Consider the following 143,055-nt stretch of genomic DNA (forward strand, 5'->3'; position numbering starts at 1 on the left):
GACACCGAGCCGGGCTCGGCGCTGCGAGGCAACGGGCTCCCGGCACGCAGCAGCCACCCCGCGCGGCTCCGCGCCCCGCTCCGGCTCCCGGCCGCGCCGCTCCGCGGGCCCCGCCCCGGCCCCGCCCCGCCGGCCGGGAGCGCGTCTCAGCGCGACCCCATTGGCAGCGGCACTGCGCGCCGGCCCCGCCCCCGAGCGCCTATTGGGCGCTACTCACGGTCGCCCGCCCCCGCACCGTCCGCCGCCGCGCCGCCCGCCGGCGCTCCGGACTGCGGGCAGTGGCGTGCGGCCGCCGCAGCGAGCGCCGGCGGGAGCGGGCTCGGCTCGGCACAGCTCGGCTCGGCACAGCTCGGCTCGGCACAGCACGGCACCTCTTGGCTCAGCATCCCGCTTCAGCTCCTGGTCCCGCACGCCATGCCCGGCCCATGCGCGGCGCCGGCGGCTCGGAGCACCTGAGCGGGCGGCGTGGGCGCGGGGGACCGCGGCTCTGGTGCCCGCACTCGCCCGCCGTCGCCGGGGCAGCCTGGCGGGCGCTGCCCGCATGAGGGCGGCGGGCCGCTGAGACGGGCGGCCGGCGGCCGTCGGGGCGCGGCCGGTGGCCGGTGGGGGCAGTGGCGGCGATGGGGGCTCTCCCGGCGCTGCTGGGGGCCGCCTTGCTGTGGGCCGGCGCCGGGGCCCTCGTCAACCTCAAGTACTCGGTGGAGGAGGAGCAGCGGGCCGGCACGGTGATCGCCAACGTCGCCAAGGACGCCCGGGACGCCGGTTTTGTGCTGGACCCCCGGCAGCCCACCGCCTTCCGGGTGGTCTCCAACTCGGCCCCCCACCTGGTGGACATCAGCCCCGGGTCTGGGCTGCTGGTGACCAAACAGAAGATCGACCGGGACTTGCTGTGCCGGCAGAGCCCCAAGTGTGTCATCTCGCTGGAGGTGATGTCCAGCTCCATGGAGATCTGCGTGATCAAGTTGGAGATCAAGGACCTCAACGACAATGCACCCAGCTTCCCCACTGACCAGATCGAGCTGGAAATCTCAGAGACGGCCAGCCCTGGCACCCGGGTGCCGCTGGAGAGTGCCTATGACCCGGACTCGGGTAGCTTTGGTGTACAGAGCTATGAGATCACCCCCAACGACCTCTTCGGACTGGAGACCAAGACTCGAGGCGATGGGTCCCGCTTTGCCGAGCTAGTGGTGGAGAAGAGCCTGGACCGTGAGACCCAGTCTCACTACAGCTACGTGATCACGGCGCTGGATGGTGGTGACCCGCCCAACTTTGGCACGGTGGAGCTCAGCATCCGCGTCATCGACTCCAATGACAACAACCCGCTCTTTGAGGAGCCGGCCTACACTGTCAGCGTGCCTGAAAACGCTCCACCGGGAACGCCAGTGATCCGCCTCAATGCCTCTGACCCGGACGAGGGCACCAATGGCCAGGTCCTCTACTCCTTCCACAGCTACGTCTCCGAGCGGGCCCGGGAGCTCTTCCAGATCGACCCCCAGAGTGGCCTCATCACAGTGAGCGGTGCCATTGACTATGAGGAGGGTCACGTCTACGAGCTGGACGTGCAGGCCAAGGACTTGGGGCCTAACTCCATCCCTGCCCATTGCAAAGTGACCATCAGTGTCCAGGATGCCAACGACAACCCTCCCCTCATCAACCTGCTCTCTGTCAACAGTGAGCTGGTGGAGGTGAGCGAGAACGCCCCGCCGGGCTACGTCATCGCCCTGGTGAGGGTCTCAGACCGTGACTCTGGGGCCAACGGGCGGGTGCAGTGCAAGCTCCTGGGCAACGTGCCTTTCCGGCTCCAGGAGTACGAGAGCTTCTCTACCATCCTGGTGGATGGGAGGCTGGACCGGGAGCAGAGGGACCAGTACAACCTCACCATCCAGGCCAGGGACAATGGTGTCCCCTCCCTGCAGGCCACTAAGTCTTTCACTGTCAAGATCACTGATGAGAATGACAACCATCCTCACTTCTCTAAGCCTTATTACCAGGTCATCGTGCAGGAGAACAACACCCCAGGGGCCTATCTCCTCTCAGTCTCAGCCAGGGACCCTGACCTGGGCCTCAATGGCAGCGTCTCCTACCAGATTGTGCCCTCTCAAGTCAGGGACATGCCTGTCTTCACCTACGTCTCCATCAACCCCAACTCTGGAGATATCTATGCTTTGAGGTCCTTCAATCATGAACAGACGAAGGCCTTTGAGTTTAAGGTCTTGGCAAAAGACGGGGGTAATCCCTCACTGCAGAGCAATGCCACTGTCAGGGTGATCATCCTGGATGTCAATGACAACACCCCTGTGATCACAGCCCCACCACTGGTCAATGGGACTGCAGAGGTGTACATCCCCAGGAACGCGGGGGTCGGCTACTTGGTGACGGTGGTCAAGGCAGATGACTATGATGAGGGTGAAAATGGCAGACTTTCCTATGAAATGGTGGAAGGAGACAGAGGATTTTTTGAGATAGACCAGGTCAATGGAGAGATAAGGACCACCAGAGCCTTTGGGGAGAACGCAAAGACAGCCTACGAGCTGATTGTGGTGGCTCATGACCATGGAAAAACATCTCTCTCAGCTTCTGCCTTGATTTTGATATACCTGTCTCCAGCCCTGGATGCCCAGGAGTCCATAGGATCTGTTAACCTCTCCCTGATTTTCATTATTGCCCTGGGGTCTATCGCAGCCATTCTTTTTGTCACCATGATCTTCGTGGCAGTCAAGTGCAAAAGGGATAACAAGGAAATCAGGACCTACAACTGCAGGTAAAGACATCTTTGTTTCTGTGCACCTGCTGGGTCTGCTTTGATTTTTGCAGTCACAGTAACTTTTCAATTTGCTGCTGTATACTTGTCGGGGGAAGGGTGGTGGGGTGGTGTTAAATTTGCTTTTGGAACAGAAGTGAGGTTTGCATCCCTCTGAGGAAATTTCCTGCAAAGCTTTAAAAAAATTATTCTCTGGGAGAAGCACAGAAATCTGTGCTGAGTAGCGAATTGACTTAATTGTGTAGCTTGACAATCTGTTGCAGCAGCATCCCCAATTTTACGCGCTCAGTTGCAGGAAGGGGGGGAGAACAGTTTTGCAGCGGCGTGGCTGGTTCCCCTGGGCAGCACCCCCATCCCCAGCACGGCTCCCCGGCCTTGCGAGGGGGGAAAAGCCCCCCCAGCCCACCGCAGCAGACGGGGCGAGCGGCCGCGGTGGCATCCGTAAGCCCTCGCTCGCCGTTCAAAAGAGCCATTGTGCACCCGATGCGGCTCCTCGCCATGGCTGGTGATGGGGCCAAGCGGATAAAATAGTGGTTGAAAATCACCCGGTTTCCCCCCGATGCGCCGCTCCAGCAGCCGCTTGGGCTGGGAGCGATGGGGCGAGGGAGGATTTTTGCAGCGCTGCGTTATTTTTTGCCCTGGCGTGGATGCGTGTTCCCGGGTCCGAAATGCCGGAGGGGAGGTCAGCCCCGCGCCCGGGGCCGCTGAAAGGCTGATAGGGGAAATCCAGTCCCCTGAATATGTAACAGCCCAGCGATTATTGTCTCTCTTTTACTATTCTCTGTGTTACACAAGTTAGGAGACAAATGCTAACCACACATGAATATCAATCAGATGCCATAAAAGAGCAGCTGCAATGCCTCATAAATGGTTTAATCCTGTTACTAGTGAAATAGCCATGACTTCTCCATTCCTTCAGCACCGAGTCGTTTCAGAGGGGAAGGATGGAAATTAATTTCGCTCTACCTTGGAAACGCACGCTGGCCCCCGGCGATTCTGCGGCGCAGGGGGATGTGCGGTCTTTAAAGTTTTATTTACGCAGAAATAATGCCGGATGGTTTGGTTTTTACAGTGCGTTTTCACAGCGTAAACTCCATTTATAAGCCTTTTTGCTCGATGGGGGGAAAAATCTGCAAATAAAGGTTGGTCTGTGTTGTATTATGGGATGTCTAGCTTCAAGTGAAAGCTAATATAGCAGATTTCTTGCCAGCTCGGCCCATTAAATGAGAATAAGACATGAATGGATAAAAATCACATTGTGGTGGTGCCCCTAACAGCTTCTCACATATGTATAAGCCCTGGGTTTACTGTGATGGCTTAGGGATTAATGAAGTGCAGTTTAATTAAATAATTGGTCAATAGAGAAAGGACAGCAAAATGAATGCCTGCAGGAAATAATTGGGCTCTTGCATTGCCAAACTTAAACATTTAGGTAAACAAAACAATTAAAGCTTCATCAAGCATTGTTAGACGAGTCAGCAGCATATAGATTGTTGGCACAACAGAAATCCCTGCCTTCCCCTGATTTATTTGCATGCTCAGGGGGATGCTTGGGCCGTTATCAGGGTGCCTCTGAGCAGGAGAAATCAGCTGCAGAGGTGGAGGAGCACCAGGTAGGCTCAGCTGTGGCCGTGGCTGTGGGGCACCCTCTCCCCGTGCTGGGTATGTGCCCTTAGCCTTTGCCAGTGCCTTATTTTAGAGGTTCTTCACAACAGCTGCTGGAGAGGCTTCATAAAATGTGTTAATTTATGAGGCACATAAGGTTATATGAGAGCTGTTCGGCTTGGTGGCATTTTCATGCTCAGGCAATTAGCTTTCTGGAACAAGAATATTTGTCCAATATTTGCCTTTCTAGATAAACTGTATTATTTATTCATCCCATTATTTCTGTTGCAGCTATTGGATTTTCTTTCTTTCTTTCTTTTAATGCTGTTATCATAACAAGAAGAGCAGCAAAGTCCTGACTTTCAATTGTGTATTTCTGACTGTGGGCAGCATTTGATGTGCTTTCCTGGGAGCTGCCCAGCACTGAGCACGCACAGATTTGTCTGTGGGGCATTGGCTGGGGCTGTGTTGCTCCCCATGGAAAGAGGAGTCACAGTCACTCTGAGCAGAGCTCACCCAGTGAATGCAAGGTGCAGTCATATTTGTTATTATTTGCTTGGGTGGTGTTTTACCGTAACTTTTTTCCTCCGGTGTTTTTGCAGAAGACAAACAAGGCACTTCGTCAGTTGATTCTTTTGACAGGTGGGAAGCAAAGAGGAAAAGAAAAGCAGAGAAAAACAAGCTTGCAGTAAAAAAAAAGAAAAAAAAAGGTCAAAAAGGATCATTTCTCTTTGCAAAACACAGTTGTTGTTCTCCAGTTTCTAGAAGGCAAATACATTTCCCAGTAGAAGGGGATGTGCATGTCAAGGGGTGAGGGAGGAATAGGATGCGGTTGGAGAAAAGATTTTGTGTTATCAGGTATTATCAGGAGATAGTCAAAACACCAGCAACTTGGATAAAGCATTAATAAACAAACAGCCTTTGGAATGTGAGAGAATAGAGCTTGCCAGCTCGGACTGCTTCTGGGTCTGCTTTATTTACTGCTGTGGAAAATGAACTAGGAAAAAAATCTGCTCTTCATTCTGAATTTTCATTAGGGGACCAAATTAAACCACATTTAAAATCCTTATTATGCATGGAAATGAATGCAGGTACCCTTTTCAGTTAATGTATTTTAACATCCTCATTTTTCTCTTCTGCAGGCTGGACTTTACTCCTAGTAACTAATATCAGCAATTACAAACACTAGAAAATAACAGAGACATTCTCCCTTCCGATTATTTTTCATATTCGACTTGAAAACTTAATACATATGAAAATAAGCTAAAGACCGTGTTGTGCCACCAGACCCAAATCATGACGTAATGTGCATGACTAAGAAGCCCACATGGAGATGGGGGCCAAGCCCTCTGGGTTTCTGCATGTGTATTTAGCGGGGCAGGGTTCGAAATGCTCTCAGCTATTCATTTTCCTTCTATCCCCCAGAATTGCAGAATACTCCTACGGGCATCAAAAGAAATCAAGCAAGAAAAAGAAAATCAGCAAGAATGATATCCGCCTGGTACCGCGGGACGTGGAAGAGACGGATAAAATGAACGTTGTGAGCTGCTCCTCTCTGACTTCATCCCTCAACTACTTCGACTACCACCAGCAGACCCTGCCGCTGGGCTGCCGCCGCTCCGAAAGCACCTTCCTCAACGTGGAGAGCCAGAACAACAGGAACGCCGGCTCCAACCACATCTACCATCACACCTTCACGGGGCAGAGCCCCCAGCAGCCCGACCTCATCATCAACGGGATGCCGCTGCCGGAGGTGAGTGCGGGCGGGCAGCCCGCGCCCCCGGGGCATTCCTAACGGGCTGGCTCGTGGACCACGGCGTGTGGGTCTGTTGGTGTTATTGGTGCCGACACGGGACGCCGAGCGAACACGCAGCGGTGGTTTCCGTGTGTGTGACACCCCGGGGCGAGGGAGCGATGGAGGACAGGCTTGTGGGTCCTGGGGCAGCCCCGATGTGGTCATGGGTGGATGTTTCACCCCCAGACACCGCAGAGACCCCCAGAAGTGCCCAGGCAGGGATGCCGCCGCTACCGGGCCAGGCCAGGCTCTCTCTGTGCTGCTGGGAGGCTGGATGTGGCTGTTTTGCAAAGTGGATTTTGAGCGTGGTGGTGCTCGAGGGAAGAGACACTTGTTGCCTTCATCAGAGTTTTGCTAAGAGGTTGTTGAAAGTGGTGTTGGTGGCTGTTGCTCTGGAGGCAGTGGGTTGTGCGGGGGACACAGGCAGCACAGGGTGCCATGGTGTGACCGCCTGTCCCGGTGCTGTCCCCTCGCCATGCAGGGCTGGGACACCCGCCCGTGTGGGAGGGATGTGCGGAACCTGCCAAAGGCAGGGAAAGGGGCCGCTCCGATCCACGCCATCCTCATCAGGTTCTTCTAATTCATCGGCTTTCCTGTACATCACAGGCATCATTTAATGTTGCTTGTTTGTCTCGCTTTGAATTATTGTTTGGTATTAAGCAAAACAATCAAAGGTTTGTCATGTTTCCTGCTTTGAAGAGAATAACAAAGCTGAAAAAGCAGCTGAAATATTTATGGCTTGCTCTGTTTTGTGTTCAGTGTGGTGGTGTAAATGCAAAATGATGCTGCTGAAGACACTGGAGCTGCTTCAGATTTATACTTGCGCTGTGAAGAGCAGAGCCCGGCTCTGCGAGAGTCTGTAGGGCTGCTGGAGAGGGCTGGTGCCGGCGGGCCCGATCCTGCTGCATTTGTATTGGCAAAACACTCACTGAACCCTGGTGTTTAACCTCCGCTAAGGCTATAGACCCAGCTCCCGAGAGATCACGTACTGGCGTTAGCCCAGTTTTGGGGTGCTCCCAGCCCAAATGCTGGTCACTCAAAGCAGAGGCGCAGCTTTTAGTGACCTAACGGTTGGGAAGGGATAGTTGGGATCTCTGTGGCAGGTTGCGGGCGCTTGGCTCTTCTCCCCAACCTGTGTTCCAAGCCCCTCCTGCCCTGGGGTGTGCTGATTCCTCGCCGTACAGCGTTGCCTTTTCCAGCAGGGGCGACCCAGTGCTGGTCCAGAGAATTGAAGCTAAATTTAACTTCTGGTGTTGGTATAAAAGCTGTAATAGAGTTTCTTAGCAATAACTGAATGGGAATGGCATGAGTATAAGAACTCATATATTCTACTCACATGTATCCAGCCATAGAGCTGAGTGGGCTCTGCTACTCCCAAATGTCATGATGGGGAGAGGCTGGGACTTTGCATCCGAGCAGTTTGGGTTAAGCCTGTTTCTGGTCAAATAAAGCAGAAGAGCTGCTGCATAAGCCACCTGCTCCTTGTGCTGTGGCCGAGCAGGCTGAGGGTGGGAAACACCACCCATCCCATACTGACAGATCCCCATCGATGCTCAGGTTTGCCTGAGCTCTTTGCTGAGTACCAGCTGGGGCTCAGGCTGCCCAGTTGCCTAGGGGGTGCATCCCAAGGCCGTGGGTGACCAAAGCTGTTGGGATGCAGGGGACAGTGGTCCTTGAAGAATTCTCAGCCTTCCTGGAGCTTTGTCCTTTGGAGAAGGGTCTTGAGTGCATCTCTGGCTGGTGCCTTGCTGAGGGCACTGAGCAGTGGAGCACCCTGTCAGCCTGTGATTCACTGACACAGGCAAAGTTCAGTCGTAAAATCCATCACACATCGGCGTTAGCCAGAAGTGCGTGCTGGCAGCGGGAGGTCTGTGGTGCCGGAGGGGAGGGAAGGACCGTGGGGAGCATCATATCTCAGCTGATTGAAGTTAACAGGCAGCTGCAGGCGGAAGGCAGCGCTGCCCGCTTTCCTCCCTGACACAGCAGTTAGCCTGGGCTCCAGCGGAATGGGCTCCCCAAAGACCCCACTGCCTTGTGCATCCTACTGTGAGGGAGCTGGGACGCTTGTTGCTTCTCCCCATACCTCCAGCTTGCCCCGTTTCCCCATTGCTTGTGCAGGTGGGATGCACTACGAAGAGCTGGTGCCTCGCCTGAAGAAATATCTCTTGGAACGAGTGCCATGGACTGTCAGCTTAAAATGTGTCCTCCAGCAGCCCTGAGAGCACGCAGGAGGGCAGCCGAGGGCTCTCCAGTCCTGCTCAGGGACCAGCATCTCTCGGGTGGGTGCTCAGGGAGATAGCAGCATGTCCTGGCAGGGGTCTGCTCGCTCCCTGAGGATGCTTTAGGACAAAATGGCAGGGCCAGGGCACAGGGAGGAGAAATCCCAAAGGGAAGTGTCTTGGAAGTTTGATTTAGGGTGGGAACTTTTTTTTTTTGGCAGAGAGCATCTCTGTAATGCTTCCAGCTGTTGCAAGGGAAGTTGTCCCACTGGTGGTGTGGGCTCAACTGGCTCCTAAAAATCTTGAGGGTTAGGAGGCTCAGCAGTGACCGGAGTGACAGCCCTGGGTGACACAGAGACTCCACAGAGGAGCGTCACAGCCTTGTAGCCACCGTAGCTGTCGCTACCTTAGCAGGTGCTGTTGGTGTGATGATAAGCTTGTAAAGCGTGCTATTGGTACAGCTCCAGGTGATGAGGATTTAATAAATTACATTCCTACCCAAGTCTGGAGTTTCCAGAGCCAAACCGTTCCCTGCAGTGCATCCAGCAGGACTTTGTCTGGGCTGGTTTGAATCGCCTCCAGTGACAAGGCTGGTGTTTCCCCTGGGAGCCTTTACGAGGTGTCAGCATTGGGGACATATCGCTGCTGCTCCACCTAGGAGTGACTTTTCCTGATGGGAAGGCAAAGCATCAGTTGATAAAAGATAAAATCTGGAGGTAAACATGTCGCTGGCGGTGTCACTTAGCGTATGATGGTTGTGGCTGGGAGTAAGCGATTGCCTCTGCAGACACGTGCTGTCCTAGCAGCGGTGGGTTTGCATTGGCTTGATGTGTAGCTGGTCTTTAATGTGAGGCTCATTTACTTTAACAGTCAGGAACGCTGAAATAAAAGTCCCTGAGGACGGGTTGTTTGCGGAGCTTCAGGAGCCGTTTCCTCGGCGGCAGGTCAGCAGTGCCGTGCTGGCGGTAATTGGGTTCGTCAGTAATTGGGTTCGTTGGTGCTCCCCACCTTTCCCTGCTGATCCAGAAAGGATTAAACGGTGGCATCTGCCGGGGCTGCAACCCCACTGTGAGGATGCAAAAAAAAGTTTGAGACAATCCTTGGAAAGCTTTTCCCTTCCAGCGGGGGCTGGGCTCAGCTGCCGGCTCTGCCTGTGCCAGGGCATGGCTGCCAAGAGAGCATCAGGAGGTGGCAGGGGACATCCTGGGGGGTTCCTGGCCCCGCTGGGGTTCAGTGGTCCATTGGGTGCTGGGGTACCTCTCCAGGATCCCTGCCTGTGGCCTTTTAGCATCCTCATGTCTGTAGGCAGTGATGGCAAAAAGCGTTTGCGAGTGGCTCTGGTGAACGTGGCTGACAGCGGGAGGCTTGGCCCCCGTTAGCGTTTCGACTTGTTTTGCAGGAGGGAGAGTGGGACATGTTGGAGCTGCGAGGGCATTGCCGGTCAGAGGCTTTGCTTCTGCCCAGGGCTTTTTATTTCTTCCTGCTGAGCTGGAGGAGAAGTCAGCTTTGAAACCGAAAGGGCTTGCTGTCAGTTTTTGCATGTGTATTACTGGAAGTTGCACCAGGAGATTAAAAATCAAAATTAATAGGAGCCATTAGGCAGCTTCCTTGATAAAAATGCACATTGCATTGGGGTGGTGTGGAAACCGGTCTGAATGCTGAGCCTTTTAGGATCCCTGGGACACGACTTGCATGTAGAGCAGCCACCCTTGGGTAACACATGCCTGAATTTTTACTTTGTGGTTTTAAAAGACAGCAATTTGCATGTAATGGCTGCATCCGTGTTTTCAGAGGTGGTTTTACATCCAAAATCTGCAGTGCTTTTGGAAACGGTGCTGAAGCATCACGTGCTGCCCCAGGACAGGGAGCATCCCCTGGGGCATGGCGGCTTCTTCTGCCCCATGGTCTCACCCGGGGCTGTGGTGGTGGCCGGTCCCTGGCAGGACCCAGCGTGGAAGGGGTGAGGAGGTGTGAAATGGGAGCGGGCAAGCCTTGTTTGAGAGGCTGGACGTCCAAAGCTGGAATTAATGTGGCGATTCAGGAGAGCCCGACGGCTCCCAGACCTGGGTCCGGCCCTGGGGGGGATCGTGGCTGTGATGATCGGCTGCCTCCTGAGCTGGTGGCCACCATCAGTAAGATGGGGAATTACTGGTTTTAGTGATAATCCTGGTCTAATCCCCCAACCTTGATACACTCCTGCGTAATCCTCACTCACACTGATTTCGTTTGGGCTCCTTGTGGCAGCGGGGATTATTTGAGTGAGCAACAGTTGCAGGATAGGGCCCTGGTGGTTTCAGATATGCTTTTTACTACCTGGAAAGCCTTCTCCTTGCTGTAGGAAATGGTTTTCTAAGCACAATAGAGCAATTTTCGTTTCAGGCAGCTCCAGCAGTTTCTGCTCTGGCTATCTGGCGGTGTTAACTAAAGCACATTTCTACAACACACAAAGATTTTTGTTTTGTAAGAAATGAAATCAGCATGGCTGTTCCTCTTTCTCTGTCATTTCTCTACTTGTCAATTCTTTCTTCCCCTCCAGCTTATCCTCCTCTTCTCCACTAGCCTTAAAAAGCCCCCAAAGTGTCTGTTATAATCACATTTTGTGTGTTACAACCAGAATGAATGTACTCACTTTAATATGCTGGGTTTGAGGAAATCAGTTTCTGTCTGGTATAACAGACAATTCGTTATAAACCATGCCATTTAGAAGTGAAGGGCCTTGCTTTAGTGTAACGCTAGGGAAACGTCAGGATACATAATTGGAAGGGATTTGGCTTGCTTCTGAGTAATACTGTGTATAGAGCAGGGAAAAAAAAAGGAGAAAAGGAGATAATTTCCAACCCAGAGAAAGTTTGTGGTGCTGAGGCATGCCAGGCTGTTGAAATAAGGCTTATTTTCAGCAGAGATAATAATTAAAGCATTATCAGCGATGATGTTCGACTAGTCGGAAGGCTGATTTTGCAGTGAGCGTTGCCAGTCTTGTTTTCTCCTTGGGAGGTCACTGTAACTCAGCACTTTTTGTGCCTGCGATGCACAGCGATGGGTAAGCACAGGTCAGGGCTCCCATCAGTGCCCTGCATCTCCCTGCCCCTGCATCCCTGTCCGGGAGCTACCCGCAGCTTTTATTCTCTGTGAGGCAGCCAAAGAGGAGCGATGCTTCCAGCTTTAGGTAGCGACTGGAACCCCAAACCTCCCTAGGTGTTCTCCCTACTCACTCCAAAATCTGTCCTGAAATCACAAGTCCCATCCAGCAAATCCCTCGGCTTAACTCCTCCCAAAGCATTTTGTGTATCGCTGCACATTCCCTGACCTCTCTGAGTGTCAGAGGCTGACACGATGGAAATCAGCAGCTTTTTATTTCATTCCAAGGTCAGCTGGACCACATTACACATCTCCTGACGTAACTGCTCCAAGCTCTCTGTTTGGAAAAATTCTTTTGAATACCTTGCAACAGAGCTAAATGCGTCACCTCCTGTTCACGTTTAACCACGTCTCTCACCGATGGCCACGCTCGCTGGGCTGGTTCTTAGATGAGCCTGTAGTTCAACACTGTTTGGCTTTTGGATGGGTGATACCGGGTTGTGACACCATCCCAGCACCTCTTTGGGTTTTCCAAGGGTTTTCCAGCCCCTAGTGGGGTCCTGGCAGGGTGGGACCAAGGGGGTTTGCTGCAAGGGTCCATGGAGGAATTAGGGCTGTTGTTGGATGTGGTGGCAGTAGCCACGCTGTATTTACAGTAAAACCCCTCTCCTTTGATGGCAAGACCTATATATAATGACACAATGATTATATAGTTATATATTACATACTGTATATTACATGTTATATACTATATGTGATAATATACACAATATTTTTATAAGCATATAAAAAGTGTATATAGAATGTTACATGTTGTACCCAGTTATGTAAATAAATATACAATATGGCATATAACTATATAACTAGATATATATAATTTGTTTTTATGCGATTAGTTTGGGTTTTATGGCTCACTTTTACTGAAAGTAGAGAGGCTTGTCTTGTTTTCCTTTTAGTAAATTTGAATTTCTGGTGCATATTTTATTTCTGATGCCCGTCTTACTTGTCAAGTCTATAGAAACAGCAAACAGCTCCTGCAACTATATTTACATGGCAGACAAGAATTTTTCCTTAAATTAGGAAGGATTTTTAGGACTTTTTTTTTTTTAATTACATCAAAAGGGTTGTCTCACACACTATTTATGGCCTTCCTTGTAGTAGTTTCCAAATTAGCTCCTGTTGTATTGAGCGATTTGAACTCTGTGGTTTCTCCCTGTCTTTTACTTTGCATAAAGCACACACTGGATGCAAAGGCATCGTTAAGGCCAAGTGCAGGTCGCCTTTGAACAACCTTATGCACATCTGCTCAGAAGAGCCGTATCTTCCAGCTGCCACCTCCCAAAAGTCCCTCCTGTGGGCTCCTCCCAGGTCCCTGGGCTCCTGCCCTCACCGAGGGTGTCCTGCTTGGATCTTTCCTAAATTCCCATTACGGCAATGGCAGAGCCCTGCCTGCCCTTCCTCCCCTGCCCACCTCCATCTGCAGGGGCTTTTCCCTAGCACAGGTTGTGGGTTCTCCAGCGATGAACCCTCCATCTCTCCTGGGGACCTCTCACCCCTCTGACGGTGGCTTTTGCCCCCATGTGAGGGCTCAGATTTGGGGACACCCTGCCCGCTCGCCCATCCCTGCCAGGCTGCCTGCAGGGCTGGGCATGGCCTCGCTTCAATAAGTGATTAGGTATTGCTCCCCGTAGAGGCTAGAAGTTGAGTTCCAATCATTCTCTGTTAATTAAAATACAGGATGGTCTTATTTGTAGCATAAATAGTTGTAATCTGTGTACTTATAAGTGTAATTATAATGTAAATTAGAGCGTGCTCTGAATTAGCAATGGATGGGGTGCTCTGCAGGCAGTGCTACCCTTGCAGGATTGTCTACTGGGGTGCCCCATGGTCCTGGTCCCCACTATCCCCAGGAGATTATCACCCAGGGCTCAGCAAAGGGACATAGGGGCTGTAGGTGGCTCCCGATTTCCCTGTCCCTGCTGAGGCAGAGCTTGCCCCTGGCACCCCTTGGAGGTTTTGCCAGAGAAGAGACCACAGCTTCGTTGCTTCAGTGTCTCCCTCTAGTTTCTAGACTAAATTTGGAGTGAAGTAATGGCTTCTGTCAGCTGGACAAGTGATTAGTACTTAGCCTCGACGTGACTCCCTGTTTAACACGGAATTACGGAGAGCTTTCATTAGGTTGGCGAAGGTGTGTGTAGTGGCTGCGGATGCCGCAGCAGACAGATGTGCATGGCAGGTATCGGACTTCGTGCATCCTCTGATAGAAACCTCAGCACCCTGCAGGTACCCCCTGCCACTCCGCCTCCTGACACCCAGTAAATCAGGTAGGTTTGGCATAAGTAGTGTAGGTTTCTGTGCATGGGAGCCGTGTAGATGGGGTCCTCGTCTTGACACCCTGTTGGCCACTGGAGATCTGGATGTGAATCCTTCCTGGTTCTCACGGGGATCTGAAGCTTGTTGGATTATCCTGTTATTTGTAACGGCAGGTGTATGCCACAGGGCAGGTTTTAAAATTCCCGTGTTGGTGGATTGCATTAACCCATCCTAAGTCAGGTATGTAAAATTCCATTAAGCGAAAACCCTCTGGCATTTTCTCACCCGTGCTTGAGCTCTGCAGGCTACGCTAATGCAGTGCGTTTGCTCATCTATTAGGAGGATGATGGCTTTAAAATAATAACATTTATCTTTGGCAGCGGACTTACAATAGTGCATGCCGAGTACAATTTTGTGAAAGGCTCTGCAGATGTTGCTTCATTCAATCTGGGTCAAAAAGAGTGCTTAGAATCATAAAGGTTAGAAAGAGATCAAATAATTTGGTGGTTTTATTGCTGAATAATGTACTTGGAAAATATCATTCACCATTATTAGACTAAGTGAGTACAGAAAACACAGGACTCAATAGTCATTTCTCAGTATTGGCTGATTTTACTGTTTTTATAATGTAGCTAAATTCCCTGTTATTGATTCTAGCATTGATTATAGATCTGGAAATCTAAATGTATGTGCTGGTGGGAGCACATGGGAGTCGGACAATTAGGGAATTAGGCTTCCACACCTCCCCGCAGCCCCTGGCAGTGGGCAGCACGCCCGCAGCACAGATTGATACTGCTTTTGGGGAGCTGTTGGGGTTTTGGGGAGCTGTTTTTACAAGCAAAGACTGTAGAAACAAAAACAAAATGCAGGAAAACCACCCATTTTATGTGTGTTCTTTTCCATGCCTGCGAGCTTATGTAAACTCGGTCACGCGAACCCAGATGGGCTGGGATGCCAGCACCGGGATGGGGCTCAGTGCCCGGGCCTGCGACTCCTGTCACCTGCTCCCTCCCGGACTTTTCATATTCAGATTCACATCTGGATGCTCTGGCAGGGACCCAGCTTCGGTGACATTTAGTAATCAAATCCACACGGCTGTTGGCTTAGAAACAGCATCCAAACCTGTGTGCCCGGTGAAATCTTTTTCCAGGCGTTTGCAAGCAGTTCCTCTGCTTTCTTGTTCAGCTTCCCCGCGAATGTGTCCCCTCTCTGGGGTGAAATACCGTGCTTGGGCTGAGATCCTATCCCGGATGTCGATTTGTTGCAGGGGCTGGGTTAGTGAGAGACCAGAGCCATGGTCCCATATGGGCTCAGCATCCTGTGGTGAGCTTGTGGACCAGAGCTGGCAGCATCGCGGTGGGAGCCACGGGCTCCTGCCGGGCTGGGGCTCACTCAGCTGCACGATGGATTCCTTTGTTCGGGGGGGGGGGGGGAAAAGAGAGAAATTTTGGAATATATTAATCTCTTGTTCTGTGCACTTAGTTGTTGTCAGCATTAGTATGCCATTAACACATGCTCATTAGGAGTAGAATGATTATACCCTGCAGAATATGGGGGAAACCTTCATTAGGCACTAACATATTGAACCGAGCTGCAAACTTCACTTGGGAAAACTAGAGAAGGTTCTGCTCAGCATCAGGTTTCCCTAATTTCTCCTTGTTGGTCTGATAAAAGCACCTTGTCTTCTAGCACGTGCTTTGGGCCAGGGTTGCGGGTGATGTGCTGGTGAGCCTGGGCTCTGGCTTCAGCACTGAAATCCTTCTCGGGACCTCAAATCCATCTTCTCCCAGGTCGAAGATGTCCTCACAGGAGCTTATTTTGGCAAATGAAGAAGATGCGAGCCCTTGTCCACCCTCTGTGGGCTGTACTGCCTCCTTAGCCTTAACAAGATGAAATCTCTGCAGAGCTGGGAGATGCTCCGGAGGCAGATTTGTTGAGAAAGGAGGTGTCATTTCTACATCCTCGCTTTTCACACTGTAACGACATTTTAAGCGTTCATCTGGCCTTGCTGCCTCCAGTCTGAAGCCATAACCTGCCATGTGTGACAGGGCAATTGCTCGCCCCGGTGATGATTACAGCGGAACCCGGCGTTGCTCCCTTGTTTGCTCGGCTTGAGGCATGTGCGTGGTGCTCTCTTAAAGTCAATCAATAAGAATAATTGCAAGTTCAGGTGGGGGTGAGGGAGCAGAGTGCTGTAGCAGACAAATATTTGCAGATTAAGATCCTGCTTACATGCAGATGCCTCTTGTGATAGGTAACAAGGGATGGACAATAAGGACCATATGTGGTATTTAATCAGAATTTATTCTAAATGGGGTGATTTCATAGATTTCCATGGAGCTGACAGCTGTCCCCTGTATTAAACGTGAGTGTGCTGCCTTTGTCCTTGCCCCACTGCCCTTTCTGCCTGGGGTTTTGCAGGATTTTACAGTGTTGACGGTGGGGCGTTGTGGTCCTGTCCCCCCTCACCTCTGCCTAGGTGCAGCCAGAGGGAATCCTACAGATCAGCAAAGGAAAAATGGTATTTGATGGGCCTGTTTTTCCCATTGTGAAGGTGAATTGGAAGCGTACCCAGTTCCGGAGCGCGGGAAGCCTCTGGGTGATGTAGCCCTTTCTTTTTTGTGCCTGAGCAGGCTCGGGAGCTGGGTAAAGCTGGGCTGGGCGATGCTGGGCTGGGCGATGCTGGGCTGGGCGATGCCACTGCATGCAGGACGACCAGCACCCATGGGATGTGCTGAACCTGCAGCTGGTTGTGTGGAGGCCCAAATGGCGGGTTGGAGGGTTTCTGCCTGCAGAGATGGAGACAGAGAGGGCTGGAGCTGCCCACCCTGGCTCACGTTGCCTTCAACCCTTTTGACGTTGATTTTGAAACCTGATAATGGGGAATTACGCCACAACCAGAGAGGTGAACTGTGGTTATCTGACATTGATGGAGATGGAAATGAGGTGGCGAGGTGAGGCAGCAACACATGACAAGTCAGACTTGGAAGCTTTTGGTGTCTACCAGTGCCTTCTTTAGAAGTACAGTACCATCTCCAGGCTTGTGGTGACTGGACAGACAGACGGATGGACACCCTAACTGTCAAGGAAGAGGGTCAGTGACCATCCCAGCTTCACCCGACTTCTTCGTGGTTATTTCTTCTCCGATGTTAATGAGTTCTCCCTCTCAGCCCGCTGTACTGTCCGCAGGCAGAGCAGCCACAGGCTCCATCTAATCACATCTCACCACATTGGAAATGTGGCTGCGTCCATTTGCTGGATGCTGCGTGACTCATGTAATCACCATGCGAAATGCATCATTCATAAACTGTTTAGCGCGACCTTTTGTCCAGTAGCACTAATTATTATTATCACAGAAGCCCAGTAAACTAGACTAGTAATTATCAGGGATTTATTTGAATGGACAGCTAAGCTATTCTTGGCAAGTTAGTCAAAGCAGTTGTCATGACAGCCACACAAATGTGTCTTATGAATTGGGTTAATTAGGGTAATTAATAACTGTTGTTTTGCCCTTTTTAACAAGGTATTGCCTAGACACTATCAAAAAATAGCAATTGTACCTAACAGAAATAGTCATCTTCTAGCAGCAACCTTCAAATCACAAAACCAAAGTAGTAAATACCCGTTGGGTTGTTGTTTCACAAAGCAACGTGTCATCCTTCTCCTTGCACAAAAGCAAGGAGCAAAAGGCTCCGTTGTAATATTTCTGCTGAGCTTCCCCTGCTGCGCAGTGTTATCTAGAGACTGGTCGTCATCATTATTGATATTATTGTTATTTATTTTAATGCCGTGCTGCTCCGAGCTGTAGTCGCAGAGGGGTCACAGCCGTGCCCGGCTCCGTGCGGGTGGCGAGGGCAGCCCGAAGGTGCTCCCATCGCTCAAACTCTGCAAGTGGCAAGACTTAAAGCCAATTTTAAAGTCATGACCATAAATTATTGTTGTTTTCTTGGTCACCATCCTCATCAGTCTGGCTGGTGCCAAGGTGCCGAGTCCTCGCTTGGCAGAGCATCTACTTCTTTCAAAGGAAGTAGTGGTTTTGCTGAATAAATGGTTTTGGTTTTGTCATGGTTGTTGCTGATATTGAGTAATTGTGGTGACTAAAGCTCTTATTAACCAAGTAGCACCAAAAAGCCTCAAAAAGAAAAAAAAAAACCAAAACCATGTTTCCCATCCCAGGGAGCTGCCTTGTGGGGGGTTTGCAGCTCGTGGTGGTGACGGTCACCGTCCCACACCAGTGGGCTGGATGGATGCTTGTTGGCGCAGAGCACTGTCTCCCCAAGGGCTGCAAGGTTTGGCGCTGATTATTATAAATGGCCCAAGATTACAGATATGACTGAGGAATATTACGTAAGTTTTGTAGAAAAATGACCTGAATAGTTGAGTGAAGGCTCTGGCTGGTTCTCCAGCTGCACCGAGCCCTGTCTATTTATATCACCTCTGGGCTTTCGAAGCCTTCTTTTAACTAAAGCTTATTTGATAACACACATCTTTTAAAAAAGAAAAGACTAAAAAAGAAATGAAGGAGAAAAAGGGGGGAAAAAACCCTAAAGAAAAACACCTCTATGGAGAAGGTAGGGTTTTAATGAAGAAATATTTTACACCATTCTCCTACAACCTTAGGGCTAATAGCCTGGAACTGGTACTTTGGCTCCTTAAAAAGCCCAACAAGACAAGCCAATTACGGCCTCTGAAACATTTTTATTTTTAGTTCCTTGTAATAGCAATTCATCCTCGGCTATGGTACATTAACTGGAAGGAACAAGAAGTAGTAAGGTTTTGGCATCTTTGTAATAACCAAGGGGCTGTGTTTACCAGGCTGTTCATAACGCGGGTGGCTGGCGGGCAGGGCGAGTGGGTAGCATGGGGATGGAGAGGAGACGCAGTTAGCGCTGGAGCAGAGACCCACTGTCCTGGTGAGTGCTTTATCGTCATCTATTTTCCTACAGTTTATTCTGGGAGAAAACAGGCTCTTGTTCGGCTAAATTCCTCAGTTTCCCGGCACCTTGGAGTTCGTGGAGAGGCTCAGAGGGGAGGAAGGGCTCTTCAGAGGGTGCTGGTGTGTCCTCAAGGGTGCTGGAGCCAGAGTGGCTTTTTTTGAGGACAGCAGGTTTTGCAGAGGAGCCAAACCGATCTGGGCTTTGCATCCCATTCCCCACCCGGGCTCTGCACACGATGCTGCGGCCGTCGCGGGTGGCAATGGCAGCAAGGCCAGTCCTGCTCAGTTTTTCTGTCAGTCTCATGGCTGCAGGGGAATTTTGTGGGCTGGGGAGCTGCATTTTCCTGCCCAAGTATGGAAAAATATTAAAATAGGGGAAAGCTGGTTTTGATAAATAATTTAGTTGTGGAGCAAAATCCCCTTGAGGCTTGGAGTGGGAGCTGGCTGAGTCTATCCTGTTTGCAAGCCTTCCCATGCAATTACAGCCAAACAATGTAAATGATAACAGGGTGCGCACACGGGGCAGTGTTTGCCTCAGTTTTATTATCTGCCGTTGCCGGGAGTTTTAGCTGAAGCCAGGCGGGAGCTGCTGGTGCGGAGGTTCCACTGCGGAGCTGGGCAAGGGTGCGTGCGGCCACGTGCTGGGGTGAAACACTTGTGTGAACAAGTCTGTAGGTGATATGGAAAGCACTCGCTGCTTGCTCAAAATTGAGAAAAAAATGGGGCTTGCACTAAGACACAGGGCAGGGATGAGGTCCCCCTGCACTCATCCTGCACCCCCTTGCCAAATTTCTCCCCACTAAGCCATGAAGCATGGAAATCCTCTCACCACCCTTGTGAGCCCCCTTGCCCACCGCCCTGGGGTGCCTTGGGGTGTCCCTGTCTCCTCTGGGATGCCAAGCGGAGTGAGGCGCCCCTGTGGTAGCCGGCACCACCTGAGCCCGGCTGCCCCATTCGGTGCCCAGCTCCATTTCAGCGACACCGCGTCCCCCCCGCCCGCCCCGGGGCCTGTGCACCCTCAGGGATGCAGCAGCGGGGTGGCCGCCTGGGCATCCCGTCACTCTGATGTGCCGAGCTGGCGGCAGCATCTCACGCCTTCTCTATTTATAGCTCATCTGCAATGATTTTTGGGGTTTTCTTTTATTTTTTTCTTTTTTTTTTTTTTCCCAGTGACAAATCTGTGATTTCTCCTGTTCCCTACAAAACGCATCAGTCTGACCTGCTGCTCCAGAAGGTGAATGACAAGGAGTTTTATTTAGCCCTAGCGATGGGAACACTTAAAAAAAGGTTCCTCTGTTATATTTGTTTTCATCCCTAATGGCAGGAGGCAGGGAAAGGACAGTTCTGAAAGGTTTTTTAACAAATCTGTAAGTCATGCCCCATTACCCTGGGGCTGCTGATTAGATCCAGATTGTTTCTCGCACTACTTAGGGAGGGGTGTAGGCCACGCTGGGAGCTGCATGCACAGATCCATTATATATCTCAAAGTCCCAGGCATAGGTGATGGGGAAAAAAACCAACCCTTTTATTAGGTTTATTGCCTATTGTATCCCCACATGGATTTTTCCTCAACATATCAAGGCAGCCTCCCCGTGCAGAAGGCTGTGCCCCAGGGGGCTGGCAAGCTCAGCCCTGTGCCCATCATTTGGCACCCAAGAGGGAGGTATCACCCCCAGTGCCCCAAAATCCCTCCTGTCCCATCCCCGGGGGGCTACTGGGCAGCTGCTGGGGCATTGCCAGCCTCCTGGCTGCTCACGGTCCAGGGAAGGTGTCTGTACACTCTTGCCTAGGAAGCACGCCCCCCTTTTGGGTCAGTATTTTGCTTTTTGATCGATTTTGGGGTGGTGGTGCCAAGTGGGTGCCCAGATGGAGGTGCCTGCCCTGGTGGTGCTGCTGGAGGGACCCCTGTGCCACGGCCACCAAAAAGCTTTGGGTTATAGGTGCTGTCTGAATGTAAGTAAGGCAGGTTTTTTATTATTGCATTTTTGCTCTTCATAACCATACTGTAGATTTTCTGATATGTTGACAAATTCAACCGGGTGACACTATTTGTGGCTTTGAGGAGCGTAATTATGGCTTCATTGTGTGTTGCCGTTCTCAGGATTCAATCTGGGTTTCTAATCCTATACCCTTTTTCAAAATCACATCACAGCAGCTCCTTTCCTCCTGCCTCTGATCCATTTTCAGGCAAAAAAATGAGAAAGCCTGTATTTATTTGAGGAGGGGACAGGAGTTCAGTGTGGATTAGTGGGCATGCCTGTGCCATAATACAATCTAGTTTCATACTGCTCATTCTGATGAGTGAGGTGATGCTAAAGGATGAACTCTCACAGCGATTTCTCTGCGATGCTTTTTATTTCATCAAGAGAAAATGGAGGCTGGACTCAGTTCCTTTCGGTGTTTAATAATGTCCATCAGAACCAAATGCCTTTTATTTAAGCCGCAGTAATAATTAGAGGGTCGGTGGTGTTAAGCAGCCATGGAGTCTGGCTCTGAGGAATGTTCATTGTGCCTCATTAAATTTGGAATTAGTGCTTAAAAGGTCAGAAATAAATATTCTGTTTATATTTCGGGGATAGTAAATCTAAATGGATGCTGTGTTTGCACATCCTCGTCTCTGCTTGTTCCTGCTGAACTGCGCGAGGCACCGCTCTATTTGGTTTAGGCAGCAATCAGAGCATCTGCAAAAAAGCTGAACCCCAAAACCAACCCTGGTTTCATTGATCAAGGGCAGGAAAATGATCTGCTGTATTACATCTAATTATAAAACATCAATATCAGATGCTAAATGCACTTACTTTTTCAGAGGCACTATGCTGCTGGTTTACAGTTTGCAATCTCCTGTATTATGGGCTTTAGCAGTGAGCTGGGGTGTAGGGAAATAGCTGCAAAGGGAGATGCCAGAGGTCAGATCCTTTTAGCCTTTATTGAACCCGTCCAGGTGACTGCCTTCATAAGAGGCAATTTGCTTCACGTTTTCTTTCCGTCTTGCCTGGGGCTGTTGAAGCAGCAGAGGTGCATCCCGCTGCCCCACGGCTTGTGCTCCAGTGCCCATGGAACACTGGAGCTGCTGATGGGAACTGGTGGCCAACTGGGTCCTTTCCAAAGACCCTGACCCCACAGGGTTCTCTGAGCCACAGCTCAGCCGATGGAGGGTGCTGGGCTCCGTGGGCAGCCCCATTATGTCCATCAGCATTTGCTGACTTTCTCCCAGGGTTGGAGCACCTGTGGTTATTTGGGTAGAGTTTGCACAAACGTTTAACCCAAAGCTTTGGGCTGGTGCTGAAATCTCTGCCCTCCACTGTGCTGATGCTGGAAAATGGGAAATATGGGTCTGTCTCCTGCTACCTCTTACCAGGCTGTGGCCAGGAGGCTCAGGACCCTCACCTATGGGTGCGGGCATTGCAGATGCCATGGGCAGCCAAATGGAGCTGGTGGCATCGCGGGGACGGAGGAGCAGAGGTCCCCAAGTGGGTCAGGCACCGGGCAGGTCTCCAGCCACTGGTCCTTGCCCCTGCCTGATGCTCCGAGGCAGCCGTGTCCTCATCAGCAGCCGGTAGCGCAGGGGCTAATTACACGGCATCACATGCAATGGAGGAAAATCTCTCCTGACATCCTTTGTGATGCTCTCCAGCCCGGAGCTGGATCCAATGAGTCTCCTGCTGGTGTGCAGGAGAGAGACCAGCCTTGCTGGGCGTGAGAGCACCAGGACGAGCCTGGATGTTCCTCTCGAGGCCACAGGTCTGCATTTTGGGGCTGTTTGGTGGGGTTTTGTACCGCACCTGCTCCCAGTGGAAAGCAGTCTCAGACTGCTTATTTGTTTCCCCCAGGGTGAAAGCAGCTTGCTAAAAGATAATGACTTTCCCTCATTGCTGATCTAGACTTCATTTGACCTGGTCCCTATTTTGAAATTTTCTCTGTTTCCCAAGTGCAGCTGGAGTGTTTTTATTTAATTTGCATGAGTTCTATATCACCTGCAATATAGTTCAAACCATAAGAACTAAGTGCTGGTGAGGTCTCCTAACAGGCAGCAACAGTTCTATTGCAGATACTGGAGCCTCTGATTGAGTGGCCCATGGAGAACAAGACCCAGGACACAGGAGGACCAGGAGAAGTGGTTTTACAAGCCCTGCCCTTCCCACCAGGGAGGCCCAGTGGATTTTTGGGGAATGATTTGCCATTTCTGTGGTCCCTGCTGATGCCTGCAGCATGGAGGGAAGGTCAGGAGACTGGTGCTCCTGGTGAACATGTGCAGCTCAATGCAGAGGATGAGAAGTCATTGAGTGTTTTGGGAAGATTTTCTGAAACCCAAAAGGAGACATGCACATTGCAGCCTTGGAGAAAGGTCCACTTTATTTTTTAATAATAAAGGGTGACATGCAAGCTTTATTAACAAGGCATGTAGGGGAAAAAGAAAAGGCTCAAGGGATAACCCTGAAAAAGTGGCGCTAAACGTGTCATTTTTATGAAGCTGATTTTGTGAAGGGTCCCTACATGCTTTGGCAGGAGGTTGCAGCAGGTTTACAATAATTTGTAGAAAGATAGAAATGTTTTCACCCTGAAGTGAGAAGAAGGGCAAAAATCCTGCGCTAAGATGCTTTAGAGTAGTCTGCCGAGGTGGAGGCTGGCAGTGGGACCGATACCTGTCACTTTGGATCGGGAGAGATGGGACCAGCTTTGAACAACCAAGGACCTTGCCAGGGGGCTGATGTGTGGACCAGGGAGCCAAACACTCCATCAAGAGCCTGGGTCCAGACACAGCGGGCAAAGCTGGATTTTCACCTCCACAGAGTTTGGTTTGAAAAACGACACATTTGAAATTGCTGAAAAGTGGGAAGAGTGAGAAAGAGCCAGATCTGAGCATCCTCCCTGATGGGCAGGGACACGGCTCAGGACACGTCCCCAAACCCCGGGGACCGACCCCAGCCTGCATCCTCTGTTTCTCCATCAGTCCACAGCCGTGGTTGTGCCCAGAGTGACTGCAGCTCACTGACCTTTCCACTGGCACTTGCGTTAATTCCCCTTAAATCACCTTTGGATCCTTTGGGGTTTATTTCTGTTTTTAAGGCAGAGAGCGAGCAGCCGTTAGAGCAGCGCCCTGTTGCTAACAGGCCGTTTGGTAACGGGGAAGTCACCCCCCTGGATATCCAGGTCAAGCAGAGTTGTACTGACGTTTGTACATCTTTATTTATTTTTTTTTAATTTAATGGAATTGGCAATCCTCAACCAAAAGTAACCATTGGGGGAAAAAATGTTTAAAATTTCCCCGCTGATTGCTCGATTCTGAGTGTGTCTGTTGTTATATTTATGTTTATGTTGCTAAGGCAGCAGTTAAAAGCGTTTTTCAAATTAGGCACTGGTAAGCTGGATGCCGAGCCAGGGCTCTCTCTCTGATGGCATCGACACCAACATGCCTGCAGCTGGAAAGCAAATCCTGAGCCCAGAGGACAACAGGGACTTCTTTCCTCAAAGAGAAATTCAGGGTGAGACCACAGACTTTATGCCGGGTGTTATTTGGCGCTTCCTGATGTCTTGGATGTGTTGCTTCTTTGTAGCACAGAAGGTCTGGTCCTGACAATTGTGAGCATGTTTTATTTGTGTTACGATGGACAGGAGATAAGAATTGGCAGCGCTGTTCGGGAGGTTCTTGCCGTGCCGGGCTCTGGACATGGAAAGGGGAGGCTGGGCTCAAGGCTGGGCTCCCTTTGATTTTTACAGGAGTGATACTGATCAATGAGAAAGGAACAGTTTGTTTGCTTTTGCCAAAATAACGAAGAAGATGAGGGCTGGCCTCTCGATGATGCCCTTTCATCCGTGCTAGCCAGCCTTACCTTTTCCCTCTTTTTTGTGCTTTGACTTTGTTCTTTGGGTCTCATTAAGAGAGGGAGCGGATCCTTTCCCAATTAAAATGTTGACATGTTGGAGACGTTCTCCTTCCCTGTCGTTTTGCCTCTGTTTGTAAGTGATCACGCTTCGCAGGATGAACTAGAATTAAATCAAGTGAACTTCACTTGAATAATGCAAGCTATAAAGCAGCCCTTCTCCATGAAAAATCTCATTTCTTTTTTATTTTTCTGTTCTGATCCCCTAGCCCGCATGGAGATAACCTTGATGGATAATCCCATAGCTGAGGAGAGGTCTCGTAAACTGCTGGGATGACTTGTGCACCAGCAGGAACGTGCTGGTGCAGCAGGACAGGCAGCCCTTGCCAAGGATGCAAACCCCCAGCCCAGGGAAACACATTTCCCATCCTCGTGGCCACATCACTCCTTGTCGTGTCCAAAATCTGGAAGTAATTAGCATCAGTCATGCTGCCTTTGGTGGCAAAGGGGATTCACAGCCTGGGAACGGATGCTGTGACCGACCCCACGGGAGCCCAGGGCCTTGCAGATGGACTTGGGGGTGGTGTCTGCATTAGTGACGTGGTACAGAGCATCCCAGGCTGGAGGACATGTGGACCAGGGAGTCAAAATATGGGTAATTTGCTCGTCGGTGAATGATTTCAGCTGGGCCGGGATCTGGACTTTTCTTTTGGTCAGGAATCAATAGCAAAGCTCCCAGTGGTGTTTGTCAGAGGGGAATTCAGCATTAGGTCTGTGTCTGGGCTGTGGCAGGAGATGTGATGGCAGCACGTGTGGTGTTTCCTCAGCCTGCGGTGGGGTTTTGGTGACACCAGTTGAGCGTTCTCTGCAGGTGGCCCCGGGTGTCCCTCGGCTCCTGAAGCCTGGGCCATGCGGTGTCAGTTCTCTGAGTGATTGAAGCTCTGTGGTGTACCTGTATATAACGAAATTTGCTCTCTGCATCTTCCCACCCACTTGTTCTGCTCCTGGATTTTCCAGGGCTGAGAAGCGCGTGCATGGGGTTGAAGCTGATGGGGGTGGTGGTGGGTGCAAAGGGGTCTCATGGTGCTGCTGGGCATGGTGATGGGGCTGGGGACATGTGGACAGTGCCAGCTGAGGCTCAGGGCTTGCTGGAGCTGTTCCCATATCCATCAGTGCAGGGCGATGGAGGGGGCTCCCCACCGAGCAGGGGTTGCTCTGAAACTGGCTCCGATCCCTCCTGCCCTCCAACACTTGGCTGCCCTCAGAGCCCGTTTGTGGGGCTGGGCTTGTGGGGGGGATGCTATGGGTGGCATCCCTCCACATGTGATGACAGCACCAGGATTGATGGATAAACACAGGATCAGGCATTTTCTGTGGTGTTTAAGCTCTTGGGCGTCACGTATTTTAAAAATACATGTGTCCGTTTGCTCCTGAGCTCTAACCATCAAAGTCGTCCTGCAGGACCGAGGATGCAGAAACTGCAGGGACCAGTAGTTTGTGCAGTAAATCTCCTGCGTGACTCTCCAGCAGTAATTACTATGTGAAAGTAATAACTGAGCTGTGCTGAGTGCTCGGCCAACTCCCCCAGCTCACAGCTCCTTGCATGTTTCTCTCTGGGAGGCTCCTGTTTGCTAAATTAGATATTGTGCTGTATTTCAGAAAAGGTCACACTTAACCAACGCTGCCTTTGCTTTATTATCTTGGCAGAGCAGTGTAACCTCTGCCGGGGTACGATTGGATTTCACATTCGGCTCTACTGCAGCGGCCCTGCTCCCTGCATCCTGCCGTTGTGATTACGTTAGCAGCAGACTCTGCTTTCCTTTATTTATTGAGGCATTAAAGTTGCATGCATTTATTTTTACCATGTTCATAATTGCCATAAAAACAGGCCATAGTATCCCAGCGCGGCTCTTTGGGAAGGAGAGCGGCTGCGGGGCCAGGGCGAGGAGGAGCCGTGGCGGAGGAGGCAGGACAGGGCTGCTGGGCAGGTGACTGTCCCCACTCCTGGCCTGGGGGGACACTGCTGTCAGCCCAGAGGAAGCGGGGCAGGGCAGAGTCTGCCCCTTCTGCTGCCCAGGGTGTCTGATAGGGACAAGGAGCAACCACCAGGCCAGGTGGATGGTGAGCCCGGGTGGGATCTCTGCAGATCTGGGGGGGCTTTAGGTGGATGGATAGGTGGATGGACGGATGGACGGATGGACGGATGGACGGATGGACGGATGGACGGATGGATGGATGGATGGATGGATGGATGGATGGATGGACTGGGGTGCTTGACTCATGCAGAGAGACCTGCATCCTCCTGTGTCCCTTAAGCTCAGGAAAGATTCTGGCCAGGTCATGCAGATCCCACCATGTCTCAGCACATGGCTTCTACTGTGGCTCACCATGCATCGCCCACCACATCTCACCATGAAACGGCCACTGCATCCCACTGTGCAGCTCCCACCATGTCCCACTGCTCAGCTCCCACACCTCCCACCATGCAACAGCCACTGCATCCCACCATATGGGTCCCACCTTATGGGTCCTACCGCATACCACCGTCGATCTCCCACCATGTCCCACCAAGCAGCTCCGTCCTGGGTGGTAACACCCTGCTCTCTTCTGCTAGAGAACAGAACTTATCTAACACTTCCCTGCCTTCTGGTTGCCTTTTTTGGTCCCTTTCATGCTGTGAGCACCAGAAATCCAGGGCTATGTAATCTGAGGTTAAAAGACAGTGTTTCAAGTGCAGAGTGAGTTAGTGGGTTTTACTTGCAAATGACAGATCCATTGACTTTTCTCCCCCGCTTTCACTCCCCTATAACTTTTAAGCATGTCACCCATTGTTTGCTTTTTTATTAATAACAGAGCCCACTGTCTCTGCAAATGAAATGATGTAAAACAAAGAAAAGTGCCCGCATTAAATTCTCTGGCAGGGGATTACCTTGCTGACATTTACATATCTATGCAATAAATATTTTAACATGTTAATTATACACTAATAAGAAAAATACCTTTTGAACTTTCAGTCAAATTGACACACACGGAACTGAGTCCATCAGGGAATTAAAAGCAATTAGTTTTGTAACAGAGCATGGTCACATTGTTTCTTCTCTGCAAATTGTTCTGTGGTCACCAGACAGCCTTTTTTTTTTAGTGAAAGCTGGTGGAAAGACTGACAGGGACTGGAGTTTTGTGTGGCAGGCTCTGTCCTGCTCGCTGGGGTCTGTCCCATGCCAGGATGCTCCTTCCCTCCCATGGGCTTTTGTCCTGGCCCTGCAAACCCACCTGTTCCCAGTCATGGGGAATTCAGACTTGTAACCATCTCCCTTTTCTTTCCCTCATTCCAGACTGAAAACTACTCCTTCGATTCCAACTACGTGAACAGCAGAGCTCATTTAATAAAAAGGTACGTAGGCTCACTTGAAATAACTTGGGTTTGCCCAGCCAAATACTGATTATTTAATGTTCTTCCTTACTGCGTTGTATACTACTTGCTTTTTTTAAATATGCAAAATGTTTCAAGAGTAATCATTTGATTTTAAAAACAGTATTTACTTCCTATTAAGCCCCATTGCTCTTGGTTTGCAATAAAAGCAAGTCTTTTTTCCTTCTCTTTGGCTCCTTCGCACTGGGAAGTTGCAGTGAGTTAGGTGGAGTGCTGTTACCCTGACGACTTTCAGATTCATAGAGTTTATTCTATTTGAATGCACAAGAATAAAATGATAGATTTGGATGGTGAAATCTCCCTGCTGTGTGAGGCGGGGGAAAAGAAAAAAAATCTCATTTGGGAGCAGGTAATTGGGTTGGATACACACTCACTGTTTTAGTTTGAATACCGAGGTAAAACAGCACTTTGCTCAGTTTTTCTCTTCCAGGGCTAAAAAGGAAATCATCAGTTCAGTTGCAACCTGGCAATTACCCTTGAGGGAATTTAACCCTTTAGATAAAGTACTGGTACCTTCAGAGCAAATGGCGAAGAAATGTCTCGGAGAGGTTAATGCTGGGGTTACACGGTTGAACCCCCCTGGGTTGTGTTAACTAGAGGTGAGCATCCCCCCGTGGGGCTGGCGGCCAGGGTTGTCCCTGTCTCCCCGGTTGCCCCACCGACACAGCACGATCAATGCTCATCAGGAGGCAGGAGGGCTGCAGGGCAGGATGGGGTTGCAGGAGATGACCATCAGCTCGTCACCCACCTCTGTCCCCGCTTCTCCCCCAGGACCGGCCAAGGTGTGCAGGGCCAAGCCATGCCCGGCTCTGTGCTGACGGCTCTGCAGAAGCCATCGTGGTAGCAGGGGTGTAACGGAGAGCAGGAACTGGCCCTGAACTATAGAGATCTGATCTGAGCAGTAAAAAAATCCAATTATCTGCCTGGCTGAGATCCCAGTTGTTTACATCTTAAAAATATAAGGAGGAAGGGAGCTGTGAGCGCATTGTTTAAGCAGCTCGGGTTGAGCTAGCGAAGGGCAGGTGTATTTGCCTGCATGGCTCACGATGTTTAACGATGCTCAGGCGATGGCTTGCCTGTGCCATGCCGCTCCTCGCCAGAGAGTCTGCAGGCATACTGAAAAAAACCCCAAATCTATTAATCTTTCCTCATTCACACCTAAGATAAAGGCAAGCGGCGCTCCCGCCTGCCGCAGCGGGGCTTACTCCGAGGCTGTATTGTTTGGGAAATGCTGCTGCTGCCGATTCCCCGAGACCTGCCCATCCTTTAGAGAAGTGTCAGCCGCGGAAACGTGTCTTGTGGCTGCTGCATTACGGTCTGGTTCACTGCAGGGGAGATAAATGCGTTTTAACAGGGGTTGCCTGCGTATTGTGAACGGCAGCTCTGTGTAGGACAGCATTTCCCCTCTCTTTCTGCCTTTGTCTTATACCTTAAGTACAACGGGTGCCGGGAACGCTGTGCAGACATGTAAGAACAAAAAATATTTTCTGTAACATACTGTGGCATCATTTTCATCCTTTGCCTTTATGAACATGTTGTAGCTCTTCTATCTTTGGTGAGTGAATCTCCTCAAATCCAGCACTTTAATTAATCTATTTGTACTTTTCCTGTGTTGTCTGCCTGCCTCTCCCGCTCGTCTACGTGCACACAAATGAATTGTAGATTTGTAGTGCTTTCTTAACTTAAAATTCTTTGATGTTGCCTGGAATCAAAGTCAGTGGCTTCAACAGGGACATCTTTATTTAAAAGGTAATGTTTGAAGGTTTACCAATTTATATGTATTTCGAGCTCCCCCCTTGTGTGCTTTTGCAAAGCATCAGATGGTAGGTGGTCTGCTTGGTTTCCGTGGAGACGCAAAAGGGCTTTTCAAAGTAATGAAAATCTCCAGCTCTTTGGGGCTTTGAAGCACAGGCTGCTTCTTCCACCAGCGTTTCACACCAAATCAGCCAGCGAGAAAGTTTGGGGTTGTGGGTGCAGGTGGATCCCCATTGATGGGCACAGATTTCCCATGCCAAGGCTGGTGTGGAAGGAGGTGCAGGGTGGGTGACCCCAGGACATCCTGATGACTGTGTGACCTGGGGCAGGCGCATCTGGAGATGTCCCTGTGGTTCACAGCTGGGTGTCCTGGGACATCACCCCTCACAAGACAGTGGGAGAAGCAAAAGAACCTGAATGCAGCCATAAATGAAACTCTTCCATCCCTCCAGCCTGGGACCTGGGTGCCATGGGGTGATGGAGCTGCTCAGCCCTTGGAGGAAATTTGGGAGCAGTTCAGCTCTCAGGTCTCCCCAGCAGTGGCTGTGCTTGCTGGGCATGTCAAAGCGTTCAACTGTGTATCAGCTCTCCTTAAAGCTGTGTGAACTCGGACCTGGAATCACTGGATTATTTTTAAAAATAAGAACAGCATCATCATCATAAAAAGCAATTCCCATTTCTATTAAGGTGTTTGTTTTCAAACTTTAAGCAATTACGATTTGGCCTATAACCTAAAAAAATTGGGTTTACTGTGTAACTTCAGTATGAGGTAATATGACTTGAGGGAGCCTAGTTATACAAACAGCTTGTTTAATGTATGTTTAATTTTTTTTTTTTAAATCCTGCTTCACTTCCAGCTTCCATCATCCCCACAGCAGCCTGGTCCCCAGGCTCACACTGTACCCATGGGCAGAAGCAGCATGTGAGGTGGTGCAGGCTGGATGCTGTGTTTTGGGGTGCAGAGGTGCTGAGCAAGCAGTGCCCCTTCGTGTCCCCTGCCCCAGTTCTCCATGCTGGGGGAGCAGTCCCAGCCCTGCAGCTGTGTGCTGGGGATGGCAGGGGACCTCTCTATCTCTGCAGGACATGGGGCTGAGCGGTGACAGTCGTGCCACCACCGCAAGTCTCGCTGCAGTGCTGTGGGGTGGTGAGGACCGCCTTGTCATACCCAGTAAGTCATGTCTGTGTCTCTCCCAGCAGCTCCACGTTCAAGGACTTGGAGGGGAACAGCCTGAAGGACAGCGGCCACGAGGAAAGCGACCAGACGGACAGTGAGCACGACGTGCAGAGGGGCCTCTACTGCGACACGGCCGTCAATGACGTGCTGAACAGCAGCGTCCCCTCTGTGGGGTCCCAGGGCCCTGAGCAAGGTGAGCCACCGCTGTGTGTCCTGGGGGGCTGCCCACCACCCACCTGACCTCTGTGTGCCCCAGCTGGTGGCTCCGGTGCTGCCTCAGTGGATGCACAATAAGGATGCTTAGTGCTTGCTGGGGATAACGATGTACATCGTCAGAGCTCTGGGTAGATATAAATTAATCTTCACGCCACGCCTTTCAGGTAAGCAAGCAGTTAGGATTATCCCCTGTTTGACAGGCAGAAAACCCAAGGCCCTGAGCATCTCCCAGACAGCGAGTGAGCGGTGGAGCTGGGATTAGGGCTGGAATTACGGGTGTTGTGCCCAGGACTGGTCCCTGCCGGGCTCCTCCCTGGAGCACAGACCATGTGCCCATCCCAGTGTGCTCCGCTTCCCGTCTCCAGAGCTTGTGTGCTGTCCGGGCAACTTGTCCAAAAGGTCAGAGAAGTGTGCAGGCAATTAGTCAGGCATCCCATGAGGGATTAACTCAGGCCAGCGGGCAAGGGTTTTGTATCTTTTCCCCTGAAAAGGCGGTGGGGTTTCAGCTCTTACGCATCCTCACATGCAGCGATGAAGTCTGCTCTGAAACCAGACCGGTATTAGCTAGAGGAAAGAAGTCAGAGGAGTTCAGCTGAGCCCAACCCATCATTTGTACTTGGGCATGAATGTCGCTTTTAATGTCTGACGGATGCAAACATCCTATGCAAACATCCTGTCTTTTTCAATTAAGAAGCCTGAATGCGGTTTGGTGCTCTGGCTCAGGGGAGCCTCGGGGCTCTTGGCTATATCTTGAGATAAGCTGTAGCTGAGGCTCAACTGGAAGCCCCACTGCTAAAAGACTTAAGGATATGAAAACAAAATGCTGTGATTATGAACTGGTCTTCAGCTGTTTAATTCAATTCATGGTAAACATCATTAAAAGCCTTTGTTTTGCTGTCATAAAAGAGTCAAACCGGGGAGAGAGAGTTCTTGCCATCTGCGCTGCTGAATGTGAGTTTTTTTCTGGGGAGAAGCTGATCGCTGTATTAATTCTCGATAGAGTCTGTTAAATGGCCGTAGTTAACCCTGTAAGACTCCGCAAGGAGGGAAACACAGAGGTCACCTACCCATTCCGCGCTGCCAGCCACGCTAATTGGAGAGGGATGGCATCCGCAGCGATAATGTATTTCCAGACAACCCTACTGTGGCCAAAGATGAAAAAAATTAAACATTTATATAACTGTACGGTGGCAGTTTAATTCTCCGCGGACCGGCGCCGTGTCAGAGAATGCAGGCTGATAGCTATCATTTATTATTCTTCTATTACAAAGAAATGCTTTTTCATTTTGATCAGGAGAGGGTTTCCTAAGGATGTGTTTGCAGTAAGGGATGACTGTGGGAGCAAAAATATTCATAATTGATTCCTGTCCTGTTGAATGGTCTGAGCAACATCTGTTAATTTTTTGTCACATTTCTTCGGCAAAAAAGGCCAATCTCAGTGGACGGCAGATAGGGTTTTACAGAGATTACATTTCTGATAAGTCTGCGTGCTGGCTCTGTTGTGCACCAGATAACAATGCAAATAAGTTTAAGAGGATGAGTTGGAGACAGAGCTCATTGGAGGAGTCAGATGGAAATAAATATGGCCCAAACCACTGGAACACGAACTCATTGAGTGTAAAATACCCCCCAGGCAGATGTGCTGGGAGGGCAGCTCTCCTGTCCTGGGACCCACGCTGTCTCATGCGGAGGAACAGGGAGGGCTCGCCTGAGAGGTTGTTGGGGTGTTCATGGAGCAAAGAACGGAGCAGCGCAGGCGGGGAGGTTAGCAGTTACTGTCACAGAAGCTGAGAAAAAGGTTAAAGAGAATATTTTCTGAGCTGATTTGTTGAGCAGGGACTGCAGAAAATAATCAGGAAAATCAAGACACTGAGATGATGGTGATAACAACAGTTCCTGCATGATTAAAGCAATGGTTTTGGCATGGTAATTTTTACTCAGTTTTGGGTCAGAGTGGCGAGGCAGGGAGGAAACACAAGTTCAATGCCAAGGATGTGCAGGACCAGGGGGCTGACCACTGCCCCGAGGACACAGTCCACGACCGAAGGGCAGCTCATGGCCAATTTTCAGATAATTTGGGAGTCTTTATCTGCTTGGTGGGTAATCCTGGATCTCCCAAGGCAATACGCTGGTTGGCAGAAATCTTTTCAGCTCAGTGGTAGAGGACAATCCCTTTGTGGTGGCACCAGGGGTTTAGCATAGACCTATCTGACCAGCCTTTGCCTACTGAGATGCTGGATTCCTGCAGTAGGGGGTAGGCATGGGGTAGGCATGGATGGGTCCAATCTCCTTTAGTGTTCTTAAACCAGTACCTGAGCCCAGCATTGGTGGTGAGTACGTGGCCATGGGAGCCTCACGGACCTGCTGCAGATGCTTAGTGGCCTCAGAGCCATCTACCCCTTCGCTGCCCTGGTGCCGCTCTTGGGTGGGAGTGACACCAGCTGCCAGTCCCACTGGCAGGAGCCCTTTGGAAATGACCTAGATTTCCAGAAAAATTGCAAACTAATGTGGAGGGTGTTGAACTTTAGTGGGCAGCAGCAGGTCATCAGAAATACCACCTGGAGCTCAGCCACATTGCTTATTTTGGGAGCAGGACTTCTGCCCAGTCCCTCTTTACCTCAGGATCTTAATTATTGATTATAAATTCTTCAGCTGAAAATATTGCTCTAATTGCTCTAATATATACCCAATTTGGAGTTCATTATCGCCCAGAATTGTTTTCCTTCCCCTGCTAATTGATACCAAAAAGGATGCTGAGAAAGGCGGGTGCCGGTGCTGCTCCACCTTTTGCGATTGCCTCACTGCTGTTTAATTGTTTGTTTATTTGTGGAGGTGTTAAGCACTGCTAGAAGTTTATATGCGCTCCTTTCCCAATGGCGTCCTCAGCTGAACTTCCAAACAGATTTGTTTGAGAACCAGGGGGTTTGAAGTGTCTGTTGGATCTCGGCGACGTTTTGGGTTGGCTGGAGAAGTCTGTTGGAAGATGGGGTTAAGTCCTGGCGTCTCCCTTTGTATCTTGGCCTATCTCATCCCAGGTCAAGAGAGTCGAGAGAGGTTCTCCTGCCCCTCTACTCTGCCCTGGTGAGACCGCATCTGGAATATTGTGTCCAGTTCTGGGCCCCTCAGTTCCAGAAGGACAGGGAACTGCTGGAGAGAGTCCAGTGGAGGGCAACAAAGATGATTAAGGGAGTGGAGCATCTCCCGTGTGAGGAAAGGCTGAGGGAGCTGGGTCTCTTTAGTTTGGAGGAGACCTCATTCTTGGTTATAAATACATAAACGTATAAATACATAAATGTATAAATACATACTCTTCTCGGTGACAACCAATGGTAATACAAGTGGTAATGGTTGCAAACTGGAACACAGAGTTCCACTTAAATATGAGAAGAAACTTCTCAGTGAGGGTGCCAGACACTGGAACAGGCTGCTCAGGGGGGTTGTGAAGTCTCCTTCTCTGCAGACATTCCAACCCGCCTGGACACCTTCCTGTGTAACCTCATCTGGGTGTTCCTGCTCCGGCGGGAGGATTGCACTGGATGAGCTTTTGAGGTCCCTTCCAACCCCTGACATTCTGTGATTCTGTGATGGGGCAGATTTTCTCCAGGTCCTGGTGTAACCTTGACTCAAAGTCCAGCACTGGAGGCAAACGTGATTTCCAGCAGGGGGGTGCTGGGCAGGAGACACACCAGCAGCATCGCCTCGGTGGGACAGCAGTGGGTGATACAGGCGGCCGCGGGGGCTTTGCTGTCGGCTTGGAAGCTCCTCATGCCGGTTCCTCCCGACAACACGGGGAGATCTCGGCGTGAAATGTTTTACAACACTGTAGAGCGTGGCGGTGCTTTTCCCGGGAAATGGCAGTGCAGACCAGATGTTTCGCAGGGTAATTGAAAATTCCATTTTATCAGAAAGCATTTGCTGTCAAAAAGTTTCATCTTTACTTCAACAAAGAGGTTGATTAGATCCCTCAGGACCTGAATTAGCATCTTTGAGGCTGGATACTCTGTTTTGTGATTCAGGTAGTTATTCCTCCCTTGGTTTTGCTCATTCTGGGACTTTTTTTAAAATCCCTTTGCCCTATTCCAAACAGCATTTGTGCAGGTTTGGCTTGTTTTCTTTGTGTGGATGGATACAGACACCTGGATCTGCTTAAATCCTTTCTATTATAATACCTTTTTCACCTTGCCTTGAGCCAGAGCCATTCTTGTACTCTCTAAGTCATAGAAGCTCTTGCCAGCATAGAAATCAGAAAAGAACTATTTCAAATATGTGATTTTAATGTTAGAAGCAACAAATTTCAAACTTATCTTAATTCCCAGTGCTGACCAGTATTTTTACCATCAGTTGTAGAAAGAAAATCATTGTCCCAAGGAAGCAGTGACTTGCTGTTCAAGATAAAAATAGAATCCAAAAGAAAATATAAAAATAATAAACACACACTAATAATAAAAAAGCCAGTGTTAGAAATAGTCACCACAGCCATAAAATAGTGAAAAAGCTTTAAAATCAAAGTGAGAGGGTTTTTAAGCAATGTCAGTAATGTGTCTCTTCAGAGAATTGCTTCTAATAGCATCACTTCCATTTTTCTGGTGCCAGATCAGCAGTAAAGGTTGGCGTGAAATGTCATCTGGAAAGACCTGATCCTGCATACATTTCCACATTTGAGTAACTTTGCTCACATAGGTGGTTTAATTGTGTCTGACTCTCATAAACTCTAGCAAGACGAAGGGTTCTTTGAATAAAAATGGGCTATATTTAAATGCTTATGTTAAATCTTCTTTATACCATCACACAGTATAGAAATAGGCTTGGGTGTAAAGGAGAGCCGGGCACATGATATTCACTGAAACTTTTCTTGCTGGTTGCATCCTGAATTATGCAGATACATTGTCATTTAGGGGATCAGGTTTTATCTAGAATATTCCAATTGGTTCTTATGCTCATCTCCATAGTATCTGGGTGCATTTCAGGCATGAACTGAGAACATGACTAATGGTATTAACTGGAGGCAAACACAGGTATTAGAACTGTTGATTTTTTAAGCTGATTTCCAGCAGTTGTTCCACCTGCAACTCCCTTTTACTCTGCAGAAAGGCTGTACACAGAGCTGTATGAAAATGAAGACCTAAGTGACATATTCAAGGGCTTTGGAAGCTGGAAATACAGCTACATTTCTCTCTAAGTTTATACAAATTAATAAAAATACCTACTTCCTTGTATTCATATATGCAGCACAAGACATACAGTATAACATTCATCTATGAGTGACAGCACATCCCTTAAGATGGATAAAGGCTGTAAGCTTTCTTTACAGGGCAATGTCAATTATTACAGCTCTTTTGATTTGTGTATTATTGCACGGATCGCTCAGTAAAGCAGCCTCGGAGCTCAGTGGTGCTCCTGCAGTGACCAGCCTGGAGGGAGCAGTCAGCTTCTCACAGTGCTTTGAAACCCCAGAGAAGGATTTTTATAATGAGTGGGTAAGCTGGGCTTTGGGAAGAGGAGTTGGTTGTCTTATGATTCCTACACTTTGAAATTATTACCTACTGAGCATCTCTGTCAGCTCACGGATGGCTGTGTGGTGGTTACTGATGCTGTTGTACACACAGGCTTTTTAGCACGGTCTGTAGCAATAGGACAAGGGGTGATGGTTTTAAACCAAGAGAGGAGAGATTCAGGCTGGACATGCGAAAGAAATTTGTGATGATGAGGGTGGTGAGAGGCTGTCCCAGGTTGGCCAGAGCGTTGGTGGATGCCCCGTCCCTGGAGACATCCCAGGCCAGGTTGGATGGGGCTCTGAGCAACCTGAACTGGTGAAGATGTCCCTACTTATGGCAGGGGTGGCACTGGGGGAGCTGGGAAGGTCCCCGCCAAACCAAACTATTCTATGATTCTTCCTTAGGTTGGTAGCTCTGTAGCACTGAACTTGCCTAAGCACAACTTGTCGAAGTCCTCACTGGAAACTGGTGGTGGGGCAGGGTTGTCACTGATGTGACATTGAAGTCACATCCAGAGCAATAAATGGACACCAGTCCCTTTCTGCAACAGCAGAACTAAGTAACAGATGTGTAACCTCCTTTGTTTGCATAAGGAGAATTATCATATATCCCACATTCCTGGCACTTTCTTCAGTTTTTAGGTTCCTTCCATCAAAGATAGTTCTTGCTGTGTATCCACCACTCAGTTTCTCAGTCCAGGGTCACAGGAGTTATAACCTTTAGATCCTCATTCCTTCCCATCTAAGCACAGAAAACTCTCACCAGATGTGAACATTTTGGCGACTTTGAGAGGAAAATGAAAACTTGGATCTGTGCCCCGTTGTATAGGTTATGAATGATCAACCCAGAAAGTTGGAGGATTTCTAGTATTTTATTGTACTTTTAAATGAGATTTTGCCAATTTGGTTGTTGCTTACCCATATTTTTTCTGTGTGACTGGAGAGCAATTTATAGGGGATATGAAGAAGTTATATTTCTGATTAGATAGTTTCAGCTTCTATTTGTGGTTAGTTTTGTTAACTGCTCCTAAACCCCAGTTGAAGCGGAAGGTTCACAGAGAAGCTCTTTGTCAGGGTTCAGCTGAAGGACGGGGCAGTGCTAACCCTGGCTCTCCCCAAGCATCCTTTTCCAAAACCACCACACAATACTTGGGTTTTCAAATATTTCTAAGATAAATAAACAATTCAGTCAAGCTTGCAGCTTCCTCTTCCCTTATAAACAAGCCAAAAAAAGGCTCGTGTGGACTTTTTTTTTTCCTGTCCTTTGCCAGTATCCTCTAAGGAAGCCATTAACACTTTCTGTCTCACAGCAGTTAAGACTAGCAAAATGGTCAAGGTAATGGCCAGCATATTTAACAGTAGGGAAGGTATATGAATAAAACCTAACCTTCTGCTAACGCAGCAAGCCAGCACTTCCCCATCTCCTCCTGTAATCAATCTACATTGTTAATGACTCTGAAAACAGACTGAACTGCTGGGGCTGGCACCGGGAAACTTGCATTACAAACTAACCATCTCTTATTAACCTTTCGGTGTTTCCTTCACAACACTAATTAGAGCCAAATAAAACTGCTGTTTGTGAAACTCTTAAGTTAAAATACAATTTTCAGAGGAAATATGGTAAACTCCAAAGCTCCTGTTTGCTTGGCCTTTCTTTTTAATTATGATGGAGGATGGCTGTTACTTGTTTAACAGAGGCTTACATGATTAATGCTGCAATGTTACTGTAATTAAAACGGCAAAAAAAAGATGTGATTGGAGCCTGTATAATTTACAGACATCTCCGCATTCTGGTGTCAGAGCAGCTCTAAGTGTTGCAAAGAGGAATCATAAAAATTTATTCTAATTAAAATTGCCAGATTGACTAAACAACAGGTGACTTATGTAACTTGAGCGACTTGCTCTTGGGGTGAGAAATCATCTGAAATCAGTGAATTATACAAAGCTGTCTATTATTCTGCTAAATGGGAAAAGTGTGTGCTTACCATAGCAACCTGCATCAATTTTGCAGCCGCTGGAAAATACAGGGCCCTTTATTAGAGGAATAATCACCACAAACAGAGTGCTGACCCTCGGCTCCGTGGACACAGGATATACGGCGAGTTTTGGAGCAGCTTTTTGGGCACAGGCGTTGCCATTGGGTTAAATCGCGTCCTGCTGTATTGAAACACGCACCTGGCAGCTCGGGGTGATTGGGGTACGGCGCTGGACCGGCACCTCTGGAGGCGCTGGTGCAAGTTGGGTGTCTGTTTTCTTCTCCCCAAAAAAAGTGGTGCAAATAACTTTGTCTGTGCGATGAAGATAAATAATTTGGGTCTCTCTTACTTACGTTTGCATGCTGCAGAGAGCTGTAGGGCAGGGGGCTGCATCTGCCCTGGGTACAGAGGAGGAAGCCCACCCTTTCTAAAATAAGGTGTATATGGGTGAGTGTCTAAACTGCTCTGCTTCCAGCAAGTAACTGCTGAAGTGATGACATACCACTGGGTTTGTATGTAGGTTGTTTTACTAAATGATCTATGTAATAATATATAAGTCAAAACTCTAATAATTGGCACCAAACAGCAGAGAGAACTTGCAGCTTTTATCTGTCTTAAGGGAAGTGCTGCCATTCAAAACTCGCGAGCGCTATATTTTATTTCTCATACGGCATATATGAATGTAAGAGAGTAGATATTTTTAAATGGGTCACAGAATTATTAAGAAGTTTGGCAGCCTTTGCTGACGGTAGACACGCAGGTGTGCGGTGGAGCGGGCTGCGCTGGGAAGCAGGAGCGCGGGGCTGTGCCAGGCTCCGGCTGCGGTTGTGTTGCCCTTGCTCGGTGATTTCCCTTTCCATCCAGTGTTGAACCCCCGTGTCTCTTTGGAAAATAAGTTGTTTAGAGGAAGTGTATTACAGATATATGCTAGCCACAATGTGTATAATCACATAAGAATAATGTGGCCTCATTTTTGCTGAGTATCTGTAATAGTAATGATCAGCTTCCCCACTCTCAGCATTAGCTCTCTCGGTGTTTTTATTTTTCAGCAGAAACCCTTATTTTTTTTCTTCCATTTTCCTTATCATATTTTCACCCTTTTTCAAGTGTGGAGAATGACTTGCTTTGTAACCAGCTTCATTAGCTACTCGCACGTTGTGTTTCATTACAGATATCCAGAGCTGGCTGCGGGTGACAGCACGTGGCAGCGGGTGACCGACGGTCACCGCTGTGTCACTTCACCTTCGGGCAGTGACAGTCACACTTGGGGCAGGGCAGGCAAGTCAGGTTGACATGGGTTGGGCTTGAGGTCTGGGTGTAGTGAATTGGAGGACATCTGGGTATGTGGAATGACTAGCTTTAGTGAAAGCAGAGCTCTACCCTGAAGAAATCCTGGGTTAACGTCAGTCCCTGTAGGAAAAGGAGAAAATTGAACCACAAAAAAAAACCCCAACAAAAATCCTTCTCTGAATTGAAGCAATAGGAAATGAAAATTGCTGAGATATACTGTCATGTGGGTAGTGGTGCTACCAACCTTGTGCTGCAGTAATTACCTCTATGCATGCAATTTGTGCTCGGCTACGACTGATTTCCCACATCATCCGGTGCCCAGGCAATATTCAATCAGTCCCAGCTGGAGAAAACGATCTTGGATGGATTGGTGAGATTTCACCACAGATTCTACCATGTGTCTTAGGGAAGCACTCGGGAGCTGTACCCCCAAAACCTCCCTGGCAGAGGGAAGAGGGGTTGGATGGTCACAGGAGGGTCCCTGCAGTGAGGGGGGGGCCTGGCTGCGAGGCAGGGGGTGCTACGTCCTGTGGCTGATGAAGATGAGGAGCTTCTGGCCTTTTCTAGGGAGAAGACTTTGCTCTGCTGGGTGTGTGCTGAAGAGAGCAGGGTTTGTGGTGGTTCTTGCGCTGTTTTATGTGAAAAAGGAAAGACTGAAGAGCATTGGTTGGAACTTTATGAGAAGCCTGAGGAAGGCAGGTGTCTGCATCCCTTGCAAACCAAAATAGGTTGGGTACTTGATTTCCTCTGACTGCCTTGGCTTCATTAACGATACGAGGCTGGTGCGAGTACAGCAGACGGTGCTGCCTTGTCTGCTCGTTAGCTGGTTTAATAGCCGAACTGCTCCCGATCCAAGTGAGGAGCAGGATTTGCTCTGTGAGAGGAGTGACTTTTGCAATTTAACTATCCGCGCTTGTGGATTTGATACAGCTCAGTGGGAAGTTACAAAGGGGCAGCTCCAGTTTGCGAAGAGGAATTTGGCTAGAAACCTGGAGCCAAAACCATACACAATAGTAATTCAGGAAGAGTCAGCCAGAAGGATTTTGGAGAGTAGTAGGTGCATTGGTGTAGGACGTCAATACCTTTGGGGAGGGTCTGGCACACCCAGGTGGTTCTCTGTGTGGGCACTAGGTATGTACCGGACTTTATTCCTTGTTTTCCCTCTCTGTGTTTACCAGCTGAGTTGTCTGGGCCGGTGACATTGCTGCTCAGCAGCACGTTTCAATGGGAGCCGTGTCTTCCCAATGCCCCGCTCTGCCTGTCCTGGCTGTGTGTCCCGAGGAGCCGTCCCCAGGAGTGCGGGGCTGCCGGCTGCTCGCCGCTTGACTTCCATGTCCTGCATCTGTTCTGACAGGCGATGCTTTTGCAGCCACTCTCTGATTAGTTTTGGTCCCTCAGATGCATTGATTTACAGACCTTTCCTCTGCAATATAGCTTTTCTCGATGACAGTCCATGAAGCACATGATAACTCAGCAGCCTAAATTATTCAGGCAAATTGAACGTGTTTGGCTTGTTCCGAACTTTTGTTTCCTTTCGGTGCTGTCAGGAGAACAGGTAGCCGTGATGCTTGTATCCAACTCATTCAAGTGCCAGGGAGACACAAATGACTCAAGTATAACCCATGTTTTACCTTGTTTGTCACTTATTTCCACCTTCAGCCGAGATTTTTCTGGGCACTTTTGTGCCTCACAGAAATGTTTATCTTGCAGATAGGGTTGCTCCCCTCTGGTATGTTGCTGGGCTCTGGGAAATCACTTCATCTTGTACTAGAAACGCCCTTGTAAAATCCAAAGAAAATTCTGTATCTGTTCCACCCTTTAGCCACGTGTCCTTTTGTAGAAGTATATTCTCTCATGCAAATATTTTGCCCCATTAGTCATCACTGTAGGATCCAGGAACCTCACATTAATGAAGAGAAGTAATTAAAATGAACAATTCCACCTGCAGTTCCCTCATTGCCTCACCTCTGCTTTGTCAGTCTTCCTTCATTGTTATTGGGTAGATAAATTCAATTAATTAACTATAAAATCCATGCAAGCCTTTCACTGGGCAGATGTGCCTTGCAGGGACCACCGAGCTCTGTCCTGTCAGGTGGAGAAGAGATACTTTGTCAGGGCAAAATTGTCCCCTTGCTTTCTGGAGACTGTTCTGCATCAGGAGCTTCTGGGTATAGCTGAAGGCATTTGCTTTCATTCTCCAAACAAGTGTCTGGAGATTTAGGACCTGACACCAAGCCCGTTGAATCCAGCAGGACTCTATCAGCTGAGACCACTGGGCTTGAAATAGGACCCTAGAGAGACGGCGTCCTCGGGGGACGTGCTCTGGACTTTGCTTGAGACATCGGTCATCTCAGCCTGTGTTCAGAAGTGAACAAGGCACAGCTGCTGCTGGAGGATGGAGCCTTGCCTCGGAAAATTCTAGCTGCAAATGAGACGCATGATTTTAGGAATTAGAATAATTACCCCCTGGAACAGGTTCCCAAGGGATGTGATATATTCTGTATCACTTAGAGTCTTTAAATCACATTTGCATGTTTTTCCTAAAAGCGTGCCTAGTCACTCAAAGTGAAGGGCTGTGCTCGAGAAGCGCGGTGTGACAGAGCTGAGCGTCCCCTGGCTTGCAAGGGAGCGGAGCAGGGAGTTGCCGCAGTCCCGCATGGATTAAGCTCTGCAGATCCCTCCAGGAGTGGGTTTTGGCACATCCTCGAGGAGAAATGCTCACGATCATCCCCTCGGCCGGCACTGACTGCCGTACAGGAATGTGCAGAATTGAGCGATTGGGATGATTCAGGAGTGAACTCCCCCAGTCAAAATCTGCCTTCCCTTTCCCAACACACACACAGTCCCTTCCTCGCTGAATCAGACATCCCTAGGGCTGAGCAATCCTGGCTCTATCAGTGTTTCCAAGATCTTCCCTCCCACCGCTCCCTAAATGATGAGAATGTTTTTGAAGACCTCATTTCCTGGACTTTCCCTTTTATCTCTCCAAACAGCAAGTAAACGAGCAGCCCTTTAGTTTTTAGTTACTGCTCTGCACCGGGTGAGCTATCAGAGGCTGTTGACGACGACTTTTTTCTGTGCTCCTGCCTGCAGGATTTGGGGAGATAATTCATTTGGTCCTGGTGCTTTGTCAACTTTCAGCAGTTGTAATTGCCTAATGATCAGTGCCGATGCTGTTGTTAAGCCTGTTAAAACTTTTGTCCTGCTGAACAGCCAGACTGCGGCTGTCTCATCATGCTGTGCCTGCTGTGTCGACTGGGGCCGCCTTTGATGCTCCCTCCCCATCTCCGGCTTGGTTGCTGCTTCCCACCGACCCTCAGCTGCTGCTGGTGCCTGCTGAGGGGGATATGGATGCAGCACGGTGCTCCCCATGCTACGGTGTACAAATAATGGAAGAATAACCCCACAGAAAGGCAGTTGCTTTGCAGGATGAATCTCCTCTCGCCTGCCCCGGTGCCTGTGCAGGTCCTGAGGAGCCCGGTGCTGGGTGCTCCATCACCCTGAGCCCATGCAGGGCATCAAGAGATGCTCTTTGGAGGAGGCTGTCACTGGTAGGGCATTGCTATTTAGCAACCTTACTACCATTTTTGTTCTTCCATCTCTTTTCCACCTTCATTGTATTTTTTTAGAGCCCTAATTGGCCACGTTTCGTGCTATCACCTTCTTAGCTATGCATCCGAGGTGCCCAACTGGCTGGTGCCATCTCTCAGAGCTCCCATCGCTCATCCTTGCCTCTTCCAAGGCTGTTTCTTACTTAATGGCACACACTGAACATGAATGCATTACCATCCCTTTTCCAAGAACAGTCTCCATCCACTCTTCTCTCGTCCCCCAGTGTCTCATCCAATTTAATTAATTATACTTAGTATATTACGCATCCTGTCAAAGTTTTTCCTTTCTGAGGTTTAATGGTTTTTTAATTCTAATGCATGCTGCATGTGTAAGTGTTTTAGAAAGGAGGCGAGCGTGCAGTGGCAAGGAGGCGGCATTACAGCTGTGTGCCGCAGACAGCCAGGGTGGAAGGATCCCTGTAGAGAGGCTCCAGCAGAGTTACTGCAGGACTGCATTGCCTGCCTTCCCCTTGAATCCCCCTTCTTGTGCTCGGGCTGGAAAACCAGGCTGATTCCCACTGCAGAGGGACACGTTTGGGTTAAACCTACCCGCTTATGGTCCATCCCGTGCTCCTGCCGCAGAAGCAGGCGCCTGGTTGGCGGCTCAGCCCCGGCACCGGCTGCGTCTTCACGGCTGCCGCAGCCCTGTGGTGAACTCCAGTGTAATGAACTTGACTCTTCTCCGTGCTCTAACTGTGCCTGAAAGCACCAAATTACATCAGTCATTTTGGCGTTGCTTTATCCCTTTGAAGAAAGGCTGTGTTAAGGATGTGGTGGGGACTAGACTCATCAGGTAATGCCGGCTGGGGCTGGTACCTATCACTCTTTATTTCCCAGTGACAGTTAAAAGGTTTGGTCAGAAAAGTGGTTCAGGAGGAGTTACTTTGTGGAGTCTTATGCTTACTAGCATTGGATGTTTCCAGATAAAACCTGCTCAGACTAAGAGGGCTGTGGGTTGGTGTGTTTTAGGTTGTTTGGTTTTTTTTCGCCTGTCAGCATTGCAAAGTGCTTAGGTTTTGAAAATCCAGCTGGGCTCTGTCTGTCTGTCACACCATCACTGGCAGTAACGATGCCGTGGTGCAATTTAACTGACAGCCCTGTGAACCAGGGCCAGGAGCCAACACAACCCAGCCTGACCTCGGGGCAGCACTGCAGAAACGCGCTGTGGAGAAATGGGAAATCACGGGAGGCTGCACGGGCAGAGGTTGAGGCAGAGGTTGGGGCAGAGGTCCAACGTGCTCCAGCTGCACTGGAGCAGCCCAAATCAGGGAACAGGAGCCTCCTGCCCCCTGTGTTGGAGACATGGGATGGGAACACGTGGCAGGACCCCAGGGCAGCGTGAGACCCCCCCCATGTCGGACTCAGCACCAGTGCCCAGGTGTCCATGGTTGGCACCAGGTTCGCCGGGAGGGCTGGAGCCATGGAGCTGCCTGCTTTCCTTGCAGCACTTACACAGGGCATGAAAATCGGGCTATTTTCCATTCCCGTTGCTCAGCTCTCTCCCTGTGGCTCTTCAGTTTGCAGCCCCAGACAAACACAAGGACTTGTTCTCCATCTCTCCCCCATGGCTCCGGGGTGAACAGGACGGGATGGGATGGGTTGGGGTAGGGTGGGATGGGACCCCACCTGCCTTGCTGGAAGTAAAGCTTACCCATGACTTGCCGGTAGTGTAGTCTCCCTACGCTTATAATGAGGTTTTAGATTTGACTCTTGACCTTATAGTAATTTTATGTGTATATTTACACACTATGTACACTCCCTTAATTAAAGAAGGTAAACTTAATTGCCAGAACAAAGCTTCTGCTGAGTTAAACAGGCCAGATTCCCAGGCTTTGCCAATGCTATGATCTCTGCTAGGGCTGGTCTAATCTATGGCTGGTGGTTCCCTGGCATCGCTCTTACCCTCCTCGGCGTGGAGATGTAGCCCCATTTGAGCCCTACATGTAGATCTGTGGCCAGGGCAGAGCCACAGGAGTGTCCTTGTCCGGCAGTGGTCACAGTGCCGGCTCAGGCTCTGGGTGCTGTTGGGTGCTGGACAATGTAGAGCAGTTTTTGCAGACCTGTCCCCATGGCTGTCCTGGTTCTCTGTGGGATTTTCTGATGCACTTGCCACCCAATGCCAGCATCTTTATCATGGGACATCCCTGTGCTTCAGAGAAGAGGATCCAACAGTGTGGAAAAGCCCCCTGTTCATCCAAAAAAGAGTTAAAGTACAACACCAGGGAGGGGATAATGCTGGGCTCCAGAGTGGAGGAGTGAGAGGTCAATGTCCTGATGAGAGATGGCCAGCAACAAATGTTTTTGGTTTAAAAAAAAAGGGGGGGGGAAAAATTCCCTAGTTATTTCCCCAGGGTGGGGAACGCCCCATCGTGCTGGGAAGCCTTCCAGCTCCCTCCGCGCTTCAGAGCTGCGCACTTTTCAAAAGTACAAAGAGCTTCTCATAATGTTTTGCCTTGTGGGTACGTCTGTGATTAATTCCGTGCAAGCATTACTGGTGCAATAACAATACTGGAGGTCCTAAAACTGAAAAAAGGAAACAGATTTGGCTCATACTTCATACACAATCACTTGCACTTAAGCTATTGATAGTTGATTGGGATCTGTAGACTGCTGGGCTGGTGCCACTGGGTTTCTGAGCGCGTTCAATGGCTGGAACAGACAGCAAGGCTGTAGGTTTTGGCAAGCTGGAGGTCTCATTAGTCAGGCTGACTGTATCTGACACGAGAGATTCCCATCCACCAAGATGAAGCTCACTTCCCTAGGCTTTGGCTGACGTCCCAACAATATTTACATGAAGGACAACAGAGGATCAGTGTTAGATTAAGGCTGTGAGTTTCCAGTAGGCAGACAGTTAAATATTCTATTGAAATACTCTTTTGATTATTTAGATAATAATGAAGTTTATGCATGTCCTTGAGAAATCTGGGAAAGGCAGTTGTTTTATGCTAAGCATGCAAAGATGTGTTTAATCTTGATAATAGGAGTAAATTATGTATCAGCGTTTATAACCTCCGCTCCTTTATTTCTCACTTGTTGTGTGGAAGCACCAGAAACCCTGCAGCAAAGGGAGAGGAGGAGGAGGAGGGGGCAGGTAGGGGTCTCACCTGCATCCCCACTCCTGCCGGCACCCTAGTCCTCCACATCCCGCGGCCAGAGGATGAGGATGGGTTGTTCTGCTTCCTCCTGGCCAAGGGAAGTGCTGCAGAAGGCTGTGGTAAAATGTGTGCCGTGAGGCCCCCAAGGGCTGTACGGTGGTGCCGAGGGCAGGGATGCTGCTCTGACAAGCGCTGAGCCAGGAGTTGGCCCAGTACAGGCAGCTGGGAATTGCTTCTTATCTTCCCCAACTGTAATTTCTGTTTTGTTGGATTTTTATCAGAATTGTCGTTATTTTCTAAGCAACGCCTAGTTTTGAATGGGAAAGGGTAATAATTCGATTTATTGCTGCCATTGGAATGTGGGTGCCTGGCTGGTACTGCGTTACCCTGACAGAACGCGTGAATTTGTCTGTTTTGGATTTGACAACAGTGGAGAAAAGTAACCTTTGGATTAATTTGCTTTAGCAACTAAAGTCCCATTAAATGGAAGGCAGCTGGTGTCAAAGGCATAAACAGAGACAAAGTTTTGCTCCCAATTGTGGGAAATGTGTTTAAACAGACTAGAAATGTTTCCATCTCTGCAGGGTATAATATACTCAAATGGTTACATTAACATGAAAAAAATATAAGAAAGAGTGTATTTAGGACAATCCCTCTGTATCCAGCGTTAATGAAATTGAATTCCAGTAATGAAGTCAAAGGGTTGTATTCTGCGCTCGTGCAGGCAACACAGTAACTGCCATTAGCGTTAATGGGAGCCGTGCCTATGAATTACAGAGCTGTAATGGCTGGAGATGGAAAAGGTCTATTGAATCCCGGAGTGCAGGACCAAATCCTGTGTCCTCACATCAGCTGGGATGCTGGTGAGCCCTATATCGAGGCGTGAGTAGAGGAGTTTCAGAGGTGAAATCCCCACCACTGAGGGGCCAGCAAGAGTTCTGCGGACCACTTAAGGAAAGGATTAATTGGAGTTTAAATGGTGTGTTCCGCTGGCCCTCTGAAAGGGCATTGATTTTGCCATGTGAATGAGGTGGGGATTGGCCCGTGGTCCCAGATAAAGGGGTGCAGCCAGCATTAAATTGCATTCCAGTCCAAGAAACCTCCTGGGTCTTGCTCCGCTGTAGTGCTCAGTGTGCCCATGCACCAGCTCCTCTTTGCTTCGGGTGATCGCCTTCCTTCCCACAGCTGCCTTCTCATCCCAGAGGCTTTGGTGTGGGAAGCACTGGGGAACGTGTTTTTCCAGAGAAAATCTTTTGCATCAAATAATTCCATAGCCCTCCAGTGCGTAGTTCACCAGTCACCCCGATGTGTCGGTGTGTCGGTCTTTATTCGCGATCCAGGGACCATTCTGCAGAAGGAAGGATGTTATTAATGGCAACAGAGAGCAGGAGAAGAGGTGAATGGGCCAAACCCCAGTCTGGTGTAAATCAGCATGGGTCCTCAGTGCTTTTTGGGAGCTGTGTTGTAGCTACAGTGGCTGGAGCAAGCCCATTGCATCCCTGCATTGACCATGAGCTGCGTTCTGCCATGGGTCCTTAGCAGCAGTTGCCTGATAAATTAATCTAATTCACATCCCTTATTTTGTTAAAATAATTCCTTGCAGGCATTTGCTTTGTCCAAGCACTGTTGACCTTCTGTGTCGGGATAGACAATCCAGGATTAAAAATACAGCATTTCTTAGTTTGCATAAATCCTGAACAATGGCGAAAGAGAGGAAAAGAAAGGCTCCTCGTTGCGGTAAAGAGCATTTGTCACTGTCCCTGCTTATTAGTATCCTCTGAGCATTGTGCAAGGGAAGCCATGCCAGGATTACATTTCTGCATAGACTGGAGATTTCTTATTAGGAAAGGCGAAGAAGACTCTGTAAAAGCCGATAGGTCAAAAATATAATACACTATTCCCCACCTCTTGTTTCCTGATATTATGCTATTACGGGAGATAAAGGAGAGGTGCAGAGTCTTAATTTACAAGCAGATGATGAACCATGGCTGGGGACTGTTTGTATTTTGCTTGAGCTTATTATTTTATCTGGAGCGCGATGCGGTGGATCACTGCTCCGGAGCCGGGAACAGCCGCTGCGGGGGGATGGAGGGGAGATGGGGTCCTTGGTGTGCCCGGGGTGCTGGGTGCTGCACGGTGGCTCAGGGACATGCCTCGCGCCTCGTGGTGTACGTTCCCGAGAAAATGAAGGTGCCGGAGTTTGAAAAGCAACCCGAAGTAGCTGGAAGAGGAGCGTTAAATAATGCAGTTGCGCATTGTCCATGAAAGATGGCTAACCATGAGTAAACATCAACAACAGTGTTTGATCCCTTCATGTTTGCTATTTATTCATATTTATTATTCATAAATTCCGTCACAAATGTTAGGCCCGCACCCCAGTGAGACATTTGCATTTTATTTTAAGTTTGATTTTTTTCCCCCCCGCCCTTAGTTTCGTGAACTGAGATTTAATGATTTGCTTTTCCACATCATTCCCATGCTGGTTCTCCCTGGCTCTCCTCTTGTTTCAGGAAGAGATTTCTAACATGGAAAAGTGATATTTGAATAGATTCCCCTAAGGCAATCAATTTACTTTTAATTTGTCTGGAACTAAGCTTTTCTTTGTTGCAATGAGAAAGGATTGAAACTGCTGTAAAATTTATTAGCTTCCAGGAAGATTTTGAAATGAATTTTTTAATGATCGTGCTGTTTGCTGTACCCAGGAGCAGTGTCATCGTGATTACAGTATAATCATACAGTTGCTGAAGAAACACCGAAATGTGGAGATAAAGCCTGGCTCCCACACCAGGGTCCCCGTGGTACCAGCCCAGGCAGGGGCTGGGGGCTCTGGGCTGGGGATGCTCGATGTGATGCTCCCCCCTGCACCCCTTGTCCCGGGCACATCTCAGCTGTGCTGCTATTCTTCCAGTCGCTCTTCTCCTACTTATTTTTCATTTTCAAGCGACTCCTCCGCTCCTTTTCCTTGCTCCCCATGTAATAGCACAAATGAGCTCTACTTACTCACCTCGGCAAAGCTGCTTTGACATGGATTGGATTGAACTGAGCGGCTGTTTGAAAATGGAAACTCCAGGGACTATTGTCATCGCCCAAATTGCACCTTAGATTGTATAACAGCACATGTCATCTGGCCATTTATCAGGAATATTACATTCCCAGGCACTTGCACCTTGCTACGATTTAACTTTGTCTCTTTGGCCAGCGCTGCGATTCCACTGGAGATAATTCAATTGCTCTGAGAGCTGAATGGGCACCTTGTGCACCGGCTTCGTGTTACTCTGCCGCAGGTACGCGGGCTTTGAATAGGAAGCTAAAAGCACTTGTACACCCTGGATGTTCGTTAATCCTTCCTTTTAATGAGAGAAGGCCCCGTGCAGGGAGGAGCTGGAGGCTCTGTTGCTCCAGCATTCACCCCATGTCCTCTGCCAGCTCCTTCTGGGCTCCTCTTGGCTCCTGGCTCTTGGGCATCCATCCCACCTCCCTGCTCTTCTGGCCACAAGCTTTCATGGTAAGACTGGGAGGTGTTGAGGTTGCTCAGACCCCTTGGATGGGTGCTGTGCTGGGCTCAGCCCCAGGAATTGGGGCACCCCCAGGGTTTTACGTCACCTCCCTGCTTCTTGTGTCACTGTGCTGTTGCCACCAGCTCCCGTTCCCCACCAGTGACGTGGGCTGTTGGATGTGCTGCGGAGGTCGTCGTCTCTCCCACCAGGTCTTTCTGCAGATGCTGGTTCTTGGCAGGGTGCTGCCTGGCTCAGACCCCCCAGGCAGCACAGGCAGTGCAGGCAGCGTGTGGGGCTGGATGGCACCTCTTATTAGTTGCCTTTGTGCTGGTCCCTCAAGGTGCAAGTAGAGAGCAGGTTAGAAATCTGGAGCTCAACATGGGTTTTGATGTACTTGTTGAGGACTGTGTTTATTCCAGAGGTGGCTGTTGGTTTTGTTTTATTTCACATTTGCTGTGTGAGAGCCTACATTTAGCAATGTCATTTAGCAGTGACATATTTTTTCTGCCAAGCCTGACTTCAGGATAACCGCTCACCTCTTGATGGCGAGGCTTCTGCTGGGACGTTTTGTACCCAGGGAACATTGTAAAAACCACCCTGCCCTAAGGTGCTCTGAAATGGGATTCTGGATTTATGATGGGTGAAGAAAGAGTGGCTGAAAAATGGGCATTGCTGCTGTGGGACCCACGCAGCTCACGTGCCAGACTGCAGGGAAGTCACTCGTGTGTGGCATCTGCACTTGGATGAGCTGTTCAGCATCTCTCTGCACAGCTTGCGTGCAACACGGGTATCCCCGCACCCTGATTTGTGATGGGACCCTCCCCTCAGCATGCACATGATGTGCTCAGCTTGTTAGAAAGCCCAGGGTGGCCATGGTGTTCCCCTTCCCCCGGGTCCTTGACAGCCTAGTGCCTTGGGCTCCTTGGGGACTTCTCCCAAGTAGCAAGTGATAGGATGAGAGGAAACGGCCTGAAGTTGCACCAGGGCAGGATTAGATTGGATATTAGGAAAAAAATCTTCATAGAAAGGGTTGTCAGGCACTGGAACAGGCTGCCGGGGGAAGCAGTGGAGTCACCATCCCTGGAAGGGTTTAAAAGACATGTGGATGAGGCTCTTAGGGACATGGTTTAGTGCTGAAGTTAGGCTGATGTTTGGACTCTATGATCTTGAGGGTCTCTTCCAACCAAAATGATTCTGTACAGGATGAGGAGTTTTCTCGGTGGCCCGTGCAGAGCAGCACCAAAGCTGCAGGGTTCCTCACCCTGCGCTGCCCCTCCGTTGTTTCTTCACCCCTTGCCTCCCACCAGGCCCCAGCAGGCAGTAGTTTCACGGCATTTTGCTCAAGCCCATGCCAGTGTGGAGGTGGGAAGCCGCCTGTTTTGGCTGCCTGCCACTCATCATGTCGTGCGTGGTGCGGTGGTTATTACCTGGGCTTTGCTCTTTGCATTAAGAGCCGTTTTTTAGTGCAGACAGTGACATTCGTATTGACTAGGGCAGGTCTAGGGCTGTAAAAGAATTTCCTGTTGTCCTATTTCCGATTGTTAAAGCAGTAAAAAACAAAGACAGAGCAGTGCAATAAAGAGCCTGTGGATGTGAATGACCATCCTGGGTGCCGTTAGGGCTGGTGAGTCAGACCCAGCTGCAAAGGGCAGCGCCAGGATCGTGCCCGGCAGCTCCCTGCCCGCCTCTGTGGAGGAGGATGCGAAGTGACATCCCTGGGCTCAGCATGCCAGAGGGGCCCACACTCCTCTGAGCTTCCCTTCTTGGGACCTGGGATAGCTGGGCTGCTTGTGTGTATCAACAGGGCATGCTTGCAGCATAAAAATAGTATGTTATATCAACTACAGGGACAAGACAGTGATGGGTGGGTAGCTGAAGATGCTCATTCTGCTGTGGGGAAGCGGTTGCTGCTCAGGGCTGCGTGCTGGTCCCTGGGTGTCCTGCTGGGCAGCCCGGACACATGTTGTCCCCGAGAGCAGGATGGTTTCTGGCTGCGGGACGTGGTCTTTGCAGACCAAAGCTGAGATGTGTGGTGAGGACAGGAGCAGAAATGCACAATGTGAGGTGGAGTTGCCTGATGTCTTCAGCTCTGTGGATGGCTGCTGACTCCTGCCCCTCTGCCTGTCAGCCTGGCGTCTTTTGTACTTGTTACAGTCCCTTCATAAAATAAAAGATTGAAACGGTATAATTTAATGTGATGCTTTTCATATCTTCTCCTGCCTGCATTTCAGCTGGCGCGACTTGCAGACAAGCGTCTTGGTGTCCAAAGCAGATCATCTCCCCAGCAGATAGGCACCACGCCGGCAGTCTTTAATAAAACTGCTCTTAAAACACAGGTCCCTTTCTAGGGTTTGAGGAATATCCACTTACAGTGCAGTAATCAGTGAAGTCCTTGATTGGTTTTTAACTGTAAAATGTGCTTGGAATGAGTCAAGGCAAAACAAACATACCTGTGCTCCATCCAGACTGAGGTTTGCCTCGGCTGCGGTGGTCCCATGGATTTGGGGCTGAGCTGATGCTGGGAGGGAAGGTGAGGAGCAGCGGCTCCCCCCATGCTGGACCAGCCAGCCCAGCTCACACCCAGATCTGGCCTTTCATGTTTGCGGAGAGACTGAAGTGATGTGTGCTCCAGCAACGTGCCCAAGGTCACACAGCACAATAAATCAGTGTCTCATCGGGATGAGAACCCAAGATATTTCTGTAGCCCCTCCAGCCATCACCAAGTCTTCTGCTATCACAGCCAGACTACACAACCTTGTATGCCTGTAGCAGCCTTTTGAAGTTAAGCTGTGGATAAATAGACAGACAGCAACACTTTCTGGGCAATTTTTTCTTTTTTTTTTTCTGCTCAAGTACTTGAAAGTAACAGAATCAAAGTATAAGAGCATGGGCTTTTAGATCGCGGTGCAGGTTGTTCTGCATGTAAGGCTCAGAGCATCCTTCTCTCCAACTGCTGTAAAGGCGGCTGCCGAAACCCAGACCTCCTACACAGCCACCCAGCGCCGTGTTCCGCACCACCGGGGAGCTGCTCTGATGTGGAGAAAAAGCTAATGTTTTACCCATGGATTTTTTAATTAATTGGCTTCTTCTCCTTTAAAAAAAAAATCCTCTTTTTTTTTTTTTTTTGAGGTCTGCCTTTTACTCGTTTATTCTCTGTAAGTGTTAAGCTGCTCATATTTTGGTGCATTGTGTTATGTGCTGAGAATTTTTATCAGCCGCCCTAGTGCTCGAATGTGGTGGAAATACCAATGTGGCTGAGGAGCGGAGGTTATGCACACAGATGTACAAAGCATCAAAATGAACGGTTTGCAGACGGATGGGAAGCAAACCCAGGCTGAGTCTGCACCTTCACAGGCTTCGATCCATCAAACCGGCACTGACTGAGCGCGGTCTTGTATGGATAATGGCATTAATGCTTAATGCTGCTTTGTGTGTATATAGGTGACAATAGGACGGAGCTGTGTCTTTGTGTAGGGAAAGGTTGTGCTTTATGATGGCTAGCTGCAATGTCACATTCTCATCAAATGAAGGAAAAGTCGTAAGCTGAGACTGAGAAGCAGCCAGGAGCCTGCAGTGTTCGGCGGGAGCTGCGGTCGGATGCTCAGCAAAGGCTGGGGAAGCTGAGACTCCTGGATTTTCTTTCCAGTTTGCACTTGGCTGAGCCTGGCTGCTTCCCTGGGCCCTGGCTGGTGTTTGCAATGCAGTCCTGAGCACAGGGCATGAGGGTTTGCACCCAGCTGGGAACGCTCAGACCTGGGCACGGAAGGGCCTTGGGAAGGATCAAACCACCACTCCGTGGTGTGGTGTCAGGACAGCCCTAAGTCAGGAGAAGGGATCTTTATTGCTCTTGTATGAATAAGCCCCAGTGCTGGGGAATGGCACATTTAATCTTCAGTGAAGTGGGCAGTCTTGGAGATTTATAAAGCCTCTGTTGTATGGGAGGCTGGTAGGGATTAAGCAAAAAGTTAAAACATACATATACCCCAAGAAAATAAAAAAAAGAGAAGAAAACCCCTCCTCCCTCTGCTTTCTCCCGCCCTGCAAAAAGTCAAGCTTAAATGTCACATCAAACCAAGCTTAAAACATGGTGGCTTTTAGTGCTGGGTGCTAAACCCAGCAAGTGCTGACTTGCAGCGGCTCAGCACGTGGGAGAGACCCACTGGGGTGGGTTTGCAGCCATAACCCCTTTCACCAGGTCTAGTGGTGGCAGGTGACACACACCCTGTTGAACACTGCTTTAGAGCAGCAGAGAAATGGCTGTAATAAAATCCTTCTTCTGAGCCTTGCCTTAAAAGTGATTGCTGTTTTGGGTAGGATAACGCTGCTGGGGTGGGAGTGATGCGCAGCATGATGGATGGGGGCTCCCCCACCCGGGCAGGCTGGGAGGCAGTGGGTACCCCCATCGGGTCTCCCCGCTTCACCGTCCCTTGTGTTTTCTCCATGCAGATCAGAGCGAAGGATTCCATTGCAGGGAGGAGTGCCGCATCCTGGGCCACTCGGACAGGTGCTGGATGCCCCGTGGCGCCGTCCCCAGCCGCGCCAAGTCCCCCGAGCACGGGAGGAATGTCATCTCCCTCTCCATTGAGGCAACGGCGGTGGACGCGGAGCCTTACGCAGACTGCAGCACAAAAAGGACCTTCGCCACCTTTGGCAAGGAGGGCGGCGAGCCCCTTGCCGATGAGCGGCTCGCCAACCCCAAAGGCAAAAGAACGGTGGACCCGGCCGCCGGCAGCCCCAAGGTGAGCGGTGCCGTCCGTGAGGCGGGCAACGGCTGTGAGGCTGTCAGCCCCGTCACCTCTCCCCTCCACCTGAAGAGCCCTTTGTCCGGCAAACCGGCGGCGCCCTATGGTGCCGGGCACTGCGCCGGTAACCGGGAACGGGAGCCCTTTGGGAACAGTGGCCCTTCCCGGCCGATGGAGGCAGAGCCCCGGGGGGCGGACAGCGAGGGCGGTGGGCAGGAGGGCAACCCGCTCCTGCAGGAACGCCGGGACAAGGACTCACCCGGCGCCCGGAGACTCAAAGACATCGTCCTCTGAGCATCACCCGGCGAGAGGATGAGGAGGAAGAGGAGGATGAGGGACCGCACGACTCCCAGCGCAGATTGTTTTTATTGCTTACCAATGGTTCACAGATTGCTGTATTTAAAAAGCTTTCCCTAAATGTATTGTTTATAAATGAAGCTATCGTTAATGTGACAATCCCACATGTCTCGACAGGCGGCAGGGGTGTGCAGCCGGAGCAAAGTAGCTGGGGTTTTGCTTTTGCCGGGAGGCGGTGGGTGGCGGGGGTAGAGGCGAGAACCCCTGGTCCTCAGGAGCGCTGGGTATCCCCTCCTTGGAGTTTACATATTTTTATATCTCAAAACGAAGATAAATTTCCACTCCTGGAAAGAATGGAATGGCAAATTCCTGATTCGGACGTCTTCAGTGATCACCCTGGCCGTTTTGTAGTCTAGACAAAATCGCGGCCATTTCTTGTGTGCGACTGTTCCAAATGACAGTCTGGTGAGTTTTAATATTCGCCCAACACGAAGCTGTTTGTATTTCAAGATGTTGCTATTTTGCTATGGACACCCCTGCATTTATGAATCCTTTTGCTGTCACATGCTTATCTGTACTATTATTGTATTTGATATTGCAAATTACTGTATGTCTAGTGATGGCAAAAGGCTTTCAAGCTTAAAAAAAGAAAAATCACAATCATCTTAAAACTTGGGGAACCTGCAGTTTTCAGACCTGGTGGAGCAAGCGCTTCTTCCAGCCGCCCCCATCGCCTGCAGCCTCCCCGGCTCTTGCAGGGCAGCAACAGGGCATTACAGGAAGATGTTTTGGGGAAAATTCTGCCTGGATTGCAATTGTCAGATGCACTGTGCTGGATTTTTTCCCTTGCCTGTTTCATTTGCATAATTTCAAGGCAATGCATGGAAAGTTTTTCCGGAAGTTGGTGTTTGGTTGTTTTTGTTTTGGTTTGGTTTTTTTCCAGTTCCCGAATTTAGATATCCCCCATCTCCAATCATATCCAAGTCAAAGCGATGGAATTATTTAAGAGATCTAAATTATCTTCTCAATTAGACACACACTTCCACATCAGCATTTCCCAGTTGTGATTATGCCAAGTATGTGTGTGTTTGTATTCTAATTTCTTTCTATCCCTGCATCATACATAAGTATGGAATGAGCAATAGTGATGTTAATTTAGGGGCAGACAGGTGATATGTAACAACGCTACTAATTCAATTAATGTGCCTTCTTAATGGAGAAAAAATTAAAGCAATTCATTATTTTTTCTCATAATTAAGGACTTTTTTGTGTGGGTACAAATTTACTCATATAAAATTGATTTTAAAATTGAGCTACTTTAATAGCCATCTTGTAGAAAGGAGAGAGGGAAGGGGTTTCACAGCTTTCTGCTCTCTTGCAGTGATAATTCCTCAGTGAGGTATGAGTAAGGTAGGTGGATTTCAGTTAGTGTATTATTACTATTAACCCTTCACCAGACAGATTTTCCTACCCTAAATAATGTTTCTTAGAATTTAAAAGTGATTATGGAAGGGAAAATATATAGCTCTTGCCAATGTTTGCTGTACCAGCAAGTTGAAATTAGTGGTTTCTAGAGAAATAGTCTTTCTAGGTCTACATATCATGATAAAATATTTGTTACTTGGATTTATTTAAATTAAAAAAGTCAACAAGAAAACAAGCTCCAGTCATTATTATCCTCAAAATAAAATTAAGCTCCAGCCATTTGTTTCTTTGGGGCAAATGGATCCTGCCTGAAGTTGTAGCCGTTCCGAGACAGGTCCACAGTCAGTCTGTTCCCCCTGCCACTTGCTAGGGCCAGAAATTGGGAAAGAACCAACAAAAACCAGTTGTCTAATGAAATTTGTGACACTTCCCTTGCTGGTGTTGATGACTACCTCATTCAGCTCCCATCCCACACGCTAACGTGATGTCCTGCATCCCTCCGGAAAGCAAACCGGGGATTTTCCCCTCCCTTCTGGAGTTTGAGCCCATTTTTCAGGGATATGTTATTTCTGTTCTTGCCATGTTTCCTGCCTGTGTACTGTTACTGCTGTCATTTATTTCTGGTGTTGTTTTTGTGGGTTTTTTCTTTTTTCCCCCCCCCCCCAAAATGTGTGTACTATTATAACATAAGCAAAGAAGAAAGGGGTTGGCTTGGAGCTGTTGGAGTAACTGGATTTTCTGTAACTGTTAGGCTGGGTTTATTCTGATGTTACCTGGTTTTGCCAGCTCTGGGTTTTGGCTTTTTTTGTTCTGGGGGGGAAGCTTCTCGTGTGTGTTTGCTGAGTGACAGAGCCTGCGATGCCCCGTCTGTCAGATCACCTTGACTTCGCAGGGCAACAGCCCCACGTCACCCCATCATCTGCCCCCACTTGTGGCAGGATGGGACCCAGCTGCCCCCCATCCCCATCACAAGGGTGGGGGGTGCGGGTCCTCCCCAGCCCTGGGCACCCCATCATCATCCTCAGCCACCCAAAAGCACCAGCCATTAATTTCTGCTGAGCGTTGCCCTCTGCCCGCAGAGCTGCCACCACCAGCCCGGCGTTTTGGATGAAAAATAGATGCTAACTGAAAAGGAAAAAAGAAACCAAAAAAACAACAAAAAAAGAGAAACATTTCTCTAATTTACCCAGAGGAAACATTCCTTGCCACTCTGAATAAAAGCGCAGCCGAGAAGGAATGTGAAATAATTCTGTATTAAAAGGGGGCATTAAAGAGGTCAGCAAACCCTTATGCCTGCAAGAAAATCGTTTAAACACCAGTTTTCTGGGCTGACCCGGACTGCAGCCGGGGATGCTGAGCGAGGGGCCCGTCCTCGCTGTGCGAGCCGAGGGGAGAGCTGGAGAGCGGCCCCTGCTCCGCCACCTCCTCCCGCTCCGGAATATTCTGCTCCTCCTGTCACTGTCCCTCTGTGTCACTTGACATGAGTTCAGGGCTTTTGGGCAAATCGCAGTCTCTCTTGGTTTTTTTCCTAGTTGCATCAGAGCAGGCCATGCAAAAACGTTCAAGGCTGCAGGGTGGGTTGCCAGGGAGTTGGAACTAGGGGGTGTTCCAGATGTCATTATTGTGTTTTTTAGTAGCTTAAACCTGTCCTCAGATTTGGTTTAGGAAAAATCGCTGGGAACTGTTGGTTTCCTCCAGGCAATCTTGCTCTGCTCCCCTGTTTATCTGTTTTATCCAGGGCACAGCAATCGCCTACGATTCTCCCCGGAGCATGACAGGGACCCCTCTGGAGTGGCCCCGGGGCTGGGGACCGGGGTGATGAACCCGTCCGCGCTCCCTGGGGAGCCCCTGGCTTTTCCCACTTTGGGGGCTGCTGGGTTGGGATGATGGAGGGCTGATGGAGGGCTGGGGACAGTGACTGACAGCTGGAAAAATACCCCCCAAGCACCATCCTGCTGAGGCTGTTGCTGTTCCTTGTTTGTTGTGAAGCTGGAGGTGGCCTGTGGATGACACGTTGTGCAGAAGTGAATTCCTTTTTTATTTTTTACAAGTAGGAAACAATTTGCTTTTGTAAAGAACACTGTCTGATGAATATGTTGAAATTATTCTTGGGGCGGGGGGAATCTAATTATGAATGGAAACACATTTGTCTGTCATTGGGGAAAATTGATGATCTTGTTACTACAGCTGCTTTTGCAGCTCTGGGTAATCTCTGGTCCAACCTGTGAGTTGCGGTTCCCATCGAGGAGAAGCCCAGCCGACCCTGCTGCTGAGACGGATCCTCTATCGGCATCGGCTGATGTTCAGCTGATCTAAACTGGGATATAACCTTCAAACGCGCCTAACGCAAACTGGTTTCCAGCAGCACGCACCTCCTTGCAGGGCGGCAGGTACAGTCTCGCACCGAACACCGGCAGCTTCCCACCGCGGGGAGAGCCGGTGCTGGTGGCACCGTCACGGCTGCCGCGGGCGGGACTGAGCGCGGTACGTCTCGTCATGGTGTCTCCGTTGCAGAGTATATGAAGAATAAATTGTTGTATATGCTGATATGTATGTTATGTACATTTTTCACAGTGATTGAATCATTGTAAACAATGAAATGGAAAAAGGAAAAAAAAAATCACCATTCTGTCTATTTTATGAAGATGATAAAGCAGCTCTATTAAATTATTACAATTCTGTTTCAAAATGGTGTACCTGGGACATGGGGTTTTTTTCATCTGATGAAAACTTTGTTTTCCACCTAAATGTGATCTTTTTTTTCTTTTCTCTGCTTTGAGCATCTAATGCATTTTAGTATTAAAGCAATTATTGAATAAAATGGAAAGTAAGTGTTTGGTTAAATATGCCTAAGTGGGTTTGCTTTGAGGTGCTCCAGGTGCTGGTCCTGCAGAAGTCCTGTGTGGTCTTCTGGGTGCCAGCCCAATCCTTTCCCCATCTGCTTCTCCCACAGCTGATCCGCTTTGGCACCCGAGAGGCTGCAAACCTCAGGCAGAGCCTTCCTGGCCCTGAGGAAGGGCTGTTGCTGTCCCTATGGGTGACCCACTGAGGGGGCAGGCTCTGAGCCCCATCACAGCTCTGGCCATGGCAAAGTCCTTCTCCTCGTCCCTGTGAAACTGGGCATGGTGCTGGTTCTTTGTGAAAACAGAGTTCTGAGAAAGACAGGTGTGGGTAGGAAACACTTCCAGCACACATTACTTCTCTACCGAAGCACGCACTGTCCCAAGTTTTTCAGAGGGCATGCTGGAGGCTGTGGGGAGATGGTGAGGAGCATCTCCTGCCTCTGAATTTGTGGTCTGCTCATGGATCATTCATATGGATGGAGGATCTGAGTGCTTTGCAGCTAGCAGGGATACATGTCCTTCCCTAATGGCCTCTGCTCATTCAGTGGCTCAGCTGAGGTCACGCCAAGGTAGAACTGCAACAAGAGCAATGTCATGGGAAGCCCCTTTCCTGGGGTGGGAAGATGCATCACCCCACATGGCAGGGGCACACAGGGAGCAGCCTGGGTTAAGCACACCTGGGTGGGTCCTCCACCACAGTAACCACCCCACCCCCAATAAAGGGTCCAGTAGTACAGCAGGGTCTGGATGACTCTATGGGGTCAGCTTCAGCACAGGTGTATGTTGTAACAGGGACCCCTGGCAATGGTTTGCAGCCAGCCCAGCAGCAGGACCCAGGCCTGGTTGCACCCTCGTTAGCAGGTCATTTGGCAGTTGGGTGAAAGGAGATAAAGCCCAGCTGTGGAAAGGAGACTGGTGGTTTGATTGGGTGTTTCTGGTCTTTGTTCTGTCTGGGTTGGTTTGTAGTCTGTTTGGGGTCCAGTAGTGTTGCTGCAGATGGATGCCTGTGCCTGAGGAGGTGGTTGGCTGTGCTGCAGCATCCTTAAGCTGTGCCACCTGCTTGCACCCAGAGCTGTGCCAGCACCATGGGCTCATCTCTCAGGTAGGAACTGAGCCTGTTTTGGGGGAATGGCCTTGGTGAGCTGGCCCTTGAGCAGCAGTGGTGGGAGGCAGAGGAAGGCAGGCAGTGGTTGTGGGGCTGCACAGGCTGCAGTGGGGCTCACAGGGGGGTGATGCAGAGCCGCAGCCCAGGGTCAGGCTGAGAGCTGAAACTGGGCTGCTACCTTCCTAGAGGGAGGACTCCCCTTGTGGCATCTCAGACCAGCTCTCATCCAGAACCTGCTGGGTCCCTCTGGGCACTGGGCTTGCTCCTGATTCAATAAATGCCCTCCAAGGCGAGTCAGCTGGCTGTGGGCTCTTGCTTGCAGGGAGCTGGCGGCTTGGAGATGTCAGGTCGGTGACATGTCCCTGCCATGCTCCCCAGCCAGCTGTCGCTGTCCTCTGTCCCTGCCGGCACACCCCAAAGAGCTGCAGAGTCTCCTCTGCTGAGACAGCAGCGAGTGGCGGCGTTGAAGTTTGCATAAATAACTGTGCCAGGAAGGGCTGAGGTGGGCGGTGGGAGGGAGGGTGATGGAGAGTCTGCTGCAGATATAAAAGGGATTCTTCTTTCACGCGTGCCTGTCTGGAGTGGCTGCTGGCCCGTGGGGGTGTGCTAAATCTTGCTGCTTAGCAGGTGGCCGTGCTCAGGGGCCACATCCTGAGCTGATGCAAGCCCTGGTAAGGTCCCTGGAGCCAAGCTGGCTTTGGTTGGGCAAGTCTCTACCCGGCACTGCTGGGCTGGAGGCTTTGGTCTGTGCCATGTGCGGCTGATAAATATAAGTGGTGCTGGGTGCAGTGGGTGGACTGGGCTTCCCAGGGAGTTGTTGCCCCCCCAGGACTGACCCCAGAGCCAGGAGCATGCAACCTGTGGTCTCCTGAGCTCTCCAACATCCCTAGGAGAGGCCCTGTTGTCTGGCTGTCTCTGCTTTCTCATGGGAGAGAGCTCATGGGGGTGCTGTGCTGCACCCCCATGTGCAGAGCCCCCCCGCCCTGCTGTGCCCCCAGCTGCGGTGAGGGGCTTGGACACAAGGACTGGCTCAGTGAAGCCAGAGAGAGCATGAATTAGCTAAGAAAGCAGCCAGCCCTCACTGGGCAAGACTCAGAGCTGGTTCACGGACACAGATCTCATTTCTGTTTCTTCTGGACATTCTTTTATATTATATTTGATGTTAAACTGGAATATCTAAATAGAGCCAAATTGGATTAACAAGCAATGAATTATCATACGCTTTGACTGTTAAGCCCACAAAGACAAGAACAAATAAATTGGAAGGATCAAAGGCCTGAAAGCACAGTGCAAAAATATGTATAATATATTTCTGTATAAAGCATGGCTCTGCAAACAGAGTATTGTGGGTGGGGAAGGGGAAAGGCAAGGGACCAGCTGCTTGCAGCCACTTGCCTTGGGCAGAACCTTGAGTTCAACCTCATTGGCAGCCCCAGCAGACCTTCCACTTGTTTAACTTGCATCTGTTTTTTTGTTTTGTGTTGTTGTCCTTTTCTTTTGATCGTGATGTAACTGAGTGTCCCCAAAGAGCCATCTGAGAACAAACACGGGCAGGTGCGCAATTATAGAGCTCACCTCTGCTGCTGTGCTCAACCCTGCACAGCTCCGTGATAGGAACGGGCTGTGGCAGGAAGGATGGCTCTTTGGGGACAAATTCTGGGCTTTAGGGTAGACATCATGCCATTGGCAGGGGCGTCTGGGCATTTTCTGTGGGGGCATGGTTGGTAGCTGTTCTGCTGCGGTGTGATCAGTCATTGCAACCCAATGTTGATTTTTTGTTGTTGTTGTTTGGGGTTTTTTTTGTGTGCAAAACACTACTGTAGTCCTGCTGTAGCAAACCTTGCTGTGGCACTTTCCATTAATACTGATAAAAAATGGAGACACGTGGCAAACAATATTAACCCCATCACTGATCAAGCTTAAAAGCTTTTCCCAAGAAAAATTGTCTCTGGATTGCAGTTAAATAATGGACACAGGTCCCATGCCTCTTCCTTGCAGGTGCTTCTGCCCAGGGTGAGAGAAGATGGCTGAGATGGCAGCAGAGGGTCAAAGACAAACATGAGGCTGATCCCTTGCAAAGCTTTAGGACAGAAGAAACTCAAATTTGGCTTGGTGCTTTATGGGGGGGGTCAGTTCAGGAATGTACTGGCAGTCTTGGCGGGGACCAGTCTGTGGTGCCTGAGAGTGATGAATTGTCTTCCAAGGCCAAAATAAAAAGGAATTACGATAATAAAACCTCCAAGAGAGGGGAAAGTCAGTGTGAGGGTTTACAGCTTCTCGGACAGGAGGAGTGGGGGTTGCTTGGTGGGAGCCGATGTCTCCAAACACAGAGGTTGCAGTGGGACAGGAGGGCAGGAGGCTCCAGCATGGCCCCACTCCCCTTCTGTGGCAGATCTGCCCCAAAATCCAGCCCCAAATCTCTGCCCTCCCCACCTTGCCCTCCCTCCCTGGCCCCTTTCATAGGCACATCTGCTGCCCATGCAGGTGGATGCTGTGTCACCAGCATATTTTGTCATCTCCCATCACTTGTGGCATGCTTTGCAGTCCTGACCCCCCCACACTGGGGCAGGGCCCCGAGAAGGGCCGGGTGTGGGGTGGGGGAGCCGGGCAGGGGACTGCAGGAGTGGGGACAGCAGCAGCTCCATCCCAGCCCTGCTATGAGAAACCTTCTGCTGCTCTGCTGGTGCCCATTCAGAAAGCAGACAGAGGTGGGGTTGTTTTGACTGGAAAAGGAAAAATGAGCAAACAACATTCTACAGGCTCCTTTCTTTTTTTTTTTTTTTTTTTTTTTTTAACTTACCTGATAAGGAAAGAACATTTTTTTTAACTCCCCTCTCTGGCTTTGCTGCACACCAGCTCAAAGGCTGTTCTTTATCTATTTGATTCTCTGTAAAATTGATCTTATTCTCTTTGGAGGAGTTAGATTTAAATCACAGGATGAAATCCTGGCCCCACTGAATCAATATCAAATCTCCCATCAACCTCAGCCTGGGGTGGAGATTTTGGCCATGGGGCTTTGGTTCCTCTGTTCCCAGTGGGAAATGTCATCTGTTGGTGGAGGATGTTTTCATCCTCAGCCAGCAAGCTGTTCCCAAGGGTCTCTATTAAACCATGTTGCTTCTGCTGTCATCCTGCTCCAGTCTCACCTGCCCATGACCGAGATGAGGCTGAAGTCCCCTGCTCTGAATTTCGGTGGAAAACCTCCAAGCCACCTGCCAGTCACCTCCCCAGCCCTCCTCTCGCTTGCCGCCTTGGTTGGGAAGGTGCTCACAGGTGGGTGGGTATAGCATGGTGATGGGCAGCCTGGCTGGCTGAAGCAGATGTGCCTGGGGAGGAGCGAGCTCTGGCTGGCTGCACCATCCTTCCTCCATCGTTTGTCCTGACCTTCCAGCCCTGGCATGGCTCTGCAGCCCCCGGTGTCCCTTTCCTAGTCCAAGGCTCAGGGAAGGTGCCCAGTGCTGGAACCCATGGCCGTACTGGGTGCTCCAGTGCTGTGTCCACTTGGGAGGAAAACCTAATTTAAAAATATTTTTTTATATATATATTTTTTTCCCGTTGCCATAGCAACCACATCCCACCTCCTCAGTGGGCAGCCTGAGAGCTTGAGCACCCACCAGGGCCATGGGCAGGATGCAGCCCCTGGCTGGGGAAGGGTCCTGCTGGCTCCACCGCACCTGCAACGGGTCCAGGGGCCACAGTGCTGGGGCAGGGTGGTGGCAGGGTCCCTATGGTGGCAGGTTGCCTGAGGCAGCCACGTCTCCTCTTCCCGCTGCCGGTGGTGCCAGGTTCTCCTGAGGCAGACAGTAAAGCAAAGCTGTGTCTTTATCGGAGTACACTGGTAGCATTCAGCTGCTTTTGAAGTCTCCAAAGAGAGCTGGGATATTTCTTGATCTGCTCTTAAATAAGTCATCGCCACTGCTGTTAGCTCGCATTAAGCATGGGAAGATGTTGGGTGCGTGGGGAAAGTCGTGCACAGCAGGGTGTGCAGCTGTGGGGTGTAGCCTAGGGAAGAGACTTCGGGGTATTTAAATATTTGATATGCAAAGTTTATTTTAGCCTGAGCCAGACCAGAATTGCTGCGCCCCCAGAATGCTGTTGGTCAGAGGAACAACCTTGGCTGGTTTCGTGGTGGTTTTGCACCTTGATTTCTCTTGGTGCTTCTGCAATTTCATTTCCACGTCACTCCCAGCCCTAGCGTGTCCCCGGCTGCAGGGGCTGCCTGACCCATTCCTGTACCCACATCTGCACGTACATGTTGGGGCATCTCATCTCTTTCAAAGGCACAGAAAATGGCATGACTTGCTGGTTTCGTTTGAATGTGCAATGGTTTACACCCAGATATGCTCTTTTTATGGTTCTTTGCTTACGCTTAACTGCAGGAGGATGGGGGTTTTGCAGGAGGCTGGAGCGGTGCCTGGTGTCTGGAAGGTATTTGGTGTTAACAGAAATGTTGACAGGTCAGACTGTGTTTTCCAAATGCTACTTTTTTGCTTTTGCCCATTCCCCTTGGACTCTCTTCCCATCAGCAGCACCTTTCGCATTTATCTCGTTCAAGCCATCTAAGCAAATCTTACCTCTACATTTATTGTATCTTTGGGAATAGTAATTTTCAAGTTAGCTTTCACATTACTCCATATTTGTTACTACTCCTCTGTCAAGGGAAAACCTGGCTCCTTATTAGTTCTCTGCCTGATACAAAACATTTAATTTGAATAGAAACCACCAAGAGAGAGATACATACTGCTTTTCATAACCAAAGTGTCAACATCTTGACCAGACTGTAGCTGAAGCAATCTTTACCATATGGTGGATTTTTATACTTTAACATCACATCTGCATCCCTGCTGCCTCTCCTTTCATTCCAGAGATGCCGTGCTGGTGATAAAAGGCGCTTTCTGCATGTCCTTCCTCAACACAATCACAAAAGGACCCCTCAGCAGATAAGGAACTAAACCAGAGATACAATAGCTGTGGCTTCCCACCGGCTTGCTGCTCAATAGCGTTCTGCTATGGAGTAAAAAAAAAAAACCCAAAAATAGGAATGGGGGAGCATGTGTGGGGAAAATCAGCCCCTGTAAATCCCAGGGAGGGCACGGCTGCAGAACATGCTGGGAATGGCGACTAGAATGGGGCTGAAACAAGATGAAGCTGTGGGGTTTTTTTCCAGATTCCTGGTAAATGGAATGCTAGAGAGCTTCACTGAAGATCAGGGGCTTTCAAAGAACCCAGACTACTTCTTCAGGAAGAAAATGGGGCTGTGTTTGTGTTGGCAAACATGTATTAGACATTGTAGTAGGGGTGGGTTAATTGTTAGTTTAAATGTTTGTTTGAAGCCAAGGTGCAGCCAGAAAGCACCCGTACCTGCCAGCAAGCAGCAGGTGAAGGTTTTGAACCGTGAGCTGGGGTTAGGCCGTGCTGATGGTGGTTGAGAGAGCTCAGAGCATCACCTCTGCTCTCTGCTTGCTCAGGTACCTGTTCCAGCTCCTGGAAAAGACACTGGTCGGTGCTGGTCCCAAACCCCTCTACCCTCTTCCCATCCCTCCTGATGGGTATCAGGAGCTTTGTTCCATGAAGTTTTCTGCGAGCATCAGTTCTCCTGTCAGCTGAATTTTTTGGTGTGCCCTCATTTGGCCACAAATGCCCACTTTGTCTGTATCCAAGTTGCAGAGTCTTTGCCACCAGCTCTTTCTTCTTCTCTACTGGGCTGTCTCAGAGCCCTGGCCTGTGAACAGGAGAAAAAGGCCTCCCATCCCACCCCCACACTGTGCTTCCATGATGGACATTTTAAGTCTTTTTCCTTGACTCTTGCCTGTCTTGTGGTAAAATACTGTCCTGGGTTGCCCAGAGAGGTGGTGGATGCCCCATCCCCTGGAGACATTCAGGGCCAGGCTGGATGGGGCTCTGAGCAACCTGAGCTGGTGAAGATGTCCCTGCTTATGGCAGGGGTTTGGACTATTTGAGATTTGAAGGTCCCTTGAACCTCAGCTATTCTTGATTCTACCCCTGGGGCCTCAAGTCTTGCCCACCTGCCTTTCCCCTCTATTCTAACATCCCTGGCAGCTTTGCCAAGCCTGTGGATTTTGCTTGGGTACAAGGAAGAATGGGGTTGGGCTCCATCCTTGGTACATGCCCTAAACTCCTGCCTCAGCATTTTGCATGCCGCATAGGATTTTATTGTATTGCTTTAATGGGAAGTCATGCAGCTCTGAACCCCAAATACACAGATTTGTAAGAGTAGTGGTTGGAAGAATCCACAGATAATTCAGTCCTGCCTCTCTTAAGTGAAATAGGATGTTAATACAATACAGCGGAGAATCACTAATACAATCCTATTTTTATACTAGCACTTTCATGTCATATTAGAAGAAGATTCGACTTTTAGATCTTTTTTAGCAATTTAGCACAGTGAGGATTTCATTATACTGACAGAACTATTGACAAAAAGAAACACATTAGAATTGGGAGGATAATGGTCCTTGGGAAGAGGAAATTTTGCAAGGCTTTTCATTTAAAACTGGACTGGACAACGTAACAGGCACTGTGCTGTGGGGAATAATCCTGCATTAGCAAAGGGGTGGACTAGATGACCTTTCAAGTCTTGTCACAGACTAATAGAAGTCGGAGATGGAAGAGACTTTTAGGTCACATCAAATGCTTCTTCCAACCCAGTGCAAGATTATTTCTTGATCTATTTGATGGTGTTTTTTTCCACTTCTAAAAGTTCCAAGTCACGAAGCTTTCTCTCCTAAGGAGCCTTTTTCACACTATTTCACCCAGTAAGTGTGCGCTTAACTTTGCGCACTATCATTAATTCCCCTGAATTTAAGTCTCTGCGGGATTTAACAACTTTAATTGGATTACTCACAGCCTGCAAAGTTAAGCACCTGCATAAGGCTTTGCAAGGGGGAGGTTTAACAGATCTTAGCGTTAAGTTCTTCTCACTTTTCCACCTTAATCTTTATTTTGCTTCACAGTCCTCTCACCTTTCCCTTCCCTGGTTCAGCTCAACCTTTCCTCCTGACGTGCAGACAGTTCTCACCTCCTTGACGTGGGTGATGAAGACCACGCCAACCTCTCCTTGCTGCGACTCCGCAGAGACGGAGAACCGCATCATTCCCAGCGGCATGGCTTCTGGCACCAGATCTAAATCGGGTTTGCTCTTGCTGCTCAGAACAATTAAAGCGCTTCTTCCCCCCATCTCCCCGCCTGCTTTGGAGCAAGAAGAGAAGCAAGTGTGGAGATGCAGCCCGGGACGGCAGCACCCCCCAGCAGACAATCTGGTGAGGTGGTGAACCTCACTCCTCGTAGCTCTGCGATGAGAGGGGGAGAAACTTTTCCATTCCATCTGCTCCCAGCCTTCTCGACTAGGTACCCGCTTTCCATGCCGAGAGCAGATGTTCCTGCTGGAAATAGGCTTCTCTTCTGAAGTTGGAGCCATCACTTTGCATTAGAGCCTGCAAGCCTGCTTTCTGCCGTATAGTGCTTTCCCTGCTGACAGGGTGTGAGGCACAAAACATTTTAAATGAAGATCTTTACAATTGTGAACATGCTGCAATAAATATTAATGTTAACTTGTTAAATGGCGAATCAGCAATTTATATAATGGCTGGGGATGCCTCTCCTTAAGTGACACGGGGTGGCTGGGTGTTGCTCCGTGTTTCCCAGGCTTGGCTCACCACTGCCTGGGTGTCACCTGCTCCCCTCCTGCCTCGAGGACGTGGTCCCTGATGATGCGCACCACATTTGCCACCCTAGGGACTGCAGCACAAGTGGTTTGCGGTGAGGCTTTGAAGCCCAAACTACTCCAGCTGCTCCAGCAGGATGCCAGGCATGCTGGGCATTTCTCTGTACGAACTATCTGTGCATGTTTGACACCCCTGCAAAGCCCATTTCAGTCCAGCGCTCCAGGTGTGTTTGCAGCCTAGATTCCTTCTTCCTTTTTTCAATTGTCTAGAAGGGAGAGACAAGACCCTTGTATACCTCACTGCTGGGAGTGGTGGATGAGCATTGGTAGAGTTGTCTTGATTGTTGAATAAAAGGCACCTCACAAGTGCAACCTGTTGCTATCAATTGACATATTGCATTAATATGATGGAGATCTGAATAGACCGATCAAAGCAAATGCTCACGTTCCATTGTTTCCCTGGTGATCTGGGGGGTTGGAAACAGAGCTTGACCAGGCTCTAGTCCAGCTCTCTGGGTGCCTCTTGTCTCACAAATCGTTGTGGATTTTCAGAGACAAAGGCAAGACAAGTTCCACTTTCAGATTTTAAGCTTGAGTTCATCCGGAGGAGGCAATTTACTTCTCTTTGTTGTTTCCAGCATCATTCATCCCTCCTTTTTGTGCTCTGTAGAGGCTGATCCTGGGATAATATCTGAAAGAAGTTTCTCTTTCAGGATCTTTGATGTTAGGTTTGTTATATGTATATTTGAAAAGTACTTCTGCGATGACAAAGCTTGGTACTACTCCTGCTGGGTTGATGTGTGTGTGTGAACCATGCCAGTGAGTGGCAGTGATTAATCCAACAGCACCATGTGCTTTTGCTGCTGAATGGCTTGCAGTGTGGACAAAGCAGCAGCACATTGGATTTAAGTTGGTGACAAAAGGGATGGAGTTTTCCTTGTCCTCAGGTGTGGAGGAGGTTGTGGGGGACGCTGGTGAGAACACCATGCCCCAACCAGGCTGTCAGGGATGTGGTCCTGCTCTGTCTTGCTTGAGATCTTCTAGCCTCCAGTGCCCAGCAGTGCCAGTCTGGCCAAGGCATGTGAAATTCATTCTCAGGGTCTGCTGCAACACCTCAGATGAGGCTACAATCTGAGCCATGAGGATGGGCTGAGTTGCTGCATATTACACTGGTTTCAAAAAAAAAAAAAAAAAAGAAACAAGAGGAAAAAGCTCAACATCATCTGCAGGGAGCTACCCCCAACCAGGAGGGCTTGGTTGATGCTGGATCTAAAGCATGCCTCAAATGCCTGCCTTGCAGCGCACAGCTGGATCACTTGCAGCCTCCTGCCAGGCTGCCATTGACTCCACGTTTGCTCTTTAGCACCTTCCTACCCACAAGCAGAGCAGGAGGGTGGCTGTGCCAGCCCAGCTCAGGGCTCAGATCTATGCTCAGCTTCCAATATCGGCCAGCAGCAGATGCTGGGGAGAAGGTCTCAAAACAAGGGCTGAGCTTTCCCATGGCAGAACCCATCAGCTTCCAGCCGCGAGGGGCACGGGGCCGCCCTGAGCCAGGGCTGGCAGCCAGGCTCAGTAGCCAGCTGATCTGCTCCCCTGTTTATATGTCTGGTCTCTTTTGAAGCAGCTTGTGCTCTTGGCTACTGCAACATCTGGTGATAATAAGCTGTACCATGTAATTGTATTCTGTGTGGAAAAGGGTTTCCTTTTTTTTTTTTTTTTCCCAGCTCAAATTTACTACCTAATAATTTCCTGTGCCCAAGGATGGGCTGGAAATGTCATTGTGGCACTAGTGGTAATTTGCAGGGTGTTCTTTTTGCCACAGCCTGCAGTGCTGTAAAAGACCTGACACCCGTGGGCACACACTGAATGCACCAAGCTGGCTGAGGTGACCTAGTGCATGGTCCTGCCAGCCTCTGTATCCCTGTTAGATGGGGCTGAAATCTGTTTTTGTTTGAGAGATGCTGCATAAATAAAAATCCAGATCTGTCACATTTGCTGCTAATTGGCTTGTGAGGGCTGCTTGTTTGAATTGTGGAGCTCTCACAGAAATGAGTGACCTTTGGCAGGGGTAATGTTTCCTGTGAAATTCCCAAAGCTCCATATGTTCCCTCGCTCCTGCTGAGAAAACCTGCTGCAAGGAGCTGCTCCCCTAGTCTTCCATACCTTCCCCCTGCTCCCCTGGCTTCCCATGCCTTCCCCCAAGCCCTGTACTCAGCTCACTACATGTGACAGGAAATCTGCTTTGTCACAGCAGGTTAATTAATGAGGAGCAAAAGTCTGGTGCTCAGCATTGTTAAGAAAGGGCAAGTGAAGCAAAGCATCAGCTCTTTTGGTGGCTCCGGGGCTGTTTCTGAGGCAGCACTCATGGCACTGGCACATTTGCAGATGCTTCCTGGGCTGAGCTGCATCCTGGGGAGGAGCAAACTCTTCTCTGCAGGAGAAAATCCTGGCATGGCTTGGATGGTGATGTGCAAAGGATCCTGGTGTGACTGGCAGCTGGGACAGTGTTCCGCTCCATCACTTCTCAGCTTTGTAGCTGATCCAGTCATGAGTTCTCCTACTGTGCTCCAGCACCCACACGGGGCTGTGTTTTGCAACTTTAGTTTTTCTGCAGGTTCTTCTGTTCGACCTGGCTCTGCACCCTGCCAGCCGAGCAGCAGTGTTGGGTGAGGTGGGAAGCAAGACAGCACCCTAGACCTGCCCTGCAGGGAACAGCCTGGAACTCTGCGGGATTTATGCCATTTCCCTAGCAGGATGCTTAGCTATTCCTTTCCCATCCATCCTCGCAGCATCTCTTCTTATTATTCCTTTATTTGTATTGATTTTAGTTCACTGGAACCTGAACCGCTTGATGTGTAAATTGCTGGAGTCTGACTTTCCCTTCTGTGTGGCTCTGTCTGATTTGGGGTGTAATCTCCAAAACCAAATTCCCCCCTGGGGGGGTCAAGCCCCCCATGCCAGTCGTGCCCTGGTGAGGCTGCTCCCCTTCAGCCCTGCTCATCCTCGCTAAATGCCTCTGGGCTCTGCCGCTGGCAGGAGTTTTGGGTGACGCACACTCAGCCCCTGCTATTTGTGCTCTCAGTTACCCGCTTAACCATGGTGATTTACATGGCAACCTGATGAGGCCTGGCATTTCAGTGCCTTTGTGCATTAAGCAGCATCAGCTCCCATGTAATTTAATTGTCTGTATTTTAAACATAAATCAGCAAACTGTGGGCTGGAGCAGAGCAAACTCCTCGCTGGGCACAGCAGGCTGCTCCTGCTGACGGCCGCTCCGGCAAGATGCGGCCTGTCCTGGTGTCTCTGCTCCCTGGGGATGCACCGTGGAGGAAATTTAGGGTGTTTCACTGAGATAAGCCTCCTCTTTGGGGTTCCTGATTTAGATCATGTTGGTCAGGCCGAAGCCAGGATTCCTGTGAGTGACGGGATCAGTGAGGTCCTGTTCCTGTGTCCCCCTTTGGAGCAGACTCTGCAGCTGGGGCTGCCACCTCCAAAAACTCCAAGGAACTTGATACCTTGAGGACTCCCCTTTCAGTCAGTTTTCTCTGAACTTGGCCAAAGGGCTCAGAATTCATTAGGCACTGTGACTAATAGTTGTGACTCAACCAGCCTCATTTCCTGAGGAAATTGGGCTAACCCCCCCGCTGCATGTTTTCTGTCCCATTTCTTCCCGGATAAGCTCTCATGGAGCTGCTCCTCGGCAAGGCTTTGATCACCCAGAGCCAAGCGTCTGAGCAGTTGGTGAAAGGGTGTTTGGGTTTTATTCCCTTTTCTTTGTGCGGCAGCTCCCTGGTTTGAACAGGGTGAGAGCGCTCGCGCCTGCCGGCTGCTTCCCGAGGCCCCAGGATGTCATGTAGGGGACGACGTGTGTGGGAATGGGAATCAGGACTTGCTAATGGGAGGGCGTTTGGGCTGGAGGAGAGGGTCCCCCTGCCCTCCCCTTCATGCAGCCTTGCTGACACCAGGGGATTTCTGCAGATATGTTCCCAGCACCACAGCTGCGTCCCCAGTAGCTGTGGTAGGAAGTGTGTGCCAAAATCCTTGAGGGCGTTTGGTCCTGTTGTCCTTCCTGTCACCAGCAGGCAGCCTCTGTGCTGGTCAGGGCCAGGGATGAGCTGCATGTCCCCACCAGGTCCCTGGGCTGTGGGGGGCAAACAAGGCACTGTCCCAGTGATGGGCAGGTCACAGCTGCAGGCTGAGCAAGCCAAGGCTATGCTTTTCCCAGGCTTCTTGCTGCCCATCCCATGGTCTCCTGCCTGCAGTCCCCATTCTAGGCACTGCAAAGGTGGGAGTGGGGACTGGGCTGGGGGCTGCTCATGTGGCCCCCCAGCAGCCTCCTTCACTCCTCACGCTCCCTGCAGCCCTTCCTGCATCCCTGGTCAGCTGCCTCAAATCCTCTAGGATGCGGGAGCAGCAAGTGTCAGTGCAGTGAATGCACATGTGCTTTGTCTTTGCTAAATGTTTTGCCCTTCTTTTGCAAGCCTCTGCAAAGCATTTTGCAGGCTCTTTGGAGTGTATGAATCCTCCCATGCAGGGTAAATCAAGGACCAGAGGGAGGTAAAAAATAACTTAGGTAAAAAATAAACCTTACGCTGCCAGGTCTTACCAGATGTGTGCTATGCTACAAGTAATATTTCTACTAGGCTGAAGCTACAATAATAAGTAGCTTCCTTATAGCAGCTTTTTGTAAGCCTTTTTGTATGCAAGTGCTCCTTGTAGTGTAAAGCAGCTTCCCAGCAGCAGCAATCTCCTGCAGCAGTACAGCAATCTCCTGCAGCAGTACAGCATCTCCACAGACTTTCTGGGGTGGGAAGTGGCTGGAAGGGTGGCACCGCAAAGCAGCTGCAGCCCGGGCAGGAACAGCCTTTGGACAGGGCTATCTCAGTGCGGAGCCTGGCTCTGCAGGTGACAGGAGCTGAGCTGCCCAGGTTTGGTAGGAGAAATGCATGGAGCTGATTACCATAGTTAATTCAGCTCTGTGATTTTTTTGCCTGAGGGGGTTGGAATTTCAGGGATGCATCAGGTAAGACGTGGTGAATGGAGCTGTGACCTGCAGGCATTCACACAAAGAAGTCAATGGGCTGGGGTCAGGACAGCTCAGGGTAGCTGGGAGCAATTTATTTCCTTAACTACATTCACAGTCTGCAGGCTTGAACCGATAGTTTATTATTTTAGTCTGCTGGTTTTATACCCATGGAGAGACTAATTTTCTGTCCTGAACATAGATCAGCTTGTGCTGAGCACAGTCACTCTGTCTCCCAGGATGGGCTGGAGGTGGCTCCTGTGCCTGAGACTGGACCTGTGCTGCAAAACCTCTTCTTGCTGTGGCCTTGGTGCCAGCTGAGTCCCTCCCTAGTGGTGTCCATATGGCTGCTCCCCTCTCTTGGTGGGGGGGCTGTGGGGCTTCGCTGTGTGGGCTCTAGACCTGGGCAGGCAATGCAAACTGGGGCTGCCTTGCACCCTGAGGCAGAAGGGGCTGTGATGCGGAGCAGGGGGCAGCCTGTGCAGCTTGTGGGAGTATGGGGAGGAGGGAACATAGTCCCACATGTGGTCCAGCCACTGCCTGGGCACAGGGACTGAGGCTGGTGGGGGAAGGCACCGGCCATGCTCACTGCCTCTCTCATCAAAAAGCTCCTGTATAATTTACAAGGAGCCTCTGCTGTATGAATATTTTCCATCATGAGCAGTGGGCTTGCTTTTGTACTTTTTCTCTGCTGTGTTTATTTTCTTTTCTTTTATCATGGGCGATCCAGTTTTTGCCTACTGCCTAGTCTCGTTCTTCTGCATGTCTTGTGCTGTGGTGTTCCCCGTCCCAGGCAGGCTGTGTCCCTGCCTCTTTGTTGGCTCCTTTTGGAGGTTGGAGCCCTCCTCGCCGCAGTGCAAGCAGCTTGGGGCAGGGAGAACAACAAAGGGAAGCAAAGAATCCCTCTTCAAAAAGCTGTGGAGGAAAGCAGGTGGCCAGTAAGCGTTGGGTGGGAAGACAAAGAGCCGGGAACAATGGGAGCTTGGTGGAGCACAAACACTCACCCCTCTCATTATCCATCCATAGCCCAGATGAGTCACATGCAGGGGGTGAATTCTGCATCAGAACAGGGGAGGAACAGCTGGAAGTAAAGAATTGGGCTCTCGGAGTGCAGGACCTTGGGGTGATTATCACTTGGTGACAAGGCACAGGGCTCCTCCGAGGTGCAGACACATGCACAGGGACAGCCTCAGCCCAACAGCCCTGTGAGTTCTGGGAATGTCTCCATCGGCAGCTGGAGAAAGCTCCAGGCTGCCAGGATGGGGCTAACCCTGGTGGCCAGATGCTCAGCAGCAAAGCCAAGAGGCAAGGGCTCCTCAGGGACACCCCATGGTCACCAGAAGGGAGTTTTTAGCTCCTGATGGCTCTTAAATGGTGTTGATTGGAGACATGCAGCCTGGGGGACAGGTCTCCTGAGAAGGGAGTCAAGGTGCACTTCAGGTGTTTCACTTGGGAACCTACCTGATTGTGTCTTTTCCCAGAGGGGCCATGCTAAGCTGCTTCTAGGACAGAGAAGTGAGAAAGCCTTTTGAAAGATGGCACTGTCAGGAATAAAGTAGAGGAAAATAAACCTCTTAGCCAGATGAATTCAGCAGGTCAGGCATTGGCTGCCAGCAAACGCAGAGCTAATGACTGGATTCTTGTCATGTACCAGGCATAACTATTCCAGGGACCTGCTGGTAAGTGGATGGAGGGCAGGGGCAAGTTTTATCTTAGTACACTCATATTCAAAGGTGCTACTGTGCGATTATGTCATTTTCTCCAGCTTTTTCCATTCATTTGTCTGCCTATGATGAGCATCTGTTTGTGTCAGAACAAGGGGTTGTTGACTGCACTCGAGCGGAGCTGCTTTGACCTGCACTTCACAATGCACAAAGGCTTTTGCTGTGACGATTAGCTCTGTGGTGCAATATTAAGGCTGTTTCTTCCTCCTTATGTGCCTTTGACAGAGTCTATTAAGTAGGGAGCTTTAAAGGGCCTGCTGGAGGGTCCTGCCACTGTCTGGCTCAGATCTGATGCACTTGTTCCTCCCAGAGCAAGAAACCACCTGATGCAGTATGACCATCAGAAATGTGCAGGGGGAGAAGAGGCTCAGGGAAAGATTATCACATGAAACAAGGTGCCACAATCTGTGCAGTGAAGTCCTTGGTGAGATTAGCCATTTATAAGGGCAGTGGCAACACCCTGAGTCAGAGGAGCATGTAAGCAAGGGTTCAGGAGGAGATGTGGAGGTGTCTGTAGGAGGCATGAGGTCACCAGGACTCCCCTCTCTGCCTGTTCTGTTGTTGGCTGCTGCTCTCTTCCAACCTGCAAATCAGCAACTGTTGGCCCTTAGCAGGAGAAGAAACCCAGAAGCTTCCAGACTCTGAAGGTCAACCGTTCAGTGGCTTAAGGTCTTTCAGAACTATTCCCTGGACACTCCCATAGATGGAGATAGTATTTTTTCCTACTCAATTTCACATTGTTTGGGACTCCAGCTTTCTGGAAATATTTGGTGTCTTGCATGATCCCAAACACCTTTGGGCTTTCCCATTGTCATCTCAGCTCCTAGTGCTGCATGGATCAGAGCACAGAGTGACCATGGGCTGAGGTCCCTCTGGGCAGAAGCACCTGCTGAAACTAGACTTGAGCTTCAGTCCAGCTTTTGGACTTGCATAGCACATGGAGCAGATGTGCAGTGACCTCTCAGGGACCACTCTTCCCTCACTTATGTGTGACCTCAGAATTAGTCTCATCTCTTTCCGACTCTTTTGGTAAGATCTGAAAAACAGATTCTTTGCTCCACTCCTTTTCTTTGATAATTAAATAAATAAATAGAACCCTTGAGCAAATGAAATGTCATTTCACATTCAGGCAAATACATTTAGGTTAGAAATCTAGGTCAGAATGTAAATTATCTTGCTGCCTTCTTGAAGGTGAAGTCCCTGAAATGCTCTCAATTTAACAGAAATTGGGGATTTCCCAGTTTTTGCAAGCACTTTATTTTCCTTCTAATGAATACAAGGGAAAAAACTTCCCTGAAACTGCCAGGGGATACAATCTATCTTGAATGGCTGTAATATTGTATAATAAAATAAACCTTAACAATAAATGCCTTATGCTCTTAGAGCCTGTATTTTAAACGCAACATGTAGGGTGTTAAATTTGGTGGAAAATCTGACCAGAAGTCAGAAAATCAATTGCGTTTTTTCAAGATTGCTGCCTGGCAAAGAGGCCTTTACTTTGGTGCTGTAGAGAAGAAGGGGCCAAGGGTGCTTCCTGTGTGGACCAGGGATGCAGCGGGACACAGAGCATCTCCAGGTGCTGGTGGCACCTCCCTGTACCAAGGCGTGCGGACCAGGGCCAAGGGCATGGAATGGTGGAAGGAGAGGGATTATTTTTCCCAGTGCCTTTCTCCCACTCCCTGGACACTGCTTTCCCCTTGCCCTGCTGAAGTGGACCCAGCCTGCCCAGCTCAGCTGGAAATGAGCCACCAGTGGAAGCTGCGGCAGAGGCAGCGATGCCCTGCGCAGGCGGGAAGACATTAATTCAGCCTTGTATTTGATAGGAAAAGAAAAACTTCCAGTATTACACTGGGGCTATGACCGTTTGTACAGCAAAAACTACATTAGCACTGTAAATTATTTGTAGGAAAGTACAACCAGGAACATGAGCTGCAATCAGTTCTGAGGAATCCAGCGGCAGGAACTCTCTGCTTTCACTGCCTCCTCCCTTCTCTTATTCAGGGAATTAAATCCTCGACTGTTTCTATTTACCACACAGCTAGTGTTTGTTTGTCTCAGTGTTAACGTTTCCTTTCTTTTTTGTCTTTAATCAGCTGCAATTATTCAGTTATATTCATGGGTAGCACTAAAATAAAAGTAGGTGCATTATGAATATTAAACTCCTGCAAACAAAGCCCTGAATTAGATGATTTGTGTGCTCTGTGTACATAGGTTTTTCTGCTTGGAGTATACAGTGAGACATATATTTTTCCCCTTCCTTTCTCTTTCATTTTCTATATGCGCAGGATGAGAAGAAATGTGAGCCCTGGATGGAATGCCTGGGGAAAGAGAGATGTGGAAATTCTGGATGGCCTCAGGGTATCATCATGAGGTACTACCCACAGCAGAGTCTGCAGAGGGGAGTCAGCAAAGATGAGCTTTAAATTGCACATCTGGATTGCAGCTGGGAGAGTGGGGGTGGTGGGGAAGTGCTTTCTGCTGCTCTTCCCAGAGAGGAGCCGTCTTGGTTACTCCCCAGGGCCTGCCCGGGGACAGCTGGAATCCTTTGCCCCCTGAAGCTGCCACAGGGTGTCAGCCCCTTGGCATCCCACCTGCCTTTTCAGCAAGTCTGATTTGGAGGGTCCTCTCACAAACAAGTCCTTCAGTGTGGCTACCAGAGAGGAATTCACATCATCCATGGCTTTGAGCAGCCACAGAGCATGGGGTTACACAGGGTGGAAGTGTTTTTTGCTCTGGATCACTAGGAAATTAGTAGGATACCTGAGAATGGGCTGTAGAAGATTTGGGATCTCTCCCTGCTGCCACTGTGGTACCATCATGCACTCCCTTTCGTTGGCTGGACTGGGGAGAAGTTGGACCTGCTGCTGTTACCTCCTACCAGGGCTTCTGTCTTAGCTCCTGTGGAAGTGCTTTTGTGGGCAAAACCAGGATTAGACACTAGCTGCTTCTTTCTCTTCTTCTGCCTCAGATTCCGTAGGGTTTGTTGAAGGGAAGCTGGGAGCAGATGCCACAGCCTGATGAACCTGCCATTGCTCATATCCCATGTCTTGTCTGGATGACTTGTTCTTTACATTTTTAATAGTATTTTGTATTGCTTTTCTTGTACTGCTCCTGGTTATTTTGCAGTGTGTATCTTTGTGGGTGGATGCAATGAATCAATAGCAAATAATAATCTAAGTCTAGAGAGAACAGAATTTGGAAAGCAACTTGCCATTCACACTTGCTGGAAGCACAATGAGAAATCACCAGGATAGGGGCGAGTAGAGAGAAAATGACCTGAGAGAAGGACAAGGAGGAAATCCAATCTCTGAAAATGAAAATAGATTTTCTAAATGCTGTGTAAAATTAAACATTTAATTCTTTTTCTTTTAACGTCACACCTCACAGTGGATTCTGCTATAGCAGCTTCCTTGCTGCTTCTGCTGGCTGACTCTCAGGAGCTGGAGTGTCTTAGTGACTTCTTTTTCCTGGTACTGCTATAGTTTTCTGTCTTGTTCCTTAAACTATTGGGTTTGGGAGGCTTTTAAATCACACCAGTCAGCTGGGGTGACTGGTGACTTCGCTGTTTAAGCCTCTCAGGTTGTCTGAAGGGGAAGGCTGCTCCTTAGCCTGGCTCTGTACAGCCCTCGACACAAGCTCATTCCCAGGGCTGTGCTGTTCCCCTGTGAGCTGAAGATGGACTGTGCCTCTCAGGCTGCCGTGTCCTGATGAATGTCCCCAGTGTAAATAAAATCCGTTACGGGGACTCAAGCCGATGTCCATGTTCATCCCTGCTCCCTCCTGCTGCCCGCTCTACAGCTGGGACGAATTGTCTCAATCTATCACAATTACGAAGACACTTGAACTAAATAACTTCGTAAAGATCCGCTGGGAAAAATGCATAGGTTTGAGACCTTAGCAATGGATTTTATTTACAGTGTCCAGAGAATCATGGAGAAGAGATGAGCTGGGCCATGGCCCTGCTCGGGGTCCCAGCCCCACTGTATGGACCCCCTGTGCCCTGTCCCTCCACAGCCCTCACCTCCTTCCAGGCTGGGAAGGCCCCCAGGTCCCCATGGAAAGGCATGAAATACCATACCACTGCACAGGATCATAGAAGGATGTTTAACCCACCTCTGCTGGGAAGATAAGGATAGGAATGGCTTTTAGGGGAATTTGATGGCATTGCCTCTATCCTGGGCAAAGTTTTCCAGACCCCTTTTGTGTCCAGACTGCTCACACCCATTTCCAAAACCAACATTGGCATCTGAGGACTTGCTGGAGATAGGATCGACTTACAGCAGCATAAGAAATTACCTCCTGTCAGCTGAACCGTGATAGCCAGGTACGGATGCGCTCTTACTCTGTGATCTTTCACTGACATTTAAACTAAGCTGTTTTAAGGATTTAAGAGCAGTCATAACAGGTCATAGCAAAGGGCCAGCCAGCCTGAGCTGCTGGCCCTGGGATGGGCTTTGGCTGAAGGCCTGGGAAGAGCGTAGGAAGAGCCAAACCTGCCCCACCACCTCCCTGAGGGCTCTTGCTGCCTCCAGCCCCGCGGTGGGGCTGGAGGAGCTGGGATGGGGTGGGATGACTCAGCCCACCAAGGAATTTTCTCCCACTCATTTCCTTTGTTTTCTTGAAGTCAAGCAAATTTTTATCATCTGTGAAATTCTGTGGCAAGATACTTACTTCAAAGCTTAACCCCATGTTGGGCTTAGGGAAGTTTTCTGGTACAGTTTTTCACGTGCTATGGATCAGTTCTACTGCGGTTTGGGGTGTGAGCACATGACAGTACCTGTGTTCCCATGTCCCAGCTCGTGTTTCTGGTCTCAGCAGAGATAAGGCTCCTAAATCCCATGCATTTTGGTGCCTAAATCCTGTGCATACCAGGAGGCTTTATACACTGGGTTAGGATCAGCAAACGCCCAGCGGATACAGTGAGATGCCCGTTTCCTTCCCACCACCTGTGTTTGGATGTATCACTGTGTGCCGCTGGGCAGAAAACAGGCTGACCCTGATCTGGCCATGTCTTTGCTGCTGAGCATCCAGGCAGAGCAGCACATATGGGGAATAATAATTTGTAAAAAATTATGTGAGTGGTAGTAGATGAATAAATCATGCTTATTTAGTGCTGTCTGAGGGAATGTGCCCTGCGCGCCTGTGACTCGTCGTTCTCTGGAAGGCAGTTGTGCACGCTCTGCAGGGGATAACACTTGTTCCAAGTACTAAATGCCAATTTGGCTCCCTTCGTTTGTTCCTGTTTTACTACAATTAACTGTCTCTGTGCCGAGTGTGATTGGGGTGGTGAGTCCAGGCACTGCCTGGGTGCTGGCTCTGCCACGATGGGCTGGTCCTGCCAGGGCGCGGGCAGGGAGCAAGTTCCATCGCTGCTGGTGTTCGTTCGATCACTGCGCTGGCCCTGCCAGACGGACCTTCCTTCCCTTGCTAATTTAAATACGATAATCTTCGTTTAGCTACTGCATTCAAATCTCTAAATATCATAATTTTGATTGCCTCCCCAGCAGTTTAAAGGATTATATCTGCGTTATTTTTAGCTGAGATCATTTCCTTGATCTGATTTACAGGCTATGCCCAGAAGGAGTTGCAAGCAGGGTGGGATGCAGGGAGCAGCCGTGGGGGCTGAGCATCCCAGGCTGAGGCTACAGCCCAAGCTGGGGGTGTCAGAGGGACCTCACAGGGTGTAGGTGCAATATTTCCATCTCATGGAGAATGATGAGTTGTGTCATTGCAGCACAGCTGGGCCTGTGCAGGTGGACTTAGTGCTGCAAAGTGGTCACTCATCTTTTGATGGATTTGGGAAAAAACCTGTGATATTCTTCACCTCCCTCTCAGAGTAGGTTTAGGACAGAGAGGAGGTGCAGGGCACCCTTTAGCAGATCTATCTGCCTCTTTAGTACCTGTCCTCGCTCCTTTACCTCCACAAGGTCCCTGGGTTGCCTCTAGCCTGAGGATGAGCATTATGTCCCGTGCTTCAAAGGCAGCATCAGCGGTACAGCAAGCCCCTTTGCTCCTTTCACTGGGGGATTTAGCTAATGCTCTCTGCAATCCATTTTGCTTCCCTGCAGCTTAGCATGGATTTTCATCCCCATCTTGTCAGCCCACTTAGGGTGCGCAGCCCTCTGCCAGCCTGGAGGCTTTTCAACCCTGCCTGCAGCCTGCCTGGGCTGAGGGCTCCTCAGGGGCTGAGGCAAAACCGAGGGTGTGAGCACATTGTGGGAGGCAAATCCAGAGACAAGAGAAGGAGTTTAGAAAAAAAAAAAAATAACCCATTATAACACGTTTAGGCTTCAGTGACCCTGCTTGTCCCTCCCTCGTTCCTGTGCGTCCTGGGGGGACCCTGGATGGAGAGCCCATGGAGGAGCGGCAGCACCAGCTGCGCCATCAGTCCGAGCGATGGCTCTCAGGCTGGTGAGGCTTCCCTGGTGATGGAGCAGGAGGTCTGGATTCATCAGTCATGTCACGTTACATTATGTGATGCAACGCAACATGGCATGACTGATGCAACCCAACGTTAAATGTCATAGAGCAATGGATCAGCTCAAGGCTACGGTAATTTTATGTGCCCATTTAATCTGGTATTTAAAAACAAACACTCATAGCAATCTGCATCACACGCTACATTTTGCAAAATTGAGCAGCAAATCTGTACCAAGCAAATTATATAATTCTGTCATCTCTCAGCCTTATATACATGTGTGTAAATACTGTAGTCAGGTTTAAAATTGCTGCTCTGACTTTCCTCTTGCCCCATGAGCATCACCACGGAGGTGCTCACAGAGTTGTTACAGGTTACCCAGTGACAGGGTCTCCTCGTCAGCCGGTGCTGGAGGCAGGTACCAGGGCATGTCCTGCTCTGCTGTTCATCACTGTTGGCTGCCACCATCCACTCCAGGTAAATCAGCCGAGCTGGTTTAGATCAGTCATTTACACTCTCAACCTGAAGATGAAGGGTTTGCCCGAAGCTTGTTTTGGGCACGCTTGCATGAGCTACGGCGAGTGCAGGCATGGGGGTCGAGGCTCTGCCCCCCCAGCACAGCTGTGCCCACAGCTGTCTGCAGCTGCATAGAAATTCTGTGCTTCCCTCTCCCTCACGGCCTGCAAACGCATCTGCTGCCTGTCCTCTTGTCCCCATGGTGCGGGCCCTCCTGCAGACTCAGCCTTGCCATGTCTTTCAAAGCATTTTGGTGTTTTGAAAGCGAAAAGCCTCCCCTGTTATTCCTCCTCCCAGGCCTGTGTCTGTGTGGCCTTGGTCTGGCTCTGCTTGGAGGAAAAAAAAAACTCTTAAGCACTTGCTTACTCCAGCCCAAATGAGGGTAGCACTTCAACATGAGCTGAATTTTAAGCAGGTACGTAAGGGCTGTCCTGGGATGCTTTCCCAGAGCAGACCAGGGCAGACCTCTCCAGAGCAGAGACCATTTCTCCTTTTAACAGCCAGAGCAACAGTAACAGTAATTAATGTTTCCCCAGCCTGTCGTAGCACCGTCAAATTTTATGACCAAAATAAGTGATTAGGTCCTTTTGCCTTGTTGGGTTCCTCTCCTGTGTCCCTGTACTCGGACAGCGGCTCTGTGTAAGGGCTCCCAGCCGCTGCCTGCCCTGCCCAACCTGTGGGGCAGTGATCCAGTGGCAGGAAATGCTGCTTTTCCTTAAAGAAATAAAAAGGAATTAAAAAACAAAAAATCAAACCAAACCGAAAGAGCAGAGTCCGCAGCACAGCCAGGTTGCCCCACACACATGGGTGTTTTCTGGTGGTGGGTGCTGAGGAGCTGCAGTCAGCATCGATTCGCACAGGTCTCTGCTCGCCCTATCCCTGGCAATTCTCACGGTTTCGGTGTTTGCTGGGGTTTGCAGGGCTCACGTGTCTACATTTGCAAAATGCATTCATGTCAGAACATCCCCTTTCCCACCAAAAACGCCCTGTTGAGGTCTGGAGGGGACCAGACCTGGGAGAGTGTGAACTTTCCCATCAAAATACTTCCCATGGGGTCAGTGCTGTGTTGAGCTAGGATTTTTTTTTTCCTTTAATTTCTAGAGCTGACTGGCAGTGTGCAGCCAGGTACGGATCTGGAACAGGACCGGAGCGAGCCATTTCAGAGACGCTTTGCAGCAGCCGGCGGCACAGCCAGACAATGTAGCTGTCTGCAGGGTGTGTGCTCAGCAAACCCATCTCCAGGGCTCTGGAGGTGGGTGAAAACAGGTAGATGCTTGCAGCCTCGGAAGTCTGTTTTTACATCTTGGATCAGAAACATGCAATGAAAAATTCATATTTCAGTTCAGATCTTATTTTTGGCTCAAGATCAGAAAAAAAAATGTTAAGTGGGGAATCTAATGTGCATTTATATTTGCGTAACTCGCTAGCATTGGAACTGCTTTGTGTCTTATACAGCTCATGCCAAAGTGAAGGATTTGCTCTTTCATTTTCAGCCTGGGGTGAAATTTTACAGTTGAGATTATAGGATCCTGAAAATAATTGTTGCCCCAACCTTAACTCTTACATTATAAATGAGGATGCATCATACTCAGCATGACTGGGAATTACAGAAATTAAGGATGAAAAAGACCTTATCTTCCAGCCAGTGTAGGATTATTTTATACAGTGTGTTTGATTTTTTTTTTAAGGTATCCTCTCCCTTGTAGATGATGATCATTTTCCTTACAGAAAGGAATGGAGACTATGAATGGCTCAATTTCAGGCAAGAAACAATGGTGATGTCTTTATGTCACTCTTCTTCAAAATGGAAAAAAAAAAAACCAACAACGTTTCTTTGCCCCACTATGATATTCTTCTGACCCAGGGAGCTCAAAGATGTTCAGGACTGAGATGGAGGCTGGGGTTTGTATTTTGAGGGGCAGCTGGATACTGGCACAGGCCAGGCAGTCGCTGCCAGTGCCCTGGAAGCGGGAGGTGCCTTAGTAGGTACCCTGGGAACCCAGGAGTAAGGGTGCTCCAGATCCATTCCCACCAGTGACCTCCTGGACCTCTCCTTGCCCAGCCCTTGATTGCCCAGCCATCCTCCTTCCGCCACCCTGGGCTCGAGGTGGCAGTACTGGGGATGTCCCCACCAGGGCCCTGTCATCCTGCTGGGACAGCACCAGAGGAGAGCACAGATGCAGAGCCACAGCTCTGATGACATTGTTTTTTTCCCCTAAACCCATCAGGCCAGATTTCTGTGGTGGAACGAATGACTGGAAGCCATAAAAGGGAAATCTTTCTGCGCTTTCTTTTTCTCCCTCTTTGCCCATCCAGTCTGGCTCTTTTCCACTCTTCTTCCACTTCTCTTTGTTGTCGCTAAAAAGATTAAACTTGTTTGACCAGGTTTTGAGTCAGCACAGTTGTAAGGGGAAGATGAATGAGGCTCTTTAACCCTGCTTATCCCTCCAAATGCTCTTCTCATGGAAAGAAACACACACATATGCTCTGGGAAACATTGGTTTTAATGTTCCTTTTATTTTTAAGTCATTCTTTCTCCCAGTCTGATTTCTACTTCTGTCAGATAATGGAGCTGCTCTCACTCCTGCTGCTCTCTGTGCTGAACCTTTCTCTGCTTTTCCACGCTGAAAGGGCTCTCCCTTTCTTCTGGATCTTCTGCAGTAAGCCAGAGCAGGATGCGTGATCCCAAAAGGGCAAAGCAGCTCTGTTCTCTTTTGTCCCCAAAACCTTTCCCCTCTCAGCCCGACTCTCATCTTGATCCTTTTTTTCCTCAGTCCTTGGAGGAGGCTGCTTTCAAAAGCCTTTTATCCCAGTAGTAAAAGTCATGAGCGTGAAGAGAAATCTGAAATGTGATGCAGAGAGATGGAGCTTATACTGTGGAGACCAGGTTTGGGATGGGACTGGGTGCTGCTGAGCACCAAGGGGAACCCATTGGAGTACACGTTGACCTTGGCACTTGTGTCCCCTTGTGAGCCACAGTGCAGCCAGACCTGATGTGTCCGTCAGTCTATTCCTCTTGACCAGCCTGACGGCACAGCATCCTGTGGTTCCCGGCTGTGGTGAGCACTGGCAGCACTCAGACCTTTGCTCTGCAGGCAGCATCACACTTTGCCAGCACCTAAACCCAAGCAAAGAGAATCTTCGTGCCCACTAAGAGGCATCCCAAGACAAAATGAAACTTTGGGGTAGGTTTTCAATAACCAGCTGTGTTAAGTGTTCCTGGCATTTCCCTTTTTGTTTTGACAGCCTGCCCCCAAAGCCCACAGAGCTCCAGGAAATTTCTGAAGCTGAAGGTTTGGGAGAGGCAAATATTTTCCAGTTTTTTGTTTGGGGGATAAACAGAAGTAAATGGTGCATCCATAATCCTGGATTCTGCTTTGCAAATGCCTTGTGGTGGTACTGTGTGTCATTCATGTAGGTGACTTTTACAATGAAAAATCCCATTTAAGCCTGACCTTTCACGTTCTGGAACATAATAGACTGTGCAACCAATTCGCATCCTCCTGGCAGGGACACCAGTGAACTGGAATATTAGTTTTTTAAGGGGACATTTGAATTCTGAAAATCCATTTGTCAGAAGTTGTGTTTCTAACTATGGGTCCATTGTGGGGAGTGGGCAGGGGGAGGTTGGGGGGCAGCGTGGGGCAGGAAGGGTGCCCACAGCCTGCTGACACCATGGTCTGGTGCAAGTGAGCATCTCCTCATCAGGACAGTGATTTGAATTTGGAAACAGGTCTCCTGAGAGCCTCTCTGCAGGGATGTCTGCTTATCTCCTGGGGAGCAGGAGGAAGAAAGAGCAAAGATGGCAAACAAGGTAGAAACAAGATCTGCTCTCCATAGCAGGCACTGGATGATGATGGAGTATTTGGCCTGTAATAGATGGGATGAGGTGGGATGGAGTGAGATAGGATGAGATGAGGTGGGAGGGGACGTCTTGTTCTTGCCACTTTTCCATCCTGTCCCCACCTGGCCTGCGGGGCAGGAGAAGTGGTTCGTGCAGGTGGACTTATTTCCAGCCCAACAATTAATTTCACTGCTGCTTCCCTCGTGGGGCTCTTTGTGCAGCAGCTTCCCACGTCGGCTGACGAGGCTGCTAATTCCCCCTGTTCCCGCTGGCTCGTGAGGCCGCTGTGGCTGCTACTTGAAGCATTTATGTTAATACGCTATCAGGCAGCCACATCCCATGGCTTATCATTTTCATCAAGTCTTGGTTTTATGGTTGAAAGGAATTACTTTCAAAAGACCATTACCACCTCCCTGTTTCTCATGGCCTTATGCCTACCTGCTGTTAAGCTTTTATAAAGGCATAATTTTTTTTGTGTAATGCTCATAAAAGCTGCTACTCAAGTCCCACGCTTGAGTCCACTTCCCTCACTTGCTGCCTGGGACTCTGACTCGGGCAGCAGTGATCCTGGTGATGCTGCTGGGCGGTGGAGGAGAGAGAAAATGCTTCTTCCCTGGTGAACCCACAGCTCTGCAGGGCTGTGTGGTGATGCTGGTGCAGAGTTAGACCCAAGATGCTTCCGATGGGGATGTCCCAGGTCCTTGTCAGGGAGGACAAGAGGACAGAATGTGATTGGCCATCTCCAGGCACAGTGTCAGGCACAAACAGGGCAGAATACTGGTGGCCCCAAGTCCCTGTGATCCTGAACATTCCATTCACAAATTTTGGCACCTCCTTTACCTGGTGGTGCTCTCTTCTGTTTGCAAGCAAGCTCCTTGCCACTGTCACAAGCAGAGAGTTTCTGCCCCTTGGGCTGTGCAGCAAGCTCTGGGACTGGGGCAGGCATGACTCTCTAGAGCTGCTATCAGGGCAGTTTCTCCTTTAGCATTCCTGCCACATTCAATGCTACTTTATTTTTCATCTTTTTTTTTGCTGGCAAGTTGAAAAGGGCCGCGCAGCTAGTCGCACCGCCTGATAGTCACTTGCCAGTAACATAAAAACTCTTATGCGCCAATATATCAATCAGTGTTATGTGTCAGCCTCGACTACTGCATTCAGCTTCCATCACCCAAACAAAATCACACTGTAGCAGTCAAGAAGGAGGCTAATACCGATGACTGGAGGCATGGCAGGGCATACAAAGCACAGCTGGGTAGCTGGGTGGCCGAGCTGGCTGCTGGAGCTGGAGAGCAGAGCTGGGGGAGATGCAGGGTGCAGGCTGGGATGGGGTTGGCTGAGCCCTGGGTGCTCCCTGCCCCCCAGGGGCAGATATGGGGGCTGGGGATGGGTGAGGGTGCCCCTGCATGCTCAATGGTCCTCAATGTGCTGCACTTAAGAGACTAAAGGTGCCCATAGTCCCAGGCAGGAACAGCCGTGGTGACTGCTGTGTGCAGCTCCTCCTGCTTCTTGCCATTAACCTCTGTGGCTGCTCCTCCTCTTTGCATCCAATCAGATTAATTGCAGCTAATTAAAAGGAGGTAATGAATTTCAAGAGGGGCACTGTGTGCTGTTACAATCTCCACCAAGGCTGTTTGTCAGAGATGTGGTGGAGCAGTTGCTCCTCGTTAGCACCTTGTGCAAGCCCAGGGGTTGCTCCTGGGCACAGAGCACGGCCATGCCCTGGCCCCGCTGGTCCTGGCCAGGGCAAATGCTGTTTCATGTGGGGCCAAGTGCCCGGGAAGCCCCCACAGCCTGTGTAGGTCCAGGCAGGCACGACTGGCCATGAACACTAAAGTCCAAGATATGTTTTGGATTAAACATACATGCAAACTTAGCTGTGACTGAGGGACAGTCCCCAGGCCATTGGCAACCTGTTGATGCGATGCTGAGTGTCTGCATCCCTCTGGCTTTTGGAAAGGAGAAGTGCGGTGGGGTATATTGTGGGGACCCCCTCACAGACCACCTGTGGCCCCTGGGGCTGCTGCAAGGCAGAGCTGTGCTGCGGAGGGGCCGGTGCTGTCCCTTGGCTCGGGCTGTGCCCGTGCAGGGTTTGCTGGATGTGGCTGCCAGCGTGGGGCTGGTGTCACCCTCACTGCACTGCTGGCTGGGACAGTGCTGGTGTCGGCTGTCCCCATTGTGGCTGCAGTGTGGACAGTCCCACAGCAGCAGAAAGCTCTGGGCTTTGAGTTTCTTCATATTAAATATTCGAGTGGCCACTGTATCTCCTGATTATTTAATTTGACTTGGAATAAGAGGTATTTGTATTCATTTCCAGAGATGATGTACAGGCCTGATCTTAAACTGATTTAGACAGTATTGTACATCAAGAAAAATGAGAATGGGAAAATCTAATGTATGGTGTTTTTTTAAAACAGGGAACTTCACAAACCTGCATGGAATTACAAGTGATAGGCAAATGCTGTCACAAAAGTCTCTCTTAAATGACAAAAGGACATGAAGAATAGCGCTGCTCAGCAGCACAATACAAGCTCCAATAATACGATCACATGCTTCCTTTCAAATAGTTTGTAGTACGAGGGCTTTGACAGATGTCCTCTGTCAAAGCTTCTCCTGGTGGCTGGAGATGTTACCGGTGTCTGCAGTGCCCTCTGCCAGCAGCCACCAACCTCTGGGGCAGGGAGATGCTTCTCTGGGTGCCTGTGGGTCCTCTGGGCATGTTCACCCCTCCAAGTCCATGCTTCAGGTCTGACTTGTCACTAGGGCTTGTTTTGTGTTTGCATTTTGGCTGTGCCAGGTACAACCTCGTATCATCCCCACTGTTGGCGTGAGGGGGGTGGATCGTGAACCTGGAGGTTTCTGCAGGGTGGACATCTCTTTGGGGTGATTTTGTTAGGTTTAGGAGGGTCAGGGGGAGAAGTAAGTGAGCAGCAGGCAGAGCTGGGTGAGAAATGCTGTTCTGCACGTGGGTAGGCAGCGAGTCCTCTCTTTGCATGTAGAGATATATGGGAATATAGGTGCTGCTCAGTCCCAGCCAGCTGCTGGAGCAGAAGGCACTTGGTGCTTGGGTGGCTTGCAAGCCATCCACTATGAGAGGTGACATCGGTGGCTTAATAACAGCACTCCAGATCAGAATTACAGCCCTGGCTGTGGCTTAGCGGGTGCTGTGATTGCTGCAAGGTTTGGATTTTAAACAATCATTAAAACTGATGTGATAAAGGTGGAGAGGCTCAAGTGGATGTTCTGGCTGGGTCAGAGCACGCTTGCCCACCTTGCAGTTTGGTGACTGTGGCATTTGCTCTCATCTGACTTCCCAAATCCTTGAGAAGTGATGCTGGGAGCTGCTAGAAAACAACTATACTATTGGAAGTGGCTGTGTGCCTGTGGGAGGAATAGGGAACTGATCTTTTCCAGGAATCTCTTAGGATCAGTGCAAACCTTTCCATGGAAGTAAATACGCATTGGACAAGGGCCATATTTTGACCTTGGCTGGATATGAGGTTTTAATTAACAGAGCTGGCTGAATAGCACATAACATTTTGCCATGAGCTTTGCAATATCTAGGAATTTATTTCAATATTGCTTACTCCTTTTAGGCTTCAAGTCTATGAAAGTACAAATAAACCCACACTCCAAACAGGTATTTTCACCTAAGCAGTGTGCTGAGGGGCATGCGTTTTTATTTATAATACTGGCTTTTATGCTACTTCTTTATGGTGGGTATGAATACAACTTACACATTATGAAATCCTTTTTCTCAAAAAAAAAAGTATGAGATCCAAGAGCAAAGGAGCTGCACACCTTCGGTAAGTGCTGCAGGGTGGTTTGGGGGTCAGACCTGAATTCCCAACTCTCCAACACCCGCTCTTGCAAGGTGGGAGAAGAGGAGCCGTAGCAGGCAGCGTTGCTGTGCTGGACCGTCGCCTCTCCCACCCCACCTCATCACAACAAGATGCCCGCAGAGGTGTCCTGCTTCCTCCACAAAGCATCTTAAAATGCTGCTCAAGGTCCAGGCAGGGGAATTCCTGGGCTGGCCCTCCAGAAGAAACAGGGAACCATTGGCAGGAATGTAACTTTGAGCTTTAAGACATATTTGTTGCTGTTTAAATATATGATAATCAAATGAAAATGGTCTTTTGTTGACTCATGGGAGTGTTCTGTCTTCAGAGTGGCATGAAGTGATTTAGCCATTAAGGTTAATGCTCGTCTTCCTGCTGTCTGTTGAAATTCTGGGCTGGGCAATGCAAATAGCTTAGCCAGTACTTTTAAAGGTCATTGTGCATGGAAAAAAATAAAGATCATGTACCGTTCATGGAAATGTCCTTAGTAATCACTACCTGCTCAGGGGAGGAGGGACAAGGCACTTCTGGAGCGTTTACTAATCCCACTGGTAGTTTGGTGACAGGACTTGAATTTGTGGCAGCTTTAGCTGCAAGTTGGCGTCCACTACAGTACCTGTGGCTTCCTGGGCAGTTTGTTTGCTGGGTGATGTTGGTTCTAAACAAATGTTGGTGCTGGTCATTACCAAATACCGGGGATGCTGACTCCAGGCCGGCTCCCTGTCACCAAGGCATGTACTCCAGTGATGGGCATGCAGAGCAGGTTTCATCTTCAGCGCCTTCTTTGGATTTCCTGTGGGACTCCTTTGGGTTCAGATCTTCCCTTCTTTGCTTTCCCCATAGGATGTCTTGCTCCTAATTTATCTAGGAGGTAATTTTAATCCTTCTCTCTTCAGACAGCTGGCTACCCCAGCGCATAATTAATTTATTAACACACTAACCTACTTTAAGGTGATAATCACTTTAGGGTCACAGCAGATCTCAACCTGGCCTCATGACAGGGGTTTTCAGAGAAACTAAAATCCTTGGCATCAGGAGGCATCCGGCTGGGTGCATCCTCGTCACATCAGCCCCGTCTCCCTGCAGCCACCCGTTCTGGCTCCTGGGACTCACCCCAATTCCCAGCCCTGCTGCCCAAAGCAAAACCTCGGTGTGAAGGGGATCTGCTCGTGCATGGGATCAGGAGGAGTGAATCCATTTGGTAGCGTCCTTTAGGAGTGCCTTCCTCTTTGTTTTTCCTGAGTGGAGCTGACGGATTGTGACTTCCCAGAGGAGGAGAGGAGGGAGCTGTCGCTTTGCAGCCACTCCGATGTGGGTGTTTAGCACCAGCTCTAATAGCCTCCTCTCTCTGAGAAGTGAACTGTATCCTCTGCTCGTTACCACAGCCCTTCAGAGGAAGAAGAGAGAAAAAGAAAAGATCCTATTCAGTCTCACTGTTGCCAAACAATACCAAGTGGCTGAGGACTCCTGTGTTTGTAGTGAGCTTATATAAGAAATAAGCAATAAATGAAGAAATCCTAGTGACCTGCAGTGTACTCCAAGCCCTAACGTTTCTGGTGCTTGACTGTCCATGTACAGAGCTGCAAAATGAAATCAAAGCAGCTTTTAAAGTCTCTATTCTTCTCTTCTGCTATGAAATTCCTGACTCTCTTTGTTGAGTATGATCTTTGTTGGTGTTTTTCTTTGTGCCTGGAGTAATTTCTGTGTTGAGAGTCTGTTGTACCTCTTCCCAGCACCACCACACAGTCGCTGTTCATCCTGACACTGACCCTTCCCAGGAAGCTCCTGCTCCACCGGCTGCCAAGAGGCTGCACTGAGGAAGTGTGCTGGTGTAGGGGGCTGTCAAAAGAGCTCCCCATTCCCCCTGCAGTAAGTGCCCAAAAACTCCTGGTCTCCTCAGAGACTTCCTGCAGCCAAAGGGAGTCATAAAGCTCATGGGGACAGTCCCTGCCCTGGGAAATTTGGAGGCTGCTGTGCTTCAGGTGAAGGTGGGAGGATGAGTGGGGGATCACACAGGCCAGCCCATGGTTCTCCCTTTGCCAGGGCTGGAGAGCAGCAACGTGTGTTGGAAAAATGAATCCTGCTTTCCGGGGGAGTGCTGCTCAGGTTCCTGTGACTTCATTCTATGCCATATAGAATGAATATTAGTGAATATTAATAAATATGACATTAATTATCTCAACCTGCTTGAAGCTCCTGAAGAGTTTACATTTGGGTTCTGCAAGATGTGAGCTGAGCTTAATTCTTCTTGCACTGATCTGGGTGTGCTGAAAGCTTGTCATGCCTGTTGATGTCTCTGTGTTCTTGGTCATCCATGGGGACAGCTGGGATTGCACTCAACATGAGAAGTTAAGCACACCTCATACGTCTGCACAAGAGCAGGTCTTGCAGATTGTATTTTACAACTTTTTCCTGCTTCTCATCTATAAACTTCACAGTCAGGGTAACAGATGGGGACAGCTTGGATGTTGCAGATACAGTTTGATGTATATGGACTTGAGCCAATATCCTATTGAAGCTGAGGGTTGTCTTCCAGTCTCCAGATCATGGTAAATGAATTAATGCAGGCTCTGGGGTCATCATAAATACTCACCCTGTCCAAGGAGTGATGGTGGCTGGTGTGTGGCTGGAATAAAGTACCTTGTGAAGACAGGCTCTGGTCCAAAGCTGTGCTGAGCTGTTTCATCCCTGGTGCAATGCTTGTTCTTGCTGGGAGTTTTTCAGGCCTGACTCAGGGAAGCATATGCAGAAAGATAACGAAGCAATGGAGCTGAGAAAAACTATTCCAGGAGAAGTCCTCATGGCTGCTATGAGACCAGTGCCGAGGTCCAGGCAGAAAACATGGTCTGAGCGGAGCAGTGGGTGCATTTGAAGGCAGTTCACAGCTGCCAGGGGGGTGGTCGGATTCTGCCCCTCAGCTGCTGGTGTAGGGAGGTGAGGAGACACCTGGCTCCTGCTCTGGTTGACCCTCCAGAGGGGTCCATGGGGACCTGGTGCAGAGCCTCCTCCAGGTTTAGCCCAGCCGGGTGATGAGTTTGGCCTCCCAGACATCTACAAGCCACTCCACACCATCACAAATATGGGATATTTCCTACTTTCTGTCACTCACCTGTGTGCTTTAGTGTCTTGGCATCACTCCAAGGAATTACAGCCTGGGTAGGTGACATGATTTATTCTTTTTGTCCGTCTGTTAAAGGATGTCTCCTGGGTGTTTGGAGAGGCAAAACTGAGTTTGCAGACAACCTGGCTGTGTGACTGCGAGCTGGTAAGTCATGCAGAGACTGCACCCTGGCTTGGGATGCTGCAGTCGTCCCAAGCTCGGCTGGCAGTGCCCTTGCTGTCCCCACTGGCTCTGGGGACGTGGTGCCGTGCTCATAGTGAAACTTGGCTGTAAAAATTTGGGTCTCTTTCTCTGGAAGCAGAAATGGGCTTTTAGTCCTCCCCTTCTCCCTTCCCTCTCCATCATATTTCCTTGGAAAAAAGCTGCTTTAAACTTCTTCCCTGGCTTGTCCTGCTGAAGCAGAGCTCAGTGAGTTGCATCTGCCTGTCATGTCACGTTAGTGTTTGCTGTGAGCCACGCCATGACATCCCAAGCAGACTGGAGTACCATGGAAATAAAGTTACTCTATGTGAAAATGGAAAAGTTGCCGCTTTCCAGAAAACAGGCTGGAGAACATCAGCTGCAAATGGGAAGGCAAAAAAAAAAAGCTTGTCTGAGTGGATGAAGGGATAGCTTTTAAAAGGCAGACCCAGCTTCCACCGATGTCAATGGAAAGCCTTACACAAACGCTAATGGCTATGGAGTCATGCCCTAAAGCATTATATTTTTTGGGATGATGTCAAATCGTAGTATCTCAAACTAAGCTTTTGTGTTACTATAATAAGGTCTTTTTTGATTCAACTACTTAGGTTAGTTCTTTAGTGAAGTCACTTCACCTCTCCCTGCCCCTGAGAAATAGCTCTCATGAAACCTGTGAAACTTTTATCGAGTGCTTTGAGATCTATAGGTGGAGTTATACTATTGGGAATGTATTGTTATCACTCTCACTAGAGAACGATGTGAGGGAGGAAAAATGTTTGTGATTCTTTGGGCAGTTCTGCAGAGGGTGGAAAAAAATGAGTAATTTGTCCCCTATTAAAACACTGTGCAATACTCTGACTCTGGAAGAATTTCCCTTGTGCTTTTAGAAACCCCCTGAGTTCAAAGCATCCACCCCCTGATGCTCCAGCCTAAGCTGTATCTTGTAATCTCCACTGTACCCTTTGGGAAATTTCCCCACGGCTTTGTGTACACAAGAGAGAATCTTCTAAGGAAATTTTATTAAAAAAGACATTTTTTTAAAGTGGGATTTAAATAGTAAGCTACATTCTCTCTGTCAGCTGCTCTCTTCATTCATGCATAGTGGATGCTGTTCTTGAATAGATAGATAGCCAACTCTTGTCTGGTACGGTTGCATTGGTGATAATAAGGGCAGGTATCTGGTTGAAGCGAATGAAGATAACATTGTGCCTGCTGCTTCCCAGCTGGTCTGTCACTGGAGTTGTCACTCGGTGCAGTTACCACTCGTGCTGGTTGCTGAGAGAGCTGACTTTGCACTGGAGTGGAAGAGGAGCATCCACAGAATGTCCCCACCAGCCCTACCATGGGAGGTCACCTCTGGCTGGCCACGGGGACAAGCAGTTGCAGATGTTGATGGTCTCCCTGCTTGCAAACCAAGCACATGTCTCTAAGTTATGTCTCAATTCAAGGATGCATCTTGAAGCAGGCCGATAGTTATTTTTTATTGTCTGTGGTGGCTGTCGTGTGCAGGCCACATGGGGAGGACGCTTAAACTTGTTCAGGTATTTCCCTGAACTGTTGTCATAATCTTATCATGGAGGTGGCAACAACTGGCTAGATATTATGGATTCATTTTGCGTTGCTCTGATAAATACTGTCTACAGGGTACGTTGCAACAAATGATACATGTCCCAAATACAGCACTTTCAGAGACAGTACGCAACCTGATAGTCTCATTATTTGCTACTCCTACACAACATAACAACAACATCAGATCAGCCTTAGGTGTTGCTGTGATAGAAATAATTAATAAAAATCAATCTGCTACCTATAATGTCTTTAAAAAGCAATAGAGAACAAGCTACTCCAGACAGCTCTGCCTCCCAGGACTGGAGCTGTGGTAAAATATTCTGCAACTTCTCACCTGAAAAAGGAAAGAATTGGTTTGCATTCAGATTCACTTTGAATGTTGTGAATATTTTATAGTAGTTTACTGGCAGAAAAATGGTGAATTTTTAAGGGCTTATTTGTAAAACATGAATTTTGAGCTTTGAGGAAGATCTATTTACACCAGATGCTCATTCTAAGGGCTTTGTGTAGCTGAGTAAGACTGAGCACCAGTGCTGGGCAAGCTCACCCCTGCAGAGCCTCAGCCACAAGCGTTCCCAACCATCTTCCCACGGCATTCTGCAAACCACAGATTTTAACAGAGGTTAACGATTACATCAGACTAACAAATCTAACTGACCACACATTGGTTTCTGAACTGCTCACTTGGCCTTGCCAAATGTGTAGGAAGTCACTCAACAAAGCAAGTAAGGTAGATGAGGGAGGACTTTCAGGGAATACATTGTGGGAAGCGTTTCTCAAGGTGTACTCATGATATTGTGTGGGTTGGAAGGGACCTTCGAAGCTCATCTAGTGCAACACCCTGCCATGAGCAGGAAATCTTCCCAACCAGATCAGGCTGCTCAGAGCTCTGTCCAGCCTGGCTTGGGATGTCTCCAGGGATGGGGCATCCACCACCTCTCTGGGCAACCTGGGCCGATATTTTACCACCCTCATTGTAAAAAAATCTCTTCCTTATGTCTAGCCTGAATCTCCCCTTCTTTAGTTTAAAACCATCACTCCTTGTCCTGTCAAAACAGGCCCTTCTAAAAACTCCGTCCCCATCTTTCTTATAGGCCCCTTTTAAGAACTGAAAGGCCACTCGGGCAACAACTCAACTGCAGAAGAGCAATCTTGGGAAAATGCTGTGGGACGCAGTGCTGTGCAGTGTTTGGTAGCGTGAATACCAGTTGTCCCTGGAGGACATCACCTCTGTGTTTGGGCTAGCCTAACTCAAGTAAACATGTCTCCATCACAGCTTTTGTTGTGTGACTCCTGTGCTGGCTCTGGGACTATTCCCAAAGCACAGCCATGCTTTGACCTGCTCCATGCCATGGTTGGAAGTACCCAAGCAGCAAGCGGGAGGCTCTGGCTGTGTCTCCGGTGTACCCTGAGGGTTTAGCATTACTAAGAACCATTTAAAAGCAGTAGCAGCAGCAGGAGCTCTGTATTCATAATGAAAAATTCTTCAGCAAGCAAAGCAGTATAAGGCGATAGAAGGGAGCCTGCCCAGTTGGGAGTCGTTTGCAGATGGTTCTGGTTCATTTGTTGACTGCTTTTTCTCTGTCTTCATCAGCCACCACTTCCCTTGGCTTAGCAGCACACTCTGAGCACATTCTTTGCTTTTAGCACCTGAGAAGTCCCATTGACTTCAATGGGGCGACTAATGTCCTTGATTAAAGGTAAGTACCTGCTTCAGTGCTTTGCTAAATCTGAGGTCTGGGAATAGAAATAAATGGATCCTCCTTGCAGAGGTGTGACCTTCTAGGGAAATTTTTTACTCTGGAGGTAGAAGAAACTGGTCCTAGGGCAAATTTTGTATCTACATCCTGGTGTCTCTGGTGATCTTTATTTGGGATGTTATCCACACTGAACATGTGGCTCCAAATTGATCTTGAACTGTTGACTCTGATGGTTACAGTTGGACAAAATTTATTTCACTGCTGTGGCCTGGTATGTAAATGTAAGAAAACTATGAAAGTGAGTAACACCCCTGTCAGGGGAAGGTGAAGAAGGCACTATTCACCCTTTTAGTATTATATTAAGATTAATTTAAGCTGGGAAATATGAGCGCTGCAGAAAATTTGTATTACATTCCCAGCTTGCTGCCTGACCTTGGTCAAGCCCCATTGCATGGTTACCTGTGTGTTCTGCATGCCTCAGTTTCCCCATCCGCAAGATAGGGAAGATGATGATATAGGTCTTGCTATAAAGTTCTTCACAACCTGTTGACAGTAGATCTCTATTTATAGTGGTAAGAGTGGATAGGCTGAATTTTTTTTCTGGTGCAAAGTGCCCCGGCTGTGGTGCCCTGAGCTCCTGCCCAGTCATGGCTGGAGATTCTTCGCTCACCTGCACTTGTACCTGCAACAGGTGCTGAGCTTAATGGACTAACAGCCTGATGTGGTTTGGTAATCTTTTGTCTCTAATAGTTATACTTGCTAATTATTAGTATTAATTATGTACAGAGTGGTGTTCTATAGGCAAACAGAAGAAAAGTTTCCTGTCCCATAGTGTAAAGTTAGTCATGAGAGAATCTGAGTAGACCCAAAATGTTTTGCAGGAGGAAGATGATGAGGGAGCCCATCTCACCTTTCAGATTACACAGAACATGGCAGGTTGACCCCGTTCACCACCAAACTGAGGTGGCAGAGGTAAAACCGGCACTCCCTGGGCACTTTCTTTGAGGCTGGCTTCATAATGCACCTGGCCTGGGCTCAGAGACCCAGGCTGGTCCCCTGTGAGGGCTGCGGGTGGGGGATGCCAGGTGGGAACAGGTCGGCTATAAGCCCTCTGCCTGGGTGCCCAGAGCCACTCTCTTTGAGAGCACTAAGTGCTGGCAAGGACCAGGACAACTAATGGGCTACTAGCCTCAGGGGACTAATGGGCTGGCTAATAAGGACACGGATTTTGACATCGCAGAGCAAATAAGAATTGGCAGGCATTAACCTCAGACATGCCTGCTACCTAGAGAAATGCAAGCCCCTCTCTCACTCTTCGTTCTCTTTAGCATATTAATGTTTAATTCCATTAGGATCAGCAGCAGTGGCTGCCGTTCAGCCTGGGAGCAGCTCGGTCAAGCCTTGGGAGATGCCACTTTTGGAAGGGGGACCCCACAGCTGGCCAGGTGCCAGGATCAGGCCCTTCCCCTGGCTCATCAGCTGGCAGCAGTTGCTAACGCTGCGGCAGCTCCCAGCATCTGCCTCTTGTTTGCCTTCCCCTGCTAATTCAGCATCAACTGCTGCTGCCCACTCCACAGGCTGTCTCCTCCCTGACACACAGTTTGTGCCTTTCATTTCTGTTCACTGCAGGGATTTTCCTTCTCTATTTTTTCCTCTCTCTCCTCTGCTTTCACCCCTTTGCCTTTCATTTTTAAGACGCAATTCCTTCATGCTTTCCCAGAGAAGCAAGGTTGTAGGGGCTGCTTCCAGGATGGAAATAGGACAGGGCAACAGCTCCTCACAAAGAAATGAACCATGTTGATTCATCTTCTCCAGCCTCCCTGCTCTCTTCTCCTGGTTAAGTGGCAGTGGCAGCATCAACATGGTGCTCAGTGGTGCATTTCCCTGCATTCGACCCAGCAGCCCCGCACCTCTGGAGGGAGGATTGATCGTGGGAGGACAGGAAAGAAGCAGACCCAGTGTCTGGTGTGATTCCTTACAGAGCTGAGAAATCTAATCAGCGTGGTGGTGTTCTATTTTTCTCTCCTTTCTCCCCTTAATGTTTCCCTTTAAATGAGATATTAAAAATAGGAATATTAATTTGGCAGATGGTGCAATTGGGCTTTTGGCAGGAGCCTGCACACTGTGCTGCGGAATCACAGACCTCTGTCTCCATGCTGAAGCACGGAGCGATGCTCTGGCTCCTCTCCAGGCTCTGCCTTCCTCCAGCTCCTGCTCCCTCCTCAGTGCTGGGAGAGCCGCCTGGGCTGAGGGGAGCTCCTGTGGGTCCTTCCTCCAGCTGTAGCCAAGTAGCTTTGATTTCTGATGGTTCTGAGCCATCACTGAAGGGTGGAGAGCTCATTTCTGCTTTGATTTGAGCCAGGTTTGATGGCAGTGGAAGCTGCACACGTTTAAACACAGCATTGCTTATATAGGGGGGAGGCTGAGTCTGAGTCCTGAGTTTACTGGGTGCCTTGGGCTTTCTGCAGTGTGGGGAGGCACCCTCCTCAGGAGGGTCTGCAGGGGCTTGGTGTGTTTGGGCTTGTTTCAGACATGGCAGAAAGTCAGGTAAGGTGTTTGCAGCTGGAGTGATTTTTACAAACTTCTCTGGGTGCTGTATGTTTGTTTTTTTTTTTTTTTTTTTTTTTTTTCTTTTTTTTTTTCTTTTTCTTTTTTCTTTTTTTTTTTCTGGTGTTCTGATTGGTCTCAGCTTCCCTCCAAGGGGAAGGTTCTGGTCTTTTGTTGTTTTTCATTGCCTGAATTTTCAGAAACACTAGAGTCAAATTTCCCTTAAATTTTCTCTGTTGGAGCTTTGGCCCAATGCTACAATTTCACCAAGGGCAAAACAAGCCCTAATTAATCCCTGCATCTCTGTTGCATCCCTTTTGCCCAGCTGTAGCATCCTGTTATTTAGCATGTCTCTCCCCATGCTGTGCCTGAGACCAACCTCAGTTTCCTGGGGCTGTAACTCCTCTGGCCTCAGCAGGGTCCTGGGAATGGCAGGGAACAAAAGCAGAGTCAGGTCTCGCACCAGCGGTTCATTTTTCGCATGAGCACAAAGGTTTTCGTTTTCCAAATCTTTTGGCGTTTTTGTTGTTCTTTGAAGTCCTTCCAGCTTGTCTGTCTTTGTTACAACATGATGCCCAGATCTGGGCATGCTGCTTCAAACACCAGCCTGACGAGCGCTGGGAAGAGAGGAATAATTACCTTGCTGGGTTGCAGCAGTCTGATGTTATTGACTTCTGTTCAATCGATCATCCCCCCAGACCACTCTCTGTTGTATAGCTGTTTGGCCAGATATCTCCATACAGCCTCTGTCCTTTTGTTTATTCCTTCCTGTGTGTTAATCTTTTGCATTTGTCCTGCTGAATCTCTTTGTATTGATTGCAGGCCACTTCTTTAATTTATCAAGCTTGTATCGTATTTTATTTCTGTCCTGCAAGTTATTTGCTCCCCTCCCATCCTGGTAAAATGTTCAGATTTGATTAGCATACCCCTGGTCCAGTTTCCAAGTTGTTAATAAAACTATTGAATTGTATTGACCTCTCAGGGCACTCGGTGGGACCCCACTTAACATTTCCGCCCACTGGACTCTGAACCGTTGAGGTATGCGCACATGTATTTTTAATCAGCAGCACATCTTTGTTCTTGTAGTTCATCTTATTTACACTATGTAAGGAGCCATATGATGTTTTGATAATAAAAATGATGATCTGTGTAGCTCCAGCTGCATGCCTGAGGATCTTCCTTGTGATAGATATAGTATCTGACACGATGGTCTCTGAGCCCTTGTCTGTTGATGAACTGCCAATACCAATGGGCAGGATTTGTGTGAAGTCACAAGTTAGAATATCATATTGCATTGTCAAAACAAAACTCCAAGGCCTTAATCCTTCCGTTCCTCAGACTGGGGGCTTGGATTTCTAAAATTCCAGTTGCGTTCAGCAGCTCTCTGGTCCTGCTCTGAAAAGGAACATCAGTAAACAACTTGCTCAGAGTCCTGTGGACTATAATTAATCATGAGCATAAAGGTGGGCAGTTTGCAGGGGCTGGTCCCTAGAGTGCGGGGACAACCTGGAGGGTCAAGTTCCTGGCACCAGGGTGGGTGGCAGTATCTCACACCTCCTCCAGCTGTTCCGGCCCCTGGGTAGTCTTGTCTTGCAAGCAGACACCCTGCTCCCCTTGTCTTTAGCAGGTTTTTCTCGCTCTGTCGGGGGCTGAGGTTGCCCCTAAGAAAAAGGAGAGGTGACAGAAAAAAAAAATCACGCTAATTCAGTTACATGCTTCTGACTACCAGAGCCAGCTTGTGTTTCACATGCCTGCTTTTGGTGACTGCTGCTTGCCAGCACTGGGTACTGCTCCATTTGCCATAGAGAGAGACATCTCCAAGGCTGGTGCTTCTTGCAAACATTCCCTTGGTTTTGGTTCTGACAGACACTGCAGATACCCAGCTCATGAACATCAGTCTGTCCCTTGACCACTGATGGAAAATATGCTCCCAGCATACGAGAAAATCAAGCCTTAATAAACATGAATCCCACTGGTCTGGAGGTCATTTTAGAAAAGTTGAGACTAAATTGCTCCAGCAAACTTTGCCCTGGATGGGGCTTGTCTGACATCCAACACTATTTTTAGGTTTTTGGGGGGTGGTACTTCCCCTGTATGCTTCGTTAAATGCCCTTTCATTTTATCCAGCATTAAAAGTGAAGGGAAGCTGATCTGCAATTATCTTGATTTCTTCCTTTCAATCCTGAGAAATGAGATGTTTGCCCCCTTGCCCTCCCTCATCCTCCCCAAGGTCCTGGGGACAGGCCATGAGGTCACCTGACTCTGTGCTGGTCCCTCTGTCCCCGAGGGTGAGTGTGGCTGTGTCCTTCCTCTGCAGGATATCTGGGTGGCAGTGCCTCCCTCCTCTGCCCGTGACAGCTCCTTTTCATGCTAACTGTTATTGAATTACACATCCTCTTAATTGTCTCCTTTTCCTTGAAGACTAAATCAAAGCAAGTCTTTAGTTTATTAGTCTCCTTGCTGTCTGTCAGAGCTGACTTTTTTGACTGAGCCAGTGTCAGGTGGTGTTCCTCCTCCTCTCTCTCCCAGTGACTCTGAAGGAATTCACTCTCTGGTGGTGTTTTAATGCCTCAAAGTTACATTTTAGGGAGCCTCTATGATTTCCAGCAAGAACTGCTCCCAGTTGCATGGGGGGATCAGTTTGAAGTGAGGGAAGGGGTGGCCTGTCCTGTCCTGCATCCCTGATGGGCAGCTGGGCTTCCAAATGTGCCCAGTCTGAAGCAGAAAATCTGACTAGGAGTGACATGGCCAAAGTCTCTGGTCTATTGGGCAGAAACCTCTCTTCCCACCACCTCCATGCCTAGGCAAAGCTCCTCCTGGCTGGTGCTGTCACCCACATCTCCCCACATGCCTCTTACTGAACACTTGTCTGAACTGTTCTGCATCTCCTTGGATGTTGCGCATAACCTCCTGTCCTCCTCTCTCTGTGTCACCAGCATGTGATGCCACACTGACAGGTGCTGGTGAAAGTCCTCTTCGCTCTCTGCGCTAGGAGCGATGGCCGTGGCCAGCTCAGTGCTTGTGCTTGGGTTCAGCTTTTGCTACAGATATGTGGTTGACGTGTCTCCTGGCCCAGAAGCTGCTACCTGGTGGAGATGGCCACATAACCATGCAGGCAGCCTGTGCCAAGCTCAGCTCCTCTGGGGCGGTCAAGCTGCAGGAAACCAACAGTTTCAGCCAACAAAATAACGAAGGGCCTTAAAGCCAAGGGCATCGAGATTTGTTTAGTGAGGGCGAAATACTGCTCAAGAGCCAAATGCTGTTATTTTTACATCCTGTAAGAGCTGTCTCCCCAAACAGTCTGATTTTCTTCTTTAGGACTCCCTGCAGAATGCAGTGGTGATCTCATAGGCTGTGGAGATGCCCCTGGATCCAGCTACCTCAGACCTCAGCTGCCAGGATTAGTTCTGAGCAAGAGAGAGACCAGAGGCATGAAAGTAAGAAACACTGCTCTCATCCTGCCTTGCTGCTCAGGTGGCTCTGGCACTTCTGGTGGCTGATCTCTGGAGGCCTCTAGAAGAGGGTCCCCCGTCACCTTTTCCCCACTGCAGGCTCTTTGCACCATCTGTGTGCTTGTCAGCTCTCTAGCTGCAGGACCCTCCTTAGAAAATGTGCTCTACAGCATAATTCTCCATGCCATAGCAAGAGCCTAGCCCTGGTGACAGTTGCACACGTGTGAACTTATCTCCTCTCTCCCATGACAGTATATCATCCATCTACAAGGCAGAACCCAAATCTGTAGGCTTCCCTTTTGCCTACCCAATTTGGCCAGCCCTATATAAAATGAGTCATTGCTACTTTAAAGGTCCATTCCAACCCAAAGTATTCCATGATTCTATACTTGGGTGTTCTCATGGAAATCTGTGGGATTAGTCTTGTGTGCAAGTACAGCTGCGCTTGAGGAAGATTGGCAGAATCTGGCCCACGGCAGCTGACATATGGTGAGGCAATATATGTTTCCTAGCATGTGGATCCAAAAATAATTCCTACAAGGTAGAGTTGCATTGATTGTATTACTGGATTATCAGATGATTAAAGCCATTAACAATCCACTCTTGAGCAATCAACGTAACAATGTTTAGTTGCCTTGCAGTAACAATTAAAAGATGAAGCAATTTGCAATAATTAGGTAGTATCTGGAAAAAGTAGTCCTCATTAAGAGAAGTTAAAAAGACTTTTTCTTATGGTTGAGATGAACCTAGCAGGCCAATTTTGCTCCTCCTTGCCCTCACTCCTTCCCCCTGCATTTAAGGAAAACAATCTGTTCTTTTTTTAGCCTTTTATTCTAGAAAAGATCAAAGGGGATCTAATGACTGGGTGACTCCCTCTACACTCAGGTGGTGGTGAGAATCTTGGGACCACAATGCTGGTGTTGGGAGCTCCTTTCTGTGGGGAAACAGTGCTGAGTCACCAGGCTGCTTTGCTGCCCGATGTGATTTCAGACAATAGAGTCTCGGCAGTTCCTCTTGCGCGGGAGGTTCTCAGCAGTGAGCACTTGTTCAGGCATGTGTTCCTTGCAGAGGGCCATGCATCGTTTCCAGGCTTGCCTGGTCTTGGCAGCCCATCAGGTGTCAAGGAGCAAAACATGAAGTTGACCAGGTTTGGGCAAGGGCCAGTAGCAGACCTGGCTGCTGGAGCAGATGATGTGTTCTCCACATGGCACTGAAGGGGCTGCACTAATGCATGGAGATGGGCTTGCATAGGAACTCTTGTACATAAGAAGAAAATGTGTCTGAAAGGCTCGGGAGTAAGAAAGCAAAAAGAGCCTAATGTTCATGTTTGTTATACTCATTTAGCTGAAGTTGAGTGTTTTAAGTTAGGATTTTTGAAATATTTGATGCTGGCTGCACGACTCTTCTTGTCTTGCAGTGGTCACTGTGTTAGTGACCACTGGTATTTGCTGTAAAGGAAAGCTCATCTATGTATATACATTATTAATGAGCTTTATTGTGTATCAGTGGCTTGGAAGACACTATTTCCTCATGCAGCAAAAGAGTAGATGTCTCTTCTGAGGCCAGCCTCCAACCACATACTTGGTTGATATTCCTTGTGTTTAGTGCCCAACAGCTGCAGGGAAGTGGGGGAAGAGGGATGTGGGATGCATTTTGTAGCACAGGCTGTATAATAAACCTGGGTATGCAAGTCTCGGTCTCTGTGTACAAAAGTCAAAACTAATCCTGTGCCTGTGTGTGGAAGTGAGTAACCATTGTGGACCTTCCAGTAACAGGTTTGTCAGATCCATAGCTCATGCAGGGATGGGTATGTTACTTTGCTTAAAAATAATCTCCTTGGTGACAGTCCAATCATCCTGCCTGGACAACTGTGCTCCAGAATGTCAAACAGATTTTCCACCTGAAGGTACGAGTGAAGACGTTCAGGTCAATAAGTAATTACAGAAACTGGGATCTGGCTAGTACCATGGGATTCCCTCTTCTGCGCTGGCAGAATGAGCAGTGGGTCGGGACCACTTCTGTCCAGCAGCAGGCAGGATTTTGATATTCTGCACCACCCAAATGGCAGCCTGGGACACATGTGTCCCTGGAGAAATGCCATCTATCTCCACATGGAGTTTATAACTGTACTGATGGTACTCAGGAGCTCGCAGGAGAAGTGGAAACAGTGCAAGTTTCAGAAAACCAGCTTGGGGGAAAGTGCATACCAGTAAGGTTGCCACGTTTGTCTGCAACTTCTTGAAACAGAAAAATGCACCAGGTGAAGTGGCCTCCACGACATCGAGTCTATGTAGCATGGAGAAATGAAAGGAGAACTTGGGTTATATGATTCTCAGCACCATGTACAGCCTTTAGAGAGAATATGGTTAGGGGGAAGGGCCTGAATTGCCACTGGTGATGCAGCACCAGTATGTCCTCCTCTGCTGTGTCCATATGGAGTACCATCTGGTGGCAGGATGCAGACTGTGCCTTCGCGCTTCCCTGGAACACGCAGCTGCTGGGTTACACGTTGCCATTCGAGGCACAAAAATTAGAAATTATATCTGATACTGTAAAGTTGTCATGAACGATATGAACTGATAGGAGCCGATGTTCTTTAGCAAACTACTCCTGTCATGAATAGAAAATGAGAATGGATTGAGGTATATTAGGAATGTAAGACTAAATCATCTGCAGTTTCTGGAATATTTAGAAATACGAGGATACCCTGAAGGTATCCTTTGCTGATGGGGAAGACCGGAGTGAAAAAGGCATTTAAGTAGTGGGTAGACAGGAAACACGCGGTCACTATGATTATTTATGTAGTCCTTAGATCCATAACAGCATTTGAATTAAATGATCACAAACACCTCAGACAATAGGATTTAGGATTTTAAACCCAGGCAGCGTTCTTGTACTTATTGCCCATAGCTTTTTTTGACCTTCAGTATCATGGCTGGAACAGGGCTGACACTAAATGGAGGTTGTTCCACATTCATCATTGGGCAGGTTTGTTCTCTTGTTCAATGAAAAATGAATGAGGATTACAATGCAGGTGCAGCAACCAGGACCTGACTCTATACATCATAGTCATTAGTCAATGTTGTTGGGTGCTGCTTGAATACACCATCCATTTTGTGCCCAAAGCTCATGCAAACCAGGTGTTCCCAACAAGGTTCAAAACTGGGGGGGTCCCCAGCAAACAATGTGGCTGGAAGAAGCTGTTGGGTCAGCTGCAGTCCCTGTGGTTACACCAAATCCCAGGGCGAGAGCTGGAGACAGGCTCAGCAGCTTGAGCTGCGACCCTGGGGTCTGCATGTGGCTGCTCTTGGGGGTTGTGGCTCTTGGGCCAGCTGGGAGTTTGCAGATGAGGGTGACAGAGTGGTGACCAGGCGGTGCAGGCAGCACAGCAGAGCTACCTGTGACCTCTGCCTTGGGCCACCGCGGTGAGAGCCCTGACTTGAGCAAGAAGCGATGTAATGTAAGAGCGGTGAGACTGAAGGATGTTTTGGTGCTTCTCTTAACTATTATTTGGTATTATTTAAAGAATACTTCTGGATTTTTTAAATTCAAAAATACAAATGTGCCCCTTCACCCCCAGGGAAGTGTCTGCTATTAATCCTGCCTCTTAGGGAACCCTAAAGGATCTCAACCCACCCCAGTGTTCCTTCTTTGCGGAGTCTGTGGAGCTCTGTGTGACCAGATATGCAATAGGAGTGCTGGCACTGAGTTCTGTTGGATGTTGACACAACTCAGCTCACAGCAGCAACTGTCTTGGGGTGATAGTTGATGGGTTGAAACCCAAGTGTGGGGCTGCTGCTCAGCATATGGCAGCAGAATGAGCCTCTTGGTGCTGGACCTGGGGCCTGTGGGTGACAATGGGAGGACTCGCACTGATGGTGCTTTGACTTGGGCTCAGCAGAGGTAACTTGGGAGTCTGGGACAAATGTTGCAAATGCTAGTGATGGAACAGTGTTAGTTTTGGTCTGTATTTATGTCACAGGCTTGGTATTCAGACTGCTTCCCAGAGTAATAGACTCTACCGAAATAACTTATTCCTGATTCCAGCAGTGTGCGTGTATCTTTCTGCCTTTTATTCACAAATAAAAGTTATGTGGGATGCTGTCTTACAAACAGAAATATATTTAGTCATTCAGTCAGTGTTATAAAGCATGAAAATGAAGCTCATGTTGTCAGTCAGTGGTATGCTAAGATGTATTTATACCTTTGGTCATAATTTCCTTGCTTTAAAATACCAGGTTCTGGGTTTAAAGTTGCACAGGAAAAGCAATAGCACTTAAAGAAGAAATGTAACAGAGATGCTTTAAAGAACAACTCTGTGTGTGTGTGTGTATATAGATATGTATGTAGATATAACATACACTTTGTAATATCTATTTATCTGTCTATAGTAGGTTTTAAACCAAATATACTGTCAGTACAAGACAGAGCCTTGTACTTTGTTAGAAATTTTCAAAGTCTGAGCATGTCATACAAGTCCTGAACTGACAACACTAAGTAATGCTGAGGTTTTTATTCTAATGGGGCTAGACACAGACACCCTGCTGCACTGGGCAACGTACAGCTGCCTCCAGCAGCTTACGGTGCTGCTGAAAACTAATAGAAATAGGTTATTCCTGTTTTGGAAATGGGGATAAATCATATCTTTGGTACCATCCAAGAAATCTGCAGCAGAGTAAAAAATTGAGCCTCTGTCACGGAGTCTCTTCCAAGTGCTGCAGGTTTGAGCCTGTCCCACCTCTTGTCTGTATTAAAGGTTTCCAAGTGGTTTTAAGTCTTGCTCTCAGTTTGGTGCAGTTTTATGGTACTTTTATGCCAAACTTGAAAGCAGTAATTACATAATTGCTTGCAAAATCACCTACAGGGAAAGATTATGCAGTTCCTCACTCTGATTGCTACTACAGTTAGATCTGGAATGCCTTTCAGGCTGCTGCCAGAGCCCCTGGCCGTACCCAGGTGGACGTGAGGTGCTCCACACAGGTTATCCCATGAAGACCACCATACTTCTGTTTTCATCCCTGCGTGGGTTTGTATGTACAGCAAGCAGGAGTGGAAAACTAAGCCTGGGGATTCACAGCAAAGAGTGCTGACCCCTGGCAAAAGGAGCTGTTGGGGAGGGACTGCCATGACCAGCCTCCATGTGTTTTGGGTGCACCAGGCAGACTGTTTCCATGCTCTGATTTATGGTAGCATCACTTGACCCTTCCCCTGAAGAAGCAAAGTGCATGCCTGCCCTCTCAGCAGAGCAGAAGCACAAGTCCTGGTGCGTGACCCACCCTTCAGCCCAGGTGAACTTGCCTGGCAGGTGGCTTGTCATAAATTCTCATTAGGGCTGGGTGGCAACAGGTCGGGGAGAGATAAGTCAACTCCTGACTACTTGGTCATATTCACACTTGGACTAATTTCTGGTTGCAATGGCAGCTGCTCAGCAGCACGTAGAGTATAGTATGTGGGGAATTAATTAGCTGTGTACTTCTCCCAGGGAGTTATTCTGCTGATGCCCTGGGCACCACAGTGATAATGTGCCTTCTCAAAGCATCAGGGTCAACCCTGCCTTTCTGCTGCTGTAGCAGCTCTAGAGCTTTCAGGGCAGAGTTTTGCCTCGATTTCTGCATTTTCCTCTGCTGAGGAGGTGAAGGCACCTCTTGGGCCATCCCTCTTGAGAAAGGGGATGCCAGGCTGGTGGCAGCCCTGGCTCCTGTGACCATGTTGCACACCCCACGGAGCTGGTGTGGAAGCTTGACTTGCCTGAGAACTCTCTGCATCCACAGCAGGAGATTATTTTTACTTTTTCCACACTTGATCTTGTATTTTCACCCTGGGCTGCTGTACAAGTTAGCTGGGAGATGGGCTGTGTGGTGGAGTTGGACCAGAAGCTGGCCAGAGGCCCTTTGCATATGCAGTTTGATGTCTGCTCCCCTGTCCTGATCTATATATAACTGAGAACTTTCTGCAAATTTGAAATTCATTTTATGAAAACTTACCAAACTTTCTTTAAATGCTCCCTTGTTCCTGCCGTCCTTGTGGAAAGGTCAGGTTGTTCTCATCAATGCATCGATTATGCATTTCTCCTTCTATTGATCCTGGTTAAAGACTGTCATGATAGGTGTTCTGGTTACTAATCCCTAAATGCATATTTTCAGGCTGCAGGAAAAAAGGAAGTATCTCCTAAAATTATTTTAAGGTTTGCTGGCTTTCTATATATCAGCCAGTGATTTACCCCCATAGAACAGCCTTGAAAGCCTGGGGAAATGATAATGCCTCTGATTTCTGAATTTCTGATGTTAGGTATTTAAAGGAACAACAAAGCTATAGTGACTGTGTGCAGCTTGAAAGGAGGAAGCATTTCTTCTCATTCCAATTTTGTAAAAACGTAGCTCTTTTGTACCAAAATACAGAAAGAAAAATATAATCCCAGTTGAGACCTGTCCACATATAATTTAGCAGAAACTTTTATGATTCAGCTCAGCAGCACCTTACAGCCAGGAGGAGCTGTAATTTCTTGTTACCAGTGCAAGGCTGTGGCTTATCACTAAATCTCCATTTATTTTACTATGGGGCAAAGAACCCACGGTGGCAGATGCATTTGGCTGAATTATGTCCTGTAGTATTGTCACAGCATTGCTGACAGTCAAGTTTCACTTTCTTACTCAGTGTTTAGTCCAATTCTCTCAGCTTCATTGCGAATTCCTTTCAAGCTGCAGGAGGGAACACAGTAATTAGCATCGTTCCCTGCACAAGCGCTGGAAAAGAGGCACCAGGGGATTGAACTAATATTCCCTCTGTACGGGCTTCTTGCAAAGCAGTGGACGGGAGCAGAGGGGTAGGAGCAAGACTCAAGCAAAATCTGCAGCCAAATATGCTCCAAAGGTTTGGCACAGAGGGGGAAGGAAACCCCCCCAAGCTGGGAGGCCAAGCCAAGTGGGTAATCATGTCAGGGCTCTGATGGAGAAGTTCACCTTCACTATATGGAGCAGATAATTTAGTAAAAGCCTGTGGCTGATTACGTCTGAGCACAAGGATAGTTCCCAGCGATGCACCTGGCAGATTGCTGCTGGACCCACATGGTGCCAGCTTGTCACACAGAGCTCCTGGGATGAGGAGGAGGAGGGAGCAGCTGAGGAGAGGCTGGTCCTGTGACATGCAGCAGTTCAGCTGATGTGGACAGCAAGCATCGTATGGGCTGCCTGACCACACAGCATGGAGATGAAAGGGAAACAGATGCCATCTACCCACAGACCCAACCAAGCTACCCTGAGACTGCTTGGTTCTAGTTAATAAGTTGCCAAGAAGATGGTAATTGGAGCCATCTTTGCTGTTGTCTGTAGAAGAATTTAATGTGCAAAGGCTTTGTGCTGTCCAAGACACCTGAGACCTTGATGGTTGCAAGCAGAATTAACACGACAAGCTTCGAGAGGATGCTGTCAATAGCTGTGGAATTGGAGAGGTGCCGGCTCCAGCGCCGGCTGGCACAGCCCCTCGCTGCCACTGCACAGGGCTTGCTCAGCCGTGTTTCAAGACAGAGCACTTCTGCAAAGACAACATTGATCTGCAATTTAAATCCGATGTAGTAACTTAAGCATTTTTAAATGCCTCTGAATCAATGGAAATGATTGAAGGCAAAATCCAAATGGCCACATTGCTGTATTGTATAATACCAGTCAAAGGTTGTCTTTTTCTGAGCAAGAGTATCTTTTAACACATACTTAGTCTTCAAAGAATTTTAAATGCTGCAAAATACTCATTCTGGCAAAAGTCTTTAATATGAGCCTTTTTTCTGCCCCCCTTAGTAATCGTCAGTGCTGTCACTGGGATTGTGATCTAATCCTTTATGGATGTTTTTCTGCTTCATGCTTCCTAATATTCAGGGAGTGAGTCATGTACATTGGTGAGCCCAGCAACCAGAAGCAGATCTGATTGAAAAATGCACGGAGATTGTCTGAGGATACGCTCAGGGTCTCCCAGTATCTTCGTCACAGAAGACCATCATAGCAGCTCTGGCTGTATGAGCCAGAAGATACCAGATGTGATGGGTATTTAGGATTTGTTTTCAGAGCATAATCCTGCTAATACTTTGCTCTCCATTTGTGAGTGTTCTGATCGGTAAAAACATCCCTGGGGCAGACTGGTCAAAGTTCCTGGGTGATGAAAGTCACTGCCTCAGATCAGACACAGGGACTTGGAGAGACAGGGAGTGAAGGGCCAGGATTTGTTATGATATCTCATGGGTCCTTACACTGCTGAAGCTGTGAATATGTGCTCAAGGTACTGGACTTGACAGAGGGGCTATAGTGGAAGTGTTGTCTTCTGAAGGCTTGCTTAAGCCCCTGTGTGCCTGGGGAATATTCTCTGACATGTTTCTATTTAATATAAAAAAGAAACTCCATCCTTCTGGATTCAGTGGCCAACAACACCGTCTGCTAGCAGAAGGCATTTTGGGTGCAGTTTTTCTTTAGCTTTATAACTCAGCATGGGAATAAAGTGCTTTGTTTCAGTTTATTTCAAACCTGCTGCTAATAATTTCCAGACAGTGACGTCTCCTACTTCTTGTATTGTGGGAAACAGTAAATAACTGTCTCCTCTATTTTTCCTACTTGACATTCCTGACTTTATAGTGTTCTTGTGTATCTCTTTCCCAGGGGTAGGGAATGCCAGCCCAGGTAATGGCTTCTTGGATGGGAGCCTTTTCATGGCTATGGTCACATCTGTGCTCTTTCTGTACTGTTTCCAGTTGAACACGTCTAGAAGCTGCAGATAAAACAGTGTGTTTCCCATTTTGAATACAAATACTCTGGGCAGTGCGGGTCCCTGCAGATAACCTTCTCCACTGTCAGTACTGACCATTTATTCCTTTTGTATTTTTTTTTTTTCTATTGAATAGTGGTTATTTCAAGAGAAGTTCTTTACTTTCACACCATGACTCCTTAGTTTCTTTAAAGCCCTTTGGTAAGAAGTGTTGCCAACAGCGCTTCGAGGACTTCCATACACTACATCAGCTTGATTCGCCCCCTTATTCCTACACCGGTGACCCTGCAGAGTGCCTGTCCTGGAGGTGATGTGGGGAGAGCAGCCTGCTACCAAAACCAGTCAGATCGGGTGCTTACAAATGGGTGGTATCAATGCCTGTGTCTCAGTCTCGGTCTCACACCCTAACTTTCCAGTTCTGCACAAGATCAAGAATCCAAGCATGAGGCAGTGAGCTGTTCCAGTAGTGAAGACTATAGGTGAACACATGTATGCATAAAGATTATTTCCACCTTTAGACGGGAATAAAAATTCTACATGAGCCATTTGGGACCACCCAATCTATAGATATTATTGAGCTAGAATCCTGTCTTCTGAAAAATCCCTGTTGTAAGGTTTTGATTGCGTCTTAGAAACAGCTAGAGGAATTGTATTTTAATGTGGTTTATTTTCCTCTCATGGATCTCAGTAGGCACACACCCACATGAGGCTATTCTAAATGATAGTGTCATTGCGTTTGAACCCTTAGTAAAAGGGTGTTTTTCAGCAATTGAATTCATATGTTTAATTTTGATTTTTTTTGTTTTGTGCCTGTATACAAATTAAGGTCTCTGCTGGTACAAAAACAGCTTTCTAGTAAGCCTGGAGGTATAAAGCAAATGTTGAAATGAAAACTAGAGCTGTGCAAAGCTGCTTTTTTTTTTTTTTTTTTTTTTTTTTTTAATGAGCTCTGTCAGGCATGGGCTCGAGTTTCCTATAACCTGAAATCTCAGTCCAGAGTCGTAACAAGACCCAGGCCCCAGCAGCATGGTACACTTATGAATGGTGTGTGACGTGTGTGAGGGGAGCTCTCCGTGACAGCAAACTCATTCTCAGGTGCCAGTCACCCTGTCCCATGCTGTGCAGTGAGATGGGATGGTGAAGTTGGGGGTTTGGCAAAAGTCAAAGTGAATTTGTGGTCGTTGTCAGGTTCTTTTGCAGGCACTAGGGATGTTTGGGTGAGGATATGCTCTCTGGGACACTCCTAAGGACTTACTGTTGTCCTGGTGTCCTGAAGTGAGTCACCAGGATGCCACTTTGTTCCTCAGCACACAAAAGCAGTGTTTGTGTCTTTCCTCTGGAGATGGGGTTTTGTCCCCAGTGTTTGGTCACAGCAGGGCAGGAGCAAGAGAGACCCCGATCCCTCTGCTTGCATGAAGTCATGATCTGGAAAAACAACAAGTCCTGTTGTATGTCCCACATCTGGACATGGTAATGAGATACCTGTATCTTCAGTGATACTGTTTTAATACAGACACATAAAACTTCCTGCCTTAAGATGTGGAATCATCGGTAACTATTTGGGATTACAATTGAATATTCCTGCTTGGGGAGTTTGAGTCTTAAGGCTGCTTGTGGGATATTAATAGTCTTGTCTGGAACAGCTGGTGCCAGTGTGCTGGACGAGACAGGCAATACGTTTAATCTCCCATTCTTCTTTCTGTATATTTTGATTTTTATCTGTGTGAGACTTGTCTGTGTTTCAAGAGATGAGCAGAGAGCGAGTTCTCCCTGTGGAGGTTTTTGTGTGCATCACAGAGGTGGGAACTGGGTTTAGAGTGCATGAAGAGGTGCATCCTTCCCAGTGTTGGCACTGACTCCGGTTGGAGTTGGTCTCACTAGTCAGTGTGCACGACGGAGTTTCTGTCTGCTCCTGAGAGGGTTTGTAACACACCGCTGGTTGATCTGGGAACCATAGGAAAGGACACCTGACATAGCTCTGGTGTGCAACAACAGCGTTGGAGATCACCGAGCTCCAGATACTGGCCTGGCAGGTCTCGCTGGGCTCCCAGGGAAGGAGGAATCACAGCAAAATGAGAATATAGGCTCCATTCAGGCACAGCTCATGGGTCCTCGTGGGACTGCGGCATCTGAACAAACATCACTTTGAGGGGAGCAGCTGGATCTACTGTGCGTGGGAAAAAACGAGGGCAGTGTACAATGGGAAGAATAAGTTATCTGCCTGTGTGTAAGCAACATTCTTTCAGCACAGGAAAGATTCACCTAGGGCAAGAGAAGAAATAACTCTAATCACCACCCACCTGCTCCTCTCAGGCATCCTTACTAATATCTCGCTTCAGCGTGGTGCTTTACCAGCTGTGGCAGACCGAGATCAAGAACTGCAGTGCGCAGCTCCTGCATTTACCCTTCTTTCATCCTCCCAGAAACCTCACAAACAACTGAGCAGAGCAATATTGCAGGGTTCCTGTTTATCTGTGGATGCAGAGTGCAGGTGTGCAGTGCAGACTCACAGCTGCCGAGACAACCTGTGCTCATCCCCAGCTGGGCAAACATCTGCTTAGATCCTTGAAGATGATGATGATTCTATTGGTCACTTACGTTTAACTCATCCCTGCATATCCTGGGATAGAGCCATGGTTGTAGGGGAAGGGAACTCTCAGCCCTTAACTGTGAGCATCAAAACCACAGCACTGGATTTTTATTCAGCATCTATATCCTCACTTTGGCATCCAAGAATCCGTGCTTATCATTAAGGCAAAATCCCACTTGCCAGCGGCTGTGTTTGTACCATGCACTTTTTAGGGCTTGGAAATGGTTAATTTCTTATATATTTCTCTGCATGCTTCCCATAGTGCTCTATTTTATGCAGTGTCGTTCATCACAGCTTAAGACAGGTGTTTGGCGATCACCCACGCCAGTCTGGGGATCGCCGTAATGCCACCGTCCAGCTCTGTCGGTGCCTTGCCATCCTCCTCACGCCCATCCTCTGGGCTGGTCTGGGAAAAGGCGTCTCAGCCGGCCTCAGGAGCACAGCTAAGGGAGAAAACAAGCTGGCAGGTATCAGTTTTGAGCCGTTCTTATCTGATTTATTGTGAAAGTCACTCTTTTTGATTTAGGTGGCGCTGATAGTGAATGAGAAAACATGTGTTTCTAAAACAATGGCAATGAAAACATTTATTGTCAGGGACTGTAGTTTATTGTCTTACTGCTTGAAAGGTAAAATATCCAGCAGGGAAGACACTGTGTCATCATAAAGCAAACGTGGATTATGTAATACGACACTAACTTCCTGGCTAATGCTCAGAGCAGCTTCCAAGCACAAGTTATATTGAGTTGTTTGTGCCTCGGCAATGGTGCTGAACCCCCTTCATCACCCAGGGGTTTTCCAGACCCTGGTTCCTAGACTTAAAATGTGGAACCTCTGCCTGTGGCTCCTATTCTTCATTTCACATTAGCTTTTGGCCTGGGTCATTTCTCCAGAGAAGGATCCCCAGAGTTTTGTTCAACACCTCCTTCCTTTCCTGCGTTAGGTGCCCTTTACAAATTCCCTCTCCATTGAGACATGTCCTGGAGTACCCAGGAAGAACAGCCTTTTCAGAATCAGCTTTTGTGTTTGTACTTACTGCTCGAGATAGAGCATAACTTGGGTTTTGCTTCTCGGGAGGAGCTGCTGGTCCCTGCCAGGCACTCGGCAACGCATCCCACGTCTCTCTGCCCCTCTTGTTTTGCTTCCCAGGCTCCTCTCATTCTGTCTGACAATGTTTTCTTTCTCCATTTGGCAAGTCATCTCACCTCTAAGCCTTGTCATATTTAAGTGTTTAACTGCTCTTAGAGCTTAATTAAGAGTAGCAGTGGCAGCAATGACTGTAGCTGTAGGAATAGCAGTGGTTTCTCCTATCTTAAATTTTAATAGTTTTTGTACAAGGCTTTGCAGAAAGGGTGATTAATGGCACCCAGAGAGGCTGAGGTAAATGTTTCCTCATACTGATTTTTGCCCTTTCTATTCATGACCCCCTTTTTTGACTTATGAAAAACTAAGTCCATTTAGAAATAATTCTGTGATTTTATATATATATATATATATTTTTATTTTTTTTTTATTATTTTTTTTTCCTGGGGTTCAGTAGGTGCTTAATACAGCACTTGATATGTTGTGTTTAATAGGAACTGATCTCTTAAAGACCCAGCTCTTGGTGGTCTCCATGCCAACTCAGCTTTGCTTTGAGCAGTAATTACTAATATTGTTGGTAGTCTCCAAGGATTCAGTGGTTTTGGAGACTAAGCTTCCCTAGGCTAACCTTTATTTTTTTCGTCTTTTGTACTAGGCTGAAAGGAGTAGATGGACTTTTCATTTGATAGAAACATCAGTGTCTGAAGTTTTATTGTTTTAGGCTTGTGGAACGGGTCATTGAGTCATAAGATGTGAAACATCTGTTTGCGTTTGCAGTGAGACAGCTAATAGGGTCTTAAGACCAAAAAAGAAGATAAAAGAAAAAAAAGTCAAAAGATACGAAAACCCTCAGGTCAAGTGACAGCATCATGATTATTCTCTGGTACTGAAAATATTTATTGTGGCTTGTAACTGTGTCCACCAGGCGGTTAATTAGCAAAGTGTAGACATTGTCACAGTGGTAGTAAGTGAATGCAATTCACAGAAAATCCTCCAAGATAAGCAGCAGACATAAAGGTGATTAAGCTGTCAATAAAGAAGCAGCACAGAGGGAGAGACAAGCAGGTGGATTTCAGTACGTGCCCACAAACTAAACCTATGCCACAAAGCAGAGCAACCATTTACATTGATAATATTTGTACTCCTGCAATGCCTCTGAGTTTTAGCCATGAACCAGGATCCCACACTGCACTGATCTCGAGCAAGAAATGCCTCTGCATTAAAGAGCTTATGATTTAAACATTAGTCAAGAGACAGTAGATGGGCACAAGCAGACAGACGAGCGTGTCCGTGGTACCGGTGAGAGATGCTCAGTGCAGAACAGGCTGGCCCAGCACGACCACAACCTACCTGCTGTCATTTTCTTATCTTGTAAGCAACATGGCAAAGGCACTGGCATTTTGACAGTGCGTATACTGTGCTGAGATCTTCCCAAATGTTAATTAAGCATTGTAGAGCCACAGCAGTATTGCTACCACCCTTGTTTTACAATCAGGAGATTGGAGGTGACTCTGCGATGCTGGGTTGGGTAGCCCAAGGCTACTGGGCTGCTCAGGGGCAGAGGTAGGGGACGAACCTCAACGTCCTCACTGGCACTGCCCTCTTTACATCTGGCGGACTACATAGATTATTATAAGAGGTATTTACTTATATGTCAAAGAATGTGAACAAAGGCAAAAGGAAAACTTTGGATGACAGTGTGAAGAAAAATTATAATACGTGTTTTTTTCTTTTTTTTTTTAGAATTGTAGTATAGTCATCCTGTGTTGGAAAGAGCTCAGATCTCAGGGTTTTTTTGAGCTATATAGGAACAGCTCTGCTTCCTCTTAGCTTGGCAAGGTCTAAGATTAACATGTGAGTGCCTCTGGCTTTCAGAGCCTGGCTGTACACATGCCTTCTTTCTAGATCATCAGAGTGCTGGGTCCAGGTTTTGACAAGTTGTTTTAGTTTACTGGGCCATTCATGCAGTGATGGACTTCTGCAGAACCAGTACCCTGCCTCATGGTATTTCTCTCCTTAATAACAGGTATTTGGTGTTAAATTTAAAATAGTTTAAACAGATAGTTTAGTTAAACAGTTTTTAGGTTGTATGCAGGAAAGAGAGGAACCTGTGATGATTTTTATTTTGTCTTTCTGTAAACCTAATATGTTTCCTATGGCTTATGACCACAATTCATTTCTAAGTGATTTTCCCTTGGCCAATTTCCATTTATCATTTAAATAATCTAGCAACAAAGAGGATGAGGTATTCTGCAAGAAGGTATATGACTCTGTAATCATTCTACCTCCATATCCCCTTTGGGGGGAATTATTAGAGATGAAATGACCTTCCTGGCTATCAAGCGTTACCATTGTAACATGGATGGATAATATGACACCCCTGACACAGAGCCAAAGATAGGTCGAGTTGAGCGTGCTGTACCTGAACCTGAAAATGACAGAGACTTGATTAAAATGAATGTGAGAAAGAAGACCAAGAGTAATGGGAGCCCTCTGCTAGCTTGTGGGAGAGTGGGGAATCGAGCTGTGATGTATCGCCTTTACTGTACTTCTCATTTGGGCCATGATGAGGGAAATTTGCCATCTTTACTGTCCTCTCAAGGGACCTTGCTCTGTTCTCTTCATGGTCTTTAGAAGGAAATCATGCCTAGGGGACAGAGAGAAAAATTCTGCCACTGACATCCTATGCAGCAGCTTTGCGCATCTGTGAAACTCAGTTTCCCCATTTCTCTGATGATGAATCTTGTACCTCTTTTATATGAGCTGACGAAAGCTTTGGTTCGTGAGCTATAAGTGTGCTCCATCATAAAAAAAACTACACGGAAAAGTCAATGTCACACATTACTGTGACTGTTTTTCCTTCAGAGGGTCCTAGACCAGTCAGCAAGATACTTCAGCACTTATTTGCTCAACTTTGGGGCTAAAAAACTTACGTCAGTTTTTTTTGCTTTTTATATTCCCAAGATCTCTCTTAGTTTTTCTTGGGTAGGCAGCCATCTGTGGCATGTAACACTGTAGAACAGTGTCGAACAGAACTGAAATTACAGAGGAAAGTCAGGAAAAGACTATGTAGACCCTCAGACCTGAATTTGGCCAGAGCAAATCCATCTTGCTAGCGCTATCAAGACTTTTGCTTTTAAGTAACATATGATGAGATATCAGAAGTGATATAGGGGCTTTAATGGCCCCCAAGAGGATATATTGGCCCATCCTAAACTTTCTTATGGACTAATTTAGAGTATTGATAAATATGGAAAGTGCCAAAGGGTCTTACTTGACATTCAATGGTGAGGGCTTTGGTTTTAGTGATGGCTGGCATGACTGTACAGTTATTAATATTATTTAAGCACTATTTTCTCTGTAACGTGGGGGTTTGAAGAAGGAATAGTGTAAGGAAATGTTTCCTTTGCTACCATCATCCTTTAAATACGAAACACTGATCCTGGACTTTCAGGAAGGAAAAGAAACAGAAGGGATGACCAAGGATTAACTTCCTAAGATGTTAGAAAGCAGGGCCAGAGGCACAGCTCTTGACAGGCACTGTGCAAGCCAATGAATCTGAAGGGAAAACTACTCATCACATCGTGTTCATGCCATCGGGATGCACTTGCTAAGTATCCTGCTGACAGAGCAGAGAGGCACTGAAGTCCTCTAACTTCATTTTCTGGTTCATCCTCAGGAACAGTTGTGCAAAGAGCATGATTTATCATGACTGTTATGGTGATCTACCTTGATTTAGTGGTGAAATTACAATGATGGATCATATTTAATTATGATCATTAAAAGACATCAAAAATGTAATCGGCTGTTCATCATATACCTTATAAAGGAAAAAATACCTCAGATTTTTAAAGACTGTGACTCTAGGTGTTGATAAAATTAGAATATGTTTTATTCATGCTGTGACACAGCGTTCTTTCTTCACTGATCTCCTCATCCAGGTGTTTCACTTCAGAGACACTGGGGAAGGATTTGAATGAGACTTTAATGAAGTATAAACAACCACGGGTCCTGGTTTAGCACAAGTTGTGCCCCATGTTGGGGAAATCCATGGGGCTTCATCCACAGGGAGAGCTCATGCAACAACACAAGCTTCAGATCAACACCCTGGCACAAGTTGTTTGGATTCTGGAAACGCAAATTTGCCCCTATTTGACATTGATTAAAGTCTAGCACAGTTTAATGAGGCAACATAAAATACGAGTCAAATGCTCAATAGGGAAAATCTTGTCAGACATAAGGAACAATTGGGATCAAGTCAGTCAGGGCTTCCTTGGGCTTTTAATGACCTGTTAGATTCAGCTTTACTGTAGGGTTTTATATAAAAAAAATAAGCGATAATGACTGAAGGGAGCATCATTAGTATTGGAGTGAAATGGCTAATGGCTTCAGGTTGCTCACAGGTGTCAGAGAAGAAAAGTTTCTCCCTAGGCAGTGAGCTCTGTGATCACCACGAGCATTAGTATTTGCACGGCAGGAGCACCTATCAAGGTTAATGGAGACGTGGCCCCTTTTTGTTGGGGAGCTGTCGGGATGTGTGTGGAGGAGGGGAAATGGGAAGAGCGAGCTCAGCGCTGGCATCCCCGCCCTGGTGCACAACCTGCTGAGTTTGGCAAGATCTGGGGAGGAACCATATGGTTGAAGGCAAGGACTGGAATATTTGATAAATATTACTATTATAACATGTTAGTATTATAATTCAGTGCCCTGATAGGAAAGGTGAGGTGTGATTTGATCACGGTCTGTATCTCTTTTTGTTGGACTGTTCTGCTCAGCAAAGTGTAGGAGTCCGTGCAGGGAGCCGAACACAGACGTATCTATCTGTGATGTTAATGAACATTGGCACCATTTACCACATTGCCTTTGGATCCTTAGAGTCTAGCTATGAGCAAATCAGAGCAGAATATATGTTCTAAGAGGTTTGCTTTGATTCAAAAGAGAATTCAGGGAAGTCCAGTGGCCTCTATTACACAGCACTCCAACTCAGATGATTGCTTATCCTATTTGGCTTTAAAACCTGTAACACATTATTATGCCCCAGTTAACAGATGGCAAACTCAGGACTGGGGAAGATGTGCCCAAGGTCGTACAAGGTTGGGAGACTTACAGGGTATGGAAAACATCTGGTAATTGCATGTTATAGTGAAGCAATGCCTCGGAGTCTCTGAATGGTCAACAGGAGAAGCAGAGAAAGTCCTTGTGAGGTCTTCACTCTCACAGACGTACTTGCTCTTGCAGGAGAGGGTGTGTAGCACATGCAGGCATTTACATGTTGTGTTCATTGAGCAATGGTTTCAAATCAAATGCAGTGGGACATCACTGTCCCACTTTTTGTTGTTCTTCAGGGTGAGGCTGTGGCTCCTGTTGTGTGGATCATAAGAGTGCGTTGCTCTGAATGGGACTTACTCCTGGGCTGCTTGTGGGTGATGGAGAAGAAAACCCTCTTCCTCTTCTCACCCAGCTGAGACAAGTCTAAGTCATGGGCTGGGGGCTCAGGGGGACATTCATGGGGAAGATGTCATGAAGGAAGAGCCATGGCAGTGTGGTGGGGCTGAGTCCGATTTCTCATTTCTGGCTTGAGAGCGTTCGGTTCCTGATCTGCTCACCACTGTCCTTGCCCTGTGCAAAACCTGGGTACCAGCCAGTTCCTATATGGCAAAATTTCCATCTTCTTGTTTAGAATAGTTTATCTTCTTACCAAATGGACAAATACTTACAAATGCGTTTCCTTCCCTCCTGTGGGCCCGGTGTGCACGTAACACACTTTTTATCTTAAGAGCAAAGTGTTTTTGCAGAGACAATTGAAAGAAATTAAGAATGGCACATCATGATCATTTATATCATGTGTACCTCAGAAAGTTCATCAATTCATATTGCATTAGGGAATATGTAAACTAAATGTGCACTCATTTGGCATAGTCCTCAGAGCAATTATTCTTCAGTTGATTTAGTACACTTGATAAAAATAAAGGTTAAGGAGGATGTTAATTTGGGATTTTTTTTTTTTTTACTGTTTTTTATAAAGTGTTAGAATGCAGATTAATTCCAGACTTTATAATACTGCATCCAATTCACTATCATATAAAAATAACTTGCATAAATCAGAGGAGCAGGCCTGATCCTTGTGCTTTAAAACTCACAGGGGATTTTGACATTGACTTCTATAGGAGCAGGCCCAATGTCAAAACCTAGATATAACATGAATTCGTGCCAGACACGTTAGAGCTCTGCTAGGAACATCCTCATTGGAGCATAATAATTTGTGAGAGAGAGACACACACTGTGAGCACTCCTGGGGTAGGGGGCCCTGGGCAAAATGTTGGTGGCAGAACTAATTCTAGTCTGAGGAAATGAGAAAGCCAGTGTTGTGAAATGTTGTTGCTTCCAAATCTCAGCCCATCAGACTACTGAAGACCTACATTTTTCTGTCCGATTTTGGAGGTGGGGGAGTGTTGGCAGGACATCCTCAGGAGACAGTGAAAAGAGATGAAACTGCTGCAGCTTTTTTTTGTTTTTTCCTCCGAGTTCAAGACAGAGTAGTGAAAAACCTGCCAGTGCTGCCCTAAAATTGCTAATGAAAGAGAGGGAGAGAGGCATTTGCTTCAATATGCTCAGCCAAAATGGGATTTTCAAAGGAGTCTGGATAAAGACATCAGACACAAAGAAATCAGTACCTAATAAAAGAACTTACCTGAGTCAATCCTGCTGATTGGTTTCAATAGCAGACATGTGGGTGTTGAAGCAGAATTCACTGCAGAAATGAAAAAAAAAAAAAAAGAAAAAGAAAAAAAAAGAGAGAGAAAATGAAGAGGAAAAAGAAAAATGACATGCAAGCAGTAGGGAATGCTAATAACACGACTATGAAAGGTTCCTTCCTCTGCAGGGTTAAGGGACTGCTTCACAGCAGCTGGGAGGAGTGCTAGGAGTCTTTTTCCTTAGGAATAAATCAGACCTATATCCCAATGTGGATCTGGGGGTGAATGAGTGAAGAAAATCTCCCCAGAAGAAAATTGAGATTATAAAAGTGAATAAGGAATTACACGGGAGTTATATACGGGAGATTTTACTGTAGAAAAATAGGGTTACATACGTAAACCTGTGGCTTAGTTCAGAAAACTCTTATCTATGGCTTTCTGACTGAGGAATTACAAATCTTCATCCTTTCTTTATTGAGAGTCCCTGTCACCAGTACTGCAGGGACAACCCTTGTGCTCCTAGAACTGTCTCAGTCAAAGGAAAGGGCTTTCTCCCCGGCTTCACCCTGTGCACTGACCCCACACCTCTGGTGCCTTTGGAGTGTGCAGAGGGCTCATCCTCCCTGGCAAATGTCAGCAGCACATCCTCCGCATCGCTGCCCCCAGGAAATCTGTTCCTGAGGGTGTTCTTAGCAACTGTGCCTGCAGAGGGATGGGAAGTTAGCTCTTCATTTTATCCTTTCTGCATTGCCTTTCTGTTCCGTGCCCAGGTGGGTCCCAGGTCTTGCAGACATGCACGCGTAAGCAGGGAAGATATCATTTTTGCTCCTTTCACAGAGTTTATTTGGATTTATATACGTAGGAGACTGCTGGATTCATGAGACATGCCAAGTTTCAGACTTCTTTGGTCCAAATCCTATTGAACCATATGCATCCAATTCTCCTCCCTCCCCGGTGTCTGTAGGAGCGGGGGAAGCGCTGGAACACCCCGTGTGTGCATCGCTGCAAAACAGCCTTGCCTTGGCTCAGGAAACGGGCACTGTAATTAGGCACAGATCTTCTGTCCTAAACACAATGATCTGAGGATTTTTTTTCTACCATTTCTGCATTCTTGGGTGTTTGTTTGTAGCACTCTCAAGTGTAGGACAAAAGGTTTCCAGTGTGGATGGTTGGTAGCTCTAGTCTGCAAAGGGGTTTTTCTTCATATTATCAGAAAGCACAGGCAGACTTATTTAAGTGCCTTAGTTCCATTAAGCATGTTTTTTTGGACCAATGAGTAAACATACACATTTGTACATTTTTGTAAGAAGAGGGGCATGCTGAGCTGGAGTTCCTGAGATGCCAAATGTGATTTCACAGCCGCTGTCCAGATAGGATTGCCCTTTAACATAATCCAAGGAGTTCTTATACACCCAAATTACTCTGTCACAGATAAAATGGCCCAAGTAATTTGGAGTGAGTTATTTAATAAACTTTGCCTTGCTGTAATCCATGAACAATTTATGGTGTTCTTGAATTTCCTCATAATTCAGTTATTTCTTGCTAGATAAGTAGGATGAGTGAGTTGTGGCCTGTCAGCTGCATACAAGTGATTAATTAATTGCACATTTCTTGATGCTGGATTTTAAGTCTATTGGTCAGTTTAATTGGATCAGTAGGCCACATGGCGTACTTATGTTCTCAGGTTGGATGGATGCTTCTCCTTGAAAGATTCTTCCAAGAATGAAAATTCCTGATCAAGCATTTAAAGCAAGCATCCTGGCTGAAACTCCAGGACACAGGCAACCACAAAATCCATCAATTATGTCAATACTATTGGCATCCCGGAAAGTGAAGTGTTGTATTGTACTCATCTTCTTCCAAAAGAGAATTTCAGATTGAGAAAATATTCAGAGAAGTATTTCGTAATATTCACTTTGTGAAGCTCATTCCTGCCAGCAAGTTCAGTTGTTAAAACACATGTAAAGTACAAACTCAACCAAAGCAAATTTCTATGAAAATTATGTACAGCACATGCTTTCATCCACTCTTCCAAGCTCTCGCAGTACTGATATTAAAGGGCTTAGCAACATCTCTCTTTGCACCATGTTTATTTCAGTTTTATATAACCTGAATGCCATATACATTCTGGCTATGTCATTAATTCTAAGCTAGGTCAAATTCAAATATATTAGATAATAAGCATTTTTAGTTCCCAAACGTGTGCGTTAATTAATTTTATTTCATTCAGTGTAATTGTCCTTATAGCTCTGTGCTCATTAAAAGAAGTGGTTGAGAATCCTCCTTTGCGCTGGGCTTAATTTGGGTAGAAATCACAAGCGCTGCCTTACAACTTCTCTGTCAATGTAGATGAGTTCTGACTTGCAAGCAAGCCCCCTCCTCCACGCCGCTATTACTGACTCAGGAGTCATTTCCAATTCCTCGGTGTAAGCACACATCACTCTAAGGAGACAGAAATTACATCCAAATGAGTAGAAATAGCCAGGAAGACCTAGTTTCATATATTTTCATTTTGAAAGGTGTGAGTATGTCATACCGAATGGAAATACCTATGCTGAAGGAGGTGTTGGAGGCCTCCCTGTTCATCTCCCCATCATGCAATTAATTTGTCCAGGTTCTAAACACTGGCAGAAGTGTCTGTCCTCACTGGTGGGCACTGCTGCTGGGTGCTTGCCCCAGGCTGTGGGTTTCTAATGTGTGGTTGATAACACATATAAGTGGTAAACTATAGTTTATAAGCAAGTTACGGGTGATCAGATAGACCTTGCTGTAGGTGGTAATGATTCTGTTGGTAAGGATTCTGCATCTATTTATGTTGTTGCTGTTGTTTGTGGGGTTTTTTTGTTTGTTTTGTTTGTGTTTTTTTTTTTTTGTTTTTTTTTTTTTTTTTTGTTTTTTTTTTTTTTTGTTATCTAGTGTTTATTAGCAGGGCTTGTGTGCCCCAACCTCTGAAGAGGTTGTTCTCTCAATATATCCTTCAGCGCTGTTAGCGATGGACACATTTGCATCCTCTCGTGTTTGTGACTCATTTTGGCTATGAGAGAAGGGCTCTTTAGAGTTTTTGATGTGGAGCCAGTATTTGAGATGTTGCATTTATACAGGAGGTGTGGATCATCCTCAGTTCTCACAGATCACAGCAGATGAAGATGCTCAGCACCTGCTCAGTTTGTGAATATCCTCCGGTGGAAGGCTAACCACAGCTTCTGCCTCCCGTGCCCCCAGTTTTCACTTGCATTGACATCTTTTCTGAGTCGACTAGACATGTAATACTGAATAACACATTTTAGCTTTGAGTTTGCTACTTTGAGGTGTGTCTAAAAAATGTATGAAGTGCCAGCCTAGGTCTTGGCTTCTTTGGTGAACTTCTGAAGATGTGATCAGTGAGGAAGTGTTGGAGGAGGATGCAGTCCCAAAGGGAAAGTGTCACCAGAAAGTGATCCTTAGAGAATAAAACAACTCAGCCACTTCTATAAATGCATCATTTCTCCTCATCTGAAGAGGCCAATGGGCTCTGCAATGTGTCCTGGTGATCATCAGACATCCGTAATTTCCTGACCAAAGTGGGAGAGGCAGTCTGAAACCAGAGGGGCTTGCAAAGACTCCTCTTCCAGCTAATGGACTTTCACAGAAAGCGCCTCTGATGGCACTTCACAGGGGAGGCCTCTTTCTCTAGCCCTCTTGAGGGTTTTTTTTGCACTATTTTTGCAATGCTGATCTTCAGAGCTAACGTCTTGAATTCCTCTTGCCTGGTAATGCAATGTGGTCCTTGGAGACCCCTGGGCCTATTTAATTTCATGCATGTGTAAGATACCTTTTCCCTTTTGGCACCATGATACCAGCTGCAGTCACTTTAAACACTGCCAGTCAATCCCAGTTATCACAATCTGTGCAGGGGACAGGAGGAGGGAGGAGATAATGGATTTGCCTTGAAAGCTCATCTAGAAATCCAGCCCTACGCAGCAGACTGCCTATGTAATGTATTACTTTTTAATAATGTAAATATATTAACATTAGAGCAGTCTTCTCAATCTTCAGTACCTAAACATTACATCACTATCAGGAGCAAACGTAATTAGATATCATAAATATGAAAAATATCGGGACATTAACATAAAGAGCACCAATAAGTTGCTTTGCTTGTCATGTAATTGAAAAGCATTAAGGGTGCACTCTGCTGTGTGCTCGCCTGGTGAGCAGGGATCAAGGCTAATGCGAAGGGACAGCTCCGGTATGCGGAGCCTCACCCGAAATAACTTCACAGGGACACTGTCAAGGGTTTTTTAGGTCTGAAAGTTAACATTTCTGTAAAGTTGATTAGCACTCGTAAATGTTCTGTACTATTTTCTAATCGGTGACATTCGCTCTTTTGGTTATTTAATGGTATTAGCGGCAGCAAAAGTGGAACCATTTGTTTCAGACCAGGCAGTCATAATCCTGCTCACTCTAGATGCTGGTATTTAAATATGCGTGGGATGCTGCTCTCATCCTACATTCCTGTTCTGTAAGATTTTTGCTTTGCAAAGTTTTCCAGTCACTTGGTCTTCTGCTTAGCACCCTCCAGGTAAGCCTAGAATTGAAGAAATGTCAACCGTTTTAAATAAGGTACAACACCAAAATGACATATGAAGATTTTAAACTTCCAGAGCAAAAAGGAATTATTTAGCATGGCTCTACTGGGAGTACAGACTCATGCTGAGAAAAATGGGATGCTTTGAATGACTTTCCAGCAATGAAATCTCTGGAATAGCCCAAGAGGGAAATGTCATATTCTTGTTGCTGGGGTAGATTAGATCCACACTAGAAGATATCTCATCTTGACTGGAAGACAGGTCAGTGGTGCTTTCGCAGCTGGTCATACAAAGGGTCTCTTAGGCTGATCACAGGGTCTAAGTGAGCACCTGGGTTCATGTTATTGGAATGCAGAGGGTGCAACCAGGAACAACATCTGGCCTTGGAGAAACTCATCCCTCCCTCCGCCCTGCACTGTGCTGTTTCTCTGTGAGGGGTTTCTAAAGCATTCACCGGTTCCCTACAATACACAAACACACAGTGGGGGTGTGTGGGTTATGCCCGGGTTTGCATGGAGCACCCGCAGTGCTGGGCTGAGCAGGGTGGCCGGGGCTTTCCTGACGAGGAACACCCCGAGCTCAAGCCTTGTCCTGAGCTACTCAGCTGGTGGGATGTCTGATGGGCCCAGAGTTGCTCAGGCTTGTAGAGTCAGAGGTGGTCCAACATGGGGTGCTCCCCTGGATGCAGGGCAGCAGCAAAGCTGCCCCGAGGCTGGTGGCAATGGCTGAGCTGGCTGCTCGGAAGCAGTCTGTCACTGGCATTTTTCCCGTGTTTAGTCTTCAAACCAAGCCTAGAGAAAAGGAGGCTGAAGGGAGGAGACCTCCTCGCTCTCTACAACTACCTGAAAGGAGGTTGTAGCATGGAGGGTGTTGGTCTCTTCCTGAGTAGCAAGTGAGAGAGGAAATGGCCTCCCTTTGTACCAGGGGAGGTTTAGATTGGATATGAGGAGAAATTTCCTCATGGTAAGGGTTGTCAGGCATTGGAACAGGCTGCCCAGGGAAGTGGTGGAGTCATCATCCCTGGAGGTGTGTAAAAGACATGGGAACGAGTTTCTTAGGGACATGGGTTAGTGACACTGTTAGGTTAATGATTGGACTCGGTGATCTTGAGGGTCTCTTCCAACAAAAATGGTTCTATGTTTCTGTTCTTGGAATTAATCTCATTCTAGATTTTGATGCCAAACCTTCTTTCACCTTCTGTTTCTCTTTCCATACACCCCTTGTTCTCTAATTAGTTGAATTTCTGTCTCTGCTTTGCTTCTCCCTTTGTCCTTTTCTCAGCTCTGTTCTTAGATCTGGCTTTTCTTTACTTTTTGTCTGCCGTCTCATGGCTGGATATTTATTCGCTTATTTTAACTTCTCTAGTGGGAGACTTTTCTGCACCACATCTTGCAGACATCAGAGGGTCTTCTTGGCCCCTTCCTGTCCTCCCTGTCCCTGTGCTGGCATTTTTCCTTCGCTTTCTCCTCCTCTGCAAGTTGTGCTCTTGCTCTGCTCTCACTGCCATGGTAACTTCAAAAAGACATTGCCATTTGATATACCAGGTGAAGGAGAAGTCTGCAGGAGTGTGTGTGTGTGCATGTCTATGTGTCAGGGGATGGAACAGGACAACCTTATCCTTTCTCTTTTCATTTTCAGGTTCAAAGCATTCCATTACAGCCACTGGAAAGAGACACTGTCTTGCAGGTGCAGCAAGAGGTTGTGGGACAGGAGCTGTGTGCCCTGTCCTGCTGCCCATCTCAAGGCAGGGGATGCTCTGCTGCTCCCTGAGCCCAGCTCCAGGCTCTGCAGCAATGGGGAGAAGAAAACAAACAAAAACAAACAAACAAAAACAAAAAAGTAGCGGTGTCTTAAAATTGTAAAACATAGGAAGGAATAGCTCTGCTCCTGAGGGGAAACATATGGGGCATTAGGAACGCTTTCCCCAGCTTGCACATTAATACTGGAAAGTTAACAGTGAAAGAAAACAAACAAAACAGCTTCAAACCAAACAAGCCATAGGGGATCACAGACTGCAGCAGCTGCTGGGGTGAAACCAGCAGTGCATCGTGGTGGGGACCTGCTGGAGAGGCTCAGTGGCACATGGGTCACCCTATATCAGTGTGGGACAAGGTGCTTAGGGGCTTCTGCTAAGTGTTTGGGCTGGAAGTGGGAACGTTGAGACCAGCCCTGCCCAAGCAGATGTTTCTCAGGGGTATGGTCCCATCTGAACCTGCTAATCCCGGCCGCTGCACTGGTTGGGAGCGAGCAACACCCTGCAGCCACACCTTGGGCTGGGGAAGCGGCGACAGAGGCTGTTGCTGCAGATTTCATCCCCTTTTCCACAAAAATGGTAGCACCACCAGCACATCTCTCCCCTGCCCTATAGCAAGCAGTAGGTGTACTGAGGTGCTGTTTGCCCGGAGCCAGCTGTGGATGAGGAGCTGGAGCCAAGGTTTTTTGTGGGTTGGGCAGCAAAGGGCCCTTCCAGCCCTGTGAAATACAATTACTGTTTTGGACTTGTATATTTTCTCCACAGTCTCATTTTAAAAAGGGATAATGATCTTTTCCTCTCCCCTGGGTGCCAGGGAAGCAGCTTTGGCAATTAGTTGCAGAGAGGGGCTGTGGGAACCGCTCCCGCCTGGGAGCACACAGGCAGTGAGGAGGGGACACCTCTGCTTCTGCTCTTCTAGTTTGTTATCAAAAAAGTAGGAAAATATAGTAACTGCAGAAATATCTCTGTCTCAAGGAGATGCTTGTTTGTCTGTCTGTCTGAGCTGCTGGTCAGGAATTGGTCCCACATGCTGGGGAGATAGTGCTGCAGCCCCAAGCTGCCTTCCCCCGAGGGGGATGCAGGCCTGGGGGAGTCCCATGTGCCACCAAAAGTAGAGCTGGGACATGCAGCTCTAGAGGTGGGGATAATGCAGGCATGTCCTTGTCCCAGCTCACTGCTGGTGATTTCACAGCTGTCTTTGCACGGGGAAGGTTTGAAAGCAGTTTTTCTTCTGCATGGAGCTGGGGAAGAACAAACCCAGTGCTCCACAGGGACCAAGCAGGGGATTCTCTGCAAAGATTTCCTCATATAAATACCCTCCTGTGGCTTTTAATATGGCTGGGGAGGAAGAAGGAACAATCTGGGCCAGCAAATCTAAAACCTGGTTTTCTAATCTGTAAAAACCAGGTAGGGAAAGAATAGAGGGAGGAAAGAACAAACGGTGGTGATCTTGCTGTGCATCTTGAAGGAGCAGAAACAGGCCCCTGGAATGATTCACTGCCCCACTCACCCCATCCCTGTTCCCCCACATGTCTTTAGTTTTGTAGTGCACCTTTAATGATGGCACGAGGGATGGGGCAGCTGCTAATGAAGCAAGATGCAGTTGAATTCTACTCCCTAATGCAGTGCTAATTCACTCTTGTCTGCTATCTTTATTGTAATAGCATCATGGCAAAGATATATTAATGAGGAACACTTTTCATTTACATGGCATTATTAAGTTCTTCATGAAAGGGTTTGACCAGAGGCACATACTCCTGCTCCTTGGCTTGTTAGTGGTCATTGCTTTAGTGGGTCCTCACTAGGAAGATACAGCTTGAGACATGCTGGAAAAAATTGTAGTCCAATTTCTTTGGTACCAGAGAGAAACATATACGCTCGCAAGTAGGGGAAGGTTGGCCCAGGTCCTGGCCATGCCATGATGCTTTATATAGTGTCTGAGTTCAGGGGATGTGGCACATGCAGGAATGGGGCCATGGAAACTCCTTGGGCTTGGTTCTGTGTCCTTGAGTAAAGCTGCAGACCAGCCACGTCCTCAGCTCCCTGGAGAGCTGAGAGAGGAGGAGGCAGTCTCAGGGGATTTTTGATGAAAAGAGAAATGAAAAGAGAAAAAGCAGAATGCCATTGGGGTTAATTCTGGTTTAGTTTACACCTGAAAGCATTGAAACAAAAATAGAGGAAATTTCTAAATGAAATGATGTTCTGATCTGAAAAGACCTGAAAGTCTATTATTGAAGGCTTTGACTTTTGTTTTTGTTTTTTATAAGCAAATGGCAGAAATGCACAGATATGTTTTGATGCTTAAGCTCTGTTTATTTTTGTTGGAAAGGGCGTTTGGCTGTTTGGTTTTGTTTTCACCGGCTTTATATTGGAGAGAAAACCTCCTGGATGAAAATTGTGTGATCCAGGAGGGAATCTGTGAGTCTGCCACCAAACACATCTTTTCAGTACGAAATGTCTCCGGCACCAGAATCCTGGGTTAATTTGCCATTCTTCCAGGGCTACATACAAACTGTTTAGCTGATTAGCGATGTGCAAAAACACCCACTATGGCATACGCTAGTGCTCATAAACTGGTAAATAACAACAAACCACAGGCTGTTTTTTTTCTCCCTGGAGCCGTTTAGTCTTCTACACCCCTGCCCAACTTCTGTGCCTGGGGTAAAAATCAACCTGTCTTTCCCAGAGTCACTTTTAACTTTTATGACCTCTTGCACTTAATTTGTTTTCTTGCTGTCTTCACCTTTCCCCTCTGCTCTGAAGGCTTGGCAGCCCCCAGTGACGTTCATCATACACACAGCAGCCTCGGGGCTTCTCGCAGCAGGGAGATGGACCAGATTTGGGCACGAGGGTGAGGATATCAGCCCACCTCAGAGGAGGAAACTGAAATAGATGGATTTGGTGCACTCGTCGGCGTGGTTTGGTGGCAGCGTGTGGGAGCTGGTGCATGTGCTCTATCACGAGCAGCCACGGGAGGTTCTGCTCCCTCTAGGAAATGACAGGCTGGATGCATTTTGTTCTGCTTCCCTTGTGGGCATGCATATGTATGAATGGCGCATGCTGGTGCATGTGCGTATGCATGTGCACGGCCAGAGATGGAGAGAGACTTATGCATCAAGCTGTCTGGAGGACTGACTCATGCCTGTGGTCCTGGGTAAGCGGGAGGAGCCTCTCCAGATGAGATGGTTGTAAGGAGCAGGTCCCTGAACACTGCAAGGATGAGGCTGTTCCAGGCCATGCTGCAGTTCCTGCTGCAAATCCTCAAGTTCAAGAGGACCATGGCACTGACCCTCTCTGCTCCCCATTTTTTGGCCATCCCCTTTGCTCATGGCCATGAGACCCTGACGGGTTCCTTCTCACAGGGGAAACCTCGCTGGCTGTTCAGATGAGCTTCTTGTTGCTGGAGCAACACAGAGCAGCCAGAGCAGCCCCGAGCACCTGGTTCCTAAAATACTGCTCTGTCATTAAAGCCCCGTCATGTTTATGATGCAGCGTTGCAGGGAGATGCATCCATCACTCTTCCCTGCTGCTCCCAGTGCCACCCAGCACTCACGTATCCACCATACCTGAAACATACAGAACCCAAATTCTCCTCCTCAAGAAAACAAAACCCCATGTCTTGTCTCATACAGCTGGGGGGGAAAAAAAAGAAAAGAAAAGGGTGCTTAAAATTGAACTCATCTTTTTCAAAACTTCCTTTCTCTTTGTCCTTGAAGGAAGTCTCTTGGTTTCCTCTGTCTGGTCCCTGCAAATGAAATTCTTAGCAGGGACACCTTGTCAGCTTTTTTCTTGGGTTTGAATACAATGTTTCAAATGAAACGCCTTTTTTAGTCTCATCTACTTGATCTACAAGAAGATGGGTGAAAAAAATCTATTTTCTTTCTTCTTTTTAGAAGATTTTTTTTTTCCTCCAAGTGGCCTTATGGCTCCTTTTAAGAAATTATATAACAAATTGAGGAAATCTGGAATGGAGCTGGTAGTTTGATTTCTTTAAGACTCTTCCTTCTGCCACTAAGACAAAGAAAGGCAGAGTAACATTCAGCAGGCAGGAAAAAAATCAAAATCAAAGTTACCATTTGGCTTTTGAACAAGGTGCAAATTAGTGAGTATTTGTTAAAATTTGAGACAGCAATTGTCTAAGAAAAATATTTTCAAAGAGGAGAAGGGGTTTTTTTCTTCTTAAATAAAAAAACCCCCGAAACCTTCCTTTCTTTTAACTTCAAAAGGGAGCCAGATTGCAGAGGAAGAGAGAAAAAGCTTAAATCTCCTCTGAAGGGAAGCAAGTAACTTAGTCAAAGTGATCTTATTTGTGAAGGAATAATTTTCTGTTCACTGTTGTTTTTTTTTAAGATCACAATCAAGTGACTTGTACGTTTTTAACCGATCTGGTGAAACCTCTGCTCTACCTATGGAGAAGTCAAATTGCCTTTTATTTGGGAATGACCAGATTGTGCTGAGACACACCTGAAAACTCCATCAGCAGGCACCAAGCAGGAGTTTTCCCTCTGTTTTGTGTGGGTGTTTTCAGCAGTAGGTGCATGAAAAGGGTGCATGAAAATGCTCTCACCTCCCTACTACGGTGTTTTGTATTTGCTTCTACGTTGATGCAAGCAGCAGCAATGCAAACGTGCTTAAGGTTAGACTTGGATCTAAGTCTTGGTGGAAGATAAGTGGTGCCTGTCTTGCCTGGGGTCTCTCGCAGTTGCTGCATTTACAAATAAATAGGAATGATAAAGAGGGTTTTTCAGATGCAACCCATAGGTATTTTGTGTTTATGCAAGTGATAATCTGTGGAAAAAATATGTCTGCTAAGGGATGTTTTTGCAATTTGTCTATGAAAGCTAGTGTCAGCCTTGTCCGGAGTAATATTAACCCTTGTATGCATTTATATACAAAGCATCTGCTGAGTCTTTGGCTGGACTTGTAGATTTGACATTGAACTCCTCATTTCAATCTCAACTTTAATAATGTAAGAGTTGCCCCAGCACAACAGAGCGCCAATTCATCCCATAACCGGCTCTGCCAGTGGCCCGTGCCAGATGCTTCGGAGGCGATAGCAGAGCATCATCATACAGCTAATTGGTGGGAACACGTCCTCCCCCTGCCAGCTGGTGTTCATCAGCTATGTGTCCTGCAGCACCGGGGGCTGATGAAAATAGCCATGTGTAGTGCTTCTTGCCTGCCTTCAATCAGAGGAGCACAAACACCCGTGAATGAAACCCCTCATATGGTGGGAATTGTGTTGGTGCTGTCTGTTGATTGCCTGATACCAGGGGACGGAGAGCCAGCATCCATGATGGAGGTTCAGCCGTGGCAATCACCGGACAGCATCAAGACAGAGCCCAATATATGAAGGGTTTTGTTCATTGGTGTTTGCAGTCTCCTGATTTCCCTTATAGCCCAGGGAAAGTCAGGTGGCTCCTGCAAGTACGTGAAGAGCTGCGTCAGCAAGGGGTCGGGACCACAGCGTGCGGTAGGGCAGGGAGGGAGATGCTCCTGCATGTGTAAGTAAATAAAAAAATGGTAAAAATAAAAGCAATAAAAGAACATAAAGCCGGGCAAAATGTGATATGACCTGCAGCCTGTGCGGAGGCAGAATCATAAACCCTGTAGCCCGGAGCTGGGGTCTGTTTGGACCTGCCCCTCTCTAGAGTATGAACACTTACCCCTCTTCCATAGAGTAGCAGAAGATATTCTTGCAGCTGTCGAGTCCTTTTTTGAAAGTTAGGAAGCTGCTTTTTGTGGGTTTTTTTTTGCCTCAATAACCTGCAGCAGAGAGTCCTACAGGCTAATTATATGTTTCATTTTAAATCCTTTATTTTTTTTGTAGTTCAAATAGATAACTATGTTTTTCTCCCACATCTTTGATTCAGACGGATGATTTGCCTCATTAATTGATATGTGGAGGAGGGGTTCTAGATATGAGCTATATTTATGCTTCAAAAAATAATCTTTTCCCAACTGTATTTTTTTTTTCAGTGATTCCTCATATTTATTTCAAAATTATCCTGAAGTCAATGTCATCAACCTTTGTCCATGAATCTTTTGCTAGATTAGCTAGCCTATAATGAAATTTACTTCTGATCCTCTTTAATTTCCAACTTTCAGGTTGGTCTGGTGTCAGACTGCACCCAGAAATCTGCTTTCAATCCCGAGCTGTCAGTGCGAGGAGGAGGCTGCTTGCAAAACCCGACAGCTTGGCAGAGTTGGGATTTTGGTCGTTGAGGCGAAAATGCACCCAGGAAGAGCTTATTACCTGGAGGAGATGTAGGCAATGTGTGGGTCCAGAATGGAACTATCCCAGAGCCCAGCCTGGTCCTGGTCCAGCCACTCTGTTGAGTGACACAAGCATCCCTGCACCAAACAGCGATGGAGTCACCCCTCAGAGGGGAAGAATTTGTGTAGCCTTATCACTTGGTGATGATTGTTTCAGCTCTTCCTGGCCAGATAGAGAAACTTGTGAAGGTCCCAGCCCTGTAAACCAGACACCAAAGCAAATCACACTCTCAGTGTTGTGCCACCAGCCAGGGTCTCATCTCCCTTGAGAGTTTTCCAGCACTGTTTGCTTGCTGCTTTCTCCTTGTTTTTTTTTGTGTTTTTTTTTTTTTTTTTTTTTTTCCTTTTTTCTTTCAACACACTTTGGTGAAAAACGGGTGTGAATCATTTCTCAGGAGAAGCTTCCATTGCAAAAAGTGCTTTTTTTAGGAATGCAGCATCTTTTTAAGAGAAATGCCAGAAATCTCACAAGCTGAAACTGAAATGTGCTGGTTGCAACATTAGGTGCTAACAGTTGGCAAAGCTTGAGTCCCAGTGGCTAAAATACCAGAGAAAATGGCAGACGGCTCCTTGGCTTTTAAATTTGGGCTGTCTCACTTGTGTGACAGGAGGAGAGAGGGTAGGACTCAGCTCAGGCTTGTTGACTGAGTGATTGACACATTTCACAAACAGCTTTTTATGGCTCTCATCATGGTGATGTTCTGATTGCCTCCCCGGTGCTAATGAAGATCTCATGTAATGGGCCTGCGAGGCAGGGAAATATTATTATCTCTAATTTCCAGATGAGGCTGATCCACGTGGATCCATTTGCCTGACATAGCTGGTCTGTGTGACGGTGGCGATGACGCAGCCCCAGGCAGGTGGTGGTGCCTCTGCTCCCGGTCCCATGGTGCAGCCGTGGCGGCACAGGGTTGGGGTCCCTCGATGAGTCTCAGAAATACTCCCACAGCCACCAAGAAATCCCTCAAGACCAGTGGTGTTGTCAGCTGAGAAATGTAGAAAAATGCCATGCCTACAGTTGGCTTTGCTTGAAATTTTCAAATCAAACCAATCATGGGTTTGGGGGAGAATTGCTGGATTTTGCTTAGATTTTTGTCCCTGAGATTATTTTTTTTTAATAGAAATGCCTGCAAAAAAAAAGATGCATAACATATTAGTAACAGTTTCAAGGAAACTGGGAGAGGAGCAAGATAGAGAATATTTTGTGAGAGTAGAAATGTTTGATACCAGCACTAGCTTGGGGTAAGGTGGGGAGAGATGTTTTTGAGAACTGTCATTTGGAATAAAATCTTTCATCCAACAGTTCAGAAAAGCCTTCAGATCACCATAACAGCTGTGACCATGGCTAGGCAGCCTGACTGTCTACCCAAATTTCAGACCCAGCCACCTCCTTTTCTGCAGCGTGTTGGGGACACACCCATGCAGAAGCCTTGAGTGCAAGACCTTCAGCTACAGCCTCGTACCAGACGCCGTTTGCTTGCTCCTGCTTTCTCTATTGCCTGTAAGTACCTACAGGCTGATGACAGACACAAATATTTTATAGGCAGATTTGTAGAAAGATGCATTTTTCAGGTCAGTGCCATGACAAGGACAGCTGGGGTGCCAGCTTCCAAGACCAGAGATGAAGCCTCTGCTCTGGTTCCCTTCGACCCCAGCCAAGAAGCAGACTCAGCTTGCCCTCTGGGTGGAGAGGTGGCACATATGGATTTTGATAACTTTCTTCTGTTTAGAGGTCATTTTCCACTTTAAATATTCATGTTCTGAGGGACATTAAATAAATAATGCTGAACTTGTTAAGCTGAGTGGCTTGCAAGTTTTGCATTTTACATCCTGTTTGCAATCGAGAAGTTATGCGAGGCTGCTAAATACAACCTGTTCTGTAATTAGGGAAGGTTTTGTTGTTCAGACCCCATTGTCTCCTAGCTGGGTTTGCAAAGCAGGACTGGAATGGTTTGCATACAGGTCTTCAAAACAGGTGGCTCTGATAGCTACAGGCTGGTTTCCTCTTTGGGGGAAAGTAAAGAAAATGGACGGCCCCACTGCAGTCCTGCCACTCCTCGGTTCTCCTGACGGGGTGCCAGGATCTCCACAAAGGTTTTTATTATGCAGATTCCAATGCATTGCCTATAGGATCTGCATTAAATGACTATTTGGAAGAAATCCCTGTGGCATGAGATTGAAAAGAAATGACCATCGCCTCTTATTTTATTTTTTCCTCTGTTTGGTTGGTACCAGAATATTCCACGGTGTCTTGGGACTTGCAGTTCAATTCAGACACTCGTATTTGCAAAAAGATGGTTAATGAATATGAGGTTTCAAGGTAGGAGCCTTTCAGTGACATGAGATTTATGCAGAGACAGTTATTATAGTTTTTTCCCCCCTGCCTGCTTCAGAAAGAATATGAATCACCAGCTGAAGGCCTCCTGTATTTGTAAATCAGCTGAAACATAACGGTGATGTTGGGAAGTTGTACTGAGTTAACTGAGCTACTTCTCAATCTCAGAGCTTTACATAACCCCTTCTTAACGCACTGTTATTTCCTTTATAGATAGACTCATAAATTACTCCTGGTACACAAAATGCGTGGGAGGCTGCCTGTTTGCTCAGCATGGGACCGAGACCTGCACATTCAAATATCGGCAGACAGCTGGAACACAATCTGTGAAAAGGCACTCAGAGCCTCCAGGTCTATTAAATACAAACTTAGAACATCTACCGGGAATTTTATATCTTGCATTACATGGGTAATGCCAAAAAGAATAGGTGCAATACCCCTGGGACTTTGTCAATAAATGTCACAGCAGAACATCCAAAAAATCTTTCTTCTGCAGGTAGGTGAATCGGTGTGCACACAGGGGGTGTGCAGACACGTGTGGTTATGCATGGACATATATTTGTGTATAACTATATATTTGAGAGAGGAAGATCGGCCTGTGACAGCTATCTATATAATTTAGTATCCCATTTCATGCTGAACTCTCACCACATTGAGAGAATCGGGCAACATGTTGCTTTGGGTTCTGCAGTTGTTTTGCTGCAGTCCTATAAAATTACAACGTATACAGAACCCAAATTGTCCTTTACTGAAGTTATTTGCTTCCTAATGTTTGGAAAGCTCCTATTAAGGACAAAGTTGCTATATTTGCTTCCAAGAGGATGCACAACTTGCAGACACAGGAGGTGCTAAGATGCAGCCATTAGACTGATGGGCACAAGGGGAGGCAAGATCAGGATTACAGACCCCCACTAAAAGGCCTATAGTTCAACTTCCATGTTATAATCTTCTTTTATCTTACTGGCTGAATTCTTCAGTGTATCATTTTGAAACATAGTCCATGGGCCAACTCTTATCCCAAACCCTCCAGCAATGTGTGATAGCATTTACACTGCTTTCACCTCAAGTAGCTATGTAGACTATACTAATATATTTCAGCTTCCTGTTACCCACAGCCAGTGATCAAAATTTGGAAAAATACTTTACTTTGTCTTTAGTCTAAAGGCTACCTCTTGATTAAGCTGTTTCTGAATACAAGCCAGATATGTTTCCAGCTGTGAATAAGGCCTAGGTATTCAGGCTAGTCATGTGTCAGATTTGATTAGCAGCATAATCCATTGGGCAGGGAAATGATTCACTAACATTTCAAAGCATCTCTGGATGCTAACGTGTTGTGGTTGTCTGTCATACAAGAGCTGGTTGGATACACCTGATTTTTGGAGAGAGTGTGATTGTAAAAGAAATAACACACTTGGGTTCTATGTCGCAGTGTTGTCCATAGACTTATATTAAGAGGAGGTGGCTGTGGTGATGCGATCTGGACTGCACACTGACGAGACCCCTTAGTTTGGGTGCCCAGGGAAGGCAAGCACAGGTAGGATGGCCAGAGGCTGAGTGATGGGAGCTCCGTGCAAGCACCCTCGCTCTGGAAACACAGTCCCCATCTTTTCAGAAGAAGCAATAAGTGACTGGGATACCTCAAACTTCTTTCCACATCCAACCCAGCACCCAGGCCATGCAGAGAGCACCCAACCCGTATCATTCTCCCAAAGGGTGGCTCCATGATCTGCTGGGCCAGTGGGAGATAGGACCCAATCCTGTGCCACTGCCGCATCCAGCGCGCAGGAGCACGGCATCGCGCTCGGCAGCAGACAGGCTTCAAATACAAACAGCTGAGAAGCAGATCAAATTCTCTCTACTTCTCCCAAGAAATCAGTAGATTCTGCGATATTTTTGTTTCTTTCAGGAATAAGGTGTGGTCAGGAGGGAAGAGGAGAGATGTAAAAACAAATAATGCTCTCTTCGTGGCTCTATTTCAAAGCAAAAAGCCTCTTGTGGGTTAGGCGAGCGCTGGGAAGAAAAAGCCTGTTCTCTTGCCAGGCTTGCTGCTTGTTCACATACGACATGATTTAAGTTGCACCAAGCTTTGTTACCTCAGTGCATCCTTCAGTCACATGGGGATAAAAGCTCTTGCCTACAAGGCCTATTTGATGCATGGAAAATGCTTTGGGATTTTTGAATAAAAAATGGATAAAAGCCCAAACTAACTATTGCTAGTTGTGCTGCTAAGGAATTTTAATAAAATTTCAGTTAAGCGGCAAGGATTAGGTACCGTACTGTGTAAAAACATCAATTAGCAGAAGCACAACAAGCAGTCATACAGTTTGAGTTTGTTAGCAACTCCTGCTAGAAACATTTGGTGAAGTTTTTTTCAGAGGCATAAGTTGTCATGAGACCTACAATTCTTGTCTTGATTCTACTGGTAGCTTTCTATTTTTATAACTGTGGGGGGAAAAATGATTAATGTATCTGTTTTATAACAACCTATACAGGGTGGGGGAAAAAAAACCCAACAACCTTCTTACACTTTGCCTTTCAGTTCTGCAATAATAAATTAACTATCTCCGTTTAAGATGCAATTGTTGTTCTTTTACATATCCAGACTAATGCGTTGTGACACCTTGATTATATGAAATGTGGATGGCTCCTCCTGCTCCCTTTCTTCTTTGGATGAAAGCCTGTGGTTGCATCAAGGAAACCCTCACCAGCTGCCCGGGGTGGATGTGACCCATTTCTCTGACAGCAGCCATGCCTGGGGTCCCCAGCTGTCCCCTGTCCTGAGGAGGACATGGGGTACCTATCCCCACACTTGTGTCAGAGCTCCTTACCAATGTCTCTGAAGGGGGCATGTTTCTCTTTGTGTGCCTGTGTACCTGCTGCTCTTAACAATTTTTGAAAAATAACAAGAAGAGGGAAATTGCAAAATTCCTGGGCCAGAGGACAGTGGTGTGCAGGCAGAAGTCGGTGTGTACCATGTGCCGCTGTTACAGATACTGCATGAGAGAATGGGAACATACAATCAACAGCTATTATGAGGTAATGAAAAAAGCCTCTTAAAACAAGTGTGGAAGCACACTGGGAAAAAAATCTCTCTATTAATTTATATTGATATCCCTAATAAAATTACTTCCCACAAATGTTTTGTGACTGACCCTGCCTTGCCTGGTATCTGCACTAATCAAATCATAGTAAGGGAATTAAACAATGTGTGTGGTTTGTGTTTGTTGTTGTTGTGTTTTTTTTTTTTTTTAATTTTGTTAGTTGGGGTTTGGTGTGGGGTGGGTTGGTTTGTTTGTTGTCAAGAGAAAACAGTTGCTTGTTCTTTTATTCCACCAGCCTGGCTCTGCAGCCTGAATGCTGCTCTCCTCCATCGTGCTCTGGCTCGGCTGGGATGTTCTCTCATGAGCTGTCTGCTCACCACAGCTGGGACAGTGAGGCTGGACCATCATCGAAACCATCCTGAGCCGCACCATTGCCCGCATCCAGGTCCCTGCACAGAACTGCTGAGTTTGGACACTTCCAGACTAGAGCAAAATTCCTCAGTCCATCTCCATGAAAACATGATTATTGTCATTAAATACATACTGTGATAGACAATGTCTCTGCAACACTCCCTGATGAGCTCATGCACCGAACCTAACGACTCCTGCTGTAGCTAAATACCATACTTGGCTGTTAAGACACCACTGCATGCTCGGCCCCTACCGCTGATGAGCAGTCTACAAAGCAGCCTGATGATTTTCTGAAGGTCTGAGGTCATGATAACTCCATGAGAGTCACAAAAAAAAGATGTCTCCTTTTTCTCCCTCCCATTCCCCACAAGGCTCATTTTACAAACTGCAGCTGCTGAAAATGGAAAGCCCAATAGAGCAACATGAGTACGATGGCGTCGCATAGCTCGGATGCTGCGACAGAAATCAGCAGGTGGAGGGCTCCCAAAGCACCGTGTTTGGAAAGACTTTACTCTCCTGCTTGTGAGATGAGTCTGAGGAGTCGATGGCATCACTGCTACATCTGGTGGTAATGTCCTTTGGTCCTGCCGACATCATCAGGAACATACATGGCCATGTGCTGCCAGCGCAGGTGACGGCTGCCGCCCCACCAGTGTCCATCCCCAGGCTTGGCTCAGGACCGGTGAGTACCCGTCAGCCCTGGCCATTGTGTTGGTGTGCATATTCCCTCCTGCCCCATCCAGCCGCTGCCACCTCCTTTGTTGTTTAGCCCCTTAGGAATCTTAACAGAACCCAAAATATTTAATGGGTTTGCTAGTGATAATGTCATTTTAAGTGACATAGATGTGATAAATTGCTCCCACACATCACTGAATTTTGTTTCTAAATTTTTATGTATTTCTGATAGGCCAATTTATCCCTGCTGAAGCTCCAGCCTGCGCAGTCAATGGCATTCCACTGGGGGTGAATTTTGTCTGCTATTTACAGTGTGTGCTTTTAAGCAGTGATTGGTGTGACAGTGTGATCTGTACAGCTGTCTCCCTGTATTTATTCTTTTGCCTATAAGGTTGATACATACTAGCTCAAAAAAAAAAAAACAAAACAAACAAACTAAAAAAATAAAAAGCCCTGCTCATAGATTTTCACGTGAATGACTTTAAATAACTGATTAATGATTATTATTAGCATGGTTATAATGGAAAGGGGTTTGCGAAGTTTATGGGCTTGGCTGAGCAATTGCACGTAAAGCTGTTGTGTGCCCCTCTCTGACTCTAAACCTTTTCTGAGGTTTTCTTTATAATTGGACAGTGCCCTCTGGGCTCAATCTTACTTGATGTGCCTGACACGAGGTTAGCGGTGGAGCCTCCTGCGTGGGGGATGTCTGATGATCCTGTGTGTGGGGATGGCATCGTGCAGATACCCGCTGGGAGCGAGGGGAGCTCTGCGCCACCCCTTTCCTTGTGGGGAGATGAAAATCTTCCCCCTCCAGATGATAGTGGTGACTTGTGGGCAGGGAGTGTTCAAGTGCTCTGCTTGAACTCGTATGGTACTTGTCAGCTTTGTTGGCAGGAATTTTATGAGCTTAAAATGGTGGCTCTCCAAGGCAGCATCCTTTCAGGCTTGTGTGACATGAAGAGTCTCTAAAGCTCTGTTTATAAACCCGGCTTTCTGGGTCTGTCTCTGCTGCTTCAATGACTTGTCTTCTGCCCCTCTCTGGGTGCTGATCTGTGCCTTGATAGTGGCTTATTTGGTGACACCCCAGGAGTCTCCTGGAGACTTTTGGAGGGGGTGCAGTGCTGGTTTAGCCCCCTCTGCTTGGCTTTGCCTTTCTCCTCTTCTCCTGTCCACCCACCCTGGGCTGTCAAACAGTGTGACTCAAACAGCAAACTCCCTTCTGACAGAGCAGCTACTACACAGTTAACATTTTCCAGGACTGAGCCTCCTGAGATGTTTATTCCAGCAGTGTTATCCTGCTTGAGCTACCACCTGTGGTACCAAATAGGAGGAAGGATGGCTGCGTCATGAATACGTTCATGCCCTGAAAGAAGAAGGAATTTGCAAGCCAGGAAATGCTGTGTGTGTTTTCCTGAAGGTTTAACTCCTGAATGTGCTTGTTTTGATGCCTTTGCAGAAGGATAACCAGAAGCAGCCTGCAGAGCAACACCAGAGGGGTTCAATTTCCCCTAACGTTACACAATACAGCCATCCAGCTACGAACACCCTTGCTATTCAGTTGTCAGATTTGTCCCTGTCAAAGTCCTAGGAAGGCAATAATAGTTTTGTTTGGTTCTTTTTTTTTTTTTTTTTTTGTAAGTAAGATGGTGCAGCTTCAAAAGTAGTACAGGATAAGGCAAAATCTGGGAATACAACATGTTACGATTGCCATTATTATTAATCACAGCTCAAGTAAACCTGCCTGAGAATTGCTCTTATTATTTGGTCTGCTTTCCTCTGGTTTATGCTTCCTAAGCAAAGTTTGATTAAAAACTGTTGTATCTCATTTTGCTCACAAGGGTTGAGATGCCATGTTGCTGTCACCTGTCTGCAGCCAAAATAATATGACACATCATGGAAGTGATTGAATACTTGCTACAGGTTTTGATCTTCTTCAAAATATTGTTTTCACTTTATATAGCTAGAGAATAGCTGGCCTCCTGCCGTTCCCATTCACATCTTATCCTTGAACAATGAAAAGAAAATCTGCCTGCAGTAAATGTTCAGTTTATGTCAGGGAATTTTTCCAATACAGAAAGAGAAAGGGAAATAAAGCAGTTTTATGAAATAATGATGCCATTCTCAGATAAACATGGATCTTTTTGCTGTTAACTTCATGAATAAGGGGGAGTAGGGGGCTCAACTGTAGCTGAACTCATGCCAGAACTGCTTTCCTATTCAAAGGTTTTGGGCTTTTAGGCTTTTTGAGATTTTTTTTTTTTTTTTGAAGACTTTTAACTCACACAGATTTTACTTTCCTTTGTCTGAAAAAGGCAGATTTATTACAGGTGTAAGTGTGTCTCTGACATTTTGATATACATGAGTTCCTCGGGGGCTGATGGATGAAATCTCCCCACAATTAGCAGCATGGGGTGAGGTGGATGGCGGTGGTGGGGTCAGCAGGGAGCCAGGCAAGGGGATTGCTATGGAATGCTTTGTATTTGTCATTGGTTTTGGCGGTGCCCAGGGAAACTTGCTGTTGAGCTGTTTGACTGTTTCCATCCCTGGGACCCTTTTCTTCTCACCCACCTGCCCTGGCAGTGTAGGTGTCCCAGCCCAGCACCGGCTCGGTGCAAAGCAGGTTGTTCACGAGTACCAGGGCTATATGAAACACACACAGTTGCTAGCATGACTCTGCAACCCAACATCAGCTCAACTACTTTTTATTATTAATTTCAAGCTCCAGCTGCTGCTTTGAAGCATTTTGTTTTGTCATTCTGAAAGTTGCTGCTTAGAACAAGCAAAAGGGAA

At 47.9% G+C, this 143,055-nt stretch overlaps 1 protein-coding gene across 2 annotated transcripts; it reads left to right on the top strand.

The window, feature by feature from the left end:
• The first annotated feature begins 582 nt into the window (after positions 1-582).
• On the top strand, positions 583-59,349 carry PCDH19 (protocadherin 19). Of its 2 annotated transcripts, none has more exons than XM_082061621.1 (5): positions 583-2,761; positions 5,792-6,119; positions 27,865-27,923; positions 30,912-31,084; positions 54,517-59,349. In XM_082061621.1, exons 1-5 carry the CDS (start codon positions 621-623, stop codon positions 55,104-55,106), a joined length of 3,291 nt encoding a protein of 1,096 aa, XP_081917747.1. In that variant the 5' UTR covers positions 583-620; the 3' UTR covers positions 55,107-59,349. The 2 variants fall into 2 exon arrangements, with proteins under 2 accessions (XP_081917747.1, XP_081917748.1); XM_082061622.1 differs by having other exon boundaries at positions 30,915-31,084.
• The last annotated feature ends 83,706 nt before the right edge of the window (positions 59,350-143,055 follow it).

The sequence above is a fragment of the Streptopelia decaocto genome, assembly GCF_964273445.1.
Source record: "Streptopelia decaocto genome assembly, chromosome: 10".
NCBI classification, from domain to species: Eukaryota; Metazoa; Chordata; class Aves; order Columbiformes; family Columbidae; genus Streptopelia; species Streptopelia decaocto.

What these genes read in the sequence shown, in the direction of transcription:
- PCDH19 (XM_082061621.1), top strand. Translation starts at nt 621, where the DNA reads ATGGGGGCTCTCCCGGCGCTGCTGGGGGCCGCCTTGCTGTGGGCCGGC. An exon ending in ATCAGGACCTACAACTGCAG is followed by an intron (nt 2,762 to 5,791) that starts GTAAAGACATCT and finishes TCTATCCCCCAG; the next exon opens with AATTGCAGAATACTCCTACG. An exon ending in ACGGGATGCCGCTGCCGGAG is followed by an intron (nt 6,120 to 27,864) that starts GTGAGTGCGGGC and finishes CCCTCATTCCAG; the next exon opens with ACTGAAAACTACTCCTTCGA.